Source organism: Strongylocentrotus purpuratus, unplaced genomic scaffold, assembly GCF_000002235.5.
Source record: "Strongylocentrotus purpuratus isolate Spur 01 unplaced genomic scaffold, Spur_5.0 spur5_scaffold_14, whole genome shotgun sequence".
Classification (NCBI taxonomy): Eukaryota; Metazoa; Echinodermata; class Echinoidea; order Camarodonta; family Strongylocentrotidae; genus Strongylocentrotus; species Strongylocentrotus purpuratus.
In genome coordinates, this window is record NW_022145599.1 from 15466184 (window position 1) to 15610362 (window position 144179).

The 144179-nt window shown below is 37.5% G+C and overlaps 1 protein-coding gene and 1 long non-coding RNA gene across 3 annotated transcripts; one reads left to right on the top strand and one right to left on the bottom strand.

The window, feature by feature from the left end:
• The first annotated feature begins 22862 nt into the window (after window positions 1-22862).
• Window positions 22863-98628, top strand: LOC576125 (protein sidekick-2). Its single transcript, XM_030984292.1, has 37 exons — window positions 22863-23187; window positions 23746-23826; window positions 27071-27271; window positions 29988-30099; window positions 32184-32362; window positions 57723-57880; window positions 58522-58642; window positions 59820-59936; window positions 62724-62894; window positions 63326-63601; window positions 64251-64385; window positions 64924-65091; window positions 65561-65631; window positions 66324-66555; window positions 67746-67861; window positions 68359-68554; window positions 69212-69310; window positions 70193-70384; window positions 71183-71488; window positions 72442-72512; window positions 73269-73500; window positions 74212-74327; window positions 74883-75063; window positions 75857-76147; window positions 77056-77248; window positions 78510-78613; window positions 79359-79658; window positions 80021-80136; window positions 80455-80653; window positions 81189-81326; window positions 82090-82251; window positions 82972-83100; window positions 83465-83632; window positions 87659-87796; window positions 89022-89184; window positions 92670-92826; window positions 93368-98628. The coding sequence occupies exons 1-37, from the start codon at window positions 22863-22865 to the stop codon at window positions 93638-93640; spliced, it is 6387 nt and encodes a 2128-aa protein (XP_030840152.1). The 3' UTR covers window positions 93641-98628.
• Window positions 98629-116006: 17378 nt separating this feature from the next.
• Window positions 116007-120057, bottom strand: LOC115923499. Of its 2 annotated transcripts, none has more exons than XR_004063916.1 (3): window positions 119892-120057; window positions 117302-117378; window positions 116007-116856 (listed from the first exon to the last, which is right to left on the bottom strand). It is a non-coding gene; the product is annotated as an uncharacterized LOC115923499 (long non-coding RNA). The 2 variants fall into 2 exon arrangements; XR_004063917.1 differs by lacking the exon at window positions 119892-120057 and having other exon boundaries at window positions 116007-116178; window positions 116713-116856; window positions 117302-117469.
• Between the last annotated feature and the right edge of the window lie 24122 nt (window positions 120058-144179).

The following is a 144179-nucleotide window of genomic DNA, read 5'->3' on the forward strand; positions in this document are numbered from 1 at the left end:
TCATTCATTACACCATGTTCGTTCTGCCCCTCCTGACAGGTATAGCGCTGTTGCGAATCACTTGAGCAAGTGTCAAAGCACTCCAGTATATCTAATAGGAACTAACGCCTGGTAATTAGTTGTCTAATGGTTGTCAATTCAAGCTATTTCCCCATCCCTGGAGGTGATCGGATAAGTGCCTGTGCAAGTTGCCGGGTTGTGCGAGAAAGTGCAAGAATTTGTGCGCGATTCATCAACAGTGATTGATGATTTAATCAGGGAATTCTTACAGAGATTTAATGGAATCTTAATTACATCAGGACCAACTATTATTTTACCGACTTTAGAGTTAAGAGTAATTAATTTGTATGACACTAATGCATTAAAGTACTCAGTGCTTTCATCACTTACTTGTATATAATGAAAGGTGTATGACTGTATGTTCAAGATTAAGTACAAGATGAAGATTGTTAATATCCCTATAGACCGTTCATAAATGTTGTGCAATAGTTGGCATAGAGTGCAATTTTTATTTTATTATGGTACGTTTCATCTTTTATATTGCAATGTATTTGATCAAAGAACATTTATAGCTCTTTCCCCAAGACATAAAAGAAATGCACTGTTTGATTATTGAAAAAATCTGTAGGGGTGAATAGTGTAAAGCAAAATTCAACTTGCAGTATTTGATTCCTCTATTTGAGGATCAGAACAGGCTTTGTTTGCTTGAATCTCCATTCTTCAGTATCTCTTTGAAATCACAGTTAACCAATGTGCACACTCTCGCGAACTAGTATGATTTCACTTCAACAATAGCCGTTGATCTCTGACCGTTACTGTGATTCTTTTTGTTTAGTCCGGTGTATAGACATCACGTTGTGAAGCGTGTTGGAGATTACCATAATTCTCGCTACCCTAAATAGGTACGAAAATCTCGAAATTCGCGAGACGAGGTAATTTTCACTCTCTCGGGTCGTCACTACAACTTCCGGTATAGAGTCCCATCCCGCTGGCGCTAGCGCCTGTGTTCGCTGTGCAGAGTTTTCACGCACGCTAAAATCGATGCCAATCAGTGTAATTTGTACAGATTATAATATGCAATGGAAAGCTTCGGGCAGAATTAGTGACTTTAGCACAAAAGGCCGTTAAACTCTACCGTGAAAGAGAGGGTTGTGATCACGAACGCCTGCACAGGAAGCTGTAATGTCGAAAAGCTATCCCATAATGCAATGCGCGTTTTCAGGATTTTCCCCGGATCTCGGCAGAATCGCTATTTGGGGTAGCGAGAATTCCACCCGCCTCACGACCCTGTTGTCTTTATCTATTGTTCCGCCTTTTGTTGCAATGTCTAATGCGTCACGGGGAAAGTGTGCTGAAAGGAACATGGGAGAGAATGGGAGAGGGAGGGAGTCAGAGAGAAAGGCAGAGAGACACAGTGAGAGAGAGAGAGAGAGAGAGAGAGAGGGAGAGAGAGAGAGAGAGAGAGGGGTGGGGGCACGAGAGACAGAGAGAAAAACAAAGAAAGGCAGCTGCAGAAAAAAATGATGATAATGTGTCATCTCAATAGTCAACTCAATAGCTCAATTCCCTATTAGGACATACTCACATACGGTACATGTACAATAGGTCAATGAACGGAACTTGGAAACCTTTGTACATGTAGTTAATTTCTTTCTTTAATCTTTAGTCCTGTGAAGTCCATTTAATTTAGAGTTAGACAAAGATTTAGTCCAAAATTAAAATCAGAGCTTCACAAATGTACAGTGTAGAGTGTTTTCAAGATTCATGAAAGTTCATGCTGCAAAACATTTGAAGTATGTCATTGATTTCTTTTTTTTCAAATGGCAAAACTTTCTATGAAAATGGTGTGATTTAACATTTCTTACAGCTGTATGTTGTGGAAGTTTCTAGAATATGGGCAACGGTTTACTGAAGTGTAGATAAAAGAATAAGGTTTCCCTTTGTGCCATGGTGTTCATGAAATGTAGAACTGATATTGATATTTACGTATACTGATATCTGCTCTGTCACTCATGTCAAAGTGCAAAGTTAGGTATGCAAAACAATCTTTGAGCAAATAACAAATTAAAGCAAACAGTCACAAATTTGTATGTGCATTGAGCCCTACCTTTTGGAATTTTGATGTGTGGTATGCAATTAATTAAGTTATTGAAGCAAAGCCCACCCCCATTCACAGTAAATAGTATTTAGTATAATAGTAATATTTATGTAACTAGTAATATTTCAAAAGTGAATTTAAGTTCAGGGTCAGGGATATACATGTACACATACATGTACATGTACATATATGTCATTTTGTTTATGTTTATATTAAACATGTACCATTTTTTTTTAAATGCTTGATGATATGGTCTGTTTGGAGCCAGAAGGGCATTAACCCACACACTGTACATGAACATACAATGTATTGAGTTACAAGCAACCTTCTGTCTCTAAACAGAAGACATCAAGCCCATTTTGATGTTTGAATATTATAATATTCCTGCACTTTTTATTGGTGAAAAAGGAAATCTCTATACAATGTACTTGTACAATGTACATACAGGTACAGTATGTACATTTGAATAATTATTGATTAAATTACAGTTGTAATTGAATGATCAAAGGCATGCTGGTAGTGATGACAGTAGTCTGTGTACATTTGACATACAAAATGTAAAAGAAAAACAAAGTTAGGATGCAATTTTTATAACCCACTTTTATTGTACCAATACACTGTAGATGATAATGCAGAGATTTAATTTTGCTATGCAAAATAACTGAAATTCAGACACAGGGGTGAGGGGTAGTGATAGATTTGTAAAATAAGAATGGAAAGAAATTATAGCTTCAATGTACTGAACATACATGTATATTTATAGTCCTGCCAATGTACTATTCTTTAGCCCCCTCCCCCGTCTCTCTCTCTCTCTCTCTGTCTTTCTGTAGATGCGTGTCTCTGTCTTTCGATTTCTTTCTGTTGAGATTATGATATTCATGTTGGTAAATATTGATCGGGAGTGACCTTAATTAGCCATATTATTTACCGCCAGGCCGAGATATTGATTGCCGGGGTTCTCTCCTCTCAACCGGATAATTTGTGTCAATATGGATGCACTTCAGACGTGTGAAAGGTTTAAAAGGCTCTCGCGTCACACTTACCTGGGACAGTTGGGGAGATTTAGAAGAGACTGTGGCGTAAACTTAAAGCGGTGGTCTATAATATTTAGGCATCTGAGAGTGATTGAATCTTTGACAGAAGTTTCTTCTTACACTCCGTTTTTGCAATGTACTGTACATTGTCCTTCTTTTTTTAAAGCTGCGATGGTAATAATGATAATCATAACAACAGCAACAACAATAGCACCAATAACAAAATCAACAACAGTTATTATAGTGATTAATAAAATGAGCAGGAGCACTAGGGTATTGTTGAATCCTGTACTGGTCTGTAGAGTCTCATATGAGAGAGCCTGGTTTTGGCCCTTGCTATTAAGCTGTGCTTTCATCCTTAGACGGGGCGGTTTACCAAAATTGTCCATCTTGGCCCTAGTGTATTACCTTAGATGAGTACCTAGCAATGTTGTGGTATATGTTTATGAAACTGATGATAGTAGAGCCCTCTGGAAAATCATCATAAACCTGTATCCGTATTTGACTTGTAAATTTTCCATAAAAATACGCACTGTTGCCTCCAGGTCTAAAACCGGTGCAGGAAATTGAGTACACATATTCAGTGGGTTCATTCAGGGAACTACCTTTTTAAATAAATCTAGTTTGGTTGGCCTTCCTCTGATCCTTTCTAACCTTCCCGGACAGCAAATCCTCAGATGATATCCATTAGACGTATGTCTTTTGAGAGCCAGGAGGGTGTTAACTTGGATACATATACATTACAAAGAATTAACGCCCTTCTGGCTCTTTAAAGATGATTTATAAATCCTCCCATTGAGATTCCAAGGTAATTTCAAGCGGCAACAAATGCTTTGATGTGAAAGGGAAGATACATTTAACATACATTAGCCTTCTCTCTGCTCTGCTCACCTTAAAGCTCCACCGCACTAGTTTGGCCAGGAGGGATTAGACCTCCCTGCATGGTCACTGGACAGGTGGTTATCTCATCAACTCGTTTCTCAATGAACATAAGAAAAAGAGGATCACGGGGGACCAATGGTCACCGATTATGCATTGTTTGTTATGTAGAGGGCGCAAGTAGCTATAACTAGTGTAGTGGGGCTTTAAATGGAAATCAATGAAATGGAAAGCCAATGCACTTATGTAGGGATTTCATTGAAGTAATGCCTGTTTTGTATTCGTGTAAGCTTTTGACTTTTATAGTTTCATAATCTGTCACGAATGATGGAAGGACTTGTACATGAAGGGGGCAAATCTGTTTGGTTTGGCATGAATTGTTTGGCAACTTCTTTGGCAGTTCCAATGACAATACATGCCAAGTTTTTACTCTGAAATAAAACAAAATGGGAGGGAGAAAATGCTGGTAAGCAAGACTCATCACTTATCTGCAATAACTCTAATGTGATATGATATATTAAACACCCTTCGGGCACTCAACAGATACAGTGTATCATGTCTTGTAAATACATGTACCTGTACCTGTAACTTAGTCCTGCTGATATCTTGCTCCTTGCCTTTGTACGAAATGCAAATTAAAATCTAAATGCACGATGTTGATTAGCCTAGACCCTTATCCAAATCAAGCTACATGTACACCTGTAAGCTTGCACTAAAAAGAAATTAATTACAGAAAGAGTCAGTTTGAACTACCAGGAAAACATCATGTTGGCACATTAATAGGGAAAATTGCCAATACCTGTACATACATATATTGTCCTTCATTTTAATCAAAATTCCAGTAAAGAGATGACGCACAGAATTCAGAAGGAGTTTGGCACTCCTGCAAAGTGTACATGGACAAGGGAAATAAGTACTTGACTTTTTAAAGAATAGTTTCCATGATGTACTTTGCTCTTTAATAAATCATTTTCGATACCTTAACTTCCTGTTTCGGATCAATGCTGGTATTTCAAGATTCATATTACAACATGACTGTCCTATTCTTTTAAATATTTTTACAAAATAAACTAGAAAAGCAGAACAAATGTTTTATTTCCACTGGCTGTTCCGAAGATCCAGTCCCTGCAATTTACCATGAATATGGCTGATTTTTCGGCTAAGCAGTTCATTGTTGATAAATTTTATATGGATACCTTACATTAGGCTCCATGGCATGTACAGTGTACAGTACTCCCAAGGGGGCTTGGAGCTAGCAGCTGTAAAGAAAGTCAGGAGCCCTGCTTTGATAACTGATCTGGCCTTGTTTACTTTGTTATCACCTATCTGTGTGTTTGCATTAGCATTAGATTATTTACTGTAATAGTGATAATCAGTTTAATCTTAGCTTATTAGTGAGAGGGGGAGGGGGGTGGAGAGAGGGAAACACAGAATGAAAAGGAGAGATTGAAAGAGAGGAGGGAGAGAGAAAGAAAGAGAGAGAGAGAGAGAGAGGGGGGGGGGGAGGGGGGGTGCCCAGTTATATAGAAGAGAGGAGGAGAGAAAGAAGGGTACATGTATGGAAGGGAAGAGAGAGAGAGAGAGAGAGAGAGAGAGAGAGAGAGAGAGAGAGAGATTTTAAGTGAATGGATGGATGCAACACAGTCCAGAATTCTATATGATCTGCCCCCCCCCCCAAAAAAAAAAAAACCACCCCACACAAACATACATGTAATACATTTGAAAAAAAGAAGCAATCTGAAAATGTGGAATTTTACAAGCTGATATTAATATAGCAAAACTTAAAATGTTTGTAGGCCTCCATGGAAATATGGAAATGTAAACTAGAAAAAGTTGATATTGATAAATTACTGGGGAGTCAGACTTTATTGATTACTTTTAACAGAAGAGAATCACCTTTGAATGCTGTTGAAAGGTTTAGCAAAATTACATTTGAAAACAAAAGTGAGATCGTAATGAAATATGTGGGAAATCTTGAAATACATGAAAAAGTGTTTGATGAAACGTCATCCATGACGTACACGTAAAGCCAAGCAATTCATAACTTGCGAATGAATACATCTCTATAGAACTTTTGGCCAACCCTCACATTCTCTGCAAATATCTGCAATCTTAACGTAAACATGTTACTTTGTCACTTGGATACAAGCAGGAAATATTAGATTTTAATTTGTGCATGTACAATCTCCTTGTTATTTTTAGCAATAAGTTGCATATTTATACTTTTGCATCAAATAATCTTTGACTCAAATCCATATCGTGCCTCATTGAGAAATATAATTACATATGCTTCCCACAGTCATAACAAGTCATAACTCAACAAGATCTGTATATTAGATGATTAAAAAAGGAAGAAAATTTCTGCAATTTGGCATACATGTACATGGTGTATCTCCTCAATTGAATGTTAGAAATGTCAATTATTCATGCTTGATGTGTAGGGCTGCAGCTGTGCTTTGTCTTTTACGTCATTACATAATCATAATGATACAATGTATGTTCTATTTTATATTGATACAAAGAGTCTGTAATATTTTGGTGCTGACCTTTCAGATATATATAATCATAACTTTGACATATTTCTTGTTCGAAGTAAAAATCATATATTCAATTCATGTTTATTATTGGAAAAAGTCCTCCTTGCTCACTTTGAATACCCTTTTTGTCTTTTAGAGATAATTTAGGGAATGCCCCTGAAAAAATATGCTAATCCTTGGTCTGTCAAAGAAGTGAGATTGTACCTTTAAAAAAGAATTACTCTGCATACATAAACTTGTCAAAGTAATGACAGTATAAGAGTCCCACCCAACTCATATTTTTTTCTATTTTTGAGTAGGGTGGATCTATTCGGTGAGACAAAATTAATTAAAAAGTTGGCCTGTTATACGAGTGAGCCCTACGAGAGATTAATTTTAACGCACCCAGATATGTCAAACAATTAATACTCTTCAAGGAATTGTTTACCTGAAACTGAGTAAGGATTAGGGTGTTGTGTTTTGGGGACAAGATTGAATGCACTTGTAAGTGGCATGGATATTGTTACTTTGGATCGCAAGTTAGGACAAGTTGGGAAGAACTCTTCATTACATTAATATTACTCTTTTCACACTGGTTTTGCTTAACCCCATACTTTGCTTAGCCCCGTACTATCCTTAACCCCGGACTATTTTTTTGGCTTTTCACAAACGCTGTTTTTTGTCCCGTACTAGCGCCTATTCCGGAATAAGAAAACTCCCGCTGTTCTCACTGCATTTTGTTAACCCCGGATATCGTGTATGTTATGATTGGACATACTTCGCATCTGGCCAGCTGCGATACGCTCCATTGCGTAGTACCGGACTATTTGTCGTTTCTGTTCTCATTCATTTGCTTAGCACCGCAATTGCGGGGTTAGCAGGAGTTAGCACCACAATTGCGGAGTTAGCCCTGCTATTTTGCAGGGTTAGTTAACCCCGTACTATAGGTGGGGTTAGCCAACTTTAGCCCACTTTGGTAAAAACCAGTCTGAACAGAAAGTGGAATAGGCTTAACCCCGTACTATAGATGGGGCTAAGACCCCCCCCTTAACCCCACCTATAGTACGGGGTTAAGCAAAATATTGCCAGTGTGAAAACAGTATATGTGTCTTTCTCCTTGTCAGTTGTAACTCTTACTACATTGAAATAGCATTGGGCATATTAGCTGTACTTTCTGTTTATCTGTTATATGTCACTGAAATTTTGATATTTGAATGGAAGTTTAAACTAATTTTGACTCTTAAGATAATATATCGGTCATTTGATACTTCTGCATGGGGAAAATTATGTGACTGAATTGCAGCATGATTTCTAACGGGTAAATTTAGGTACAAGATGCTTTTATTAACATTTTGAAGTGAAAGATTACTGAAGTTCTTCGGAAAATTGAATTCAGAAAATCATCCTTGAGAGATTATCTGGACAAGCACGCTGTCGTCAACGGTTAACTTATTTTACTTACAAGATCGAGCATATGATCTCTATTTACTGGGTGCAAGCCAATTTTTTTTTACAAATTGGTAACAGCTTGTTTTGAAACTTTATTTTTAATTCATTAGAGTACACTCATACCTTTAAAAAAATCATAGAAGCAGAAGAAGCCCCCCCCCCCCCCCTCCTACCCATGGTACAGTACATGGCGGGGAAAAAAAATAATATTCATTTTTCGGGGGCTACTTTTCAAGCTTGCCTGCATAAAAATAACACTCTAAAATTTGTTTTGCACTGGACTCTATGCAAATTTACGGGGGCTCTTTTCTGATTTTCGGGGGCAAATTTGCCCTGAGCCCCGTGTATTTTTTTAAATGGTACATGGACATGTCTGCTTAGGGAGACAACATCAATGAATTCAAATCATAACAATTAATTATTGCCCCAATTACCCTCTCATGATTTTACCCTTTGTTTCACAAGACAGTGAGAGATCTACTGTAGGGCGAATCTAATCTGGGTAATTGCAACCAATCTAGAAACAAGACACCTTATCATTGACCTGAGTACCTCCGAGCTGGGGGGATTTCAACAAACTATTTCATTTCCTAAGGCCATGTTCATGTGGGACCACTTGTGATTAAAAAATTTGAAGTTTGCAAAACCTGGAAGATATACACAACAGGCCAATGATGAGGGTTCACACGACACTGAAATAACGAGTGTTTAATGTTTTAAACTACAATCTGGGCAAGCAGTCATTTTAACTTCAAGCTGGCGTAACCTACATGTACAAGTTAATTGCGTTTGTACATAAATTCAAAAGACGACCCCCTCTGCTTGTACATGGAGTTGTCGCGCTAACCTTAAGATCGCTCTTTGTTTATAACTTTTGAGTCAAGTTTGATTTTTGTAATCACAAGTGCATTCACACTCTCTCCAACCTAAAGATATTTTAAAAGTTTAAACCACGACACGAAGTTAAAATGAACAGACTGTCGCGTGAACATAACATATTTCATTTTTCTGGGCTTGTCTTTAATAGGAGCAGGGGGATTTGGATACCATATTAATTTAATCCCTTGCAAAGCCCCTTGGGAGACGGCTGAATTAGTTCCAAAGCTTCTCTTTCCATGCACTTGCAATCTGTGATATTCCCCTTCTTTGGATTGAAATTAATATGACTTCGGGGGATTTTGGATGTATGATTCATACCCCAAGAATGTGCATCATAGTCTAATTTCTGAAGAATGTTCCGAAAGTGACAATTTGTTTTAACAGAAGAGGAGGGGGGGGGGCGGTTCTCATTCATGTAGATACCGGTATCTTGTTTTTATTTTGTACTTTTTTACTTTTGTGTGTGTACATTTTATTTGGCTGAATTTATAGACCTTTATACCCTACAGTATGTACATTATTATTAAAGTCCCTCAGAGAGGACTTAAGCTGTATAGGTCCTCTGGTTGCTTACTTTATTAGCATACACATGCCTTCTTCAATCTTGGCAGTTAGGTAAAAACAAACCATCAAACATTTAATATTGAGCTATTACAATGAGAATGACAAATTTAAAGAGGATAATATTTCTAATCTACTTGCTGTAGACCTGCATGAAGTTACATTGTATACCAGCACAATATACATGTACATATACACTGTACATATATGAAGCTTATGCTTTTGCCCTGCCACAATAAAAAAAGATTTCTGTTTTTCCATTGATATAGAATTTAAAAAATGTGTAACTGTTAACAACTTCAAAATCAGTCCTCGCACTAAACAAAACTTATGGATGGTGACAAATGTTTACACTGAATGTCAGAAGTTTTAATCTCTTCCTGTAGATGTGTAACTGTAAACCAGTTGGTGGAAGTAATAGTTTCCTGTATTGCTCTAACCATGGACCTACTACGTTCTCCTCTTTTAGTTTGGTTTCATTTTTGCTGATAGATTCCGGCTCAATCAGTGGCCGCCCACATCGAACAGAATTTTTTACAAAAGAAGTATATGCTGCCAATCAGAAATTGTTTAAGGTATCATGTATTTGAGCTGAATAGAAGTTTACATTTTTAACAGTAAGGTCTAGATGGTAATGTTTGTAACATGTATCTTTGGCAAAGTTGTATTACCGGTATCCTTTCATAAAGATTTATGCAAGCATTGTGTAGGGCTATAAGTATAATAGTATAAGGTATATGTCCTATCTTTTTGGTACACAATTTATTATCTTTCACTAATAACTTAAAAATGACCTCAACCCTCTTTTCCAGATAATTTTGCTTGCTTTTTTAGTCTAATAAATGGTTTCCCCCACCATGGTTATGATAATCTGTGTGGGTTGTTCATGTCAATCATGTAAAAAAACCAATTTGGGATCTTGCCCAATCTTAGCTGCAGATGTCTGTTTCTCTTTTGTTCTCAGCAATCAAGATACAATGTAGGTCACATGAGTGCAAACAGTTGTTGCGATGAACTCTCTTATAGTTCGACAACATCAGTTTGTTCCTTTAATTAATTTTGCTCCAACACAATTGTTATGATATCAAACAACGCATAAAGAGCGTCTTGAAGAGCGATCATCGGATGTGCTATTCAAGTTCACTAGCTTTCCTGTCCATCTGCTAGTCAGAAGGACATTAGATTGTATTCTTTTACACAGTTAATGCCCTTCTAGCTCTCACGAGTTTCAGGAAAAGGTTTGATTTATTTTACATGAGAATTGGGAAGTTCTTAAATATACTATAGTTATTATTATCGAGTGAAAGCACACTTCCATGCGTAGACTAGACAATGACCCAGGGGCGACCTCCCTTCTCGTCTCCATTCAATCTTACTTCAGTAAATGTCAAAATATTTGGATGATCAAATTGGAAGAAATATGAGAGTGGGCCCAACGGTGGCTGTCGATCGATGTTCCCATAGCAACAAGACCTCATAAACCTCAACGCAATCCCTTTGTACTATCCACCATCATACTTTTAGGCGGATTTGGCAGGATTTGGTAAAGAATTTCTTTGTTGGGTCTCCATGGGAAGCTGCGTCGTCCCCATGGAGACGATGATGGCACCAGAAAAATATGGCATTGGTTCATCTTTTTTGGTCAGTGCTGGATCGAGTTCCAGAGGAACCAGACCTTTGTCGCAGAGCCTCGGCAGACAAATCCAACACAGATTTGTCAACCTTGTTCCGTAAAGTAGAAAGGACATTGTTGCTTTCAATCATAAATTCCTGAGTGTTGTTCCGTGCAAAAGGAAAAGGTTAAATATCAATGATTTATTTGTCTGGATTCAGTCAACTGGATATAATAAACAGATTTTATTGCTGTACTTATTTCATTTGCATGATAGGGATCTGCGGCGGCGCATTGCTGCATACAATGCAGTCTTACTTACAGAATCAACACAAAGGCAATACTCAACACAGTCACAAAACAGAACATGTTTGCATATTTCCAATGCCATTCATCTTCTATTTAGACAGTTGTCACCCACACAATTTTGACTCAACCCACCCATTCTCTTCTGTTCTCATTTGTTCTCAATTTTCCATATTCTGAGGATTGATTTATAAAGTGTGGTACACACAACAATTGTTATCACACTTACATGTAATTCATAATGTCCAAAATTTGAACAGGGAGATCTTTACATCTGCAAAATTAATGTCCTTTGACCAGAAAGAAAATATAATTTGGCTTTACATAGATTACATGTAGGATCTAAATTCTATGTTTCGTACAAAGAATATCAGGGAGTACATCATCATCATCATCATCATCTATGGTGAACCGTGAAAAATGACATTTGAATACCATATGTGAATTGGTCTCCCAAATTCTATGAAATCAACAACAATAATTGAAAAAATTATCAACAAGGATGCCTAAAAAAAGATTGTGGGCCAAGGCTGTCAGTTATGTCCGGAAGTAGTGGTTTGTTTAATTTTATGATTATGTTTATGTCATGTATGCAAACAAGAAACAGGAAGATAATTTCCTCCTAACTGTTTAATGAATTAGACATTAATCAATATTTGACTCTGACATCACTTGGCATCACTCTGCACTTTTTCTATCAATTTGGGTCCTGAGTACCATTTTTTTTTTTGGGGGGGGGGGTAACACAGGTGATATTAAATATTTAAAAAAAATAGGTGTTCAAAGTAAAGAAATTTAGGAGCTCCAAATCCTTGTGGAGAGATTTTTGAAATATTGAAGGAAAAGAAACGTCCTTTCTACAATTTGAAATTATATGGGCCTATACATGTACAGTATACATGTATACTGAGCTGTTGTCATTTTTCATGAAGAATCAGGGAAATTAAAAATAGAATAAATGGCATCAAAGAGAGTAGCCCTGCTTGAGACCATTGTGTAGTCCTATATGTCATGTATAATTTAGTGTTAAACACATTTTTTATGACTGATCTTATGTGACCGAACCAGCTTCAATCCTGTGGTAGGCCTAACATGTACCTTTATTGGCTAACAGGAACATGCAGGTCTGTTGGCCTGAGACTGAGTCATGTTGGATATCTGTCCAGTGAAGGTCGTAATACTAAAAATATGACACCTTCACTTAACAATTTATACTTCATACAGTAGATTAGCCTTTTTAAATGTAGGGTCGCTTCATAGAGGAGGGGAAGTATTGACAATCTCATAGAGCTCAATGCCAAAGCCAGGCTATATAGAACATGCAGCATGTCCTAAAGTTTCCCAAATGACACACAATTTGCTGCTTGTAAGTATTGGCTTGCATGATGATGTAGATATACATTAGAGCCACTCCCGCCACTCATCCTCTCCAAGCGCTATAGTTCTCCTTAGAACTATAAGCTAAGAAAGAAAGATAACCAACAGTCTTTTTAAAGACTACACCAGCAGTCCTTTTCAGGACTACAAACCCTCAAGAAAGATTACAGAGACTTCTTTTTCAGGACTCCTCGATCCTGCCTCTCTCTCACATGGTTCACCCGCAAGCCTACTGTATAACACACAATTTGGTTATGACTATGAGAGATAATGAGATGGTACAAAGAGAATCCTTTGTATATGAAGCGTTGTATCATATTCTAAATGATCACCAAATGACAAACACGTACACCCAGGTACCGCTGATGAGATCAGTGTCCCAGTGAAGTTCCTTGATACCCCCTCTTATCAATAGAGCATTAGGCCTAATGGTTTCAATTGATACCCCTTGAATGTCAATGGTACTTTTGTTGCATCAGTACAGACCATTGTTTGGATTTATCCTGGGTAGTATACATGTACCTCACACTAATCATCTGCTTTATATTATGAAACATGATATCTGTCTAGTCTGTGCGCTCAATGTACTATTGTGAGACTGTCTATTGAGGTTGAGTCTTGGTAAAAGTTAAATGTTAGTTGTGAGCTCTCAATCTTTAAAGTTAATAATAAAACAAATGATTCAAGAAGTTTTAAGTCTTGGGAATTCATGCTTTGTTAAGACCTAAAACATTTGTAAAATAGTTATTTCATAGTTACTGTTTGGAAGGTGTCTTGGCAACAGGACTTGAGAGCAGTGCTTAAAATAGACTTGCTACATGTATCTGCCAGGTTTCCTCAAGGCAATAGAGCACCTAAGTGGGACAACTTGGCCAGTATGACGTCAAAGTTGTCAAGGTTACTGGTCCCAAACAATTTTGTGTTAAACAATGGAGTGGCGACACCAGCGTTAAACACTGAATTTGCCCTGCTTCGGCCCATTGCTTGAATTATTTTGCGGTGAACCTCGTGCACAGGCTCTGTTGTTTGGAACCAGTAACCCGGACGATAAGCGAATATGACGTTGGCACTTCGGTGATTGTTGATGTCTTGGTTTTGGAGTATCCTGTGTGTCCTCTGATGGCTAAAAGGTACAATTTTGGACATGCAGATTTTTCCACTGGTTGGGCAGGCAAAGTTTTGAGTTTGTTCTGCTGTTGTGCCTCTGGTCTTTCTTACTGCTCAATTGACATCTTGAGCTTGGCGCATCTTGGATTCAAAGCTTGCTGCACCGGCCCTTTCTTAAGGCTTGTCTCCATTTTGATATGTCGGCAGCAGTCACATCCCAAGACTGGGAATTGATGCTATAAAGTCACTCAGACTTCTTTTCAGAGTGTACTCTATAGGTAGCCTGTACGTGTCCAACCATGACATTGTCCAACTACATAATTAACAAGTTTGGCTCCGTACATGGTATCACCTTGGAGATAGATGTATTCATACAATTCATGTCTTCAATAATTTTGTCTATTAAATTCTACCGCCTACAATATTGTTCTGCTTTTCTTTATTAACTTCAATTATGCACTTTGAATATTTTATGTCACCCTCTCTCAATTTCAAACTAAAGTCATGAACAAAAAAACTCTAAAATTATGTATACTCTATAACCCTACCCTTTGTACAAAGTGAAAATTGCCTTTGAAAAATAATTCTGTCCGTTAAATTCTACTGCTTATGATAGTGTTAGCTTCATTTATGCACCATTAATGATATTTTATATCTGTCTTCCTTCTCAAGATCAATTTAATATCTTCAACAACAAATCTATTAAACTCTAGCATATACCCTCTTCTTTCTTTGAACACAGCATAAAAGTGCTTTTTCTCATTTTGCTGTTGTGAAAGGCACAATTTCTAGCAGCCATTTTAATGAACTTTTGTGGTTTATAACAGAGCTTTTTTCTTTGGTTTTCTTGAGCTACATACACGTAGCTTAATTTGGTGCAACTCAATTATCAAACTCATTGTAACATCGTTATCCAAAGGAACCTTAATGTAATTATAGTCGTGAGCCTAAAATCCAGCTTATTAACGAAATACAAAGGCCCATAGAGCACGTACATGTACATACAGTAAAACTGTGAACAGTTTAGTCAGAAACTTATACACCCTGTGGAAGATATTGTTCTGTTGAGGCGCAGAAGGGTGTTAACTTCTATCTAAAAAGATTCGACAATAATGCCCTTCTGGCTCTCAGCACACAATAAAGGCCTGGATATGGGGGCCTAGTGTTGATTAATATTTTGTGTCACGTACAAATATAGCAACATGCACATGTACGTGCGTGTAGCTGTCTTTAACACCTTCCCTACATTTATCTATCAATACGATCTTACGCAATGTGCGTCATAAATCCATAAAGCCTCACACCTTCATTCAAGTTTTATCTGCATGATATGGAACTAAATGCATGTGACCAAACTGATTGATTTTTCATGAGTATGTTAAAAGCATACCCACTTTCACATACTAACCATTGATAATACATGTATATGCAGAGAGGTTATTTGCCTGATGTCTGATTTCATTTGTACATTACATTCATTTGAATTGGAAAGTAAATACACAGTACAGCAAATACTTCAGTACCTCTATGGGCAATTCGTGCTCCTCTAGACATCGGAGCAAAGGGCACCAAAGCCCGAACATGATCCCCAAGACGACGGCTTGAAACGTCTTAGGGGGTCAAATTTCAATTGCGTGTTGTGAAATCGGGTTCGTAAGACCTCCTGATCCACAACATTGGGCCAGGTGCATGAAATATTTGCATAGCCTGTCGTGATTTCTTCTAAATATATCTCATTTGATTCCATTTGAAGGCAATCACGTTTTGGGGCAATTGTAGCAATCATTCAAACTATACAATAACACAATATATAACTAAATGATTTTAAGTGGTCTAGGTTTAAGTTATACCATTATTCTTGATGAACATGTAAGTGCCATTTTTCAAGTAGTTGTCTATCAAGCGTAAGATCACTGTAGGGATGATGGTATAGTTGCTTATTTTTTTATACTTTGTTTGTAAAATGAATTTATTGATAAATATATGCATATTAGATGCTTATTGATATTCCCTTATTAGTTCTCTTCTTAACATCTTCTTTACACAATCCTCATCATCACCACAGTATATTCACATGATATTTCAAATTAGGATTACAAATATCATTTCAAATTCGCATCCTCCCCTACCATCCCATCATCATTAGGAATACGCCCGGTTCCTCTTCATTATCCTCACTTGCCTCCAGCCAGTCTCCTGTGAATACACCTGCAGGTGTCAAGTAAAGAAGATTATCTCAGGGTTCGATGTAGTGTACCTAACCTATACCACTCCCACATGTAGGTGAGAGGATAGATGTGACACCGGTGTGTGATGTTATCCCACTTTTTGCACCAGACGTTGAACTGAACATGTTGGATAAATCGAGACTTATTGGATATCTCGTTCTGGTTTTAGAAACTGAGATTTTGCTTGATATGTAGAGGTTTTAATGAAATCTCTCTCTGTGTGTCTAACTCAATGAGTACCAGTAGTTCTTAACAGCTACGTGTACATGTCACAATAGAAACTTCTTTCTCATGTCAGTCTAGATTTGGTGGGTTTTTTTATGGGGGGGGGGTGGAGGAGGGTTGCTAGAGGGCTTTTGGATTTACTTTATTAGAAAGAGTGAGATTTTGTCTCTTTCATATTTGATTGTACTTGCAGACCAGCTTTTAAAAAAAAATTACTTTGAGTTTTTCAAAGAGCTATCCAGAGCTAAATCTCTAAGCACTTGTTATAATTTTCCACTGATTTTCTTAGACATTTTCATGAGTTTTTCACCCGTCCATCCCCCTTCTTTCCAGAGAATCCAGAATTCCTCATTTTCTTCTCCTTTCTGGTATACCCCTTTATGCTGGTCACCACTATCTCCATCATGTCATTCTTACCATCCTGCCTTTCTGCGTTCTCTCTGAAGACCATGTAGACTCCTAATTGCAAACCTAGAAAAGAACCTGTCACTCTGTGTTTGCAGTGAATAAATGTACTTGTCAGGAAAAGGAAGTTCCAAATTGGCTGTTTTACCCCCTTGTCCAAAGCAGTCCGATGCAGAGGAGATTGAGATGCTCTTTCCCATCACTATCCTTCCTTATTCTCACCTCATCCTTCCTCATCCTTCTTCGTCTGTCCTTATCCTTTCTCATTATCACCATCTCCTTTCCTTTCTTCTCCCCTCTCCTGCTCCCCTGCTCCCCTTCCTCTATCTTCACACTTTCCATTAGTCTCTGATATTCGCACCTGGAGGGGTAAAAGAAAGCAGGTCATTTTGGGGCTGGGTGTAGGTAGTTCGGCTACCAGGGGGTGGGAGGGAGGGCATCACACATGCGGTGTCATCCCCTCGCCCAGGAAGAGGGGTGCGCCAGGGTATCGTTGGCACTATCATCTTGCCGATATTACACCCGGTTGTGGGTTTGTTTAGGGAGAGCTTGATGAAAGTGCAAACTGCAGCCCACTATGGCTTGTAATTACAGAGAGCAGTCGATACCTCTCCTCGGGCATGTTTCCAATATCGGCCGGCTGTCTAATCAAAGCCCCTCGTTCTGTCAATCAATTCGTCCCTCAGCTTGCCAAATGTACATATACAGTGAACATCCAAGTTGCAGAGTTAATTAGTAATCAGGGACATGATTTAATTACATTATGCTTGTTTCTATCTCTTTTGATTGAACGTTATGTTAATCCAATTTACAGCATATCCAAAAAGTTCTTTATTTAAATTGTGATAATCTATTCATGACAACTGTTTCGTCTCACTAATGAAATGAAGTGCAATGGTGATACAGGAAAGATTTTTGTATTGTTTTATTATGAAGATTCCATGTCATTATATATTCATCAAGAAAGATTTCTACTTAAAATTAAGAGAATTTTTATTCAAACTAATACATTATGAAAAAGTGAATCACAAAGGAAACTAAATAAAAATCTTTCTCCGGTAAAAACCCCTCCTTATATAAACTCTTTTAGTCTTCATGAACAAAAGTTTGTTAAAATGATTTTGTAATGCAATCCTTATGTTGTATCATGTAATGTTTCTACATATTTTTGTTGATAGCAAATTCTTTTTATTTTTAAACAAACCTGATTGGTCATGAGATGAATGGTAATTATGGCTTCTTATGAATTACATAAATGTACATTTGTACCTAAACATATGAGGTCCCAATACATAAGCCAATTAGCCAAGTAACATACGTAATCGACATTCCAACTAATTAATCAAAAGTGCACTGACTACATTTGTACGTAGGTACATAACTTTGGAAACATCATTACATCCCCCACAATGATATATCGAAAGTATCTGGGATTATACGACCATGCAGCTAGTGCCGTGCTGGTTTAATTGACGATCAGATCAAACGAGCTGGGAAAGAGAGACGTGGTCTGATCTCTGGCCTGGCGGACCTCTTAAAGCCGCTACGGTGATGGTGATTGAGCGAGGCATGATGGCTCATTATTAAGACTGATGTGGGATCGATGGCTTGAACAGATCTGGCGTGCGAGAAAAAGAAATCTGATTCATGCCACAGTCGGACAACTCGATACAACCCAACAACAAATGCGGAATGTATTTTTACTTTTGCATCCATTGGCGCCCCAAAGTACATTTATTACTTTCTAATCATCAAAATAAAATATAGTAAATTCTAGCAAATCTCATAAGTCATAATGTTCTTTTAGTCCAACTAGGACTTCATGGGTTAAAGATGAATGGTAAATCCTAATCAATCTCATCGCATCCAGGATACCTGTATCTGTCAATTTGACTACTGAAATGGGTCAAATAATTGGTAAACATGTTCAGAGAAAATTTCAACGTGATCCATCATTTAGACTGCAACCCTGGCACCGGAACGGCAATCTTTGGTTTTGATCAATTAATGCTTTCCTTGTAGTCTGTTTGGAGCCAGAAGAGCATCAACTCAGACCATTTTACACATAATTAACACCCCCTTTTGGTTCCAAATAGATAGTATGATGTGATTGATTTCTATCACCAAAAGTACAATGTACCGGTACTGCAAATTTGATTTCCTTACATGTCCACTTCCTGAAACGTGAAGATAATTGACAAAATTTGCATCACATCGGCTGACATTTTCACTCATTTCAAATCAGTGACCTACATGTATATCACAACCTTTTTAAGTTATATAATTTCTATGAAATTGAAAGCAATGAGTGGATATTTTTAAACGACGTATCAGTACGACGACAGAGTGGCTTGCCAGATTATAGGGATAGGATGAACAAGAAGGAAGAGACAAAAAGAGAAAGAGAAAGAGAAAGAGAGAGAGAAAGAAAGAGAAAGAGAGAGAGAGAGAGAGAGAGAGGGGGGGGGGGAACGGGAGGTAGGGGGCGAGAGAGGGCATGCAAGATGTGATATCTCTGGTCCAGTGATGTTGAAAGATGGCAGTGCAGAGGAGCTTGTTTTGATATGTGGAAATATGATTGATGACTTGACCGTGGCTGTGAGAGGTCTGGATTTGTGTGATGCAAGTTCACGGCAGCTTTAATTCAGCTGGTACAAAATTGTACGGAGGAGCATGTGTATGCATACATGTGCATGGCTTGGTAGATTGATGTATACCAGCATCTGTGTGACAGGGGAGATGATAGGGGCAATACTTTGCACCATGCCCTCAAAATAGGATTAAGGGGAAAAGGAGAAAAGTAGGTCAAAGCCCCTCCTCCCAAAACCTTAATATACAAATCAATCAAAATGGGAATACAAAATTATATGAATAAATAATTAAATAAAGAGATAACATAAGGGACCCCCCCCCCCCCCCATCCCTTAATTTTGAATTCACAACAATTATATTAAGCAAGGTGAGTGACGAAAGAGAGACTTTTAAGGAAAGTTTTTATTAACTCCTTTTTTCCTTTAGCTGGTCTTTTTCCTGACCTCTGACAAATCTTTCTTTGCCATTTCCATCTTTATAAGTATTTCAGAATGTATTATCAATCAAATAATTGTATCGAAAATGAACTGACGTTGATCAGAATGAGGAATACTCTGTGAGGATGATAATCAGATGTGTCGGCAGGTGAAATGCGTAACGATTCCCACTTCCCAGGTCTTCGCATTGCACGAGAGGTTATTGATTCTGCTGAGACAATGATCAATAGGGGAAAAGGAATTAAGTACGCCTATTTGGCTATTAGTACCCTAGCCCAAAGACAACCAAAGAAAAGAAAGACAACCCAAAGTAATTTGATCCCAGGTTGCCGATGGTCTTATTGTTTCAGTTGATTAACCAATGGCCAGTTAATACTAACCGTTTCAAAATCATTGTGATGGATCAAATTGTCTGTGAAAGGACGCGAGGTGCGTTTAATTACGCATCTTAGTTTATTGGCCACTAGGGGGAAGCGTCGGGAGCACGTGTCACGGCGGCTTCGTTCCAATTAGCTGGAGGTTGTCGAGGGGAGCAGATTGAGCGTCACGGTTTGTTAAAAAACAGAAGATACCCCAAAGTGTTTCCTGCACACACCTACTAAGTAGCCTGTACCGCATGCTGTAATGAGTGAAGATTGAATTTTATTTGAAGCGCCACGGTCAGATTTCTAGCTGTGTAAAGCAATTACACGGGAGATAAAATGGTGCACAGATTGACTCTGGTTGAATTTGATAAGTGAAGGCTTATTGCTTGCCCATCGGTTGATGCATGCATGCAGTGAACAGTTGAACATCGGTTTGATGGAATGTACTGTATGAAATACAGTAACTACAGGAGCAAGGGGATGCAAGTACAAGATGGGAGGGGGGAGGGGAGGGGCAGAGAGCTAACAATCTTGATTTATCACAATTGTTGTGATTATTGTTATTTGGTTTGAGATGGCACTTTTCCATCTCTCCTACATGTAACTTGTAGATTATTTAAGCCACTCTTCAGAGGATGTTGAGCTGAGTTTTTCACCTGCAAACTTATTTAATTTAAGTCATTTAATACCCTAAAATAAACAATCAAAGACACCAATTGATTCTTGAAGATTATGAAAATGTACAGTCTAAAACTTGGTTTGGTTCAAATATTATTTATGCCGCTCCTCGGAGGCTGTAAAGCTGAAGACAAACAGATGTTTATATTGACATCTTTATTATTTTTCACATGCAAACTTAATTAATTTATATTATTTACTCCCCTGAATTAAATAAACAAACAAACAAAATGATCCAATTGATTCTTGAAGAATTAGATGATATGACAATGTACATACTTAAACTTTGTTTGGTTTAATTAGCATTATAAGTTCGATGTATCATGAAGTACCGTATTTGCCGGCGTATAGGCCGCAGTATTTTTGGAAGAGAAAATATCAAAAAGTCGGGGTGCGGCCTATGCGCCGAAAGAGTAAAAAAAAGTTTGTTTTTTTTTTTTTTTTTTTTTTTTTAGTTTCGATTTATGGCGCTATGCCTGGCAATGTCTCCCAGCTCAGTAATCAGTGTGTTGACTCACCACTCGGAAACTACAACAACACTAAAATTTGACTGTCATCTTGGTTTGAAAGTAATCTTTCTAATAGATCTCAATATGTAGTTTATAATAATAGTTCCTCAAATTTTTTTCTATAACAAATGGTGTACCACAAGGTACACCACTGGTACCATAGGTACTTTATTGTTTTTAATTCACATTAATGATCTTACACATTCTTCTAAAAACGACATTGTTACTATTATTTGTGACAAGTTTACAAGCACAAATCAGCGCCTTTAACTGAACCTCGATGTTAAATGAAGGTCCTTCCACGCGTGGGTTTTCGGCAGCAAAACAACAACAACAAAACCAAAAAAACTTTTTTTGTTTTTGTTTTTGTTTTGTTTTGTTTTTTTTTAAATGTCAAAATCGGGGGTGCGGCCTATGCGGGGGTGCGGCCTTTACGCCGGCAAATACGGTACGTACCAGCTTCTTTAAATGATACACTTAGAGACTTCGGTTGAAAGCACTTTACATGTATAAACACTGTTTTTTTTATTGCTTTTATTATTATTACCCATTGGTAACTAATATTGGTCATGAAAGGGCAGTACCTGAACTTGTGAAATATGATATACTCATCAATCAATTAATCAGTCATAATTAATCATCATGCCTAATTGTACATGTACATGTGATAATGCAGTTGATATGTGTGTGGAGAATCAATTGCTCACACATGTGCATTTGTAACAAAAATAAAGTAAAAATTGAATAAATGAATGATATATACATTGTATCTGTTTAGAGCCAGAAGGGCATTATCAGTGTGAACAAAAGATATCTGTTGACACCCTTCTGCTTCTGACATTGAACAAACAATGTAATGTGCAACTGTATAGCTGCTCTAGATGAATAATCTCTCTTCTATTATACAATAAAGAAATCAATCATATCATCTCATCTGTTTGGAGCTATACATGTTCATGTAGGAGAGTGTTAACCTTATCATATTACACACACTTAACACCATTCTGGCTCCAGACAATATGATAGTGACATGTTTTTTACACAATTCATGGACACGTTTAGTTCATCACTTTGAATGAATGGATTCACTGTTTTTCCGCCAGATGTTCCCATGTTATCTGCATATGTGGGTCGATGATTTTTGTGTGGTTTCAGTTTAAATGCCAAAACACTCAATTTGATGCGAAGCGAGAGTTAAAGGCACGGTAGGATTGTGGATAATCATGAATTAGAATAGGATTATTCACATTATCATTTGGTGAATTAATGCTCTTGAAGTTCAGGTTCATATTCCAAATTCTGAAAATGAGCTAATACGAGTCATGTTGATATATTGTCTGTTTGGAACAACAAGGGTGTTTGTGATCCATAAATACTTTAACACAGAATTAACGGCCTTGTACCTCCAGAGACTCAATATGTTTGAAATGCTGAATATTGTTGTTAGTTCAACAGCTCATGTCTTTGTTGCCTGTCTGCTTTATTTTACTCTAGACTGGTAGAACTGTAGAAATAATCTCTAGTGAATATATGAACATGTGTGTATTTTTGTTCATAATTTTTTTCTATGAAGTACCAATACTTTATGAAGTGATATGTATATCCATGAAGTTTGGTTTGAAATTTAACCATACCCCTCTTATCCTCTCTTCATCTTCAGATGCCTTAGAGCAGCCATTCTTCACCACCAATCCAATCGGCACCACAGTCATCAACTCCAACCGGCACACCATCTCATGCCGGGCCACGGGGACCATGCCCATCGACTACGGCTGGGAGATCAACGACACCGCGATCTACGCACCGGAGTGGTCGTCGAACTCCTACACCTTCACAACGATTGGGAAGAGCAACATCGGGGTGTACAGATGTGTGGCAAGCAATGTTGTGGGTACTGTTATCAGTAGAGGGGCAGAGATTCATGTTGCTTGTAAGTTTGCTTTCTTCAAATGTTTTTGTTTTTCAAAGCAGTATGGACAGAATAAGTAGTATCATTGAAACATTGTATACGACGCAGGGAGGGAACATGAACATGTAAACTAGGTATGGGCAAATTTTGGTTGGGGGACAGATGCCCTGCTTTTATACCCTTGCACTCTCATATTCATGATTTTCTGTTTGCTCATCAGTAAATATGCATTAATATGTGCCTATGGGTATGCTATTAAAACATTCTCACAGCAAAGTAGCCTTACAGGTTTTAGCATTGAATTTGGCTTGTTTGTTAATTAATGCACAGAACAATAAACATATTTATAGGCTGAGCTTTCTTTGAAAACACAACACACAATACTCTTTCACTCATAACCACACAACGATGATATGGATTTGCACATATCTAGCGTGTCGTTTACTTGTAAATATCTATTCAAACAAATTCTTTGTTATCACCAATGCGGAAAGCAATTAACTGTCATGTGTGGTATTTCTGTGTATATGATGGACATTTGTTACCATCAGTATGTTCTCTTTTCATCTCTTCTACCAGATTTTGAAACATACGGCGGTGCTCCACAGACGACAATGGTCAGTGCGGGGGCTGCGAAGATTCTGACCTGCCCTCCCTACGGTAAGATTCCACTTCAAAGAGTGTCTAGCTCATACGTTGAGAGGTTCCCTGAAAAATGAAAACCCCATTTCATTCGCATGATAATACAACAAGGCTTATTCTTTAAAGAAAATTTCTGCCCCCACCCCCCAGCAAACCCATTTCCATCAAACCACTGTTACCACTCCTTCTGTTTATGATTTCAATCTTTTTTTGTGAGCAAGAGATGAAATTATTCTTGAAAGCATGACCCCTCATCATTGTAATTGAAAATTCTAGTCTGTGGATAAATGTTATTTCCTTTTAGAAAAGCATTGCATGTATCCCCTGGCTATTCAATAAAAAGAGAAACGGCCTTCAACAAACGCATGTCCATATCCAATATTGGATAATGAATCTGCTTTGTGCAAACAATAAAACTGATGGTTTTCCACATCCTCTTCTAATTAAACTCTATCTAAATATTGTGAGTAGATCATTCCTCTTCATTTTCCGGTTCCCTGAGTATCTCTTTAAATGTCACCATTGTGTCAATACGTTTTGGGTAAACAGTGAGCGTCTGCATCTATTGAGCGTGAATCATTCCCGAATCGTTGAATGCCTGTGTTTGTTCTTTCGGTCTCGTCCGGACTTTGAACCCTGTTTTTACTTACTTGTTTACAAGATTTTGGTACAAGACTAGCCTAAGCCCAAAACATATTTTGATAATTTGACCATGAATTCAGAGAAGGATTGCAATAAAATGAGATATCATAGAGAAAATTTAAGAAAATATGCAACTTTGCTATTTCACAAAGGGTATTTTGATCTAAAATTGAACACAATGTGAATTTTTATGTATTTTGTATTTTGGAAGCTTTTATCATCACCATTGTTTGAAGTCATAAACATTCGATGTAGACTAGTCTGTCTCTATTCAAATATGTATTCATTTGTTCTCTGCTATGTATCCTTGGGCTGGCATTGCAATAGAATGCAAATGAAGAGAAAGAACTTTTCACAAGTTTGTGTGGGGAATAATCTCTAAATGGAAGACAAATACTCAATTTCTGTCTCGTCTGAGTCAGCGGGGTGGGTCATTGTTTGAGTTTGTTTGGCAGAATAACGGATGATTCCAAGTGGAGTTCATGGAATTATAGTTGAATCGTGATAAAGCACAGCGGATGTAGGATATGTCTTACAGACGTTAAACATTGTAGAAATGATATCAAGTAACTCACAATATTGATGTCCGTCTGAATATAAATCATTTCAAATTAATAATCATTATACACTGTACATTTAGTCTATTGAATAGAATTTGCTTCATATATATTTCTTGATAATTTCAAGTTATAATGAATATAAATGATGATGCTTTCCAGCTTTTGGTGTGTCAGATAAAAGTAGCCCCAATTATTTTACAACTTTTTCCTCTCCTGTTTCATACTCTTGTTCATATTCATGCTTTGTAATGATCTTGACTTCAAATGCTTCATTCTCATTTTTATGCCTCCGCCACCGAAGGTGGTGCCGGAGGCATCATGTTTTCGGGTTGTCCGTCCGTACGTCCGTACGTCCGTACGTCCGTACGTCCGTCCGTACGTTCGTACGTCCGTCCCGTTTGACCGTTATCACAATATCTCAAGAACCATTTAAGATTTAAACTTAAGACTCGGGAATAGTATTTATCACCATAGGAAGACGATCTGATTAGATTTTGGAGTACGTAGGTCAAAGGTCACAGGTCACAGAGGTCAACTTATGAAATTCCTTGTATTGAGTTTGTTAGCGCGATATCTCAAGAACCATTTGAGATTTAAACTTCAAACTTAAGGATAGTATGTATCACCATAGGAAGACGATCTGATTAGATTTTGGAGCACGTATGTCAAAGGTCAAGGGTCACAGAGGTCAACTTATGAAATTCCATACATTGAGATTGTTATCATGATATCTCAAGAACCACTAGAGATTTAAACTTCAAACTTAGTGATAGTGTGTATCACTATAGGAAAACAATCTGATTACATTTTGGAGCAGGTAGGTCAAAGGTCAAGGGTCATAGAGGTCAACTTATGAAATTCCGTACATTGAGATTGTTATCATGATATCTCAAGAACCACTGGAGATGTAAAAACTTCAAACTTAATGATAGTGTGTATCACCATAGGAAGACAATCTGATTAGATTTTGGAGCACGTAGGTCAAAGGTCAAGGGTCACAGAGGTCAACTTATGAAATTCCATACATTGAGATTGTTATCATGATATCTCAAGAACCACTGGAGATTTAAACTCCAAACTTGTTTAAATTGCTCTATGGCGGAGGCATCATTTTCGACTGCGCGCAGTCAAAATTCCATCTAGTTCTTGTAGCTGTCATACTGTATATTCTCCTATCACTCTTTCCTATTCTCCTTCCCATTTTCTCATTACTCACCGGGTTAGTTATGCTTATATGTAAATATATAAATCTATCCCTCTCTGGTATATTATTGCCACTTTTCCCAGTTGAGCACACAACATAGATATTGACACACTCTTATATTTGAAGAAAGAGAGATACTGTTTGATTTCACTTTGTACAAATATGGTTCAGTGAAATTAGGGATCTTTTACTTTTGGGTCTTTTGAGTACATCACCATCCAAAAGAGTCAATTAAAGGTAATACAAAGTTTTGGGAAATTTTGAAAAGAGGCAGGATAGTAATTCTTTACAATTTTGATATACTTGGATGCCCCTGTGGATTTATTATAACCACTAAAAAATTTAGCCCCTGAAACATTTTTACTTTCGAGAAAAATTGAATATAAAAATTTACCGGTGCTCCCGGTAAATGTTGATAAATTTCAAATAGCGCTTACGGCCATACAATGATAGCTGCGACCATGAAAATCTCAGCATATGTAGTTGTGATATGTCATTTCCAAACGGAAATAGCCGATTGGTCAATTTTAATCAAGAAACATTGTTTTATGGCTTAATTAATATCTTGACCTTGAGAGGGAGCTATACAACATAAAGTGTTTATTATTTACAATTTCATAACTTAAGACTCAATTTCAACCGCAACAATGATCACTGAATATTGTAGGATCGCATATATGCTTCCAATATGTTCATTTGAACCAAATTCATGACCCCATACCAAAACTTTGTATTACCTTTAAGGATGAAACACACTTTTTTTGTGGTAATGTGAGCTGGCCCAACAGTCGACTTTCATGCATGTCGAAGAAGAGAACTAATAGCTTTTTGTTGCTTTTAAATTTCAACATTGCAGACAGTTACCCAATCCCGACTGTAACCTGGCAGTTCAACGGGACCGACATCATACTGGGTTCAGACCAGCTGGTGACTGCAGACCAGCGACTGGTCCTACTCCAAGCCACTGACCAGCGCCAGGGCTCGTACACCTGTAACGCCAACAACAACGTCTATGGATACACGCAGACCAGCCCTAGTGTGATGCTAACTGTTCAAGGTGAGTACAGTGTACATATTTATATCAGTTGACAACAGCAGACCTGCCAACCAGTACGATTTAATCGTATTTTGTACGAGTTTTAGAAGTAAATACGACAGTAGGATTCTCCTCAATGGTTTTGGGTGCCATTTTCAAAGGCAAAATGCCGATTCTGTCCTGTAAAGTATCCTACTGGCAACTCACATCAGCAATTTGGGGATGTTCATTGGATCATCGAACACACCAGTCATGACAAAATCATGCATATTCAAGCAATGATCTGTAAAAAAAATTCTTCCCGTATGCAGGAACTGTAAGAGTCATTGACAGGCCTGATAAAAACCTGATTTAAATCGGTTTCCAGATTTTTTTTATAGTTTTCCTGATTTAAAAAAAAAAAGAAATTTACCATTTTTTTTTCTTCCATATTTTATCCTGATTTTCCTGATTTCCCTCTTATTTTCTGTATTCTTCCCTATTTTGCCCTATCTTTTTCCCAATTTTGTCCCAATTTTCTTACTCGAAAGGAGGGAATGTTGTTAGATGCCATTTTTTCCCTGCCAATCCTCTTTTTCTTTTTCTTTTAATCAAGGGGGGCGTGGTTGAGGGGAAAACAAAAAAAACTTTTTTTTTTTTAGTGCTCACTATCACCCCTGCATTGATCTGTGTGTTTTTTTTAAATAAAATTTTTGCCAGTAAAATGCAACTTTTGGGAATACAGTTTTTGAACTCCAGAGTTTGGCAGGTCTGCAACAAGAAGGGTGTTCACTCGTATACTTTTACTTACATGTAGACAAATGCCCTTTTGGCTCTTAACCTTAAGGAAGCCAGAGCATTTGTCATGGAAGTTACATAAGGAAGATTGGACCGTTTAGAAGATGTTGCCATTACAAACAGCAGCTCCAGCAAACCCTGTAACACGTTTATTTCAAAACTTGTGTTACAGCTAGAACTCAATGCTGCCTTTAAACTACACATGCTTAGTAATACAAAGACTAGGGGCATGTTTCACTAAGTTGAACTTATCTCTAAGTTGGACTTAAAAAAATTATGGAGAGCCATTTGTAGATAAATATATTCAAAAGCAAAATTTCAAGTATTTTTAGACTTTAAAACTATTCCACATCAAGAACATGAAATGTCCTTTATAATAGAAAATATGAATGATTTGAATCAACATTTTATGCCTTTTAAAACAACTTTTACAAAATATTTTCATAGATGCTAACGGCTTTCCATGATTGTTAAGTCCAACTCAGAGATGAGTCCAACTAAGGATCTTTGTGAAACCCCCCCCCCCCCCCAGGGTCTCTGAATAGTATCTGAATAGGATAAATGTGCCATCATATAACTGCTTACATTACATTATCATTCTTTGATATTGTCATGCATCTCTCCAAGAGGGAGAGTGACCATTTTGAGAGGATATCGTTGCCAGGAACCATGTTTCTCCCAGGATATCCTTACAAAGAAACCAAATCAGTTCCACATGGCGTAGGAGTATCTATCATGTTCAGAGATTATGTGCAGATCGAGTGCAGCGATTAGTAAGAGTGCAAAGCCCTACGTATGTTCTGAGATGAAGTCCTCATGTTTGGAGCCAGAAGGGCGCTGGATCATGTGTATTTTTTACACAGAGTTAATGCCTAGATCTGTTGCTCAATGGGTGATATTGGGTTCATGTGAAGAGATTATGTGTAGATCGAGTGCAGCGATTAGTAAGAGTGCAAAGCCCTACGTATGCTCCGAGATGATATCCTGGGGTTTGGAGCTAGAAGGGCATTGAATCATATATATTTTTTACACAGAGTTAATGCCTTTCTGTAGAGTGCAGCGATTAGTAAGAGTGCAAAGCCCTACGTATGCTCTGAGATGAAATCCTGGGGTTTGGAGCTACAAGGGCGTTGGATCATGTGTATTTTTTACAAAGAGTTAATGCCTTTCTGTAGAGTGCTTCGATTAGTAAGAATGCAAAGCCCTACGTATGCTCTGAGATGAAATCCCCGGGTTTGGAGCCAGAAGGGCGCTGGATCATTTATATGTTCAACACAGCATTAATGCCTTTTTGTTGCTCAACATATGATATTGGGGTCATGCTGTCTGCCTGTCTATCAAACTTATTGGCACTTGTGAGGCTTCTCTCCTCACACAACGATTAATCCTCCTCTCAGACCGGATTATTGCAATGTATCTGCCCCCATGGTTGAACTATTTCCCAGTCATCGTAAATGAAACATGTACTACACATGCTCGCATACATTTAAAACTTGTATCACATGAAGTCCTAACCATCAAAGTTGTTAATGTTTAAAGAAAGTCAAAGCTGGGACATAAAATGAAAATGTTTCTGCGTAAATTATGCTATATAAAGGTGAAACTTTGTAGCAAAACAGAAACAAGCTACAACATTTCCAGTTTGATAAAGACTATTCAATTTTTCTCTTAGACATTTTCTTTTTATATATATACAAAGAAACATTTGATGCTAACATATAAAGCTAACAAGAATTGGTACTTACGAGCAAAACAAACATAACCTTTCAAATCTGTTAAACACTTGTTCATACTTTTTTAGTCATTCTCTCTTTCATTCTCAGAAAATTGACATTGATTTATGTACCCCAAAACAGGTCTTAAGTTATTATTGGCACAGCAAAGCAGAACAAAATCTTTCAAACTTAATTTCGTAAACACGCTTCTACTATTTTTCCTCCATTTTCTATGTCATTCTCAGGTACCTTCACGCCCCCTGCATTCATCGCACCCACTCTCGTCCTCCCACCCAGTAGTACAGTCGTCAGGCCAGGACAGTCCTTTGTACAGATGGAATGCATCATCAGTGCCCAGTAAGTGTGTGAATGCATGTTACTCTTAAATGGGAGATATTACTCTTAAAGGGGAGATATTACTCTTAAAGGGGAGATGTTACTCTGAAAGTGGGGGTATTGCTCTTAAAGGGGAGATATTACTTTTAAATGGTAGATATTACTCTTAAAGGGGAGATATTACTCTTATTAAAGGGGAGATTTTACTTTTAAAGGGGAGATATTACTCTTAAAGGTAAAGACCAGTATTGGAAACGCCCCAATTTCAAAAAATGAAATGGAAGCTCTTATTACCAATCATGTGAAAAAATATGTTTTGAATATAACATGATGATAAAAATTTTGACGGGAAACCGCCTACTAATTGATATATTTGGTAAATTAGTGTATCTCTCGCCTGTTGAGATATATGAAATGCACGTGTCGTGCATGTGTGTGTAGTCCCATATACATCTTCTGTGTACAGTGCTTCTAACTTTATGAAGACTTGGCCAAATTTCTTATCATTTTGATGATTCCAGAACCTTGCAGTACATATATACTAGATGATCAACCTCTTCAAATCGATTTCACAACGTTTCTTTCACAATGCAATTGCATGACCACAACTGGTCTTTAGCTTTAAAGGGGAGATATATTACTCTTAAAGGGGAGATATTACTCTTAATATATCTTAAATCAATTACAACTTAAAAATGTGTAACTTTTCCTATCATGTATCAGAAATTTATCCAACTATCAGTGATCTATACTTAGCATCATTGGATTCGTTCTAACGTTGGGATGGACTTTCCCTTTAAGCTTTCCACATCAGTACTGTAGAGTGGGAGATGATTGATTCTTGCATAAAGAATTGAAAATTGAAATTGAGGCAATTTTCATTATATACAGTAGTCAATAGTCATGGTGATTTGGAGGAGGAGTGGCATTTAAATTGGGTGTTCCTTGCACTGAGCATCGCACTGCATCCATCATAGATTCATTGTATTCAATTGGAAGCAATTTTCTCAAGGAATGCATTCAGGGATGATGGCCAGGCCGGCATATCAATATGAAATTTGAAATTATTTCCATTAGCATATCGTTTCTTTTAGTTTACTGATGTGTTTACCAATCCCCTAGAAATCTCTTATTAGGCCTGTCATCATCAGGCTGAAGTTACAAAATAAATTGGTCAAGAAAATATCCCAAGAAATCTTTGTGTTTTTTCCAAAATAGCCCGCTATATGGGAAATAGTAGGCTAATTGGCGCCCGTCCCGAGCTATATGTAGTTTATGATGAGCGTATCGGACTGGTGAAAATGCAATTTTGAGCTTCGGGAAAATATCACGAATCTGAAAGTGCCGGGTTCTTTTGCAACTTTGGTCTGATGAAGACAGGCCTATTGAGTTGAGAGCCAGAAGGGCATTGACTCTGTATTAAATGAAATGAGTTAGTGCCCATCTGTCTCTGAACAGATCAAATCTTCTTTGACTTTCCCTTCATTATACGTGTACTTGTTTTCTGTCAGGTCCTGTTACAAATGACATCATTAAAATAGTTGATTTTTTTCACATTATTGGCTGTACCAGGCCTAATAATTACCCAATTTAAAATCGGTATTGCGTCTGTATTAAATGAAATGATTTAGCGCCCACCTGGCTCTGAGAAGATAACATCTTTTTTGACTTTCCCTGTCAGTATACATGTGCTTGTTTTCTGTCAGGGCTGGTTACTCTGTCTGCTATTTCTGGCTGTATACTCTGTACAATTCCAATATTTCATTTTTTTTTTTAATGTAAATTTTTAAATTTCCAACAAAATACAATGCATTTTAACGAATACAATGTAAAATGCATACAAAACATAGTTACATTTGTAATTTGTAAACAAATCTTAACAGTAATTTATACATTTGAGGAAGACAAAACTTAAATTATAAATTCAACTGCATTCATATTTTGAGGAAATGGAGAGGTCCACTGAAAAGCAGAGCTTGTAAATTGTGGACCCCTCGGATAATAATGAGTGTGAAAAGACTATAGAGTACATAAACAACCAGTCTTTTGATGTAATTTGTGATCCTAAAAAACACTTTCCCCATTTGTCCCATCTTTCTTCACAGTCCTTTGAGCTCTCTCCAGATCTCCTGGCAGAAGGACGGAGAGGGGTTGGACGCCACGGGGGCCATCTTGAAGATCTTTAACCCCACCGAGGCCAACGCGGGTACCTACAGGTGCATCGGTGACCTGGCGGGCTCGGGGATGCCAGCCGTAGAGGCGTCGGCAAACCTCACCATGTACAGTAAGTCACAAAATGCATTTTTATTATCAAAAGGAATCACATATTTCAGAGATTGCCTGCAGAAGTTTTTAGTTCATATCACGTTTTCTTCTTTTTGTTTGTGTTCGTCCGTCGTCTCGGTTTCTGTTTAGTACATTTCCCCTGTTTCTGCTGGGAGTGAAAGAGCTTTTTAGTATTAGAAAGAATCACATATTTCAGAGATTGCCTGCAGAACTTTTTAGAATTTATTATATGTTTTCTCCTTTTTGTTTTGTGTTTGTCCGTTTTCTCAGTTATTGTATCGTACATTTCACCCTCTTCTGCTAGGAGTGAAAGAGTTTTGTGTGTGTATTTTTGTTTGTTTGTCTGTATGTATCTAATTGGCATGTATGAGTGCTAGTAATTACAGTTGTAATGGATATAGGAGAAAAGTAAATTAGTTCAGACGTGTCATCTTTTAAGCCGATTGAGATCATACTACATTATTTGGGATCACTTATTTTCTTGCAATGCTAGAAATAGAAGTCAAATTTATATCTTTAACTTAAGATATTTCCGGAGAGACTTACAATATATCCAGGGATAGACTAGATTGATGAAGATAACGACCTATAGCGTAGTGACACTGTTGGTTTTTCTTCATGCTAGACAAACAAATCATATACCTCTCCAGGAGAAACATCCCTCTCAAGGTGTAAACAGATCCATTTGGGTAGCAGTCCTGTCCCCATAGCTCAAAATGTTAAGTCTGGCGATGTACGCCCCCACCCTAGGCACTCGAAAGGTTCTATTGCTTGAAAGAAGAGAATACGATAGGTTAGGTCAGCATAATAATGATGAGGGAACATTTTCAGAAACTACTCAGAAAGATATTTCCCCTTTTTTCAGTTCATCTACATGTCTCAAGGTGAAATGTACATTGTAGGTTCCATAGTTTTGTAGAGAAACAATTTCTATGCAAAATTGTCAGTATAATTATACCAATTGCGATGGTAGGAATACAATGTATGAAGTCATAAATCTTCCTTGTAACATTTGTCTATACATGTAGTTTGATACCTCCAACAAATGGAATTCATCGTTTTAAGTTAAACGCAAATGCAGAAATTATCTAAATTAGTTTTCAATAATGTTGTCCCTGATCCTAATGAACGTTGAATAGTCTTAAATGGCAGTGGGAACGAGCATAAACATTGAGACAGGAATCTGGCAGACCTTGTCGAGCAAGACATGTGTGCAAAGACTGTTGACATGTTTTAGCCTGCACAGATTACACCGCGCTAATGATGGCTGTCACAGTGCCTGAGCTGGATACTTGGTCACCAGTCCACCACTAAGCGTGAGTGGAGGAGGCATTGGTAGGAAGAATGTTGGATGAGGATGAGAGGAAGGGAAGGGTGATGGAAATTGAAGGGTTGACTAGAGTAGAGGAAAGTGGGATGGGTGGATGGATGGAGGGAGGGAGGGAGGGAGGGAGGGAGGGAGGGAGGGAGGGAGGGAGGGAGGGAGGGAAGATTTAGAGAGCTGGATAGAATGCAATATATAAAGGTTTAGACTAGACATGGGTATACCAACAGATACAGAGAAAGCAAGACACAAAAGGAGAGAAAGAGAGAGAAAGAGAAGGGCAAATCGGGGGGGGGGGAGGATTCAAAGGAGGGATATAATTGGGAAGGTGCCAAAGCAGGGGATATAGGGGTGGTTGTCAGAAACAGAATCAAGAAAATATGAAAATAATTCCAAAACTGGTCAATAAAACAAACAATATTTTCATATTTAGAGGCATGACCATTTTGAATTAGTTCTAATTCAAGTACATTTCTCCATTTCCTTTGCAGGATACAATGTCATTTAGGTACTCAAGAATTTACTAGCAATTAGTGAAACGTAAAACTTATAGGTTAACCATAAACACCAAGGTGCATCCTTGTCAGGGCAGTCCCCTTTGATATCAAATTTAATATAAAAGGATTTCACTCAATTAAATGGGATTTTCGATATGGCTCTCCCAAAACAGCTGTCGGGGCAGTGATTTACACCTTACTTAGTCCAAACGGTGACTCACGCTCCAGAAAGTAGCATTCGGGGTAAACCCTGGCAGTTTGTATATTTTCACGATTAGTCAGATTTGTACCACACCACCACCGCTAAAAGCAGGACAGTCTGTTTATGTAACATGATCCCGATGTATATGCAGGTCCATTTGTTAGATTGAATCGGAATCTCTTTAAAAGGCCATGCGTGAAATTGAGTAGGTGGGGCAGTAGAAAATTGTCTTGAGCTTGAACTTCAATCAAGTGGGTGTTTTCAATTACTTAAAATTAGACCTGAAAAGTTATTTTTATCAAAGTTTTGTAAATAGAAGCGGCTCTTGTTTCTAGAGATATGATCTTTTAAAAACTTGTGATAAATAGTACAATGCCTGCGATTATACCATACTTGTGTAGACAAATTTATTGAAAATTGAACAAATAATATTTAATTGTAGAGAATGAAAAACAAACCTCATTATAAGATGGGAGAGGGAGAGGTTTATGAGTTTCTATTTCCTAGTCTTGTGCCTTTTACAATAAAGCTGATGAAATATTTTACAATTATTCTAAAGAGTATTAAAGTATTATTGAGTCATACATGCAGATAAAAAAATCATAGAATATATGATGCCAAACAAGCAAATAAATTTCACTTTTTGTATCCAAATTCATACTTACTAAGTTACTAGGGTCATAAAGAATTTTTTTTCTGAAGAAATATAATTTGATGCTGTATATAGGCATGATTAAACGAATAATAAATGTAGGTAAAGGAATTTACAACATGGAATTGTAAATTGTTGAATTAGTGTCTCTTTGAATGATACTCTGAAGGAAACAATAAGGTAACAAAGACAAATACCCAAGAACGTTTTAAATTACAGAGTTAAACTAAATAGTTCATTTTTATTGGAAATGTACTCTGCTGTTTAAGAAACAAGAAAGTTTGCCCTGGATTATAGCTGTTTGTTTCGTAAGGTAAAAAAAAAGGTTTTAAACCATCCGATAAGCTGTTTAAATCTAATTTGAGTTTACAGAATATTGATAGTATGAGAGTGTATAGGTCAAAGGTCAGCAATAAGATTGCATGACATCCTGTTCATGTGCACAGCATCGATAAACTCTAGCCCCCAGAGCGACACGCGGAAGATTTTCATCGGCAAAAACATCCCTCTTTATGTTATATCCCTATGGAGACAGGTGTAGTCCCACAAACATACTTTGGGGTTAGGAAAACACAGTTCCGCGAGTGTGATGGCGTGCCGACCAACGCTCTTGTCCACACCCTGGCGATAACAGGTCTGTTTGGGAGGGGCGATTCGAAATGGGAGCCTAATAAGAGGTGGTTGCCAGAGTATTAGGTTCTGTTTTCATTCGGGGGAGAAGGGTAGGTTTTAATCATGTCCCCTCGAAAAGAAAGAAAGAAGTGGAGAAGAGAAAGAAACTCATGAAAAAGAGGAAGCAATTTGTAAGGAAGGGGGCGGGAGAGGGAAGGAGTGGGCAGATAGAGAAGGAAAGTTTTAATTATCGTGGAAGAGTACAAGAAGATATTTGATACCTTCAGAGTTGTGACGATATCGATTTTGTTTGGACAGTGCACTGCCATCGGGAAGCAAACGTTGTGAAAGATATTGCCTTTGGATTTAGGAAAGAGCTAGTAATTCTCTATCATTACAGAGACGAAGACTTGCCAATGAATTGTCTAATACAATTTGATAGGTCATGTGAAGTTGCATAGGGAACTTGAGTTCTAGACACTAGTGCTTGTCAAGCTTTGTTCCTAGGAGCTTTAAGGATAAGTTGAAACTTTGAAATGCACTTTTTGAATAAATCATACAGAGTATTTGAATAAGGGTAAGAAAATAAAAAAAGACTTATTAACTTATGATAATTATGGTGAATGAAGCTCCTTCATCATGAGGGAATGAATGAAGAACATTATTCATGGATGCACAGGAATAATAATTAATTAAGATTATGATAATTGGGTCTATCATGACACCTCCCTATATAAACAGATTTGTTTCCAAAGCACAAGGATCATTTTCCTACCTGAATGTCTGTCGTTTTTAATTAAAAACTTATCATCTTGCTATTTCCAATAAAAAAAAATGTAATTATGTTCATTTTTTGTTCAAATTTACATCTGTACAAAGTGCCAAGGTTAATATTTCATCTGCCCATGCAGGACGTGACAGGATTAAAGTTTTAGGTGTGCATTTTATGATACCACTTTATCAAACCCAAACAACGAAACACACTCTTGTGTCTATGGGCGATTGTTTATATCTTCCTAGTACCCCAAAGGCATTTCACTTTCGCTTCTGTTCATCTTCAACGGCTCGCTGATTCCAGAGTACATCACTCTGGAGAGCAAGAACCTGCTGTTTACGGCATTAAAATATCAACGCACAGGCCCACATTCACGGCTCAGGGCATATATGCATCCATATCTGCAAGCACATACCCGACCTGGCAAATGATTACTAAACCGTATGTGTACCCAAATGGAATGTCCCGCTGGTGAAATTGACTTTTGCCACTTAATCGCTCTTTCAGGCTTTTCGCGGGGGTAATTTTAGTTGTGGGGGTCTCCTTTTGCGCAAGTGCTTTTACAAGATTTTGCACAACAAATTTGTAAGGGTATGCATGATACGGACCAATAATGTATCGCTCTTCGTCATGTTAATTGTGTATGCTTGTGAATGGTGCGTCTGTATGACCAGCATGTGTTTAAGTCATTTTCTTGTATTTTCTTGTTATTGTCATTTGTCACTGATATATATGTTTTTAATGATATTGTTGCTTTGCATGTTAGTCTCTCCTATAGTCCTCATTTTCTTTGTCAGTTTGTGTATTCAAACTTCACACGAGCTGTGATATCTTTTTCTTCCTCCATTTGCCAGTATTGTTCAACATCTCTTCAGAAGAAAACAAAAATTAAACATATATTCCCAATTGCACAGCACTATGGCATTTTCACTTTATAATACCCATTAATTTTCTTATGCCAAACCTTATATGTATTTCTTGCCAATGTATGAAATAATGTTTTGTCCCCTTTTTATTTAGATCTTATAGTGCTATGTGTATCAAATCCATTTTTACAGTTGCTTATTATTAATTATCATGCTTATCATTAGGATAGATATATTATGCATTACTAGATGAGTACAACCTTCCCATTTTAACCAGGCAAAATCTCCCAATTCCTTTACCCCATCCTACCCAATTTATGCATCTTGCCCTTTCTTCTGCTACAAACAAGTACACCTTATCATCCAATAGCAAATGATTCCTTACCTAGCTTTGGAATATATAGGCTTCCTAGAGTAGAATGCATACAATTTTGTAATAGAATGTCTCACGGATGTTTAAGTTATTACTTGAATTATTCACAATTTTTTGCATGTTTATTATATATTCACCCATGTATTCCCTTTTCTTTTTGCATATATTCCCTTGCTTGCTTGTACCATTTAGACCCAGGTTGGTGACAACTGTTTGGAATTCTAGCTTGATGTGATGCCTGTTTTTATTTGTGTTTTCAATGTTTTATTTTTATTGTTTATTTTTGTTATTTTTGTTTTTGAGTCTATTTGAGAAGATGCTGGGATATCTGTCATCATTACTTTCTTCTGAGGAAAATAGAGCTGTAGCAGTTGTAGAGTGCCGTGTTTGCTGTGATTTTGTTTATATAGATAATTGATAGAAATATGTATTTTTTTTTTGGGGGGGGGGAATAAGTTTGGGAATATAGTGAGGGAAACAAATGCATTGATCCAACTTTGCAGCAAATTGAATGTAAATGATCAAGCAACTACATTCGGTTGATCTTAACATTGTGATTGAAAGAATGCTGTAGATGGTAACAGTAATTTATTTCTAGAATATAAACTCGTAAATGTATGGCCATTTCATGCTCTAGCAACATCTCATAATAGAAATCATTATGAAAATCATACCTTCTTAATGATGTAATTTCCTGATCATTTCCCACAAGATAAGTGGCTCCTCCCTTAGTTCTCTCGGAAGCTGCTATATGATTGCTTCTGTAAAGGAATGAAGTGATATTATAATGGGCAGTTGTGGTTTCCCTTCACAATCTCTTCTTGATAGGTACATGTAACTGCATTATTTTAAATTTTAATAACTTCAGAGAGGACCAAGAGAGAAACCATTATAACTTCATTTCCTTTTGTCTTGGAGTGGAGTTTCCTTCTATCGGTTTACCATAATATTCCAAAGATTTCTAAGTGTAATTGAAGTGGGTTTTTAATTGGAGTTTGGATGAGGTGTATTTGCAGTGATAGTCGTAAGGGATTGGAATTTGTTTTCTTTTTGTTTTTTCACAGATTGATGTTGTGGATTGAAAACACTTTTTGTTGTTGTTGTTGTTAGAATTATAGATAAAAATCTTCACTGGTCGGGAGAGAACTTATAATTTGTTTGACGATATGATCATCAATTAGTTGAACACTTTAAAAGCTTTTGTTAATGAAGAGAGAAAAAAAAGGAATATATTGTTTTTACCTTCAGAAGATTTGATTAATGATTTTTATTTCACTCGATTGGTAGGCAGCTGTTATTTCAAAATTTTCAAAATTCATCCTATTTGCCTACATGAATAATAGCTTGCATGATTTTTCATTGACTATCCTGCTGTAGATTCTGCTCTCTGTTTCAGTATTGTAGGAGTACATTTGCTCTTTAGAAGAAAGATAATTTAATCTCTAAAGATGCTCAATTAAATCTATAAGCAGTTGGTGATTACTTTTTATCTGCTTTTAAGTGTAACAGATTTTCTCAATTTACGTTTTATTTTCCTTCATTTCCAGTGCAGTGTGTAGGCGTAATTGAATCAGTTTATCGCTTGTAATAGCGATACTTTTTCCCCACCCAACTTTCAATTTCTAATCTTATTTTTACTGCTTCAAGTGGTTTGAGGAAGTTGATGACTCATAAACTGCTTGATGGTGTTTTTGATATGTTTATATGAAATGAATCTTCTTTCCTTTTCACTTTTTAATATTTTATATAGATTATATGTGATATATATTTCATTTATTTCCATATTTCTCATGTTACATTAATATACATTTCAAATAAAGTACAAGTTTTTTTTTCAATGATACGTACTAAATAACATGAAGATGAGTGGTCAAATATAGAGTACTGATTTAACTGAGAGAAATATGATGGGACCTATAACAGTACATAAAAGCAAGCTGTTAAAGCTGTAGGCCCCAGTGAAATAGTTTGTGGAAATGAATGGAGGACGGATAAAAATAGTGACCAGTCTAAATGAATCAAAAAATAAAAAGGCTTACATGGATTAAGTTTAGCATACCAGTAATTTTGTTGTTTCAAAACAGTTAACATAGCTACTCCCAATTTGATTGAACTAAAAACGTCACTTATAAAAGACAGGTCTCAAGTGTGCTTGGTTTTCTATTTCTGAAGATCGGGAAGTGATGATGACGTAGTTTTCATTCACGTGTCATTACCTTGTTGAATGTGATCTCATGACGCCCATGGTTTTTACTACATCACTACTGACGCAAATTCACGGATGATCCCAACTGTGGGATCAGATTGTGGTCTGAGCCTACATGTACCGTGCAAGTTGCATGAAACTTTGATGACAGTCTCCTTGTAACATCCATGTCTGTTGGTGCCTGTATCATTGTAACTGTTGAAAAGCAGTTTCATCAATGACGGTGGGGGGGGGGGGGGGGGGTCTCTATTTGCGTTACAGGAATAAATTGTTTTGGTATTTGGCTGAAATGAATAGATTTCTGTAATATGAATATGTGATGATGCATAAAGATACAGTGAAATCAGGAATTTATCAGAATGCTTTCTTGATGGCATTTCAAAACTCTGTTGTCTGTGATGATGTGAGGATCTTGTTTTCATTGATTTCAGCCATGCTGAAGTTAAATCATGAATACAGAAACAAAATTACACAATTTTCTGGTTAAAAACGTGAATTATCTGTTTTCTTTTCTTTATCACAAGCGTCACCAAATCATTCACCTGAACATCACAACCCAATTCCAGATGCTATTTGCCAATACCATGGTGATAGTCATGTCTTGGAAGAAAGGAAGTTAGAATTATGTACAATATGTACGCATCGTTTGCCTAGAGAGGCATTCTGCCAAACCAGGAGGCAGGCAGACAGTAAGACCATGTGTTGAACACATAATAGGATGACATTTTGGCAGACATACAGGCAAAGTCAGACAGAAAGATTGTCATGGACCTGCAGATAAAGAGCAAGAGAGAGAGGGAGAGAAGGAAAGAGAAAGATTCTGCATTTTGAGACACAATGTTTTTCACAAGCAATCAAAACGAAATGATAGTACTTAACAATTACTTTTGTTGTTCTTTAATGTCCTTTTTCTTTGTTGGTCATGTTCGTTTAGTGCAGAAATTGTATAAGGAACATTCCTGAAATTTTCAACAACAAAAAGACAAGCATGTGAAGGCCTTGCTTGTGTTTTATTGTGATCGGTTTACTTTACATTCTTAACCCTTTGAGAGGATTATCTTAGCCCAAATGGGTTACGTCTAAAAAGATTACAAGTAATTTTATGACTCCATATCATACCATAATCTCTATTCAGTAAAATGAAGGGGTGTATTATTTGTCTCACGGCTCAAATGACGGAATTCAAAACTGTTTACGCCCTAGTTAGCGACAGTTTGGTTATATCCTGGTACATGTACATGAAATCGGCTTCATGTGAAAGTTCAGAGGCTATCGAAGGTTGGGCATTTTATGGCAAATGTTAGAAAAATCAAGTGTTTGTTATCGGATGACTCCTAATAAATCATTCCTAAGCATATGTGACAGAGAAACACGAGATAAAACAAGGTGTTTCATGACTTGCCCCAATATATTGAAATTCAAACTTTCCCTAGAGACTACTCCCTGTGTAATTTTTTTTAAATTGAAAGTTCATGTATGTATATATCATTGATGGTGATGAATTTTGAAATGTTTCTGCATCACATTGCAAACTCTTTAGTAGGTCACTACTGTTTGATGAAAATAGCACATTAGATATATCAGTGCAATACTGGCATAGTGGGAGGTTATGGGGTAGGTGCCCCCATGCCTTAAAATAAAAGGGGGGGGTGTCAGAAAAGCACACTCAGAACTGCCCTTCCCAATTGAAAATAAAAGATGTTTAATTCATTGGAGCAATCGGGATATTTTCCTTTTTACAAACGTGAGATTTCCTTGTACGGGGTATTATTTTCTTTCTACTCAAACTCTGTTGGACCTTCCCTGACCTAAATCACACTTTATTCCCTTGTATCTTTTCCTCACCTGCTCCTCGGCCTTTCGCCCATTTTCAAAAGCTTGTCTACTTGGCTGCATATACACCAATTTTCTGTCAATTTGTTTTCTTCCAGACAGACTGACCCTAAGGCAGGATGAAAATATGCTTTCCTAAAGATATGTTATTCTTTACCTGTCTGTGGAGTTAGGAAGGTCAGAAAGTCAAGTGCTGCAATAGCTGTTGCAGCCAGCTAGGTGGGATCGAGAACGATATTGTTCATCCCATGGAAGATTAAAGTTGACAACATCTGGTAGGACCAAAGAAGGTGAAAGGCAGGTTAATCTTAAAGGGAAAGTCCGCTCTGATATTAATTTGGTTTTGATAGAAGCAAAAAATGAGAGGAACCTGTCTGGGAATGTTTGCATGAAATCTGATTTTAAAAAAGAAGCTTTTTGCAGCCAGCTAGGTGGGATTGAGAACGATATTGTTTATCCCATGGAAGATTAAAGTTGACAACATCTGGTTGTAGGACCTAAGAAGGTGAAAAGCAGGTTAATCTTAAAGGGGAAGTCAGCCCTGGTATTATAAAGTTGGTTTTAATAGAAGCACAAAATGAGAGGAACCAATCAGTGAAGTTTTTAGTAAATTCTGTTAAACATAAAAAAAAGTTAGGAATGTTTAAAGTTGCGATCAATCATACTCAAATTGGCAACACTGACATATCTTATATAAGGCAGGTTAATTTTTTCCAAGTAGCTCCTGTCATGTAAAGTAATATAGAGGTCTATTCCATTATATATATAGAGACATAATTATATTCAGATGTACAGTGCATGAAATTTCCCATTGTTGACAAAAACATAGCTTTCACATAAGACCTTCTTGCAGGCAGCTAACAAAATCATATTACCTTACATACATAAATCAGCAGAATCATTTCATCTCTGGTTTTACAAATGGAAGTTTTGAATATGTGTTTTTGGCATTATATATACTTCTCTACTTGCAGAAACCAGCAATTTTGATTCCTTTTTAAGTCAGAATGGTACTTCCTGAATTATTCATATTTTCTCCAGGCCTAGGATTTTACGCTAATCAATTATGCTGCAAAGATAAAGTGAATATAATAGCAGACTGCAGTCATTACAATGTCTGAGTACTTCCAAGGCACCATGCTTACAAGACTTTGTTTTAATTACTAGTCTCAAAAATCAAATCATAGTGCGATGTCTTCAGGCTGCACTTCAGTCCATTTAGAAACATCTGTTCATGCCGGAAGGCCACAAAATATCTTCTCTCTTCCCTGCAAGTTCTTAAACAGCAAATTTTCCTTAATAACGGGATTAAACAATCCTTTAGGCTAGTCTGATTAACTAATCCATAATGCAAAATAAATCTTTTTACTACTGCAGGGTAAACAACTATGCACAAATGAAAGAAATGACTATCACTGACCGGTGTTATATAAAAGAAATATGCATCTTTTGATCTAGAAATCGGCCTTATAATTTGATAATTAGTATCTATTCTTAGATTGTCTTTCCTGTCCTGCAGACCATGCAGAGTCAAATTACCAGATTTGGTTTTATTGAAGACCTGTATTCTTGGGACCAGAGACTAATATGTTCATTTCTTTTCGCAAATGAAGTCATCAGGCAGATATCCTTTACTATGTAGCTTTTTAAAATTTGATTGTTAACCAAATGACAATGAAAAGGCCAAAGACCTAATACAAAAATGAGTAGCTTCACTTTAAAGAGAAAGTTGAGTTCTGGGAAGAGGTATATTGCAAGTATGGAAGAACATCAGATAACAAAAGTTCCCTGAAAAGCATGGCTCTTCAAATGCTTTCATATTCTAAATATGGCATATAACAACATACTAATCGGGACAGATTTTTATCCCACATGTTCGTGTAGCCCCATATACATCTTTCTGTGTACAGCTTGCTTGTAACTATACTAAGACTGGGCCAAATTTCTTATCAGTTTGATGATTTCAGAACCTTGCAGTACACACCAATACTTATATGCTAGATGATCAACCTTTTTCTCATTGATTCCACACCGTTTCTTTCACGATGCAATTGCATGACCAGAACTCAACTTCATCTTTAAACTGGAAAGGAATATAGAGAAAAACTTGTGGAATCTGCATTTAGTTTGAATTATTTCCATAAGCTTATTGAGGAATTCTGATTAGGTGTACCACCTTGAACTTGATGATCTGATCACACTTTCACCTTTGACCTTAAATCATGTCATGTTCAGGTGTGGGGGTTATAGAGTCTTTCTTGTGTTCAGTGCTAGCGGAGGATTCGGTTGCTGCTGTTGCTATAGGGATAGTATATTTTAGTATAATGTCTGTCACAAATACTGTTGCTATCCTACTGCTGCTACGATTTGTAGTACGATGAGACTGCAGCTTCTGCTGCTCGAAGGGTTGTTTCACAAAGATCTTAAATCAAACTTAACACTAAGTCGGACTTAAAAATTATGGAGAGCCATTTGTAGCCTTAAAATATAAAAAAGTGAAAAGTTAAGTATTTCAGACTTTTATAAATTCCACATCAAGACGGAAAATAAAATCTCCTTGATAATAGAAAATAAAATGATTTGAATCAACATTTAATGCCGTTTCATGACTTTTACAAAATATTTACAAAGATTTCAATGGCTTTCCATAATTTTAAAGTCCAACTTAGAGATAAGTTCAACTTAGGATCTTTTTGAAACACCCCCAGCTACACTAATTATTTTGCTACTACGTACTACTGCTTTTGTTGCTATTATTAATACATGTACTAATGCCATCTATGTTTACTGTTGCTACTGTGTTGCTATAGTTGCTTCCACTTTATTGCTCTACTCCTGACACTTGATTATTTCCTTCCTTTTCTGTATATTCCGGTTTCATAGCTGCTAGTAAGATATACATTGTGCATTAAGTTGTAGAAGTAGCGATAGTAGTAGTGGTAGTAAAAAATGAAGTATTAGTAGTAGTAGCATCAGCAGCAGCAGTTTGTTTTAGAATTGTAAGTTTGAACAATTTTTGCCTCAAAGAATAATGGTATCTCCAGAAATCAAACCACTTTTACAGCTTTTTGTTGACCTAAGGTCCCCAAATACCTATCAACAGACTTGTAGTATGAGGCATATTGCATATCTGGAGGCCTCAGAAGTGTCATAAAATGTCTTCATGCAGTCCCGTCATATCGGACCTACCTACGTACATGCCTGCTGGGAGGAATGCAGGATGGTGCTCATAATATACATATACCCTGAGCATTAATCATCCTGTGCACTGCCAAAGAAATAGAACCAAAAGGAAGTTTTTATCTCTGAGTTAAAGTATAAGAATTAATTGCCGTTTGGCTCTTCACAGACTTCAGGCAATTATTTCAAACACTAGTCTTTGGCATTTTCTTGCTGATTGATGATCAGAAACATTTGCAATGTTTGCTTTGGGATTATGAAAGTTTCATGTCACTGTTGGTAATTCAGAGAACTGAATTTTGCTTCAAGGACGATCATATTTGTAATTTACGGAGGATTTAAATCACAAAAGTTCCTGGTTTTACAATGACTAATATTGCCGTAATTTTGTTGACTTTACCAAATTGATTGTCAACAACATTGATTGAGTTTTGGAAACAATTAATGTACACATAACGAAAGCAGCCACCATGGCTAAATCAATTTCCTGATTTGCATTTATATGGTTTAATGACTATAAAGTTAGGAATCACTCAAATCTGTAATTGTCATTGGAAATGTTCATTCTAAAAAATCTGTACTCTACCTACATCTAGTTAACCCCCCACCCCCCTCCCCACACCAATAAAAATAATATCCAAAAATAGGGGCATTCCTCATGTAAAGTGTGTTAAATTCAATAATTGCCTGTTCCCTCTTTATGGTCAAAGGAAGCAACTTTACTTGCAACAATGTATACAGGTCAAATTGTAGGCGTTGTAAACTATTTTGGAAGATTCTTTAATGAGTACAAAACTTAATAGAGATAATGCACACTAACTTATATTATATTACTCCAAGGTAAAACAAATAGTGGTAATTCATTTATCCCTGTATCCTTCAGTTGCTTTTGACATGAGTCAAAATGATGTACAATTCATAGATTTAGCATCAAAATCAAGGGCACTCATTTAGCGATGGAATTTCAATTACACCATCATTATCTTTTATTACCTTTGTGTCCCTTTAAAAAAGGCCTATATACCTGATGTGGTGAGGCCTGGTCATTATATACCAAGAATATTTCCCCTGAGTTATTGACAAGAATGTTTTCTGCAAATACTCCTCACTGCCCATGAATCAACAGTGACAATCGCGACCCAGGTTTGACCCTTTATAATTCTCACCCTCGAGGGCAGTAAACTAGGGTCAGTCCAGATATAGTACCCGTTTCACACCCATTGCCGCAGACAGCTGGTGTTGTACTTCGGATCCGCTGCAATCGGAGAAATAACTTTGAAAGTATACAGATTGTTACCTTTGTTAATTGCGACTTCTGCAAGTGGTAGTATATGTACTTCATTACCAGCAAACTTTATTGTTGAGGCATATATATGCTCGCAGTGTGCGCATCATCTCCACACACAAGTAGATCGGTGCTTTGATGCTGCCATCCAGTGCCCAGGACAACTTATCCTGAAAAGCGCTATATAAGAATGAGCTATTATTATTATTATTATTATCTCAAACCTGTGGAAAACGCTCAGAAGTTTGAAAAAATACTCATATGGTCTGACTTATGTTCAATTTGCCCCCTAGTTTCTGTTCACACCGACAGAAAACCTGGCATTTTCTGATTCATGTTTATCTACCCCAGTCAGAAATCCACCAGCACATTTGCCCGATTAGTGGGATCACAATTTCATAGTGTCATCCAAGTCCAGTAAAAGTGTACAGTGTGAAAAGGGTATATGCCTGGAAGAGAGGGATTCGCAAATCATAATGCAAGAAATATTGCCACTTCTCCCTCACTTTTATGGACTATCAGCCAAGTTTATGGCGTTATTTTGTCACGAATGCTTGAGAAATATGAGACTTTTGTTTCATATCAGGTTCATTTGGAATTCACAAAGATCTTTTTTGCCTTTGGATACGTACCGCAAACAAAGAAGAGTGGGTGCTTGCTAGTCGTTGGTTGGAAGCAGAAATAGACAGTCATGAAGAAAAGACAAGCAGACCCTTATTTTTAATGGCCTAAAATTTAAGAGAAAATGGCTATCCAAGAATGTTTCTATGCCTTTTGGTTGCAGGAAAAGACAAAAGGCAGGAAAAGACAAGTATAGGCCCCTGATCATATATATAATATGGCATCAATGAATAGGCTATTAGAGCTCCAAACAAACTGTGTAGTGCAGCTATAATACGTACATGAAACTGTTTCACTTAAAGGTAAAGACCAGTATTGGAAACGCCCCAATAAAAAAAATGAAATAGAAGCTCTCATTACCAATCATGTGAAAGAATATGTTTTGACTAATACATGATGATAACAAATTTGCTGGGAAACCGCCTACTAATTCATATATTTGGTAAATTTGTTTCTCTCATGGTCTGTGAGAGATATAGGGTAGTCCCATATACATCTTACATTATCTTTCTGTGTATAGTGCTTGTAACTTTACGAAGAATGGGCCGAATTTCTTATCATTTTGATGATTCCAGAACCTTGCAGATGCTAGATGCTAGATGATCAACCTTTCCTGATCGATTCCACAACGTTTCTTTCACAATGCAATCGCATGACCATAACTGGTCTTTACCTTTAACAGAAAGAAATAGACGATATATTATCTAGAAACTGATAGCATCATGAAAGAAAATACATGTACAAGTACTATCTTTTGATTAGCATCAAATGAAAGAAAAGGATATTATTTTAATGGAAATTGTCGCATTTAACTTCAGCAACATATACCTAAACTGAAACAAAAATATGTTACAAGTGTGTGATGTAGAGTAGACAAGAGTAAAAAAAGAAAGAAATGCATTGTGGCCTCTTCATATTCTTACAGTGGCTCAAGATGTGTTACTTTAGATTTAATGAAGATTTTAATCATGGAAGAAAATGCATGTACAAGTACTATCTTTTGATAGCATCCAAAGGAAAGAAAGGGATATTATTTTAATGGAAATCTTTTCATTTAACTTCAGCAACATTTCCCTAAACTGAAACTAAAATAGTTACACGTGTGTGATGTGCAGACAAGAAGGAAAAAAGAAATACATTGTGGCCTCTGTTCATATTCTTACAGTGGCTGAAAGGTGTGTTATTTTAGATTTAATGAAGATTTTAATCATCAAAGAAAATGCATGTACAAGTACTTTCTTTTAATAGCATCGAAAGGAAAGAAAAGTGTATTATTTTAATGGAAATTGTTTCATTTAACTTCAACAACATTTCCCTAAACTGAAACTAAAATAGTTACAAGTGTGTGATGTAGACAAGAATGAAAAAGGAAATGCATTGTGGCCTCTGTTTATATTCTTTCAGTAGCTCAAGATGTGTTATATTTGATTTAATGATCATTTTAATGAGATAAGTTGGATCATTTCATATATATGAATGACATTCCAAGTCAAATTAGCCTAGTTAGCCTGCAGAAATATATGGAGCAAGAGCTTTGGCCTATATGCCAAGATACCTTAATGTTGCATCCCTCTATCTCATCTAGTAAATTGTAACAACTGTCTTCATGAATGAACTGAAGATGATGCTTGACGATCCTTCACGTATCTCTTGCCTACCACTGATGTTCCCAAATGGTTGCCACGTGTGTCCACCCGCTGGGCTAGTTATGCTACCCCTGCAGTGAGCTGGGGCAGGTCCAGGGTCCAAGACTACCCCAGACTGCTTGCTGGCAAGTGTCGGCTCTATCTTCTAGAGAGAGAGAGTGAGAGAGGGGGAGGCTTAGGAGATGCACCACCACCCCCCCCCCACACTTCTATATTTTTATTAATATCAATCAAGCAGCAAACATTGTTTTTGAAAGCAAGAATGGTATCCAACAATGGGCTAAAACCATATGAGTTAATGGAGACGTGCCATCCCCCCCCCTCCTCACTCGTCCATGACACTTCTTCAAAGCTAGAAGGACAATAAAGATGTGCTAAAAATATGTGTTAATAATACCCCTCTGGTTCTCACCACCCACTTTGGTATCGACCCCCCCCCCCCCCTGTCCCTTTTTCTACCAACTTTCAAAAGCATACACATACACAAATGTTAGTAGATGGGGGCATTTGATCACCCTTTATCGGAGAGCCCAGGGTTTGCCATTGTGGCTGGCCCCTTGCTGATAATAAGGTCAGCTGTGCAGCTCCTCTCTTTTTCGTAAACCTAAATTTTATAGGCATAAATTGATATCGGCTGGAGAACTCAAGTTTTTGAGGAAGATTACTACCTCCAGTCTCAGTCAAATTTGAAGTCGTGGTGAAGTATAAAATATGAAGATATAGGGGTCACAGCATCCTTCCTCTGGAGCCAAGTGATATGAGATAGGAAAATTGTCACCCTGCTGGGCCAGTTGTCTTAGCCAAGGGTTGTAGGTGAGGTAAGGTATAAACTAGCTAGTAGTCCTGTGGAGTGAAGTATACTACTACGAATTCAAAAGAGTACAATGAACCTAAGGAACTATTAAACGGGGCATGTGTTGCTCTGCGGGTCGGGATGACATAATTCCTTCCTACTTGACGTGAATTTACATTAGACTTTGTAATCTCAAGTGATAAATGGCATGATCTTATTTCCAAACATTTTATTAGAAAGAGGGTCTATACCCACTCACACAAATTGATATTGAAATAAAAGATGAAAGCCCCCCAACTTTTAGATATTGTACTGAATGTACACCTGTACTTTGTACATATAAATACATTTTGGGGGAAAGTTAGGGGTTTTTTTTTTTTTGGGGGGGGGGACTTACGGGTATTTTGTCTACTCTATCAACAATGAGTTTATTTTTATTTTTGTATTTGCTCCCACATATGCTTGGCTGTTGACAAATAAAGTGCCTTATGTAGGTCACTGTGTGACCTTAGTTGAGTGAAGGTCACTGCAGGGCTAGAGGCTTGGACAATCAGGGACATGTTGGATAACCTTTGACCCAGACGAAGCCTACAGTAAGACAACTTACAAGAGTGATATTCTTTATCACCTTTCTGAACTTTTTAAGGTGACAGATAGTAAGCCTATACAGCAAACAAACTTCCCCCCTAAAGTTGAAGGTAATACAAAGTTTTGGGAAATTTTGAAAATTGGGTGGATAGTGATTCTTTACAATTTTGATATATTTGGATGCCCCTGTGGATGTATTAAAAGCACTAGAAAATTTAGCCCCTAAAACACTTTTGATGAATTTCAAATAGCGCCTACGGCCGTACAAAGGTAGCTGCGACCATGAAAATCTCAGAATCGAGGGAGCTTATCAACATAAAGAGTTTATCATTTACAATTTTATAACTTTAGACTCGATTTCAACCGCGATAACGATCACTGAATATTGTAGGATCGCATAGCTTCCAATATGTTCATTTGAACCAAATTCATGACCCCATACCAAAACTTTGTATTACCTTTAAGCATTTTGAGTAGTTTTTATTCTACTGTACGCAAAGTAGACAGAGTAGAAGGAAGACCATGATGACTTTGATGTGAATTATAAATGAGATACTGACTTATTCAAACTGTTCATTCCTCATTGACATTGACCACAAATCTCAGTTCATTTTCATCACATTTGCCTACTGCGCTTTCAAAAAGTATAGGAATGCTTTACCAGCTTCTTATATATGTTTGTGGAAGTGCAGTTGTCGAACTTGAAGTGTGAAAAACCCTCCCATTGTTAAATATCGTATTGGCACAACCTTTATTTGGGGCCTGCCAAGCAGGCTCGTTTTCATGTGCCAACCATAAGCAAACTTTGAGGATAAAAGCCTGAAACCTCACCCCACCAATTCCTTTATTGCGTATTTATTTTCAAACAAAGCTACTTATACGAAGGATAACACTTAGAAAAACCAAGTCAACCCTGCAACCCAAACAGTTGAATGTTTATCCCCCGATGTGGCTACAAAGAAAAGGAATATCACATCTTCAATGAACATGTCTCCCAACACCTAGTCAGGCCTGAAAGCATATGTTGTGGGGAATAATTCAATTTTAGACCCGACTGACCCCGCAGCACGGGGACTTGGTTTTGATAATGACTGCCATGCGTGCGATATTGGCTTCACGCTCAGGTGAAGCCCATCCTATAACCTACCTCCACTTTAGATGTATCATCAAGATTTACATGCGTAGACCAGACCTGTATGAGTTGGAAAATATGAATCGTGGTTTTAATCTCTGGCAGGGCGACCTTCCACTTAGCCCTGAAATTAGTTTCTTATTTGAGAGACACCAAGGTGGGTTGTTGTTGAAGCAAAAGGGACCAAATTGGCAATCATGTCTTCGTCCTTTGGAAGAATACCGATGCTTACAGTAGGATGGTGATGATTTCTGTCATTTTTTAGATTTAAATTGGATATTGATTGCCATAGAGCAAGGGGCATGTCGATAATTACTACCAGTGCTGGGCACTTTAGGGCAGCACAGCTATTTGATTGCTTGACAGCTAGTTGACATGTGTATAAGATAAAAGTTCTGATTCTTATCTTTTAAAAGCGAAGTCCAAGATCAGATTGTTTTATTTGGTTTAAATGAGTTTGACATGGACAGAACAATCTTTGTTTTTATATGAAATATGTCAAGAGGCTGATTGGGGGGGGGGGGGCTTGGGCTGGTGTTATGTAGGGTTGCTCCATTCCATACTTTTAGGCTTCATTGTCAAAGTGGGTAGACGATGCACTTCCATTCAAATCGCATATTTATAATACTTTTCCAAATATATGAATGCTAATTAATGCTGCTTTTATGATACCTACCTTTTAACCCCAGGAAAGATTAATTTTGTTTCGTTGAAATACAAAATAAGTCAATGAATTGTGAATTGGCAAATCAATAAAGATCATAATTCATATACTGTCTGTATCAAGATATTATCAATTAGAAACATGAACCAAATCATATAACACAATTGTATCCCAAAGTTTCATATGCCATGGAGACTCCAGATGGCAACATCCATAATACTAAAAGTAGTCCCAATTATGATTCTGTCTGTCCGTCCGTGTGTACTTCTGCCTATTACCATCCTACCGGGCCTACACGTTTCAATGTTTGCCTGTATACCCATGGGTGGGCCAGCCTTTATGGTACTTTGTATAGACCTGAACTTGAGAGGGGATCTGCTTTCAGCTTGGTATGTTGCATGACTGAAAACAAATCATCTTCCCTCTGTCTTCGCCATCAACCCATCGCAGGCCAGGCAAGGGAGCCTGCCTGCGAGACTGACCTGGACGGAATTTTGATGCAAAAATAATTCTCTGTTTATGCAGCGATATTGCTGCTGTATGCATCTTCGCCAAAAGAAGAAATGTTTGTCCTGTTGATATTATCTCATGTATTACCCCATTGTCATATACATCTTTGTGACTTGATTTGATTTTGTTCCCTCCTTTTTTCCTGATATTTTTTGCCTCATGTCTCCTCTCAAATGAATTACCTTTTTGGTTTGCTTTTTCAATTATCCATTGATTTAAGTTTTTGCATTTCTCTCTCAGATTTCGAGTTCATTTTTCATCTCTCCATTCTTACAAATCTAAATTCTTTATTATTTTCAGTTTCTTTTTGTTTCTTTCTTTGTGTTAAAAACTTTAATTAATTTCTTTTCACTCAGTTGTTCTTTCTTCTTACCGGTAGTTATGTTAATCCATTATATCTGTCCATATTCCACCCTTGGCTGCTATTGGTTCTGTGTACAGAACTCTAACAATGAAGATATCACTCATGTTCCTTGTCATTTGAGTGTATATTGAATTAGAAAGTATACTTGATGGGTATTATTTTCCATATTTCAATCTAGTGAAATGAGATCATGTTGAAAAGAATGGTTCACTATATCATTCCCTTCTCATGCTCACTTTCGAATACAGCACTCGAATGGAGATGGGATAGTATACCAGTCTCTGTTTCGTTCTGTCATCTGTTCCAAATCTCCACTTTGATACCCTATCTGCCGAGATACCTTATATTGTGTTATCTCGCTAATGCATATCACATGATATGATTAAAACCACCCTTTTTCATTCAGAAATGGGTTCTCTCCCCATATATGGGTTTACCCGACTCTACCATCCTTTCCAAGGCATCCTCCATCCTTGCCTCTGCGTCCTCCGTGATTATAGAGGGAGGCATTGATAGACCTGTCCTCATCAGCTCGAGATTGCAAAAATATCTTGCTATTTGAACTATCCCGATCGCAACTTATCCAGTTAATTTGCATCTTCATCAGCCTGAAGTTGCAATTAGCGGGATATGTGGTCGAGATAATCATCCCAAGATATCTTGGGCTAGTTTGCAAAGTATCCCGCTATTTGTCCAGTACCTCTTCACCAGCCCGAAGGCTGGCCCTATGCGCAAATGCTGAGCAAAATTTCTCAAGCTTATTTCTCAATTACCGGTAAGCTTGAGTTTCAAGTTTTGAGGTCAAGTCTCGAGCTGATGAAGATGCTATTTGTAACTTCAGGATTATTTCTCAAATCAGAAATAGAAGGCTATTTGGGAATCTCAAGCTGATGGAGACGGGCCTCATGTGTCTCCCTCGTCTCCCTCCTTGTACCATGTTGCTCGACAACCGTCCCCTAACGGGACACCGGGGATGATGATCTGTGTCATCGTCTTAGCCCCCGTGCCATTCTATAATGCCATTCTAGTATTACGGGAGCAATTTCACTCGTACATTTGTCTGAGTATGAAGCTTCGTTCCCATTGTCAAAGCTCCTAACTAAGTGGGATGTTAAAGATAAAGTTGAGTTCTGGTCTTGAAAGAAACTCTCCTAAAGCAACTAAGAAAGGTTTATTATTTACCACATATGAATTGGTGTTAATTCAGTTTGAGGTTTTAGAATCATCAATGTGATAGAAAATTGATTCAATCATGCTGAAAGTCACAATTAAGTACTGCATAGAGAAATTTCTTAAAATGCTACTACACATTGTATGCAGTTTGAAAGTTTGGTCCAAACATTACTATTTCTATTCATATGAAAAAATACAAGGATATTATTAGCAGAGCAATCATTTTCAGGGAATATGTCTTCTTTGATATTCTACAAAACAACCCGACATGAAGGAGAATGAGAAAGCTGACAACTTATATTTTCTCCTTTACCAGAACTCTCAAAGTTCACTTCAAGAGTATTCATGTAGCTCCTATTCTGAAATATATTGAGGGATATGGTTTCCCGCTGACATTAATATTTGAGTTGGATACGTTTCAACTAATTCATGTATAAAGTCCACAATTCTTCAATTCATGTTCCTTTGTAAAAGTATTAATGCAGCTTCAGTACACAAATTCAAAAGCCTTGGAAAAAAAATTATTCAACTATAAACCTTCACAAAAGAATGATATATCTTTTGAAAAATGCTGTGGTGAAAAGGAGTAAGAAGAACTAATGATGATCTCGGGGAGTATGAAATGAACAATGTAAAGAACCTATATTCTATATATTTGGAAATGTGATAGGTCAGATCTAATGAATCATTAAAAGTGAGAATATTACTTTATTATATTATGAAAGAAACACACAGGGATCGAGTATCAGGTCATTACAAGTGACGGATAATTATAGTAGGACTAGTAACTATGAGTGTGACCTACATGTAGGTAAAGAATATTTTTTAAAGAAGTCAAAGCAGAAATGGGAGAATATACTAGAAAAGAAAGAAGGAGAATTGAATGATGAAGAGGAGGAAGCTAGAGGGTGACAGAAAAGATTATATCAAGATTATATTATATAATTATAGTAGGACTATGAGTGTGACCTAGGTAAAGAATTTTTTTTTAAAGAAGTCAAAGCAGAAATGGAAGAATATGCTGGAAAAGAAAGAAGGAGAATAAAAAGAAGGAGGAGGAGCAGGGTGACGGAATTAGAAAAGAGGTTGGCTATGGGAAAGAGCCTCTCGTAAAGTATTCCATGGCTTAATGACATTTGAAAGATAGTATGTATGCACGCTTATTGTGGAGCCATCATTGGTAATGGCCTCTTGTAATGCAATCGTGATATGAAATGGGGCAGGACCGCAGGAGAATACCAAACAGGAAAAATATTTCAGAATTCAAATGATAGATACAATCCTTTTTAATACCACTCATCCAAGTGGAAAAATTGAATTTTGATTAAAGTTTAGGTGTACTCTGTAATTATGTATGTTGCAAAATTGAATTTTACTTCTCTCTGTAATAAAACAAAAGGAACAAATTCAGCATGTGAAAGATTATAATTCTCTGCAAAACTCTTCCTCGATTTTGTAGTACAGGTATTGTTCATATATCTAGTTATTTTACTCTCTTGAAACATGCAAAAAGATGGTAAATCGGCTCTGAATACAATGTTACTCGCCTTACTCGGTAGCAATGAATTTTGTAGCTCAAAGGCTTATCTGCTTGACTTACGTTACATGAGCTTATCTGATTGTGGATAGCAAAGAGAATCACAGCCTCTTTGTATTTAGCAATTTGATGCTTGTTGGTGCATATGATACTATGAAGACATTATCTGAGGTAAAAGCATTTGTTGAGCAAAAGAGAATCGATCAGACTCTTATTTTGCACTTAGGAAAAAGTCTATCATGCCTTTAGCTTAGTGAGTTTTGTTATCTGTTTTACTATGTCAACTTGTAAAAGACATCTAACTTATAATGACATTATAGTCAAAGATAATATCAGTTTATTTTCTGAAGCAAAACTCATTTGATATCGTTTGATGCAGACTGTAAGCAGACTGATGTTATCAAACAATGCTTAAAGAGAAGGTTGAGTTCTGGGAAGAGGTGAAAATAATTTGAGAGCGTTACTCATTCTTATAATGCAAGTGTGGAAGAACATCAGAAAAGACATGTTCCCTGAAAAGCATGGCTCTTCAAATGCCTTCATATTCTAAATATGCATGTAACATCGTAAAAATCGGGGGGCCGGCTTTTTACGCCATGTGTTCGTGTAGTCCCATATACATCTTTCTGTGTACAGTGTTTTTAACTTTACCAAGACTTGGCCAAATTTCTTATCATTTTGATGATTCCAGAACCTTGCAATACACACAAATTCTTATATGCTAGATGATCAACCTTTTCTGGTCGGTTCCACACCGTTTCTTTCACAATGAAATCGCATGACCAGAACTCAACTTCTTCTTTAATTGTACGTGATCCCGTTAATTGATACATGAATTGAGCTTATATCCCCAATGAACGTGATTGCAGGATTGAAAATTCACCCTAGGTTCTGTATTTTCATCATCGTGGTACAAGAAAGACATATTTTAGAAGTAATGTTGAAGTATTGGAATTCATAAAGCACTACAGATCACTTGAGAATACCAAACCTTCTTTATGTAGCAAATTGTCCCATGTATGAACGGAATACATATACCTCTGCCCAAAGTCAAACTCACCTGATATATTATAGGAAATGATGAATTACATTATTAATTACTTTATCTTGAATAGCAAGAAAAATAAAGCCTGTTCTTCCTGCAGTTTTAATAACATTTCATGATGCAGTATCAACATTGTATTGATGAGGCAGTTTGTCTCCCTGCATGTGTTTCTCCTTTGATGTCTCTTTGGATTTTACTCTCTCCATCCCTGTCTCTTTTTTTCTCACTCTGTCTCTCTTTGTGTTGTCACTCCGTTTCTCTTTTATCTCTGTGATATTCTTTTGATATTTGTCCCCTTTTCTTTGTCTTTGTTTTGATCTCTCTACCCCACCCCCCTCTATATATTTTCCTCTCTCTCTCTCTCTCTCTCTCTCTCTCTCTCCCTCTAAATATATATCCCCTATTCCCCCCCTCTCTCTCTCTCTCTCTCTCTCTCTCTCTCTCTCTATATATATATATATAACCCTATCTCTCCCCCCCCCCTCTCTCTTTCCCTCTCTTTCAGTTTTGCATATCTCCCTGCATTTGCTTTTATTTTCTCTCCTTTTCTCCTTCTCCCCTTACCCCTTTCTCCCTCCTTGGTCTCCCTCCCTTCTTCTTTCCTCCCTTTTTTGTATCTATTCTTCTCTCCCTTTCCCTTCCCCTTCTTCTTCGTCTACCTTTCCATTCTCTCTCTCTCTCTCTCTCTCTCTCTCTCTCTCTCTCTCTCCCCTCCCCCTTTCTTCCTCTCCACCTCTCTGAGATGAACTTCAAAAGTATTTGAGGACACATGAGCACCAAGTGATTAATCATGTTAAATTGGGCATTGACAGATTTACAGATCGGCTTTCTTCTAGGCATCTTACTATTTCCCCCTCTCTCTCGCCTTGTCTAGGGCCGGGGTGCAGTTTGGTGTACGTCACGATTGCTCTATCCCTTCCCTTCATACATCCCCTTCCCCTCATATGATCAACAATGTTGTTTTGGATGCCGCAATGACGACAAATATCCATATCTCCAGCGACCAATAATAGTTTTAGCTCTGGGGCGTGCTTGTCATGCAACATCAGGCCTTGTTTCCAAGCTGATGGAGGATTTTTTCCCCCTCTCATGTCAGAGACTCTAGTCTACACTTTGATTAGAAGCTTGCATTTTTAATTCTTTATCTTACAAAAAGAAATTAAAAAATATGTACCAACAATTTGTTGTACTCATGGAACTCATGAAAACTATAGAATTTGTGATTATGATTCAGAAACTAATAAGAGCTGTAGAAAGTATATGTATTTATTAATAGTAGTAGTGATATTTAAAAAAAAGAACATAGTAATAGATTGATTTGTAGAACTCATCTTAAAGTCATTATAGATTTGAGCAGTGTTGATGAGTATGTTCTCATTAAGATCTCTGTCTTTGAACAAAAACGATCTTTACTATTCGTTCCTAACATACTGCTTTTTTTCTCTCTCCCCCCCCCCCCTTCCCTATCTTTAATCTTCAGTTGCCCCAACAATTACTAGTCCATTGGAGAGGATAATCCAGGAGGCTGCAGGCAGCTCCATCACTCTCCCTTGCATGGCCACAGGAGTACCCGCCCCTCAGATCAAGTGGTATCGTAATGCTGCTGACATCACAACCATGGGTAACAGCCGCTTCAGAGTAAGTCTGTTTATGCAAATCATTTATATTATGGTTTCGTTTAATCGAACAAGACATATGGAAACATTGTAGATAGTATATTGGTTCCTTGGACACTCAACTGTCAATTGAAAAGTTGACAGCTTGAATTCTTTGATAGTGCAATTGTCCCTAAGACAAGGTATGTTTTACAGTTGTCTCTCTCAGCCCAAATATGGGAAATTGATGCTTGATAGGATCCCTGCTTTGAAATATGACACACAAAATAATAAAGGTTTTACCAGACAAAAAAGATTGGATGGAACATGATATGTTTACTTCTATATGTGTGTTTAGCAAGACATAATTTTTGGCCAGTATAAAGATAGAACATTAGCTTAAAACCATGAGAGTGGTATTTTTTCTTTGTGATGTATGCTTTAAATATCACATTTTCCTGCTCGAATTTATATATTAAACAAAATAAATAGATGTGGTAGCTTTCCTTCCATTAGACTTGAATTGGGGATGTCAAGTTGTCCACTTTAAAAGGATTTCATGTTGTTGCATCGGGCTCATGAGGAATTAATTGGCACGTTTCCCTTATTTTGTGATGAAAACTACTCTTCTGTTTGTGTCTGGCCCTGAATCATGTGTCATGCAAAATTTAATGTTGTTTTCAGATGGAGGATGACGGTAGCTTGAAACTGAGCAACATTGAGAAGGCCGACAGCGGTATGTTCCAGTGCCAGGCCATCAATGATGTGGGAGAACAGATAGTGGACACTTGGCTACAAGTGCAAGGTAAGAACTTTGATTTTCCATCCTTGCCCGGGAGAGTGCTGACATGTGTCAAATATGGCTTATTAATTTTCCATAGTAGAGATAGTAATGATGATGGTGATAATGATGATAGAGAAATGTGGAGGAAGAGCAGGAAGTGAGGATCATTATGATGATGGTCAGGCACCCGTTTCACAAAGCCTTTTTTCACTGACAAATGACAAAAATCAGTGACAAATCTTTTGATAACCAATCAGAAGCAAGGATTTCAGTAACTTATACCAAAAACTGTCATTTGTCACTGATGACAAGTTTTGTGAAACACCACCCCCCCCCCCCCCCCCCAGAAGAAGGAGGAGGATGGTGAGAAAAGAAGGAGGAACAGAAGGGGGAGGAGTGAGAGGGAAGGAAGAGGAGGAGGGAGAGGGAAGGAAGGAGGAGTATGGTTTTGATGATGAAAATGATGATGATATTGTTAAGCATAGTGACAATGGTTGAAATGTGGTTTATATTATGATATTAGTGCTGTAACATCACGGATATCTCCAATTCCGTTTAACCGCCTGTCAAAACCGGACGGTTTTCGGTTAAACGATTTATTTAAAAAAAAAAAAAAAAAAAAAAAAAAACTTTTTTTTTTTTTTTTTTTTTGTTGTTGTCCGTGTGAAAAAGCTGGAAGGTAATTTAACTGAAGGCGCCGATTTGTGCTTGTGAACTAGTCACAAATAATAGTAACAATGTCGTTTTAGAATAATGTGTAAGATCATTAAAGTAAATTTAAAAATAGTAGAGGACCTAGGATAGAACCTTGTGGTACACCATGTGTTAAACTTGGATGAATATATATTGAGATCTATTACAAACATTACTTTCAAACCAAGATGACAGACAAATTGGAGTGTTGTTCTAGTTTCCAAGTGGTAAGTCATCACACCGATTACTGACCTGGGAGACATTGCCAGGCATAGTGCCAGGTGGAGGGGCATAAATTGAAACTTAAAAAAAAAAAAAATAATAAAAAAAAAAAAAAAAAAAAAAAAAAAAAATTATAAAAAAAATAAATAAATAAATAAATAAAAAACGGGTAAACGAAACCGTCCAATTGCAAACGGAATCCGCCATGGGCGGTCGGATACCGGACGGTTAAACGTTTGACTACAGCACTATATGATATCATCTCTAATTTTTGCCTTTTCAGAAATTGCTCCTGAGATCACCCTGGCTCCCAATGACACCACCATCTTGGAAGGAGAGACGACCTACCTAGAGTGTGCAGCAGAGGGCGCTCCACATCCCACAATACATTGGGAGAAAGGTATGCATATAGATAGGAGAAGATCACAACATGCATGCATTCGTAGGGCTACTGTATTAAGGGGGGATCATATTAGATATAAGAGATATTACAATTAGTTATCGGTCATTTCTAGACATTCTAATATAAGAGAAAATAATGTCAAATGGGGCATACCATATGGGGACACATTGTCATATGTACCAGAGAAAAAGAACTTTACAGAAACCATCATACAAAAAGTATACATTTGTACACAGTTCAATGCACGTGTATTGATGGAAGGGATGTTTATGGAGACGTTATGCTCCCAATTATGACAGATCTTGATAAAAGGGAAGCGATGGATAGTAACTGTGCTATAAAAACCAATTGAATAACTTTCAGATAAAATATCTGGTTCTTTCCATTCCAAATAGTTGTCTGTTTTGAGTTGAGGAGTGATTGTTACTCTGTCCTGATTTTTGTCTTACTTTTTCTCATTCCTACTAATATAAACTATTATAAATCCAATGTCATACCTTCGATTTAAATATTATTACATACACGTATATAAATTGTTCTGCAGTTCACCCTTGCAGTATAGTATTCTTTGTCAACCAAAGCTTCCCAGTACTTTGATCATAATATGGTACCTGCACTGAGAGATAGTATTACATGTGTGAGTACTTTTATAGACAACGAGTTCTTTTTTAGATAACGGTTGACAAGTATGCCCAAAATGATAGCTTAAAGGGTAAATATTGTCCAAAACAGGATATATTTTGATGCTATATTCTATACTTTAGATTGATAGTCAGTGAATGATGGGATTTTAAATGGATTTTATTCTTCCCGAGAAATATTGCAAAAGAATGGCTACAATTACAGTACTATTATATCAAGTATCATGTACAAATGTAGGTGAAATATGTGCAAAATATGGTGGAAAATATTAAAAAGGGCTTTGTTTTTAGAAACTTTAACACAAATGAAAACAAGAGCATAAACAGAAGCAAAAACAAAAACAAAACAATGATGTGTATGTTCATGTACATGTTCTAGAAATTCAATGTGAGGAAATCTCTCTCTTTTTTGTACATGAGCAAATCCAAACAGATATTCAATGGACCAAAACGTGTTTCTTTACTATGAGCTATCATGAATGATTTGCATCTTAAACTTTTACAACAATGCCAACACTTCATGGCCAACATTGTACATCATACAGTACAGTCTGCATATCTAATTTAACGGACTATCTTGAGTGTGTATTAAGCTAATGTACCTTTAAAGCATTACAGTTATGTATCACCATGCCACGTGTTGTGATGCATGGTTTGGACGAAAGATGATACGCTCTTTGCCTATAAACATTGACCTATTAGCACTTTAACTACTCTTGTTACTAAAACAAGGTAATGAGGCTGAATCAGCTGACAGCTACATGTTTGTCATTGAAAGTGGGAACAATATAGATATTTTTTTTCATGGATTTATTCTTAATCAGCAATCAACATTTATCCAATCATACGTGTACAAGGAGGAAACTTTTGTTTAAATGATCGCTGCAAGAAAAAAATGCTTGATGCCCTACTTTTACACACAAACAAGATGTACAATTTTATGGGAATTTAGGAAATTTGTATTACTTTTCACAACAATTCCTAATAAAGCACCTATGTACATTTATATGTACCTTCAATATTTTGAGGATAGTACAGCCATTATACTATATTTATTCATGAAGGAGTTGATCTTCAAAATAATGTAACTTTTAAGATGTAAATCAGTAATAATCAGTCAAATATAATAGGAACAAAGGATATAGAAAACCACAAATATTGTAATGTCCTTGATTCTGCGTTACTTTTTTTTTTTTTTTTTGAAGAAACAAAAACCTTCATGTACATTGACATATACAATGCACAATAACAAACAAACATGTAGTGGTTTTATATACAGTTGTAGGTATATTTAGGAGTTGCATGTGCATAGAATAAGATACGATATTGTCCTTGAAAACCATGTTTTACAACGCTTTTTAGAAGATGTACATGTACCAGCATGAAGAAGGAAAACAAATTGTTCAGTGACTCCAGTTCCCTCTGACCAAACATTCTTCTTCCTTCCTGCTTTAGATATTCATGTAGAGAGATTGATTCAAATTAGTATTTAGAAAAAAAAGTTCAGTCAATACCAAAAGGGAGATGTGGCATATGGAATTCATTTACAATTGCTGTTCCTATACCTGTAACACAACTTTTATAAAGCAGCAAATCCTACACAATGTCACATTCATACAATTATAAATCATATCAAAGATTGAAGTTTACTTGATAATAATTTTTCTGTGATAGCCCTACTAGCACTTGGACATGCCCAAATATCAAGGAAAAATCTTGCCAACAACATCAACAGGAGATAAGGAGGCCAAAAATGTTAATATATTCATGAAGAAATTTAACATATTTTAAACAGAGGAGCCTGTTTAGCAAACAAAAACTATTCAACAAAAATAAAAAGATAAGAGTATACACTACAGAGATGCAATGAAGTTATGAAGCAAATGGAGGAAATACAAAAATCTGGTCTGCCACAAGGCTCTTTTCAGTTAAAATTACATACAAAAGAAAATGAAGTGAGATTTATTTGAAAGCTTAATAATAATACATACTTATAAAGTGCACTTATCTAATAAATTACTCAAGGCACTATACAAAACAAAATACACAAATCTCTCTCCAGAATTTTAACAGATAATGTATTCATTATTATATGACTAGCCTTCAAAATGTTATTTTGTTTGTTCTTGTTTGAATTCTGTAGATGGTCAACTAGTCCTGAGCGCAAGCTTCCGTCTCAATGACCGCTATGTCCTCCAGACCTTCGGAAACCTCCTCCTGCAGCAGGCGGTCATGGAGGATTCCGGCGAGTACACCTGCATCGCCACCAACACCTTGAATACAGCCAACGCTTCCGCCTCCCTCATTGTCTACCGTAAGTGCCCCTCCCCCCTTGTTTATTTAGCGTTGAAACATTTCAGAATTCTGCAAACAATTTATACTAGTTACATGTATCACTACCCTCCACAAATGATAATAATAATAATAGTAGGTTCTTGTGTAGCGCTCATGTCTGTCAGACTTGACACTCCTAGCGCTCTTGATTATTACCCTAGCTTTAGCACGGCTGCCATTACGGCGCTCGAGCATTTCAAGGAATTAATTCCTGCCAGGTACCCATTTACCTCACCTGGGTTGAGTGTGGCAAATGTAGATCAGCTAGGCTAAAGCTGGGACAATAATTAATGCGCCTCGGAATAGAATTTCTAGATAGATGGTGCTATAGAAATGCCTATGATTATTATTAATTAACCTGAAAACTTTTTAGTTCATTTATTTATGCGCTCCTTTTTTTCTTATCAACAGAAAGAACCTTAATCTCCCAGAAGCCGACCAACGTCCAGACCATCCTGGGCGAGACCACCACCCTGAACTGCGTGGTCCAGCACGACTCTAGGGTCACTCCGACGGTCACCTGGATGCAGGACGGTGGCGTGATTATACCCGACGGAAGGTTCATCATTCAGGAGTCCGGCTCCCTGGTCATTCTCTCGACCGATGCAAATGACATGGGGCTGTACGTCTGCAAGGTTACGTCCATCGCTGGGGATGACCTCGGTAGCGCCAACCTGACAGTCCTACGTGAGTATGATGATGTGAAGATTCAATTTTTAATGCCAGTTTAAAACTTTGTATCCTTGAATGTCTATAATGTTTATGTTGCTTGTATATTTATGTCACTCGCCAGTGGAGGACAAATTTTTGTATTTTTTAAATCAGATGATAAATTATCTTGAATCTTGAATTTCGATCTTGATGATGGGTAGAGAAGAAGTTGAAGGACTTGACGAGGAAATGGGAGATGAAAAGAGACGCAGCAAAGTGAAGATGGATTGAAAGATTAAAGGATAATTGCTTGTAGATGGAGATGTACTAGAACAGTATGATGGAAAATGTAAGAAAAGACAAATAAAAAAGAAAAGAAATGAAAGAATGAATGTAAATTAGAATATTAGACCAGTTTGCAGAAAATTGAAAGAAATAAGATAGGAAATGAAATAAAGAGATAAGATCCAAAGACATTTGATAGTAATGGAAAGAAAATTGAAGACAAATCCTTCTTTTTTTAAAAGAGGACATATACAAGATAGGAAGATTAATATTCCTCCAACTTTGAGGTCAATAATTATGTGAAGAAGAAGGAAATTTCATGATAATGGAAGGAAGGAATGGAGAAGTCTGTACACATTAAATCTTACACTTGCTTTGGATCTGTAATTTTGTTTGACAGAGGTACCATATCAGCCCCAGGGAGTGACCGCAACCAAGAGCCAAGACCAGGACAGGACCATCATCGTTTCTTGGTTACCCGTCTTTGATGGTAACTCAGCCCTCATCAGGTACATCTTGGAACAGAAGGAGGATGGTAAGTACCTCTTTGTGATGATGGTGTTGGTGGTGGGGGTGGTGGGGGTGGTGGTGGTGGTGGTGATGGTGATGGTGATGGTGATGGTGATGATGATGATGATGGTGATGATGATGATGATGATGATGAAGATGGTGATGATGATGATGATGATGATGATGATGATGATGATGATGATAATGATGATAGTGGTGATGATGATGCTGATGTTTATGTTGGTAATTATATTGGTCACCATCTTTAAATATCTTTAAATCAGAACTGAAAGCACATCTTTTCAATTAACTGTAACTCTAAGCATATCAGGAGCTCTTGTAGCACAGTAGAATATATACTTAATGTTTGATACTTTCTGCGCTCTATAAATGTATTATTATTATTATAAATATCAATATATTTCTTCTGTCTGTTTGTCAATCTGTCATTCTCTCTGTCTTTGTCTCCCCCTCCCCCTCCTCCTCCTCCCTCCTCTCCTCCTCTCCACCCTCATCCCTCTATCTGAATCTAATCATTCTCACCCATTGATTCATCTCTCTAGATTCCGCTTTTACCGAGGTGGAGGCAACCATCAACCCTTTGCTGACACAGTTCCTTGTGACCGGTGTCAGACCATCAAGAAGATACCAGTACAGACTCAGGGCACAGAATGCCATCGGGATGAGTGAAAAGAGCGAAGCTAGCAATGTAGTTCATCTTCCAGAGGAACGTAAGTCTCCCAAAACACTGATAAAATGCTTATCAATTACTCTATCATAACATCTCTTTCTCTTTTTTCAAGTATCTAATCTATGATGTTATTATCATTTTTTCTCCTAAAATCTCTTCAAAAGAACACTATTTTGGGGGTATTACAGTGCAGAATACTCATGAAAAGTTTAGGAAATCATCTTTTCTGAACAAAAAAATGTTGGGAACATCTGTTGTATTATCCTTGATATCCTGAAAGGTTCACAATGAATGACGTAAGACTTTAAATTTGATATTTTCAAAGACACATGAATTAAGAGATACAACGTTATTCAAAACCAAGTATGAACTGATGAAGATGCCTTTTATGTATCATTGAACACTTTTACTGAGTTTAGAGTAAGGTACATGTACACCTGTTTGATGCTTACAGGACATAATTCCATTGTACTCTCCTGCTTATCTTCTCCTCTCCTTCCATCTGACAGCACCTGATCTACCTCCCCAGTCTCTGAGGGCCAGTGCTACATCCACTTCCAGTATCATGGTGGAGTTTGGGGTAAGATAGAAAGTTATCTATGAAATGAATACCAATCATGAAAGTTATTGTTGATTTATTGCTTCTGTAATAATGCATTCGAGGAGATGTGATGGTTCAGTGGTAAAGCAATGGTCTTGTAACCGACAGATCTCGGGTTAGAAACCAGGTCGATGCGATATTGCCCTTTGGTAAGGCCTTGATCCTCATTACCAAGTCTCTTTGAGGGGACTTTTAGCTGTCGGTTTCCGAGCAGTTAGGTAAAATAGCAGTCAGGTAAAACAAATCATTAAAATATTAGAATGCCACAACAGTTGAATATGAAGATTATGAAATAAGAAGAAGAAAAATATCTTGGGTCTTTAGAAAAGAGTATGAATTTGTTAAGTGTTGTGAAAAAGCTCAACTAGAAAGTTTTTCTTCCTTTCATGATATAGGTATACATTTTGCCACAATGGCAAAACAAAATCAAGGCATGATGTGGTCAAGTTATACCCAAAGGAAGCTTAAGAGTAAAAAATTAGAAATTTTTTGATGTGATCTAATTACTTCTTGAAACAGTAAATTTTGATAGCTCTCCAACATACTGATAATTGGATTAACCTCCTTCCTTGTACAGTATATCATATTCTTGAGATTTACATGAACTCTACTTTGAAAATACCTACAATAAGTTGCCCTCTTCTATCCCCCCCCCCCCCCTCCCTCCCCAGGAGCCTCCCTATGACAGTTGGAACGGTCCCCTCCTAGGCTACATCGTTCAGTGGCGTATGGACGGCTACAACACCGCTTTCCAGTTTACCAACATCACCAACTACCGTCAGACGTCATACGAGATCACCGGCCTCATCACGTGGAAGATCTACGAGATCCAGGTCGCTGCCTACAACGGCGCTGGAGTGGGAGCGTTCACGAATACCATCGATGTCAGGACTAATGAAGGAGGTTGGTGAAACACTCTTTGTTCTGTGCATTTAGAAGTTTTCCTTTCAATGAGGCAGTTCGTAAAATACTATCTGCGCATGAGCAGACAGAGGCCGTTTGTTCCCAAATTGTTAAACCCATCGAGACAAATACCAGTATTCATTTATGCACTGACAGTACATTTATCTGATACACATGTGGAAGTATGTTGTTTTGTAATATTGTCTTGTGTGTTCTAAGTCTTCGTAGGCAAAATTTGAAATATTTATATATTTTTTTCTTTCTGGGGGATCCACAAACTACAAGCACTGCTTTTAGTGGATCCCCCCCCCCCCCCCCATTTCCTCAGAAATTAAGAATTTATTTTAAATTAAGAATTTATTGTAATAATTTTATTATGTGCAAAGTTTACTTGTATAGTTTCCTGAAAAAATGAATTATGTATGAATAAAAATGTAATATCTTTGTTTACCTTTCTGTTGGAAATGAAATAAATATGAATATGAACATGAATAAAAAGTATTCCTTTCAAGAGGCAAACTAGAGGTATTCATGAAGCACCTCTATCACTTCGGCAGTGATTATTCTAAAATGCACAAGTGGGACGTATCCATCGTGTAAAGATCTGTGGATTTTGAGGGGTCATGCGTACCGAAGCTATTTACAAACTGGCTTATTGTTGTTTACTTGAAATACTTCAAAAACAATATGTCCGTTGTTAACCACCGATTTGTTGAAATTTCTGTTGGTATTTTTTTGTGTTTGTGTGTGTTTGGCAATCCAAGCTTTTTTAGTCCAACATTTCACTGACCACATCTAAGACTTAGGTTTTTCATATCATCACATGAATTCAAAAGCCCTAACTTCAAAACAACAAAAAACAACAACAGAAGGCAAAATATGAGGGAAATAACTGATTTTATGTGAACCTACATGTATGTTCAGAAATTACAATGGTTGGTAATGTATGCGACACCCAATGACCAAAATACCTTGAACTTGTCAATGTACATTCTGAATCTAGAGATTCATACATTAGCTCTCCATTGATATTTATTACTTGAACATGCCACTAACTATGATAACAATAAGGAACTCTCTGCATCAACACCTTTACCATTAATAACTTGTGTATTTCTAACAAGAATGCATAGATTACATTTAAAAACGCTCTTCATATTTATTACTACTATTTATATCTTTGTATCCAGTTCCAACTGCACCCCCACAGGAGGTCGATATAGTAGTGACCAGCTCGACATCCTTCATGTATATATTCAGCTCACCGCCCGTCCAGTTTATCAACGGCATCAACCAGGGTTACAAGGTCAGAAGAATACGTAAAATACATGTACTGTGTGTAAAATATGTAGTAATGGTACATATTCAGTAGACTGTGTAGTTCCATGTGTTAATATTGATTTTATACTGTGTGTGTGAGTTTTCAATCTTGTTTTAGCAAACCATAAGCAGATCAAATGATAAAAAATTCAGAACTTTCAGGTGGAAGATTAAAAACTGACACATTCTGTATGATTTTCAACTGCCCCCTGGCCTATCACTCCAAGGGTACCTACCACCCACTTTTTATTTTTTGGATACATGGCCCCCACAGAAAAATTCCTGTGACATCTACCCCCACCCCACCAAGCCCCTAGTAGGAGGAGAGTACTATCAAGGGGATACTTATCTTTGGGGGAGGGTTGTAGAACCATATTGCCCCTGGGGTAGATGTCTGGACACACCTTTAATGCTGTATATTTTGAATTTTTGCACATTAAATTTTCCACTCATTGACTGTTCCCATTTTAAATCCTCTCTCAGCTGCTCGCCTGGGAGCCTGGGATGGAGAGCAACCCCATCACCGTGCTGGTCCCTCCGAACGTTGCCCAGAGTCGCTTCATCGGTAACATCACGACCCTGAAGAAGTTCACCGAGTACCAGGCTTCTGTCCTGTGCTACACCAACCCCGGAGATGGTGTCCCGAGCACACCTGAGACCTTGATGACACATGAAGATGGTGAGGCTTCATTCTTAACTTCTAAATATTTCATTCTCTGTTAAGATTTAATCTGTTTGTGTATACTAGTATAACTACAGTCGAACCTGCTTTAGTAACCACCTGTAGAGAAAAACCACCTGTCTACAAAGACCACGTTTTTTGTTTCCCTTGAAAATGGTTTCTCATTGAAACATGTACTAAAGGAACCTGTACATAAAGATCACTTTTCTTGTCTCCCTTGGATGGGAGGTTTCACTGTACTTTGGATATCCATTTAATGAAAATCACTGAAATTGATATGTGAACTACCCAAGTTACATTTTGTCATGCAAGAGAGAGAGAGAGGGGGGGGGGGCATCATAATCCCATACATTGCAGTCTCTTTTGGATGAGTTGTTGTTTTTGTTGGTGTTGCTGTTGTTGTTCTATCAATAATGATACCGATGATAATTAGTGTATTTTTGATGAATTATAGGGAGGGATATACATGTGTGTGGATGAGATCAAAATTGCTCTAACCATATGACATTGACAATTTTATGCATTTACTCTGGGCTTATAAAGTTTCATAGGCATATCTTTGAACAGCTGTGGACCATATTCAAAATTTGTGAAATCCTAGTTTCACAAACTCTGAAAAAATAAAACATGGCTCTTTGTATGTTTTCTCTGTAGTTCCTGGCCCTGTGAGCAATCTTGGTCTAAACAATGTATATGATACATCCGTGCAAGTATCGTGGGAGCAACCACAGGAGGTCAATGGAGCACTCAGCGGTAAGAATGGTGGATCATTTATTTCAAAGATTGCTCAGATATCTTATCAACATTTTTATTGTACTAAATCCAGTGGAAACACAAAAATGACTCCAGGAGGGATGGATTGTTGATTAAACATGAGAGTGTTCTTGAATATTTGTTAACCTTTTGTAAATTTTAACAATCGTCTTGATTACTCAATGTGGTTACAGATTTTGTATTAATATTTGTAACTGATTACAAATGGTTCTTGTATTGCAAATATTTTCTTTTCTTCATGTATATAAAACACACCGACAGCCTAACACACAAGCGAGAACCTGAAGAAGGCCTCACAAGCCGACAGCTCGTAATAAAATTGTAAAGTACAGCTACGTCTCACGCTCCTAGACCATTTTCCTCACGCCTATGTATATATATATATATATATATATATATATATATTTGTTTTCATTAATTTTTTGGTCTAGTTTTGTTCTGTTGTTATTTTTCATAGTATTTACTTTTAGAGATTTAACATGTCTTGCTCTGATTTATCAATGGAAGTATCATGGTGTGTGCAGGGTTCTGTTTCATAAAATTTGTTATCAATAACAACTTTCACAGATCTATGACAAATCTGCTTACAAACAAACAAAAACAAGGATTTCAGTAGTTTGACACAGCTGAGATTAATAGTGTGTCTACCACAATTTTGCTTGCTCGTTGTTATTTGACTGTAAGACACAAAACAATGTTGATTATCAACAACTTATACCCGTGGAAAATGTAGAAGAATTTCCCCAGAAAGAGAAACGGTCAAGTAATGTAGTTACATGCACCAAGAATGCTTAGTATGATTGGATAATTATGACAAAGTTGCAAACTAGCACTTCATCTATTTATACTTATTGAATCCAGGTTACAGTATAAGCTGGCAGGAGCACAACCGGACCTCCAATATCTACAACGCCAACCGAAAACCCAATGAAACAAGTTACACCATTACAGCGCTTACGCCACTGACCAGCTATCTGATCCAGGTCTGGGCTAAGACCAGTGTAGGTCCAGGACCCACCACAGACATCCTCGTTAGTTCTGGAGTTCCACCAGGTGAGCTCTTCATATCTTATCTTATACCTTATTTAAAGATAAAGTTGAGTTCTGGTCATGCGATTGCATTGTGAAAGAAATGGTGTGGAATCGACCAGAAAAGGTTGATCATCTAGCATGTAAGAATTTGTGTGTATTGCAAGGTTCTGGAATCATCAAAATAATAAGAAATTTGGCCAAGTCTTGGTAAAGTTGCAAACACTGTACACAGAAAGATGTATATGGGACTACACGAACACATGGGGTTAAAATCCTACCCGGATTTTTAAGATGTTACATGACATATTTAGAATATGAAGGCATTTGAAGAGCCATGCTTTTCAGGGAACATGTCTTATATGATGTTCTTCCACACTTGCATAATAAGAATGATAACGCTCCCAAATTATTTTTCACCTCTTCCCAGAACTCAACCTTCTCTTTAACAATTAAGAAGGTCTTACATAAATTGTGAGAAATGTGTTTGCCTTTAATACCTGGGGGATGGTTTACATGTAGCTCAATGTCTTGTCTATCTGACAAATTTGAATGAAACTCTCTTGAAATTGATTGCACAAATATGAAATTGATCAATACATTCTGCAGTGGACCGTCGGGTGAGACAAATATAAATGGACAGGTATTATAATTGATCGACCATAACTTGAATGACAAATGGCTAAATTAACTTTGACATCTGCACGTTGATGGATTATTAAGACAAAATTGAAGTTGACATTGATGAAATTTAATGAAAAAGGTGTTAAAATGGATAGGAAGTCCTACATTACATTTACATTCTTTATTTGCCTTCATCAGATCGCCCCCAACCACCTACCAACCTGAACGTCCCCGGCTCCACCATCCAGTCACGCTCCGTCCAGCTCCATTTCACCCCCGGGCTCGACGGCAACGCTGGCATCACCCTCTGGACCGTCCAGGGCCTTATTGGTCAGTCTGACCGGTGGGAGACGGTCTTCGAGCTCTCTGACTCCAGCGCCAGGTCTGTCAAGATCACAGGACTGGAGCCGTTCACATACTATCAGTTCAGGATGATCGCTACCAACGTGGCTGGTTCTAGCAATGTCAGTGAACCCTCGGAGCAGATCCAGACTGATCAAGATGGTAAGTTTAAAATTACCCTAGGCGTGAGACAAGTCTTTTATTTTTATGAAGGATTCCAAACAATTATTATTACCATTTACGACAATCATAAGAAAAATGTATGAGACTGTATCCCTGAATTGTGATTTGCATTTTCAATATGAAGTATGTCTACATCTACTATAGATTGCATGACAGAACATGATACAGTCAAACCTGTCTATAGCAACCGCCCAAGGGAAACACAAAAAGTGGTCTTTGAAGACATGTTCCTTTAGTACATGTTTCAATGAGAAACCTTTTTCAAGGGAAACAAAAATGTGGTTGTTGTAGACAGGTGGTCACTAAAGCAGGTTTGACTGTATAATCAAAAAGAAAACTGACATAGTAAACAGCCAATATGTTTCTTTTGTATATTTTTGATACTTAATTTATCTAGTTTGCTATGATGTACATATAAATGAAATTGTATCATTTTTCACAAATAAGTATTGACATGTTGGGAGATACCTGTTACAATGAATATGTGAATATATTTCAACAGTTCGTTAGTACCACTTCTATTGTTGCTGCTTGTTTGAAACGCTGAACTGTTATGATCAAGAATTAAAAAAAGGAGAAGTGAAGTTTATTCATCAGGTTTTATAGCTTTGGGAGAGGTTTGCATAGAGCAACTTACTTCTCATTTCTTCTAATCTCAAAAGAAAATCCATATTTTGCCAAAATGTTCAGAAAAAATGTGGGCTTTCCAGGAAACACAAAAACTTAACTCCACCCAACACCCCATTGAAGTCAAGGGCTAGTGAACCATAGACTTAACTCCTAAAGGCCCAAGTGCTCAGTGACACATAAACCATTTTTTCTCAAAATGGCAAAAAATGGTCACTTTTTGTCACTGACCCCTCAATAAAATCTCTGCTCATTTCATTTACAAATCTAACTTTAACCACCTGTCGTACAATTTGAATCCACAGTGCCAGCCATCGCACCCAGAGATGTCAGAGTACGAGCGTTCAATGCCACTGCTTTGAGAGTCACATGGATGGTAAGTTGCTATATTCGATTGTATAATGTGCTAAGGCAAACAACAATTCTACAGTGAATTCTCTTTCTAATTCCTAACTGAAACCCTGTACCCAAAATCTACACCTAACCCTTAATCTACCTTGCAGTTAATTGTAACTAAGCCGTAATCATGTTTTCTTCACCAAATATAGATTGGCCAAACAGTTGGCAGGGCTAATGTGAGATTACCACTGAACCAGCTAATTACATGCACTATGATACAGTTTGTTGGTACTTTGATTGTGTTCATACCTTCATTGGTTCAAGTTCGGGCAAAACGTACATGTAAGTTTATGTCAAGGTAATGAAACCTTTTGAGGATACTGCCAAAGTCTATTTGAAAGATGTGTTGTATCATCATAATGCGACAGCCACCTTTTGACACACTCTCTTTCCATCGTCATCTTGAGTAATGTCTTTTATCTCAAGATAAAAGAGTACTTGCAACTGTATCCATGAAGTTCTGGGGGCGATGGTCTCTATTCAGAGCAGCCTCCAACAGAATTGTGTATCAATCAGATACGATTTTTTATGTCTGTGGACCGACCTTTAACATCACCATGCGAAAGACGTGACTCAGTTTCAAACCTGCGTCCTCGGCTGAATCAGTTTGTAACTTCCATTGTTAGCTTGATTACAGGCGCACGCCACAACACCTTGTTTAATGAAAGATGACGTCTTTCACAGCTAATATACAGCTAGGCATTTAATCTCTGATTCCATCCCCTTTTCATAGCCCCTTGATGACACGGAATGGAACGGCGTACCAGGGGGGTACCGCATCTACTGGAAGCCGTATGGTACCAACATGCAGGAGATGATCTTTGACCTCGCTAGTCCGTACATCAACAACCACGTCATCGGTGGTTTGGAGGAGTGGATGCCGTACGATGTGAGGATAGAGGCCTACAACGAGCAGCATGTCGGACCTACCAGTGGAATGGTTGCTGGCTGGACAAATGAAGCAGGTAGGTTAATGATGATGGTGGTAGTGATGATGATGATAATGAGGAGGAGGATGGTGGTTGGGGTGGATGGTGGTTGTGGATGCCGTACGATGTGAGGATAGAGGCTTACAATGAGCAGCATATTGGACCTACCAGTGGGATGGTTGCTGGCTGGACAAATGAAGCAGGTGGGTTAATGATGATGGTGGTAGTGATGATGATTATGAGGAGGAGGAGGAGGGTGGTGGTGGTGTAGATGATGATGATTATGGTGAAGATAATGATGATGATGATATTGATGAGGATGAGGATGGTGATGATGACGACGATGACGACGACGATGATGATTGATGGTGGTGTTGGTGGCAATGGAGATGATGATGATGATGATGATGGTATTGACTATAACGGTAGTGAGGGTGGTAAGCCGCGGGTATGATGTTAATGAAGCTGATGATGCTGATGGGGATGATGTTGTTTGTTTTGATAATTGTGTTAGAGGTTGTGGTGGCGATGATGGCAATATCATTTGAACATAAGCATGATTTGTGTACAACAATCACTCCGTGAAGCAACTTACATATTTTGTATATTGCTCATTTGATTTCAAGCCTACAAATGCTTCCTTAAGAATTAAAAAGAATAGAATTCATAATCAATTTTTGGAAAGATATGCCATCATATTTGTGGTATGCTAAATATAGTATCAATGTTTACTTCTCTATTTGTTAGTCCCCTCTGCTGGCCCATCCAACATCCAGGCCTTGCCCATCTACTACTCGGAGATCATGGCAACATGGGGTGACGTGCCTGCAATCCATCAGAATGGAGAGATATTGGGCTTCAAGGTAAGTGGAGAGGCTGCACGACGGTTCTAAATCTTCAATCAGGTTCTTAAATAAATAGTTAGTATTTGTTCAGGTTGAATTGTCAGTACAAAAGTTAAGTGTGTATTATTTTCAAAGTAATAGAAACTAGAATTTGACAGCAGCAGAATGATCCGGGGGGGGGGGGGGGGGGGGGGGGGGTGAGAGAGAGAGAGCGAGAAAGATAGAGAGAAAAAGAAAAAAGAGTAGAATGAGAAAGAAGAGGGAAATACATGTATATATATTTGTATGACACGTCCATGTTTATAAAACATTATACCATTCCCAGTACATGAAGACAGTACATATTTTCACAATATGCTATTTTGTCACCTTTTAAAAGATATTTCTAAATAGACAAACATTTTTAGTTGGATACTATGTATTTTTCCTAGGTTCTCATTTTTTTTAAGGGGGGGGGGGGATATATATTTTATTTTAAATACAAATCTCCCTGGTAGGGTCACCATTGAGCCTCATCGCAAAGATAAGGAAAGAAAAGATGCCAGTTTCTTCTTGACACTAAATTCATTCCAGGTAATATTCCGAGAGAATGGGGGCATTCTGATGTACCTGGATGTACCAGGCAACACCACTCGAGAGGCAACTATAACTCACCTCAAGGGGTACACTGTCTACACCATCACGGTGCTGGCATATACCGTCGTCGGTGATGGTGTTATCGGTAACGAGGTGCCCGTCAGGACGCATGAGTGGTGTAAGTAATTTCAGCAAACTTTCCTGTGCTTTATAAAAATTACTCTCTGACATGTTTAAGTTATAATCAATCTGTCTAATCAAAATGGTTATAGTGATGTGTTACAGGATCAATTTTTTATCTCGTTTTGCATTCCCCTCCCCCTCCCTCCATGTCTGATTGGCAAATGCATGTCAAGACACTTTGCTGGGATTACATTCTCTCACAAGTGATTTTCAATAAATTTTCAATCGTTTCACTTTCTCTGAGATTGATTTTTGTTCCATGAACAAGACAACAACCAACAAAAAAATGTAAGAGGTAAATAAGTGCACTTTCTTTATTTTGACAATGTTTGTCCAACTCTTTTAAAAAATAAAAATAGTTATTGATATAGTTTCCATCTTGTCTTCTGGTTTGTACATTACATCATCATTATTTTGAACATAAATTGACAAATGAAATTGCTTAGCAAGTGACGAGAACCTCTTTAATAGGCACTGGTTCCCTTCTTGCTGGGGCACTAGTTGGTGGTATTTCCTACTTCCTTTGTTTCAATATTTGTCTCTTTGCCTTGAAAAATTAATGAATAGACAAAAAATAAAACATAACACTTGAATATTGTTTCTTGACAGTTCCTGGTCCTCCTGTTGGCATCACGTTCCCTAATAATAATAATAATGATATTTAGCTTTAATATTGCGCTTAATACAAATGTCATATAGAAATGTTTTTATATGTTTTGTCTCATTGTCTTGAAATCGAATGAATAGACAAAAATAAAACGTAACACTTGATTATTATTTCACGACAGTTCCCGGTCCTCCTGGTGGCATCACGTTCCCCACCGTCCAGGAGTCATCTGTGACCATCGCATGGAATGAACCCCTCCTTCCCAACGGTGTCGACCTGACCTACAAGGTCGGCTACCGTCTCCAGGCCGCACCAGCCAATACTCTCGTTGAAGAGAATGTAGGGGGCAGCAGAGAGCATACCGTGGCGGGACTAATGCCTGAAGAGACGTACTATTTTGAAGTGACGGCGAGTACGTTGACGGGATTTGGCCAGCCGGCTTCAGCCCTGGTTATAACTACTACAGATAGAAGTAAGTTCTGAACAGGTTGTAAATTTTTTTCTTCTTCAAAGGTCTTATCTTATGTACAAAATGCAGTTTACAGAATTTGCCCCAAGATAGCTAATATCTCTTTCTCTTTTTCTGTTCTTCTAGGTTGTAGTGCTGTCCGTAACAGTTTGCAATGATTTACTTTTCATACCCTAAGAATGTTAACATCTTAATGTGCATCAAAATATAATTATATATATATAATACTCTTTTGTGTTTTCCTTTTGAAATTTACATTGTATACTCAACTTATATAATTCACTGTTAAATGTAACTTTGTTGGTAAATGTACTTTGTTACACTTAATGTACCAATAGAAGAAGAATATTTCTGTTATAGTGACAGATAAGTCATTGAATTGATTCAATTCATTTCAATTCAAAGATATGTACGCAAATTCTTTCCTCCCATTTAAAGTTCATGTAACTGAGTTCGTTCATGATATGAGGAAACAAACATATCACAAAATTACATCATTTTAACTTCAATATGCTGGTATGAATATTTCTAAACTGCAGCTGCGTTTGTTCATGATATGAAGGAAAAACGTATGAAAAATATATATTTTACCTACGACGTGCTTGTATGAATATTTCTAAATTGCACCTGAGTTTGTTCATAATATGATGAACAAACTTGAAAAATATATATAAACAGTCAAACCTGTCTATAGCGACCACCCAAGGGAAACACAAAAAGGGGTCTTTGTAGACAGGTGGCCTTTGTAGACAGGTTCCTTTAGTACATGTTTCAATGAGAAACCATTTTAAAGGGAAACACCAAATGTGGTCCTTGCAGACAGGTGGTCTTTGTAGACAGGTGGTCACTAAAGCAGGTTTGACTGTATATCCACCTTTAATATGCTTGTATCAATGTTCTCCTCCCTGCAGCCGCACCCGAAGCCCCCTCCAAGCCCACCGTGGACCACATCAAGAGCAGGCAGGTGCGGCTATCATGGACGCCTGGTAACAACGGGAATTCCCCTCTTCGTTATTACATCATTGATGTACGTGTGGATTCGGGACCATGGGCTCAGCACAGCATGACAGTGGACGCCTCCCAGGTCTCCTATATAGTCACAGGGTAAGATCGCGACCATCTGTGATCTCCCTCTCTCTCTCTAAGTGCCATATTGATTGACTTTGGCGATCATGCTGTTCCACAGTTCTTTCACTCCTCTCTCTTCTTTCAACAATTTCTGCTGACTGTCCATCCAAATTATCCTCCTTTCTCCCTTACTCCTTCTTCCCACAATTTTCCCTGTCAAAGCAAGATTCTCGAGGCCTTCTTTACGTGCAATGTGACCCATAAACTTCAACTGCCTAATCAACATCTCACGTATCATTTTCCTTTGCACTCCAGCTCGTCTAAGAACTTCCACATTACTAACTTTGTCAGTCCAAGGCATTTTCATCATTCTTCTTAAAAACTTCATTTCGCAACTTTCCAAACGCTTTTTAGTATCAGAGGCTAAAGTCCATGTTTCACTACCATACATAAGTATTGGGTAGATGTAACAATTCAGTACTCTTATTCTAGTCTTCATACCTATTGTGCGATTTGTTAGAATTTTGAAAATGCAGATGTAGCGAGAGCTATCCTTCTCTTGATTTCTGTCTCACATCGTGACAAAAGGATAGAATGTATGTCTGCTGCTGTCTTCTTCTGTTGCTCTCTTCAAATTTTGGTTGAAGACGCTCTTGTTTTCAGGAGCTTTTGGAGAGTTTTATTTTATTTGTGTGTCTGTATAAAAGTAGCACTGTAAGGACTTTTCATCACAGCGCAGTAGAGTATATTTATATAGTAGCTGTGCTATATAAATTGATCTAATTATTATTATTACTTGTATCTAGAAGAGCGAATGCGTGTACTATGTGAATACATACAGAGATTTTGTGTTTCTTTCGCAATTACTGCTGTTGTATTTTAGTAGTCTACTGTGTTGTGGAACCTGTTTATGTCAAAGAGGGAAAATAAAGACCACTTTACCACTGGTAATAGCGCACGATCACATTCATATACATGTTTGCGTAATTCACTGTGTGTGCTTGTATATATGTGTGAGTTCAAAAATTATCCATTAACAAAGAAGGTATTGACCTGTGGTGGCATTCTGAAAATTATGATATCTTTATGTTAGTCAAACAAAGTTAATTGTCAGAACAAATCAAAATTGGGACTAGACATTATGTATTCGCATAGGGATGAGTATGAGTAGAAAAGCATGAGAGTCAACATTTGCAAACAATCCCAAAACTTTTAAACACATAAGTTTTATAGATTATCAGATGCTTGAATTTTTTATTTGTTCATTCCTGTTACTATTGTCTCTTATTTTTTTCAGGTTAAATCCACACACTTTGTACTATTTCCGTCTGAAAGTGTATAATGACATTGGAGCCAGTCCAGAAAGTCCTACATCAGATCAGACCACAACTGAGCAAGACAGTAAGTTTGATCTTGTCATATCCAGCAGAATCCAGTCCAATCCAGTTCTGGACCCTGTTCCATAAAACTTGTTAGCCCCTCAAGAACAAGATACGATAATTGTTTTAAGCTACTGAAAGCCTTACATTTGATTGGCTACGAGCAGATTTGTCATGGATTCCAATATATCTAGCAGAATCCAGTTTTGTTCCACTTTGTTTTGTACATTGCAATGTTATCTTCAAGATATTGAAATATCGGTTGTCACAAAGAGGAAAGATTGTAGTGACACTTGTGTGTTTCATCTTATCTTTGTTTCCTTTCTCATGACTGTTATCAATCATGGAGATTTTACTGTTTTATTACACATCTATTGATTTATGCAGGTTCCAATTTTTGTCAAATGCAAAAGATATGAATCGTCATTCTATCAGTGACTCAAAATTAGTTTACTAAGCAATCAAGAGTTCTAATCATCACTCCAGTGTTATACAATCTTATTAAATCTCTTCTTTCTTTATTCATTCTCTACAATGAATGTTTGTATGCTTTGTATTATGGTTATTGTATAATATTATTAGACATGATTTGCTATGTATGTCATACTTATGTAAATATGTATAACCTTGTATTTGTTATGTGAACGCAGAAATAAAATCAATCAAACAAACAAAAAAATGTGTCAGCCTTAGTTTAAAGCATCGTTCATTGTGTTGGGTTTCCATTTCATATACTTACACATCAATTATTTTATATTCCTCCATAGTTCCTGAAGGTGTACCCACCATCACAGGGGCGACGCCCATCACGGTCACGTCCCTCCTGGTGACGTGGCAGCCACCCCTTCAGGCCCAGACCAACGGCCCACTCACCGGCTACAGCTTCCAGTTCAGGCAGTTACCCGGCGGCAGCTTCATGGAAGAGACCATTAGCGATGCGGGGGTGACCGAGCATGAGCTCCTCAATCTGGTGAGGTATCAGAACTACGAGGTGAAGCTGGCTGCCACCAACAGCATAGGGCTGGGACCATACAGCGCTCCTGTCTATGTGTACATCGGTGAAGCAGGTAAAGATGGATAACTTTTTGATCCTAACCAGTTGATCTTTAGATCTTTAGATAATCTATCAAAAACTATTAAAAAATGCAAATTCTGTAGATTTGTGACCACGATTTATTTTTGCTATGAAAAATGTTTACTCCTACTTTGTACTCAACAAGTCAATTTGTATATAAGTACAATAGATATATGATTTCATTCATGTCAATGAAATTTATATCATTCAAGAATGGAAGATGAACAGATTTGTATTTATATGTTGGTTTAAAAAATAAAATCTATTTTCAGCAGATATGTAGATCATACTTGTTTATTATGTTAATCTTGCAAGACACTGAACTATTTCCCTTTTTTTTCCTTCTCATCTTAGTTCCCTCTGAGCCTCCTTCAGCCGTCACCGTAGCAACCACTGGTTCGTCGGCATTCCAGATCTCATGGGTACCGCCCTCTACCGAGTCACAGAATGGTGGTCTCCAAGGTTACAAGGTAAACAGTTTATCCAAGCCTCTATTTGGCACCGGACCTGTCAATTTTGAAAACAATCATTAAACTTGCTCTCAAATACATTGCTAGATTGAAACCAAAATGTAATTATAATAATAAAGTTAGGAGAATTAGGGAATTGATTAGATCAGTTTTTACCAATTGTTATCAATTTAAATAATTTTTTTTTCACTCAAACTTTCAGATTATCTATAATTGTACATCTAGCATTGAATTCACCATCTTAGCACCAATTTTTTCTCATCTGAACAATGTTACCAAGTCCCTTTAAATACTCTTGCCCAACATGTATATCCCTAGGTGCTGTATTGGGAGAATCACTCCCGCCAGGCACGGGCTACCATAGTGCAGCAGACCAAGACCTTCCCTGCCTCTGCCACAGTGGCGACCCTGGATGACCTGGAGTGCTTCACAGAGTATGGGATCTCAGTCAAGGGCTTCAACGCAGCGGGGGATGGCCCTGGGTCTCCTACATCATACAGCACTACGGGTGAAGATGGTCAGTACTGTACTTGGCTTCATTATCAAATTTATATTGTTTTTCAACCCCCTCGACCCCCCCCCCCCCCCCCCACTACCTTAAAAATAGGGAGCATTTAAAGTAAGGTCTAAAAAAAAAGAAAAAGATGTTGTATTGCCCTTTGCGACCCACCCTAAAATCTTGAAATCTACGGTCGGCTTTTAGTTATCTTGTTTTTTGTTTTTTTAGAGAAAAAAAATATTAAAGCTTCAAAACTGAGAAATGTCAGCCAAAAGGGGAAGAAGAGATTTATAAGTTCATCACCTCCATCCACCCATTTTATGCTCAGTATTTTCTTTTGGTGCAATTGAGCAAAGCAGACACTTCCCTTCATGATCAGGGGCTTGTTTCATAAATCTTGTAATCAATAACGAGTTACAATAACTGTTATAAGCTACTGAAATTTGATTAACTGAGAGCAGATTTGCCATAGAAATTTAGCATTTCTCATTAATAACATTCTTTATGAAACAGGTTCTTGATAAATTTTCATGAATGTATTTTCTTCCACCAGTTCCAAGCGAGGTGAGCAGTCTGCAGTTCAGCCAAGTAAGGATGAGCTCTCTCAAGGTATCATGGGGACCTCCGACCTCGCCCTGTGGGACCATCATCCAGTACAAACTCTTCTACCAACCTCATGAGCCAATCAATGGTAATTAATGGGACTGTGGACTTTTAAAGCCCAACTGCACTACTTATAGCTACTTGTGCCCTCTATATAGCAAACAATGCCTAATCGGTGACCATTGGTCCCCCATGGTCCCCTTTTTTCATGTTAATTGAGAGCTGATTTGATGAGATAACCACCTGTCAGTGACCTTGCAGGGTGGTCTAATCCCTCCTGTAAACTAGTACAGATGGGCTTTTAAAAAAACTCCTGTAAATTAATTTTTTCAAAGATCTTGGTATAATTTGGTTAAATGGAAAAGGGTATGTTTAGAATGTGTTTTTGAAAGGAATAACACAGACTTTTTTGTTACACGTCTTTCATAGATGACTAGACTTCACTTTTTAGTTATTATCATTCATAGACTTCTTAAACCCTGCTCAAACTATCACTTATAGTTTTACAAATAGAGTTCACATTTTTATACATCTGTGCTTGTTTATTTTTTTCCCACATTTCAGAGCTTTTAAACGCTACTTAACTTATGATGTATGTTCAGTCATTGAATATTGAAATATAGTCCCTGATTTAAAAAAAAAAAACATTTTGAATAGAAGTAGATGTGTTTTTGTTTTGTAAAATTGAAGAACATGGGGGCTATACAAGAAGCTACCACTATCATTATCATTGTTATTATTATCATTTTATTGCTCATGTAAAATTGTATTTTGCCCTTATTTAAATATCGTAGTTTCCCATAAAATGACCCAAACATGAAACAATATATCACCTGTCTATTTCTTTATAGGTGAAAGGACATCTGTGGTAGTCACACTACCCAGTGATCAATACTCCTACGTTGCTAAGAGGCTTGGGGAGAGGGAACGATACCTTTTTGAAGTCCATGCGGAGACCGCTAGCTTCGAGGGACCACGGAGGGGCCAAAACATCACAACTGGACCACAAGAAGGTAGAAAATCTTGCTCAAATTACATTACTTGTAGGAAATGGACAGAGCAGTCTTTGCCTCTAGAACATGTATCACCACACTTTGTTCCATTGTTACCTGTAAGCACTTCACCTGAATTGTCCAATTGATCATCAGTTTCATTGTTCAGGCCTGTGTGTATAACTGTATTTCATATAAAGATTTTAAGATTTTAAGGATTTTAAGGATTCTAGGACACCTACCCCCTGGACATCCACCCCCAGATAACCACCCCCCCCCCCCCCCCCCTGTCAACTACTCTCTAGGGCAACCACTCTCTAGGACGACTACCCCCAGGGACAACTACCCCTGGACAACTACCCCCTAAAACAACTATCCCCCGGACAACTGCCCCCCGGACAACTACCCCCTAGGACAACTACCACCCCCCCCCCCCCCCCGGGCAAACTACCACCCGGACAACTACCCCCCAGACAACTATCTTAGGGGGTAGTTGTGTGGGGGTAATCGTCTGGGGGGGGGGGAGGGAGTGATCCAGGGGGTAGTTGTCCTAGGGGGTAGTTGTCCTTGGGGGTACTTGACTGTGGGTGGTTATCCAGGGCCGGGTGGATATTCAGGGGGTAGGTGTCCGGATACAGATTTTAAGACATGTGGGGCATATTTTTATTTTTGTTTCATTTCTGACTGTTCTATCTATCTCTCTCTCTTTTCTTCCCTCCTCCCCCTCCCTCATACATACAGGTGCTCCTGACTCACCGACGAATATTGAATTGTCTCCCGGGTCATCCTTCTTGACCGTTTCATGGGAAGAGCCTGTGTTCCACGGCGACAAACCTCTCATTGGATACATCATACAATCACAAGAAAAAGGTCAGTAGAATGGGTGCCGAGTTCCTGAAGTGAAGACATTTACTGTATAAACTTTGTAAATGAAAAAATTTACCTTATGAATAAGTTATACATGTATTTATGCAAAAGTTGTATTTATATCATAGATTTATATCAATGTTACATTATGTTATTACATTTTATTTGAATTTAGTGACAAATTAAATTATTCAAAAACATATTCATATGGACACGTGGTATTCCATACTTAGTCGGTGCATTAAACCATGGACTAAAGTTAGTCGTTTTTCGAGAATACTACCCAAAATGTTTGGTCCAGGGTTATTGTTTTATGTGTTATTAAATTAAACAAACATGTGACATAATTTTTCTTCTAACCCCTCAGGTCAAGACACGTGGGAGAACGTCAACGACACCATCGGCGCCAACCAATCACAGTTCTCCATTCCGTACAGCAGCCTTGACCCCGTCACGGTGTATACCTTCCGGGTCATGGCCGAGAGCGAGATCAGCGTCAGCGAACCAGCCCCGAGCGAAGAGCTCATGGTTCCAGGTACGTACAGTCATACCTGCTTTAGCAACCACCTCTATTGGAAAGCCCACTTTCTTTTTGTTTCTCTAGAACAGGGTTCTCACTGATACCTGCCCAGTCAACCTGCCTTGGGGACCACTTGTATAGAAAGACCACCTCTCTACAAAGACCACAATTTTTGTTTCCCCTGAACAGGGGTTTCATTGATACCTGCCCAGTCAACCTGCCTTGGTGACCTCTCTACAAAGACCATATTTTTTGTTGCCCTTGAACAGGGCTGTCATTCTTGTCATTCTTCTTCTTCTTCTTCTTATCGAGTCACTACACAAGTCCCGTCCAGTGGTCCACACAGGCTTCGACACGGCAATTCATGGCTTCCAGGGCATCTTGGGTGCATGGCTCTGGCAGGAGTGGGCAGACTAGCAGGTGTTCCATTGTCTGTTCCTGGCCGCATTCGTATGCTGTTTGTTCGTCTCCTAGACCCCACCTCTGCATTAGGACTCTGCATCATCCGTGACCTCTCTACAAAGACCATATTTTTTGTTTCCCTTGAACAGGGTTGTCATTGAAAACGGCACAGTCAACCTGCCTCAGTGACCACCTGTCTGTAAAATCAGTATTAGGGACTTCTCGATTTGCACGTTCACTAGTGGACTGCAACATATGCGGTCATTTTTTAAGCAGTGCATCGACGAGCTCATCGTTCATAGCAGAATTCTTGAACACGTTCACCCTTGTTTTGCCGTCGTTCGCAATCTGTGACGGTACTGTACATAAGCAATATTCTGCAGATACAGAACAGCACATTGAAGTCACAGAATGGACCCAATTGACCTCATTATGCAAGCAGAGAGTTGTGGAAGCATGAGCTCTTTAAAATTAACACATTTTCTTGTCTGTAATTTCCCTTAAATCAAAATTGTAACAAATTAATCCATAAAATGAACACATTTTATTTATGCATCGCCAAATAGTTTCAGCATAATTATCAGGTACAGTCCCATGCACCGAATTTGGTGTTGGATCTTAGCGAGTGCGAACATACATGTAATGCATGACGTCACTGAGCAAGCGTTGTCGTCGTGTGAAATCGATAAGGTAACAAACAACAGTCAGCGTGCCTCGTCAACCCTGCTTCAAAAATGACTGCATATGTAAGTCCCTATTATATTATGACAGTGGAAGAGAATAACAAGGCTGTTATTTAGCTCTGGGCTATAATGTGGCTGTGTAGAGATCATTGCATGAAGTCATAAAATGTGCTAGGATGAGAAATATTTCTGCTATGTTACTTTAAAAAATTACAACCTAGTTTGTCAATACCTGCCACTGCAAGAGATTCTTTTACATTCTTTTTCCTTAAGATTCTTGTTCTTTTTTTGTGCTATCCTGTCTGCTTCTTGTGCATTTTGTTTTTCATTTTCCTTATTACACTCGCTTTCTTGATTTTTCCTCCTTTCTTGTCTTCTGTTCCCTTTTTTCTTTAATTTCCTGAAAACATTAGACAATGATTTCATCTGCCTGAAAAAAAAATTCTGAAGCTTGATCAGACCTTGAATATGAAATTATAAATTGAACATTTGTCATACCTGCCAACCCTTCTGAATAATCCGGAATATTCTGATTTTTGGGATTTTCAGGACCTGAAAATTGGGAATATTCCGATTTTTTCCAAACTTTTGTCACATTCCTGTGTATTTCATATTTCATGCTAATCTACCATTAGAATGATCATGCTTAATCTAACCTATTCCTGTAATTTTCAGCCCTAGCTACTGCTATGGCAGCTACTTCACCTCATTTAACTTCTTTTGAAGCCACAACTGAAGGTATTTTCATCATGTATCTGTAGATTTCTCTCTCTCTTTTTTTTTTGGTCACTTATTCCTATTTACTCTTTATAACTAGCAACACTGTAATATAGCCAAATGTGAATTGAACTGTGCATGATACAGTATGTGTACTATATATTCTGCCAGTGAGATTTTAATAATAGTTGATTTACAGAAACAAAATATTGCTCGATGGCCCAAATTATTTCTGAACCCCACGATGGTTTGAGCCGGGCTCCACTCTAAATTTTTAGGAAAGGGGTCCAGATTTAACTTTTTCAAATCCATATGCACGAGCTCTGTGCAAAAATGTTGATATTTCAGGGGTCCAGGCTTCCATTTAGGGCACCCATTTGTCCCGGTTTCCTGTTAGTGATGAGCGCTGTTTTAATTTCAGTCATGATTGTCAACAGTCATACACTTCAGTTTTTATTCTTTCAGTGTTTTTGGTGTGAAATTGAGTGTGTAATAACATATACACTCAAAAGCTTAGAGAAGAGTCACTACCTTCGCACGTTAAGAACCCACTGCACTATTCATATAAGAGTAGGGGGAAACCCCGGTGTAGTGGTCCACCTGCACACACCCCAGTATAGTACCATAATACTCTGTTAAGAGGTCTGTACTCCAAAGGAAGAAGAAAGCTTCACATTATATTATATTATTTGTACATGTGCCTTCTTTAGAAACAAAAACAAATAATCAAAGCCCTTGGTCAAAAGATATACTTTGACACTCTAATTTTACTTATTTATACATTTAAGTGATCTGCTAGAGGAGTTAAGCATGTTGGTGGTTGTCTCGAGTTAACCCTTACCTGTTTCCAAATGACCATGTACATTGGTTTGTTTCTGTGAAACATCTTGAAGTGTTGTGCTTGTGAGTTTGGGCAATTTTTTAGAAATGTACTTGTTTGTGTATCTGCACTTATACTTTTTTTATTCTACAAATGTGTTTTACAATATATTAGTGTAACATATCTGAATGTTGATTTTTATAATTGAACTTGTTATATGTGGTACTATAATCCTGGTTTGTGATATACATGTACATGTAATGATTTGCATTCTGAGTTGTTGATGCCATCAAAGGCCTGACAAAAAAAAATCTTCTTTTTCCTTTTTCCTTCCCCAACAGATTTAGTCATCAGGTTATCCCTTTTTGATGAATATTTTTCATAACTCACATCATTCCTCTTTCAGGCCTTCAGGCTATTGTTTTGAACCCTAAATTCCTTCTTTTTTTACCTGAAATATTCTGTGTGCAAAATTATACAAAATACACTGTTTTCCTAATTTTGTCTTGAGAGATTCCTAATTTTTGCTGTGAAAGAACTCTGGGAGGTATGCTTTTAGGCAATTTAATTGTTGGATCAATTAGATTTAATGCGTAGATGTACTTTAAAATGCATTTTCTAGACAAATAGTACAATTAAAAATGGATTTATTCCCCCAAACTCTTTTCTTAATGCATCTCTTTACAAATTAATTTGTAATAGATGTCACACATTTGATAGTAAATCACTCCTGTAAATGCCTCGGGATATCTTATTTGTGTTTTTTCATAGTCTCGCTAGCACATTTTTATCCAACACTCACAAACCAGTGCATGGATAGTATTATCTAAAAAATTACTGCACTGCATTGTGTTTGCATCTATACACAATTTTTTTTTAACTCTCATGGCAGACACATGAAAATGTATGTGCAAAATATTTATGATTAAGGCTAGATGTAAACCAAACTAGAGATGACGTCAGAGTAATAAACATACCATTGCTAGCTGCTCTAATGCTTTCCTGTCCTAACGTAGAGCATTTATGAACGCAATTTGAATATCTCACTAAAAGTACTAAATTTTAAAGGGTCCCTTGATGAAATTGCACCTTTTTTTTCTTTCTATTGTATAGTATGCATTGTGTAATTGCAAAAATGTAAGGCCAATCAAATTGGTTGGCTCCATCTTAGATTATGTTATGTTTCATAAATCTATTCAAAAATAAAAGTAACAAAACTTTTCAAAAAATTGTCAATCTGTTGATCGTAATGTAAAAACCCCGCTTTACAGTTCATCTGCATGTAAGTCTTAGAATAAGCATGAATCAGAAGATGAAGCAAAACCAGATTATGTCTTCGTATGATACGAGTTTAACTTTTGTTCATATCGTCTAAAGAAACTGTTGCAATTTTTCTGATTTTCCCCGATATTTTTCCAGCTGGAGGAACGAACGCAGCTCAGAAGAACTTTTACGAGGAGTGGTGGTTCTTGGTGATTGTCGCCCTCGTCGGCACCATCGTCATCATTCTGGTCGGAGCCACGCTATGCATGCTGGGAAGAAGCCGTTTATATGTCGGTATGTATCGTTTGGCGTGTTGAGTTGCTTCCCCAGGTGGTCATCTCTTTGAAAGGATTCATTTGAATAAATACAGTCAAACCTGCTTTAGTGACTACCTGTCTACAAAGACCACCTGTCTACAAGGACCACATTCTTCGTTTCCCCTGAAAATGGTTTCTCATTGACACATGTACAGTACTAAAGGAACCTGTCTACAAAGACCACTTTTTTGTGTTTCCCTTGGGCAGTCACTATAGACAGGTTTGACTGTATATATTATTATGTAAATGCACTGCTCTCAGTGCGAATAAACTTTCAATATGGCTACTTCAGATTTCATCGAAATGAAGTCTTGGGGCCTGTTGCATGAAACTAATACCCCTTATTGTAAAACTTACACAATCAATATTAATTACCATGGCAACGTCACTCAATAACCCATCAAATCAAGGTTTCCATGGAAGTTACCCTTGGTGGCAAAGTTAGCATCAATGCCAAGTCTTATGCAACAGGGCCTTGGTGGTTTTATACAGCCTCATGAGTCCAGATGTCTTCAAAACTTTATGTGATTAAATCTAAATGGGTGAAAGAAGTCTCCTAATTGTCTTTAAATATTACTAAATGGTCATACAGTATATTTTGCTTTAAAGCCACACTGCACTACTTATAGCTACTTGCTCCATCTACATGTATATAACAAACAATGCATAATTGGTGACCATTGGTCCCCCATGATCCTCTTTTTCTTATGTTAATTCAGAGCTGATTCGATAAAAATAACCACCTGTCCAGTGACCTTGCAGGGTAGTCTAATCCCTCCTGTTTACTGGGTATTGATGGGCTTTAAATCCTCTTAACGATTCTGACTTTGAATTGATAAAAATACAGCTGTAACCACTAAAGAAAGAACACAAGACAGATAGAGATTAATTATAGTGTAGGAATAAGACTAGGTAGAAACTAAAGCGTTATCCAAGAGTCCATCTATCAAGACAAACCTGCTTTATTTTCTGGAAATATGAAAAAGATGATCACAAGCAAAAAAAGATGAAAAAGAAAGGAATCCCTATCCATGGAACATGAAGGTAGAGATTTTCTTTTACAAAAACATAATTTACAGTAGGCTTACAGTTACACCATGTGAGAGGGGAAGATTGGGGGAGTCCTGAAAATACATAATAATCGCAATGGTATGCATCTTTATAATCTAAGTTTTTTCATAATTCCTTGTATGCATATACAGATAGGAAAGTTCATAAAAGGATGACACCCGATGAGAGAGTGAACGGGACGGAAGACGGTGGATTCACGTCGTTTGAGATGGATCCAGCGGACAGACGACCACCGAGGAATGGAAGATCAAATGGTCGAAGCGCAGCATATGCTAGGACAAATTCATATACAAGGTATGCTCAGTGAAAAGGATTTTCTAGAAATATACTAGTGTGATTATTAAAGATGATTAGGAGGTAGATATTTATGTGCTGATAACCTTGAATTCATTTAAAGAGAGAGAAAGAGAGATAGAAAAGGAAAAAGTGGGAGAGAAAAGGAGAAAGAGAGAGAGAGAGATGGGAAGAGAGAAAGAGAGACAGACTGAGAAAGAAAGAAAGTCCAGGAGAGAATGCTGAATGGTTAAACTGTAAACAAATCTTTCTAAATGCTTGCGGTGTTGCATTCACGGTTTTCCTACTGTAATATACAACATCACTTTGCACAAAGTGTAATAGTAGCGGAATGGTAACAATTTCTTGGAAAACAATTTCATTATTTCGAGAAAAGAGATAAGAAGACTAGATAATATGACTTGTCAGCAAGTACATGCATATTTTCAGAACCAAGTTAAGTTTGCAATACTTCTCGCGCAGTTGTCTCTGAACAAATTTACAATGTTATGATTTCATTTAACAAATACAGACTCGAAAACAACCACTAGGTTTTGCTTTGTGAGTATTAGTGGATAGAATTTAGATGTGTATCAGAAGCATATATTTTTTATTTTTATTAATATTTACCAAGAAATGGTACACTTTTTTAAATATTTGCCCGACTTTCCTTTATTATACATTTATTTTATGATTAACATTTGTTCCGCAGCAGTAACGAGGAGCTTCCACAATTGCTGACATTCCTTGGACCTTCAGCAGCGTATGTCCTCCAATCAGAGCACCCCAAAATTTAAACTGACCAATCAGTGGTTGTTCCCCATTTTGGAGTGCTGTGGCTTTCATTCCCATGTAGTATCCCTTGTATTTCCCCATTATATGCCCTGCATGAGGAGTTTGAATGAGACTAAAGTTAAATGTGAACAAGGCATGCCCAATGACTGACAGTGTTCACTGTTTATGCTAGCCCTGTTCAAACTTCTACATTAGCAGAATGCTTTGGAAAGTTCCTGATACATATAACATAGGATAATGAAAACGACTAAACCCAGAGTTACATTCACATATAAACAGACCCTTTGAGACGTGTTGGTGTTTGAAAAATATGTTCATATTTTTAACGTGTGTTGATGTTTTTGGAGATGGAAAATAGTCTATGTGAATCACTTTGCAATGTTTTAGCACACTGACGTATAGTGTAATATGTTTTCACAAGTTGATATGTTTAGAGTCATCGTTTTGCTGAAGCTTTACTAAAAAATGTGTTACACAAATATGACTGATAATTCATTTTTCTTGTCACGCGTATAAATTTTTAGTGTGCTGTTTGTCCAATAAGCTGGTAAATGGGAAAGTAGTATTTGAATGCATACATGTACATCATATGTTGTGTGTACAGTTTTGCATTGCCTATTTGAACAGTGTATAGAATAATGTTTCTGTACTACATGTAATTCTATCTGAATCATTTTCAGGCATTTTCAGTTTCCAGTTTGATGAAGAACATACACATGTGTGTATGTATTTGATTGTGAAGTGAAGTGAACAAAGAATAAAGGTTTTGGAAGTTAACACAAATTTTGTGATAATTGTCTGCTAAGAGCCATAAGAATGCTAACGCTTAGGCCTTTAAACAAGAAGAAGTTGTATTTCCCTTTAGGTGCCAAAATATGGGTCGGTCGGTCGGTTGGAAATCTCCTTTTTTTTTAATTGTTTTTTTTTTTCTTTGTTTTTCTCCCTCTTTGGGCTGATATTTCGCAGTTTTTAATGCTTTGATAGGTTTTTTTCTCTAAAAACGGTAAATAACAACAAAAAAAGTTTTGGGGGTCGACGCAAAGGGCAATACAACACTTTTTTTTTTATAGGCCTTATATGTAGATTTAGAGTTTATAATGCCCTTCTGTTCTGAACAGCAAGTTAGACAAAAGAAAGAAAGAAAAAAAAAGGGCTATGACAATCATTTGGTGTAGAAAATTCTTGAGATTCAAGAACCAGTAACATTTGGCTTTAAAAATACATATCTCAACATGTATATGTTCAAACTCCCAAGATAAATTTTCCTAGTATTTTCTTGAGTTGTTGGGAATCAGCGTTGTTTGGGGTACATACATGTTTATTAAGTGTGTCTAGCTTTTCTCCATGGCATGTACCCTGGTTAGTACATGCTACATGCTACGATCTGCAAGACTTGATGCATGCGAACTCGAGTAGTTGGTTTTAGTTAGCATGCAATTCAAGTACTAGCAGTTTGTATGATAAACAAATGTCTGTTAGTGTACATTTACAGTCCTGATTTATCACTACGGTACACATTAAGGTGATTTACTTTTAGAGATACCTTCTGCCTTATTATGTAAAGCTAATAACCCATAAGACTGGTGTGAATTTGACTAGAATTTGAATTTTTACTTGCTCAATCAAGTTTTGACATCAAGTAAAGGGTCGCGTTTGCCAAACAATTAGAAAGAGGGAGAAACCCATTAATTGTAAAACCAGAAACTCTTGTAACACAATACTTTTGCAAATTGTTGTTGATAGCAATTTTTGTGGCATGCAATTTCAACACATGTTGCAAACAAAATCCTTTGTTGCAAGATATTGAAATTCAGTCATTTTTTAATATGAAACACTTGCAAGACTGGACCAATCACAAAATTTGCCAAAGTATAATGCATGGGAAGGTATCTTGTTTTCCAATACCGTAGTTCTCGAAATGTGTCAAATATATCTTTACTATGTTAGAAATAGTTTTAGTAAAAGCAGTGGTAATAAAAGACATGAGAGACCATTTTTTATCATGGAAATACTATTGTTCCTATGGAAAGACATGAGAGGCCATGTTTTTATCATGGAAATACTATTGTTCCTATGGAAAGACATAAGAGGCCATGTTTTTATCATGGAAATATTATTGTTCCTATGGAAAGACATAAGAGGCCATGTTTTTATCATGGAAATATTATTGTTCCTATGGAAAGACATAAGAGGCCATTTTTTTATCATGGAAATATTATTGTTCCTATGGAAAGACATGAGAGGCCATGTTTTTATCATGGAAATACTATTGTTCCTATGGAAAGACATAAGAGGCCATGTTTTTATCATGGAAATATTATTGTTCCTATGGAAAGACATAAGAGGCCATGTTTTTATCATGGAAATATTATTGTTCCTATGGAAAGACATAAGAGGCCATTTTTTTATCATGGAAATATTATTGTTCCTATGGAAAGACATGAGAGGCCATGTTTTTATCATGGAAATACTATTGTTCCTATGGAAAGACATAAGAGGCCATGTTTTTATCATGGAAATATTATTGTTCCTATGGAAAGACATAAGAGGCCATGTTTTTATCATGGAAATACTATTGTTCCTATGGAAAGACATGAGAGGCCATTTTTTATCATGGAAATATTATTGTTCCTATGGAGAAAAAACACCAAGGAGCTGCCACAAACAAAAATCTAATTCCTGCTCTACTTTCTCCCCTCTTGACCTACCAGACCCCCTCCAAGGCCCAGCCCAGGAAGCATACAATACTCGGAGGAGGAGGAGAGTAAACATTATGAAGACGTCAGGAGGAGGATGGCTGGCGAGGAGCCGGGAGAGAGCAGCAGTCTCACGGAGAAAAACGATTTACAGTCACTCTCAGAGTCATTAGTAAGTTAAGTTTTTTTCCCTTCTATATCATGCTTATGATATAGCTGCCAACCATGTTTATCTTGGCCCTAAAGCTATTGTTTTTAACCCTATATTCCTCTCTTTTTCTGTGTGAAAAATATTTTTTAAACAATCGACTTTATTCTTAATTTTACCTTGAGGGGTTCCTACTTTTTTGCTGTGAAAAGTTGGCAGGTATGTTATGATTGGATCACGGATGATAACTATGAGAAGCAATCTGAATAATTATAGACTCCTTTGATTTGTTAATTTTCATTACTTTTCAAAATTTGAAGATAGTTTTATTGCATTAGAAATCAGATGATTTGCAATGAATAATATTGACCAATATAGGACAGATGTGATGAAAGTGAGATGGGGCAAAATACAAGGATGTTTGAGCTGGTGATAAGAGAGAATAACAAATCAGACTCTCTTGTTTGATAATCAGTCGAGGATAAAAATTGATCGAGCACTGTTTCTTTCAAATTTTGCACGCTTGTTATTTACTCTTCTCATATCCTTCTTCCTTACTTTCCAGGCTAGTGAGAGTGACGTTGAAGTAGATGGCGGGGGAGCCTATGGGGGCGATCCTCCCTCCTTCGTCAACCACTACGCCAGTCTTCCAGGCTCGCAATCATGGCGACGCCAGAATCCACCGAGCGGTCCAAACAGTAACGCATACAGCTACACGGACAGTGAACCGGATCCCGTGCCCACCGTGGACGGAAGAACTGTATACCTACAGAACAATCTAGCCAAAATGCAGCCCGGCTCACGGGCACCCGTGCACGGCTTCTCGTCGTTCGTATAACGCAAGCTGAGCCGTCACCGATCGCCGTTTGCCTAGTTAGCGAGAACTAAGAGATGATTATATGAATATTTTCTTGACATTGGTTTGTCATCATACGTCTTCTTGAAATCTTAGGGTGTGATGGAGCAACATCTACACAATGAAACTTCTAATATAGTTATCATCGAGGATAAGCCGTGTGGAAAATATTGTCTTCTAAATTTTAATTGTGTCGTACTGACTAAACTTTTGTGTTTGAAACTGGAGTGCTTTAATGATAGAACAGATGTGAAATATTCTTTCCATCAAGGACTTTCTGTTTACATTCAACTGTCATGTGGAATTGAACTACTTGCGTAGCATATATGAATGAAAGAGAAATATATTACCAATACTTGATCCTTATTGGAATTGGAAATGCCATTCTTTGGTAGCAGGACCTCGGTGGATAGCAATACTACAAGAAAGGTGCTTCACCCTCGTTAAACAAATCACATCTAACAGAGTAACCGTAAAATGGTTTGCATCCCTTGTGATTGTAGGGAGCTCAGGATAGCATCGACAGAAGGACTACCCCAGTGGCGAAGGCAATACCGGTACCGAAGACCCAGAGGTGAAAATGCGGAATTAATGTGATTTCTAACATGGAATGGTTATTACATCGTCTTCTTCTTCTTCTTCTTCATCTTGAAAGGCCTATGAAGCCTGTCACGGAGATGAACTAAAGATTGCAAGCGGTGGGAGGAAGATAAATGAGATTTGAAAGGAAGAGAGCACTAGATGTCTCGGGAGTGGTCTCTGGAATTTCTCTGGATCGTCAGCGTGCACTGCATTTGCCAGTAGGCTATGGAAACCAAGACAAGATAGATCTGCATTGAAACCAAAACACGTCAGCATGGAAACCAAAGATTGCAAGAGCTTAACATGGCCAAGTGACTTAAGAGGAAGACAACTGTGGATTAACCTTCAGGATGGGATCAAACAGATGGAGAAGAGACATGAACATATATGATTAATAATATTTCCGGGGCACCGTGAGCAGTGTTACATTCTTTCGATGAGTAGGCTTAATGAAGAAGGTTCTATTTGCAAGAAACGTATTACATGTGAGCCAAAGATAGATTTACTCTTTGGGGGATTCTGTGCAATGTGTCCAGAAAGACGTATGACCTTTATTCCTTTATCTGTTTATCTGAATCTAAGAATGAATAAATTCTTAACGTGACCATTAGAAACGGTTCTTTTGATATCACTACAATTAGCAATGGCCAGATCAGGAGATTTTTCACTTTTTGATGAAAGAACTGCACAAGTGGCATACATGTACATGTGTATCTTATGTGACACATTGCGCAGAATCACCATTTTATACAGTTGTGTTGATGGGGTGTGGAACTTAGTGGAGAAATAAGAAGAAGACTCGATATATACGATATGCAAATAATTGATGTTCGTTCAAGTAAAACAAAAATACAAGTCTTTTGATCCAAAGAGTTGTGAACAGATATGTATTCAAGAAAATATGTGGTTGTGAAACGTGTGGTTTCGTATACCAGCTTGATATGTGGGGCGATGAAAGTCATATGGATCGTGAATTGTAAGAGCGGTGAGGATGTTTTGTTATTCATATCAACTCTTGATTCGTCTTTTTATAGATTATTATCAAATCTTTCTTGATCTTTACACTGCCTTTAATTCTGTTCTCTAAACAGATACAATAACTTTGAATAGGTCTGGCTTTTATTATCCATTTGTAATTAATATGTTATTGGTACTTTTGAACATGTTGGGGACTCTAATGATAATATTAATAAAGATCTTTTCAAAGATTCCAAATCCCCCCCCCCCCCTAAAAAAATTAAAAAAATTATGGGTCAATTTGAATTTTTTGTGCAAGGACTTTGTTTAAACAATTTACTCGGAAAGACAGAAATACAGAACAGGAATTTTCTCTTTTGCTCACTAAATTATTATCTTTTCTTCAGGAATTTTCAAAATGTCATTGTTCAAGCAGATTCATATAAACTTAAGCGCCATGAACTCCTTTCATTTGCCCCAAACGTCAAACATTACCTTCCGTTTACACCTGATAACTCTTAAATACTTTGACACTTGTTATGACCGTCTCTCTTCTATTCTTGGTGATGTTACAAACTTCACAAATGAATTTTAATCTGCGGTCTCTTTAGAGAGAGCAATTCTATTTATGAAATTGATGATTTGTTGATTAGAGACTCGGACTAACAGTATCCCATCTATTCCGTATGTTAATGTGCCTTTTTGAAGACAATAAGATTAGGTGCTGAATTTTGTATGAGTCATAGACTATTGTCGTTAGATGTAGATATCTTTAAAGCTATTGTAATTTATTGAAATTTGCCGATGAATTTTAAATTTCAACTCAATTGAACTTTTAACTCCTCCTGTGTCTGCAATATTTGAAATTGGCTTTCTAATAAAATGTTGATTACCGTACACAATATTGATTACGAAAGACCTATTTTTGCATAAGTCATTGCTATTAAAGTTAATGTATTTCTTTTGTTTGCTATTGTTTGCTATTTTTATTTGCGTATTCATGTTATATAAACCTGTTTTTTTTAATCTCAAGTATTGCACTAGATACTGCATTTATGTATTAAACTTTCATGTAGGGGCCTGCATGTGCATCAATAAGTGGGTTTTCAAAGTGCTTAAGCAACTTTAGACAGATATATGTCAAATGTTTCTTGATAACTCTTCACTATTGTTTTAGGATATTTTGTGTTCTTTTAAAGATGTCGTTAGGTCCGTTGGTTAAGTCACTTGTGAATGCATTTTCAAGGGACATTTAGCTAAGACTCTTCTCTCACAGCTTAACAGATGTTTAAGTAATCTACATTGATGTTCCTTGTTGTTCTTCTTTATTATAGAAATATTTTCTTATGTGCAATTCGAGTAGGAGATTATGTTATGTTGTCATTCTTAGAGCAAGTTCTGTTCATAATCTCGTCTATAAGATCGGGGTTATCTATACAAATGCTTTTTTATTTACAGTGGTGCTGATTTCAAATATTTTGTTCGATTTTATAGAGGATTTTTATATCGCATATGGGATGGACAGAAAATTCATTATATACTTTCTTCTCATTGCAATAACCAGTAAGTTGATATCGGTAAATGGTGCAGAAGCATATGGGAAATGTATCTTTCTCACCCACAGATAGAAGGGTTGTGGTCCAGTGGATAAGTCTCCCGACTGTGAACCACATGGTACAGGGTTCAAATCCCTGCCACAGCACTAACGTCCTTTGGCAAGACGTTAATCTACATTTGCCACACTCCATCCAGGTGAGGTAAATGGGTACCTGGTAGGATTGTACCTAGAAAATTCACTGTGTACTGATAAGGGCTGCTAGAGCTAAAGCTAGGGTAATAAGTTCCAAAGCTCTTTCGAGGAGCAGAGGGGACGTTGTAATGTGATATGCACCATATAAGAACAACCACGCTAAATACCAAGTGGTGGATGTTGATGAAGTTCTTTCGTGGTGTCAATGGGATGTGAAAAGAAGTTAGATGAGTTAAGGTGTATTTTGACGCTCGTTTCATCTTTGATTTTTAAGAGTTGTAAAGTTCCATTATGCATAGACATTACATGCAGTCAACATCCCCTACATGTATGATAGATTTGTAATTTCTCTCTTTCCGTTGTTTTATTTGCTTTTTAAAAAAAAGAAGATATTTTCACGTTAGTTTTGTTATCCTTGTTTTAAAGTGATGCTTCAAATACCGAAGTAAGCTACATGTACATAAGCCGTTTTATAATATTATGTTATTAGCCTGACTCCGTAACAGAAGAATTTTGATACTTTTTTTTTTAATTCTCTCATTCTTTTATTACATTGCAATTTTTTAAATCTTTCTTATATTTCTATATTAATCAAGAACACCACGTGTCAATTTAAATGTGTATTGAGATTTGTTTGTGGTTTCCTCATACTTTTTTTTCTGTTCAGTGTAATTAACCTTCTTTAAAATCTTTGCATAATTATTTTCCATGCCTTTGTCATATTTGTATATTTTGGAAGAATGCTTGTTCTAAAATGTTCATTGCTGGAATGAGGGATGTGAAATTCTTCCTTAAAGAAGTAGGTTTTCAGAACAATTTATTTTTCACTCTTAAGCTGAACCATTGAAAAATTATTTAGCGATATAAAGGAATAATGAAAACATCTTTAATTTCATCATTGTGACATTGAACTATCATATTATAGCCTGAAATGGTAGGTATATATTTCATATCTCTTTTCAAATAGTAGTCCAAGCATTTACATTTCTGTTTCTTTTAAGCGTGTAACTTGCCTGCTTGCTGCAGTTTGCTCAAATAAATAAAACTGTTAACGTTATCGTCCATGGTCCTAATTCATACAACTTGTTAGAAACAAATACAGCTAAAATTAAAACCGCACTCGATTTGATGATTTTAGTAGCTTGTGATATAATTATCAGTTATTGTAACTTGTAGTTGATAACAAGATTTACGAAATAGAGCCCGATGTCAAAAGTTATTACTTGTATTGTACTTTTATTTTGTATGTAATGTTGCAAAGCTAGTTTTCTTAGCACATTAAAATTTGAGGAGAGCCTGATTGGCATTAAATCCTTGTTATGGTAAATAGTAAGAGTAAATCTTTTGAGCTAGAAGGGTGTTAACTCATATACATACTTAAACATGCAGTAAATGCCTTTCTGGTTCCAAGAAACATAATGTCCTTATAACGTATTCGGATCTGGACTGCTTCTGGTTTGAAAGCCATTTTTTATTTTAAAAAACAACTTGTTTTCATTGCTAATAATGTGGAGTTTTTTAAATCATTGGCTATAGCTGGATATGTTGGTAATACTCGGTTGAAATTGGCGCATTTCAAATGTGTTTTTAAATTTTGGATTGTATATGAAATATGAGAGACATTGTAAGTATGTTTTATAACATTGAAATAAATGCTTTTAAAGTATAAAATATCTTTAAAGAAAGTTGATTTAGTGTGATTCATTGAAGTACTCATCCATTTTGAAGCAATGCACGGCAATGGAAGGTCAATGCAATATGGGACTGTCCGAGAAAGAAGGGGCAGGAGGGGGAGGGGTTGGAGAGAGGAGCAGGATAGGTAATGGGAGAAATGGAACAGTTTGTACCTCAATCAGATGAGCGAAAGAGAGAGACAGAGAGGGAGAGAGAGAGGGGAGAGAGAGAGAGAGAGGAGGAGATAGAGAAACGGAGAGAGAGAGAGAGATAGGATGTTCTGTGTTTCAGTCTAGTTCCAAAATAACCACGCTTCTCAATGTTTTTCAGAAATTCAGAGAAAGTTGAGAAGCGTTTATTTCTGCAAATCATTCAATAGTGGCCGAGTTGCGTTATTGAAATTTTGTTGAAAAATGAAAACGGGGAAAGGCGTGATGGTTGCTATGTCAAAGTATGGAAATATGACTCTTCTCAGCATGGACAAGGATGAGTAGACCTGTTTATTGCAGAGAAATAAGTGTGATTGATTTTCAACAAGTTTGTTTTGATTTCGTTAAGAATATAAATCAAGGAAAAATCCAGTTTATGATTGTCAAACGGGAAAGGGTCTGGAATTTTCCCCCCGGTTTGATGATCTCTGGGAATCTCGCTGGCCTGTTCCTGAGTTGACTCTTTCAGTGCGACATGAAACTAAGGGGGGACTTCATATTACAGCGAACTGTCCCAACGTTAGACAGCGTACGAGAAAAGTTAGCTCAAGTTCGTTTGGACATCGTTTTGAATTCGTTGTTATTCAAGTTCCGGTACGTCGCTCACTTCGTGCGATGCACAACATTCGGTGTGCGTCAACGAACGTACGTAGTTATTGTAATCTAAAAAGTGTTTAGTTCGACCGCAGTAAGGTATCGGTTGATTAATTTTAGTTAAATAATTTTATTTAAACTGACTCAATCGATTGATAACTGATTGAGCAATTCAAGTTGTCTAAATACATATCTCATTATATAAACACACGCGCACACACACGCGTTCCCACACAGACACGCACGCATACACACCCACACACACCACAGGCATGCGTTCCCCTACACGCACACTCTCAACTACCCTGGATGGGGACATTCTGCTTCATTCGAATTTCACGAATGTTTCCACAAACATTGTGGGGCACTTATCGTTGAGTTGTAGTTCCTAAGGTAAGTATAAATTTCGTTAGATTTACATGACAATGAATTAACACGTGTATACAAATAAAAATAAAACGAAAATCGAAAGTACAAATTAAAAACAATGAAATATTGATTGGGAAACAAAAGCATGACCTACCCTTAAAGGTATAAACCAGTTTTGGAAACGCCCCCTTTTAAAAAATGAAATAGAAGTTCTTATATATATGTTTCAACTAATAGGTGATAAATTTTGCCGGGAAACCGCCTTCTAGTAATTGATATATTTTGTAAATTATCATAACGATCCGGCCTGGATAGATGTCGCGAATGCACTTCAACATAGAACATTTAGGCATATATTTCTGCTTTTTTTTTGGGGGGGGGGGGTTAGGTTGAAGCATTGCCATCTAAACCTCTGAAGGCAATATTTCAACAATATTGAATGGATATTTTGCACCCAAAACCTTTGAACCGCAATTTTACCAATACAGGTTTTCCCTTTAACAAAATAGAAAATAACATGGTTACATTTGCATACCGAAGATTTGGAATTATCAGATTTGCTAATAAACCAGATTTCAATTACTGAATTATGGAAAAAGTATTCAGAGGCGATGGCAGTTGACACATATTGGAGCCCCTCCCCCCCCCCCCCCCCCCCTCCCCAAAGAAACAAACAAATCTGTCTCGGGAGAGACTAAGATTTTCCACTTGCTAGGCGGAATCACAGAACTGTAAAAAATACGTATTTTACAGACAACAGTACTTTATGACGTGTTTGATTTGCATCACAATGCCCACCAGGAACCGACTCACTAAGCGAGAGATATGAATAACTTGGCTCATGTTATGTGTATAATATAGTTTCGTTTTGGACCACACGCCCCATCTGACGTGCACCAGGTAACTGCTCCATGTCACCAGACTGTGAAATACAGACTCATGCAGCCTATGCTTTTCATTTGATACGGGTTAACCGTCATAATCTGACGGAACGAAGGACCTGATTTTGTACAGTCAAATGGTATTTGCAAAAGACTGATTTCTAGATTTCACACACTGCAATTTTCGGCATCGTTTCAATATCGGATTCACGACACAGGGACAAACTCTTCTCTTATCTTGCGAAAGATACATTATAAACGCCATTTTGTTTCTTTATGAAACGTTCCAGATGATAGATCTCTCATGCTACTCGTTACCTGCTACTTTTATTTCACCTGTGCAAGATGTTATTAGAATCCTTTTAGCTCGACTACAACTGGATAAATATTTCTGAGGAGAGGACTCGTGGCCTCATTTCACGATTTATTTCGCATATTGCAGGATCTAAGTAAACAGTGAGTATAACATAATTGACTCGTTACTTCTTAACTTTGTTGATCCAAGCAATAGCCATCTAATATAAGCCAATCGTAATAGAGAACTCCCGACATCGACAGGTCGAGAGTAAGAAAAGAGAATGTTTCTCGATCTAATTTCCTTCCATAATGTAAACTTTTCTACTGCTGCAGCAGCATAGTAAAATGACCAAATGTAAATCCGGAAGTATTATTTGATCATTGATAAACATTTTGAATTTGCTACTGTCTGTTATATGAAAAAAAAAGTCCATCCACTTAAAGCCCCACTGCCCTACTTATAGCTACTTGCGCCCTCTATATAGCGAACAATGCCTAATCGGTGACCATTGTTACCCATTATCCTCTTTTTCTTATGTTTATTGAGAGCTGATTTGATGAGATAACCACCTGTCAGTGACCATGCAGGGAGGTATAATCCCTCCTGGCCAAACTAGTGCAGTAGGGTTTTAAAATACCTCCGAGATTTGGTTACAATAAATGTTGGGCATTATCAAAACTGAGAATCATCATCATCATCATCATCATTGTAATTGTAGTTTATGGCCCGGATTCAGTACAATCACATAATTACTCTTTGCTCGTTCAAGGTAGCCACTTGTAAAAAGATAACAATGGATGAACTCTGTTTTAATTTTTAAAAAACATTTTTTTTCCCTCCTCCCCTTATTTCACTATAACTTTTATTTCCCTTCATCTTCTATTGCCAACTGCAATATCTCTGTTATTTGCACGCAAGTTCACCATAATTTTCAGTACAATCACATAATTACTCTTTGCTCGTTCAAGGTAGCCACTTGTAAAAAGATAACAATGGATGAACTCTGTTTTAATTTTTAAAAAACATTTTTTTTCCCTCCTCCCCTTATTTCACTATAACTTTTATTTCCCTTCATCTTCTATTGCCAACTGCAATATCTCTGTTATTTGCACGCAAGTTCACCATAATTTTTTAGATTACCTTTTTAACCGTTTCCCAGCTTCCCTATCTCTATTGTGTCTTGGTTATCACGTTTATCATCAAATCATTATAATCAGCTCCAATGGAACTAAGTTATTGATTTTAAAAGAAAAGTTAAGAAGCCTCATAGAGTGAAATATACGAATGAAGTCACACTAAACCTAAACAAATACAAGTGCTAATAATGAGCAAGAAATGTAATCTTCTTATGCATGATTGCGCAAATGATCATTTATCTCCCCCATTATAAAGCTTGCCGACTGTCGTAAGAACATCGGCAATTGATCTTTGATCATTTTTTAACATTTCATTGCCAACCATTCCCCATATCTCTATGAGTGGTCTAAAACATTTGACGATCTGACATTTTTTGTATGACATTCGGCAACTGACCACCCGCTGCAAGTTCTTACAAATTGGTTGTCATTGGTTGTCGTTTTTTTTGTTTGTCAGAAGTCGGGAACCAGTCGTATGCCTAGTGTGACTTAGGTTTAGGATAGTCGAAATGAAATGTCATGAACCTATAACCTGCTCTTGAAGGTTTGTTTTTGATGATGATGACGATTTGTGATCTCTTGTCGTTAAAGAACAATTTGAGCTTTTGGGCAACGTTGAGAAATTGGCATGATTTGCATTAACGTTTAAGCCCATCGTTCCATGATGATGCATGATACCTGAATTCCCAGCTTCCGGGGGAGTCGAGTTGACTTGTAATTTTCATTTTTCAGTTGAAGTTCTTGTTTAGGTACGAAAGGTTCAGTAAAAGTCAAACAAGTTAGAGTGGAGTATTGACATTGAATACTGTTGCTAGAAATGTAGAAATATATCTATTTATTCGTTCATTCGTTAATTTATTCTGTGTTCCATATACAAAAGAGTCTCTTAAGTACATACAACTACTTGTATACAAGAGAGCCGTGTAATACATAATACAATTACAACAGTAGCCAAATATTATTAAACATAACGAAACAAAATACTTATTAAAATTGGAGGTGACGAAATAAGGCCTAACCTCTGCTACCTCTTATGAACATTTGTGATTAATCGCAACTTAATTGCAAGTGATATAAATTGCAACTATCTACATAAAAGATAGGGCAAACTTGCGATTGATAAGAGGACTTGCGATTGATCCGAAACAATCGCAAATCTTTATAAGACGGGGCCCTGATATACAGCATAAGTTAAAACGGCTCTATTATGCCGAAAGGGTGGGTAGCGTCGCGTCGCGTTGACTAGTACGCGACCATTCGTTCATCTCCTTCTTTTTTTTTTAAATATAAAGTGACGTTAAAAGGAGACTAGTTATTAGAATCACTTTTCAGTTCTGTTAGCAATGTCGGATTCTTTTTGTATACTCTTCTTTTACCAAGCCATGTTTGCATCAAAGCAGAACGAAGAAACATGCCTAAATTTGGTAATGCATGGGTTTCACAATACCCCAGTTTCCATTGAAATTTTAGTCTGTAGAATCTGTTCCACTGACAGGCGATAACACCCACGCTCTCTAGGTTTCTTTTGGGGTGTAAAACTGGTGTGCGTGACCAGCATAACAAATGATTTCATTCAAAGTGTCGTTTCTATTACTATCGAAATTTTGTCGATCCTTTCATGATGAATATTTCAATCCCTTTGCTACCAGAAGCTGAGCAATATTATAGAATTTTTTTCACCTACTGTATTAGGCATTTTAGCAGCAGATTTTTTTTGTATCGGTGCGTGTGGGCTTCTCATCCTTGGGTTTTTATTAAAACTGGCACAGACATAGTTTCAAACCTGGATCCGCTCAAGGTCAGTTTGTAGGCTAAGACCAAAAGCAGACCCTGACACGGACATGAATGCTTGACCAACTACCATCTAAAAAGTCGTAGGATTATTTTGGCTAGTCTTCTAGGGAAATTTCTCTCATTGAAATGTGTTCGAATCAATTTAAAATTGATGGAATATTCAAATATGAAAGCAGCAATCCCCTCAGATCAAGTCGGTGTATTTGGTTGAAAAGGGGAATATGTTGTCATTGGAGGAAAGGAATCTGTGCAATAAAAAGTTGGAGAACATTTTTATGCCTCCGCCACCGAAGGTGGTGCCGGAGGCATCATGTTTTCGGGTTGTCCGTCCGTACGTCCGTCCGTCCGTACGTCCGTCCGTCCGTCCGTCCGTCCCGTTTGACCGTTATCACAATATCTCAAGAACCATTTAAGATTTAAACTTAAGACTCGGGAATAGTATTCATCACCATAGGAAGACGATCTGATTAGATTTTGGAGTACGTAGGTCAAAGGTCACAGGTCACAGAGGTCAACTTATGAAATTCCTTGTATTGAGTTTGTTAGCGCGATATCTCAAGAACCATTTGAGATTTAAACTTCAAACTTAAGGATAGTATGTATCACCATAGGAAGACGATCTGATTAGATTTTGGAGCACGTATGTCAAAGGTCAAGGGTCACAGAGGTCAACTTATGAAATTCCATACATTGAGATTGTTATCATGATATCTCAAGAACCACAGGAGATTTAAACTTCAAACTTAGTGATAGTGTGTATCACTATAGGAAAACAATCTGATTAGATTTTGGAGCACGTATGTCAAAGGTCAAGGGTCACAGAGGTCAACTTATGAAATTCCATACATTGAGATTGTTATCATGATATCTCAAGAACCACTGGAGATTTAAACTTCAAACTTAGTGATAGTGTGTATCACTATAGGAAAACAGTCTGATTAGATTTTGGAGCACGTAGGTCAAAGGTCAAGGGTCACAGAGGTCAACTTATGAAATTCCATACATTGAGATTGTTATGATATCTCAAGAACCATTTGAGATTTAAACTTCAAACTTAAGGATAGTATGTATCACCATAGGAAGACGATCTGATTAGATTTTGGAGCACGTAGGTCAAAGGTCAAGGGTCACAGAGGTCAACTTATGAAATTCTATACATTGAGATCGTTATTGCGATATCTCAAGAACCACTGGAGAATTTTCACTTCAAACTTAATGATAGTATGTATCACCATATCATAATATCTCAAGAACCACTGGAGATTTAAACTTCAAACTTAATGATAGTGTGTATCACCATAGGAAGACAATCTGATTAGATTTTGGAGCACGTAGGTCAAAGGTCAAGGGTCACAGAGGTCAACTTACGAAATTCCATACATTGAGATTGTTATCATGATATCTCAAGAACCACTGGAGATTTAAACTCCAAACTTGTTTAAATTGCTCTATGGCGGAGGCATCATTTTCGACTGCGCGCAGTCAAAATTCCATCTAGTTTGACATAGGCCTAGTTAAGAAAAGAAAAAATTATGAGATCTATATGATGTCAATATTCCCAATGTTGTGTATGTTACATGATGTATAACGAGTAATATGGAATTTAATTTATGACAAAAACAGTCCTTAGCGTATCAAATATATTCGGCGACATTCGCCTCTTAGCGTTATTTGCGTTAAATCCATCTGTACGCAAATATGCTAAGTAATGGTGACTTAGAAACAGAGTTTATGATCAAAAAAGACAACTTGATAGAGTAGTACTAGGGTCGAGATGCATCATAACATCCATATAAGTCATCATTTCAATCAGTATTCCCTGAATGCCGTGGGCACGTAGGCTTGAACCCAACCATTATTTTTTTTGTGGGGGGAGGGGTGCTCATTTTTTGCACTCATCGAAAGTATTTGTAATATAAAGCAATACCTAGTCAATTTGTTATAATTTGATGGTTTCAGAATAAATTAATTTGTATGTTTCCTAAATCAAAAGATGCCACATTGGCAACATCATCGGCTTAGGAGTAAAAAATAGGCCTAAGTAATATATACCCATATCCAGGGGAGGCGATCTCGGGGGACGGGGGAGACACGCCCCCCCCCCCCCCCACCCCCGGAAATTTTAAAAAGTGCAAACAAAAATTGACCAAAGACTGCAACACACTTATAGGCTCTGGACGGCCCAGGATTGCAGCGTTTAGACTAATACAAATGCAAAATTCTTCCCGCTCGGTCGCCACGCTCCCTTGCGTAATATCCTTCAAAAAATTTACAAGTAAATATTGTAGAGAATATTTATTCCGTTGGTATCACCGTGATACCAACGAAATACAGATTTCCCCTCGCAATTCGGCCCCCCCCCCCCCGGTCATGAAAATAAATCGCCGCCCCTTCCTATATCTGTAATATATATTTCCAGGGACGGAGGAATTTAATGTGATCAATTGAAGTATTATAATACGGATCCGTGTGTTTTCAATTTATACCTGATATATAGACCTATTTTGTCCAGTTCTAATTTTCATGAACTAATGCTGAACGCATATGTCTATCTGCTGCTACTATTGTTATGACTATACAAATTAAGTGAACCCGCTGAAGGGTAAATAACTCTTTCAAACCGAATAGTTTCTTTAAAGTTAAGTTTTCCTCAGTGTATTCAACATCAGCTTAACGATTTAAAGACATTTTGGCCCGAATTCACAAAGCAAGGTTTGAGCTCAGACCAAGGTTTGAGCTCAAACCTCCTTTTGTTTCGCCAAACCTCCCTTTGTTATTTACAAACCTGGTTTGTAAATAACAAAGGGAGGTTTGGCGAAACAAAAGGAGGTTTGAGCTCAAACCTTGGTCTGAGCTCAAACCTTGCTTTGTGAATTCGGGCCTTTGGGTTCAAGTATACAATAACCACAGCTAACTGATATGAAATGTAGTTCGGTATTTACGTTTTAGGGCTTTCACATGGTTAATGAATTACCTTATAATAGACATACATATCGGTAATGTAAGTCTTCTAAAGGATGATTGACCTGAAAGTGTAATAAACGGAGGGCAAAATAATGTTTTCATTTTTCAATAGTAACTGTCTAAGGCTCCTCGTATATTATTTTAGCCAGGAGTGTTTTTATCAAAGCGTAACGAAGAAATACCCAAATTTGGACATGTTTACACTTTAAGTTCCCAAACAGTTTTCCATTGTAATTTTACTCTTTAGAATCTTTTCGACAAACTTATTTTTGAGCTTCCAAGCACCCATGCTCGATAGTTTACAATCAGTGATCTTCATTTCTTCATGTTAAACCCACCAGCGTGAATATCTTTACAAATGAATTCAATCAAGCTACGTTTCCTTTCAGAATTTTTCTTTCAAATGTGTTTTTTTTTCTTCTTTTACCCAAGCCGTTGGGCACAGATTTCTGTGGTTTGCAGGCAAAGTCACTCTTCCGTCTGTCTGTCTGTGTATGTCTGTCTCTCTGTCTATCCCCCTCTTTCTCTTTCTCTCTCTTTCTCTCTCTCTCTCTCTCTCATTCTGTCTCTCTCCTTCTCTCTTGTGTTGAAAAGGTCAGGATCCATGAGTAAACCCATATCATGTATATATGAACTTTAAACAAAGAAGAAGAAAGAAGAGACACTACACACATTAAACAAGTTTCCTAACACATTTTTTTTTTCAGTCTTTAGCACAGTCTTAAGTTGATTCACCCTCCCGTCAAGAAAGTTATTGCCCACAATGTCATTGGCAGATTAAAAAATAATATAGGATTTTCCGGCCAAATTCGCGAGTTTGTCATTTAAATTAATTTGTGTTGCGTTCAAATTCGACGGTTTGGTGCTGTCAGATATATCTTGGGTTTATATTTCTTTTTCTAGTTAGCAAATCTATGAAGTTTTTTTGTTAGAATCTATGTATGTTTCATTCAAATTAATGAATAATGTGCTTATTTCGCTATTTGGTCATTCGATTTGGCGCAACACGATTTCTGACATCGCGAAGATGTACTTTTAGCATTCGAATTCATTTGTAGCATTCAAATTAGCACTTTGTGCACTTGAATTGATGGTCAATATACATTTCTCGTTTATTACACACTTTTTATAGCTCATTCTTTTCCTTTCAAGATTGTTTTTGTCCATGTGTATTTCATCATATTTTATTTGTTTAGCATTCATACACTTTAAATATACTTTTAGATTTATCTGATATTCATCATCCTTTAAGTTTGATTGTTGTTTATTGTTGTTGTTGTCTATATTTTATTGTTTTGAGGGACCTGACCTCTACAAGCTAAGCTCTAATTAGGTCTCCTCGTCTTTTCTCCTTTTTTCTCACTTAAATGCATTTTATGAACTAGATACTCATAACTGTTCCTTTTATATACGCTACATTGTTATACATTTGTTAAATCGCATTAAAATTCATGTTGGAAGAAAGACAAATAATCTTGAACTTGAACTTGAAATGTATTATTATTTTTTTTTTGGGGGGGGGGGGAATCTTTGCAGACGTGTGTCTTAACTGACCCCCTCTTTTCACATTATGATACAATATTTAAGTGAAATTTTGCCATAATTCTCTTAGCAAATTTAGGCCTCCTCACACTTGAAAGGGGTTTTAATGCATGCACAATTTTTAAATTACGATGGGGTTTTTGTTTTCAATATGAAACAAATGATGTTAACCTTCCCTGTGTGTTGGCTCAGTCAGTGTCGCGTCCGTCTCACAACCGGGAGGTCGTAGGTTCGAACCCCGGCCGCGTCATACCAAAAGACGTTAAAAGACGGGAGTTGCTGCTACCTTGTTTGGCGTTCAACAATAAGGGATAGAGAAACGTCGATTTGGCGCTGCTCAGTGGCTGCCGGGCTCACGATAAATTGGCCAAAAAAAGAATTTCCATTTTCCGTTTAACTTAATAAAATTTGGAGTGGACTTTAAAAGATTATTGTTATTATTATTATTTATACAAAATATAATAAAGCGAAAATCAAATGTAAAAGACAAAACATAATCAAATAGTGACTCGGAAACCAAAGCTTAACATACCCTTAACAAACAAAAAATAACATTATTACGTTTGAAACCGAGGAATTGAATCATCTAGATTCACTAGTGTTTAAATAATTGAATTGTGGGGCCGAACTCAGATGCAATGGTAGTTAAATTATATTGAAGTCCAGGGGCGTCGCCAAAGGGGGGGGGGTGTGGGGGGGGTGCGACACCCCCCCACCTGTCAGGATATTGTCGGTAAAATTGCGCTGCCGTCGGGAAAAAGAGAAAAGGGGGAGGGGAAAAAGAGAGGGAAAAAAAAGAGAGGGAAAGGGAAAGAAAAGAAAAAAAGAAAAGGAAAAGAAAAGAAAAGAAAGAAAGGAAAAGAAAGGAAAGAAAGGAAAAGAAAGGAAAGAAAGGAAAAGAAAGGAAGAAAAGAGAAGAAAGAAAGAGAAAAAAGAAAAAGAGAGAGGAGAGGAAAGAAAGGAAAAGAAAGAAAAGGAAAAAAGAGTGAAAGGGAAACAAAAGAAACGGGGGATGAAAGAGAGGAGAGAGAGGGAAGATAAGAGACTGAGAGAGGAGGAGTGGGAGTAAAAGAAACGAGGGGGTTGTTGGGTGGAGTCGTCTCGTCGAGGGAGCAAGAAAGACACGGGTAAATATGTTGCTGTGTCGGGTCAGCTGTGTCGGTATTCTTGCTCGATCCTCGTGTACTATATCAATGCAGAAGTATATTGTCGGTCGGTCGACAAGTTTTTTTCCCTACGAACTGTGACTTCTTATCCGCTTTGACGACTTCGAGAGTGACTACAACAGTTACTTGTATTTTCTCGAAGTTTCACTTGCCTATAATATCAGCTAAAGAAATCAGAAGTTTAAAATTTTCGGGGAAACTAAATTCAAACAAGGTTTAAGAGTCAACAACGGTACGACGAATCGTCTTTCTTTCGTTATATTGTGATGAAACGCCCAAAATTCCGCGCTTCGCGCGGAAGGGGAAACTTCATTTAGACGAGTCGAGAACGGTACAACGAATCGTCTTCGTTCTCTAATAATTTCAGGAAATGTCAAAGCTTCCGCGCTTCGCGCGAGAGGGGGAAACTGAATTCAGACAAAATTAATAGGGCTTATTTAGAGTCGAAAACGGTACAACGAATCGTGTTCTTTCTCTAATAATTTGAGGAAACGTCAAAGCTTTCGCCCTTCGCGCGAGAGGGGGAAACTGAATTCAGATTAATAGGGCTTAATAAGAGTCGAAAACGGTACGATGAATCGTCTTCTTTTCTCTATATTGTGATGGAACGCCACAAAATTCCGCGCTTCGCGCGGAAGGGGAAAACTTCATATAGACGAGTCGAGAACGGTACAACGAACCGTCTTCTTTCTCTAATAATTTAAGGAAACGTCAAAGCTTTCGCGCGAGAGGGGGAATCTGAATTCAAACAAAATTAATAGGGCTTATTTAGAGTCGAAAACGGTACAACGAATCGTGTTCTTTCTCTAATAATTTGAGGAAACGTCAAAGCTTTCGCCCTTCGCGGGAGAGGGGGAAACTTCATATAGACGAGTCGAGAACGGTACAACGAATCTTCTTTCTCTAATAATTTAAGAAAACGTCAAAGCTTTCGCGCTTCGCGCGAGAGGGGGAATCTGAATTCAGACAAAATTAATAGGGCTCATTTAGAGTCGAAAACGGTACAACGAATCATGTTCTTTCTCTAATAATTTTAAGGAAAGGTCAAAGCTTCCGCGCTTCGCGCGAGAGGGGGAAACTGAATTCAGACAAAATTAATAGGGCTTATTTAGAGTCGAAAACGGTACAACGAATCGTGTTTTTTCTCTAATAATTTAAGGAAACGTCTGAGCTTCCGCGCTTCGCGCGAGAGGGGGGAAACTGAATTCAGACGCAATTTAACGGGCTTATTTAGAGTCAAAACGGTACAACGAATCATGTTCTTTCTCTAATAATATGAGGAAACGTCAAAGCTTTCGCGCTTCGCGCGAGAGGGGAAAACTGAATTCGGATGAATAGGGCTTAATAGGAGTCGAAAACGGTACGACTAATCGTCTTCTTTCTCTAATAATTTAATGAAACGTCAAAACTTCCGGGGGAAGCTTCATTCAGATAAGCATTAAGAGTCGAGAACAGTACACCGAATCGTCTGCTTTTTCTCATAATTTAATGAAACGTCAAAGCTTCCGCGCTTCGCGCGGGAGAGGGAAAAACTGAATTCAGACAAGGATTAAGAGTCGAGAACAGTACACCGAATCGTCTGCTTTTTCTCATGATTTAATGAAACCACAAAGCTTCCGCGCTTTGCGCGGGAGGGGGGGGGGAAACTGAATTCCGAAAAGGATAAACAGTCGAGAACGGTACAGCAAATCTTCTTCTTTTTTATAATAGTTTAATGAAACGTCAAAGCTTTAGCGTTCCGCGCGGGAGGGGTGGGGGGGACTTTATACAGCCACGGATTACCAGTCGAAAACGGTACAATTAATCGTCTTCTTTTCCTAATAATTTAAGGAAACGTCTAAGCTTCCGCGCTTCGCGAATCGTGTTCTTTCTCTAATAATTTTAAGGAAACGTCAAAGCTTCCGCGCTTCGCGCGAGAGGGGGAACTGAATTCAGACAAAATTAATAGGGCTTATTTAGAGTCGAAAACGGTACAACGAATCGTATTCTTTCTCTAATAATTTAAGGAAACGTCTGAGCTTCCGCGCTTCGCGCGAGAGGGGGGAAACTGAATTCAGACACAATTTAACGGGCTTATTTAGAGTCAAAACGGTACAACGAATCATGTTCTTTCTCTAATAATATGATGAAACGTCAAAGCTTTCGCGCTTTGCGCGAGAGGGGAAAACTGAATTCGGATGAATAGGGCTTAATAGGAGTCGAAAACGGTACGACTAATCGTCTTCTTTCTCTAATAATTTAATAAAACGTCAAAACTTGCGGGAGGGGGAAGCTTCATTCAGATAAGCATTAAGAGTCGAGAACAGTACACCGAATCGTCTGCATTTTCTCATAATTTAATGAAACGTCAAAGCTTCCGTGCTTCGCGCGGGAGAGGGAAAAACTGAATTCAGACAAGGATTAAGAGTCGAGAACAGTACACCAAATCGTCTGCTTTTTCTCATGATTTAATGAAACCACAAAGCTTCCGCGCTTTGCGCGGGATGGGGGGGGGAACTGAATTCCGAAAAGGATAAACAGTCGAGAACGGTACAGCAAATCGTCTTCTTTTTTATAATAATTTAATGAAACGTCAAAGCTTTAGCGTTCCGCGCGGGAGGGGGGGGGAACTTTATACAGCCACGGATTACCAGTCGAAAACGGTACAATTAATCGTCTTCTTTTCCTGATAATTTAAGGAAACGTCTAAGCTTCCGCGCTTCGCGCGGGAGGCCCATCACCCACACCCCACTAATAAGCGCTTTAAAGTGAATCTCTTGTTCACTACCGCCCATCCCTAAAATAAGATCCTAGCTCCGCGCCTGCATTAAAATATATAGCTATGATGCTGACTAAATTGAAGAAATAATTCGTATATTTATGTCGTCGAGGAAAATGACAATTTTGCGCATATGCAAGTACTATAGATAGTCCATAGGAAAAACAATTTAGCCTTCGGCCCCACGTTTATAGGGTTGAATTTGTAGATATTGGACATTTAATTTTGTCGGTAATTGGTGGCTAGTTTTGTCGGTAATTGTTGGCCTCTACACCCCCACTGAAAAAGGTCTAGCGACGCCCCTGTTGAAGTCCCCTCCACCCCAATCCCTGCTCCATCGTCATTTGATGTAATGCATTTTCTGTCTGGGAACAGACTAAGGTTTCCACTTGTTGAGCGTATTGCCCAGGCCACTATATCATGTGATAGTATTCGCATCACAATGTACAACATGACACACTCACTGAGCAAGAGATATGTATTCTTTTGTGTGGTTGGTTAGCTCTATTTATATGTATTTTCCTCTGGTTTCGTTTTTTGGACCACATAGCTCGACTGACTTGCATCAAGTACCTGCCCAATATCACTAGACTGTGAAATACAGACTCGTGTACCCTATGTCTTTCATTTCATACGGGTTATTCGTCACTTTTATAAACATGAAAATCGGATGGAACGAAGCACATTAGCGAAAGGGAATCTTTATAAGACCGATTTCTAGATCATTTCATTCCACACATCTCATATTTCGGCTTCGTGTCAAAACCGGTTTCATGTCCAACAAACAAACTTTGTAAGTTTTAAACGCCTTTTGCTTCTTTAAGACACGTTTAAAAATAAACCTCTCATTACTTGTTGACAGCTACTTTAGTTTATGCTAATTGTGTACGCATGCACAAATTTTGTTTAACCGGAGATCATTAATCAACACAAGCCACGGTACTGTAGTGGTACTCATTTGGGCAACTCATTTGATCTAAAGGGGGCGCTAGAGCCATAGAAGATCCGGGCTGCGTCTTATTTTTTCGTACCACGGCGAGCCCGGATTCCTGTTTTATCATGAATATTCATTAGGCAGGGCCGGGGAAAGTCTCGATTCTCTTGAATATTCATGTATGATCGAGGCATGCGCAGCATCGAATACGTTGGATTAATGGCAGGCCTATAATATGACATAGAAAAGCAATGTCATGGTCATTTAGATAATACAGTCATAAATGCTGTGTTTAATTACTAGTAAATGCCAAAATGTCAGTACCGGTAGACAAGATATATAGCATATATTTCAAGTAAGAGTCTTGATAGGCAATTTGTGAGTAGCCTAGGCCTACTTTTCTGAGATTAATGGGAGTCTAGTTCTTTTCATGAATTGGTAAATAATCAGTTCTAGGTTTGCTTTTTAGATATTACAAGCAGAGGTTGCATTATGGTATTGAATATGTGATACAGTATTATAAACTGTATAAAATAGATAACAAGAATAGGCCTACATACAGACATTTATTAAAAATAAAATGCTTGTGTATTGCACTTAAATTATTTCTATGATCTATGCTCACTTAACTGCATAAGGAAGAAAAGGAAGAAAGAAAAATGGGATTAGAAAGAAGAATAACAAAGTTAAAAAGTAAAATATATATAAATAATAAATGAATGGAAGAAATAAAGAATACGGAATAGATACCAAGGAAGAAAGATATAAATTGCAAGAAAATTGAAATGAAAAGAAGACAAAAGAAAAGGGAAAGGAGCAAGATAATATTGATACCATATCTTCAATCTTGTTTTCTTTTATCTTGCCTCTTGTTTTTGTTTAGGCCTAGCTACCATTTTTTCCTTTCCTTTCTCTTTTTCTCTTAAAAGTTCTCTTTGGTTTCTTTCTAAAATAATGAGGGAAGGGGTGGGGGGGTGGGGGACTCGATGATAATTCATCATTTGAAGGTTTACAATGTGAAGTCCACGAGTTATATGCACCCACTGAAGAAAATCCATGTACAGGGTTGCTGCAGGAACCCCAGCACCCACAGATCCCACGCATGATGAGACAAACTCGAGAGAAAACTACACATTCTTTCACATACATTGAAGAAAAAAAGAAGAAAAAAAATCCAAGATCGGTTGAACTCTTTTTGACCCCTCCCCAGGACGTCGATCAATTACATGTATGTGCCCCCCCCCCCCCCAAACTCTGGCTACGGCCCTGGCGATAATTACCCACTATTCAAATCTGACAGGTGCCCCTTTTTCTACAACAAATGCCCCTTTAACTTCATAATAAGTGCCACTGTTCCATTTTCATAAGTGCCCCTTGTAATATCTGATAAAAGCCCTTTCATTTTTTTTACTTTGACACGCGTCCCCTTAAACTTTCTAACAAGTGCCCTTTTACCTTTTGATACGTGCCCCTTTCCCTGTTTAATAGGAGCCCCAACCCCAACCCTTTCTCATAAATGCCCCTTTGACACATGCCCCCTTTTCCTTTTTTTTTTATAATTCCCCTTTTCTCTCCTTCTCTGTCTTTCGAAAACTATCTTCTGCAAGCTTTGTTCTCTTGACTGAGCAACCTGTTGCAATTCCTTTCTGTCTCACTTCCAGTCGTACTTGTTGCCACTCATTTGCATTCACTCGTTATCAACTACCATCAACCATTCCATATTCACTCCATTACTGTCCACATTTCAATTTCATTCTCTTCACTCTCCCTTTTTGCAGCCTTTCCAGGAGCTTTGCTAGAAGTAGAACATTTTTAATGTAGAGGCCAGAGAAACCGGAAAGTATGTTAATCATTTTATTCAAATATCTAACTTGAAAAAAAGGAAAGTGAAACATTGTTTAATTACAATATATTGACATAATTTTGTTAAAGAAAAAATTTGAATTTAACACTGGAAATTTGTAATTGGTTTGCCAGCCCCCCCCCCCCCAAAAAAAAAAAACACACTCAAAACACAACAGTGGTACCAGGGTTTTTGTTAGGAGGCCCATGTACTGTATAATTTTTATTCTTAAGAATAGTTTTCTCTTTTTTATTAATTTGACATTTCACCAGGAACCCCCCCCCCCCCCTCCCCCACATTAACAATCGACACTGCCATTACTTCTACCAACAGTAATGCTATAATTCAAAATTTCACTTTCTAAATCCTTCTAATATAAACATATAATCATATTTGTACAGAGGATAAGATAAGAGGATAGCAAGCCCCCCCCCCCCCACTCCCTGTTTTCTTTAGTTGGGAAGCATCGAAACATGATTCTATGAAAGCTACCAGTTTGGATACGAAAGGCAATGAGGATTAGCAGTTTCCATATTTAATGCATTTAGAGTGTTGTCTTTCAAACCTTCTTACATACAATACTTGAAGTAGCAATAATTTCATAATCTACAAAACTTCCCATACAGAAGTCCATAGAGGTAAATGAATTTTAACATGTATAATTATAATCAAAATATCATTGATTAATTCAATCTTTGATATAGACTGATAGACCTTTATCAATCAAATTTGAAGGAGAATCTTTCTGCCCAGTCCTCAGTTTCATCCTATAAGATGGTAGTTGACATTGTTAGAATTTTAATGTTTATTCGTTGAGGATTAGTTATCTTTAATTATTTGAAAGTCGACAAGATGATAAACTTCATTAGCTTTATTGAATGTAGTATTCTACAAACATATAATACAAATAACAAATAAATATCATGTAAATATTCCAGTTTAAACCCATCTCTATTGTCCTCTTTCATTATATGAGGGTGGCATCTTTAAGACGTAGTCTCGTGTAGATATCTTCTGCATCCATCACTAAAGTTGTAGCCTAGTTTTCAGAAAAAAATATAACCCAAGTCTGTTGAATGGAAAAATGAAATAAGATATAAAAAAATCAACAATGACTAATAACATACACCCTGATACCTGCTCAGAAAAAGGAAGGACTGAAATTCACTTGGGGTTCTAGTGGGCAAACCTAAACTATTTTTTGTACAAGACTAGTTTAAATACTGACCGCATCTTAAATTATTACTGATGATCCCATTAAGACGATAGGCCTGCTGGAGCTCGGATCAGACAAGGTATGAAATAAGTAATACAATGTAATACAACTCGTGCTCATACCGGTAATTGAATAATACTCGGTTAAGTATGGGACATAAAATGACCAAACAACTTTGACCAGCGAATGTACTGGAAATAATGCTACTGAAACATACGTAATGTAGACTTATATTTCATCTATATTGACATTTAATTTTTAATCTAAATTACAATTGTGATATTAAGTCAATTATTCTTTTACAAGTCAACTGACAATGAAAAATATCTGTTTCAGATCTATAATTTTCTCCATGACATTTGTTCCACAAAAATTTATTGGGGGTACCTTCATGTATATTAGCACACTTGCTCGTATGAAGTGTAGTAGGCCCGCATCTCTAGATATGATCCCGTCAACATCTGTTCTTTGTTCCTCTCCTGAGTTTGCAAACCAGAATGCCTTCATCATCCACTGTAGAGAGGCATCATCCTACATGAGAGAAAACAAAGTAGGTACATGTACTTCAATTAAAAACTGATACTGATGGATACATATCAACCATAATACATCCTATAAACAGACTTTTATCAATCTTATTTTGTGTTCTTCTTCATCTTCATTGCTCAAGAAGTGAAAGTACCCCTTACAAAAAAAAAATGAGGGGTCCTGTGTATACCCTACATGTACATGTAGTGCTTACAATGTGCATTTGATATGGCTCTTCTAAACACAGGACCTCCTGTAAATAAGGACAAATTTTCCTTTGTAAACATAGAAAGAAAAGACATCAATATTTGTATACTAGGTGCAGAACTAGAATAAAATATACCCTCCACTATATATGCTTGCAATGTCAACTTAGTTCCATTTCCTTTTGAGTGAATTAATAGGTGGTCGTTTAATATGTGTGTGCTAAATAACCTGATAACTGTACCTGCATGGGACTTTCTGCTTCATCTTGCAAATATAAGAGATGTTGTAATGTCCTCCTTCCAGCTCTTCAGTTTCAATCTTTTGGAACAAAAAGAAGAAGAAAATCAATACGACAATCAAGGCATCCCTTTCTCCTTAACAAAATAAAATAGATCTAGCATAATTCAAATTAATAGATATTTTTATGTCATGGTTGGCCTTAATTTTAATATGGTGTGGAAATCAACATTCCTATTTAATGAACCACAGTACAAATTAAAACTAAATGGAAGATTTAACTTGTGCATCAAACAGTGGTTTCTATGGCCTATGAACACGAAGCAGTACTAAGTAGAATTAGTTTATTATAACAAGAAGAGGTGGACTACATACCATATAAGCAGAGGCGGCGCTCCAAGAGGGGGGGGGCAGAGTGCCCTCCCATTTGGTCAAGTACCCTAAAAGTGCCCCTTTTTGCATAGGAAAAGTGCCCCTTTTTACATAGGAAAGTGCCCCTTTTACTCTGACAAGTGCCCCTATTAAGTTTTTAAAGTGCCCCTTCCCCTTTTAATAACTACCCCTTTTAACTTGGACAAGCGCACCTTATATCTTCACATGTGCTCCCTTTCATTTTTAATAAGTGCCCCTTTTTCTTATAAGTGCCCCCATTTAAAAATAGGCCCTTTCCCTTCTCATAAATGCCCCTTTTCATCTATGAAAATAGTTCCTTTTCATTCTCTTAAGTGCCCCTTTTCATCTCTTGTAAATGACCCTATTCACTTCTGAGAGATACTTGTTTTACTTTGACAAGCACCCCTTCCCCTCCTAGTCAGTACTCTTTTTATCTCTTATAAATGCCCCTTTTATTTTGACAAGTTCTCCTTTTCCTTCCTATATAATGCCTTTTTTCCTTATAAGCACCCTTACCCCTTATCATAATTACCGGTACCACTTTTCGTCTTTGATAAGTGCCCCGTTTATTTAAACATGTGCCACTTTTTCTTTTTAATAAGAGCCACTTCCCCTTCTCATTACCCTTTTAACAATGATATGTACCCTATTTCCTTTCTTATAAAGAACCTATCCCTTTTTCATAAATGCCCCTTTTCACTGCTTATAAATGCCCCCTATCAAAATCTGATGGGTGCCTCTTTTCCGTCGACAAATGCCCATGTTCTTATCATCCCTGGTGCATGCCTCTTTGTTTAGGTGTAAGAAGTGCCCCATTTTCACCTCTGATAATTAGCCTTTGTACTTTGACACATGCTTCTTTTCTTTTCTGATAAGTGTCTTAACCCTTTCGATAAGTGTCCCCTTTTCCTCTCATCATTAAACGTGTCCCTAATTTCAAGCGACTAAAAGCAATTTCCCACAAAGCTCGCTCGCTACACTTGCCCATAGTTATAGACGTTATAATTATGTAACTTATCACAGATCTATTCAGTCTTCCGTTATGAGATTGTGCTTATATAACCCCATCAGGATTGGGTTTTCCTCTTTATAAGATGTAATTTTTCGCACTGCAAGCCAAAAACTGCAAAGTATAATACTTAAGCAATATCTTAAATGCTGTATTAAGAGAAACAAATATTGAAATCATCCCTGATAATGTAATCACTAAATAGGGGTATATACCAATGTCAAAAGAATGGTATATTTTCCCTCTGAAGGTGCCCTTTTCTCAAGAAAGTGCCCTTTTTGTTGGTGCCCCCCCCCCCCCCCCACTTTGGAAGTTGCTCCGCCCAAAGGCTCCGCCGCCTCTGCGTATAAGTAAACATAATTGTCGACTACCCTAGGGGTCTTCTCTTATACAACGTCCAACAATAAATAGATTTATCAAATGAACTGCACACTTTGGAGAAGAAAAAATCTTTAACATAGGTCTAGCTCTAGAAAAGTTATGACAACTTGACAAGCACACTGGACACACACAACATCTGAACATTAAATAAATGAATCCTAGGTCTAATTTGTTTGTTTTTGAATATTTTTATTAATAAGTTCCAGGTTTACGTCTAAATGAAATATGGTTTGGAGCTGTTTGATTATCCATGGTCACAAACAATTTTGGTCTAAAAGTTAACACGCACCAATGATGCAACTGAGCGAACGGATAGCACTTAGAAGTTAGTCTTAGTAATACTAGTATAGCCAACAGAGTCGACATCTACTAAAGATATAAACAAGAATTAACCCTCTTGGATTATTAAAGAAATCATACTTCATAGATTATTTTAAGGTGTAACGTTAAATCTTGATTTAAATTCAATGGATGATTGGTGAATTAGATTCACGATGACGATCAAATTTGGAATAAAACCTGATCAGAAAGTTTTATCTTGATGCAGATGAGCACCGAAATTCCCCAACGTGGGCCTGCCGGAACCCCGGGGCTCTAAAGGGTGACATGAAGGCAAACCGCAGTCAAACTACTTCACGACGATGAAAATCAAAGTGCAATTTCAAGAGAAATATTTTCCTAGCCTTTTCCCCACAAATCTGTTGAGAACAGTCTCAAAATGTAAAGAAATTACAGTAGATCACGAATTACAGCTTTTTCAAATTAATGACTAAATTCTCTTAATCTACTGATATTTCAATCAATTACTCACCCATATGCATTCTCCGTGAACTAAATCTTCTCACTTTGTGCGAGTATAGCGCGCGTCGTGCATTCCCACCTCGATATGAATATTTAAGAGAATCGAGACTTTCCCCGACCCTGCCTAATGAATATTCATGATAAAACAGGAATCCGGCCTCGCCGTGGTACGAAAAAATAAGACGCATCCGGGCTGGGTTGATTAAAGTTAAATAGCATTAATTATGTTTCCAATAGTATGCCGGGAACGGGTAAACAACCCCTGGTTTTGAATTCTTGTATTAGATTAAAGTGTTCATTTTGATAAGAACGTTGGAAATGAATTCCTGCATGGTGTTCCTTTCCAACAACACGTTAGACAATAGACTGTTTTTCCGGGGACGCGACATTCTCGCCAAGAGATAGACTCCTCCCATTTTTGTCGGTGACTAGTTCAGATCACTCTTATCTATTATGCTTTGTCATTAGTTATAATTAATTAAAGGTATAACTCCTCTCTTAATTGGTCGGATGACCTAAGGGTAATTATATATATCCTGTCTTGTAATTGGTTGTCTCCGTAAGGGTCCTCCTGGTTGGCTAGTGATGTCTAAGCCTCGTGGGGTGCCGCAGTATTTAAATGCCATATGCGGGGTTCTGTAGTCATATTATTTGAGAGTTTATTTCATTTCTTTAACATGTTTAGTAGGATGTGCTGCTAGTTACTGTCGATAGGGCCGCCCAGCCTCTGAGAGAAGCACCTTGTATTTAAAATGTTTATACAATAATTACTCTTCATTTGTAACGATTGGAGCTTCGGCTGACTTATATAATTAATAAAGTTGACTTCAACTGTAATTCCGAGTTTCTTTTGTTTTCAATTATATTTGAACTTGTCGTCTCCAACCCATTTACTGGCCCACCACAGTACATACTTCAAGCAGGTATATAATTATGTTTTTATATAATTATGTATATATATAACATACATATTTATATACATAAAAACATAATAATATATATAGGCAATGCATCATTCGTTTACCATTGTACATGATCTACATAACTTGCAACTTTCTAAACAAATATATAGAATACTATACTCATGCTTTAAACAATGATGTAAATGGACCACCATATACATTTTTCTTATTGAAACAATGTGTGTTTAAAAGCACCTTGACTGTTTGTCACATATACGTAACCGGCGCATTGAGACTTCTTTTAAAAAAGGGTTTTACTTGACAACCTAGAAGCTTGTCCGAGGCTTGCTCGACATAGCAACACGTAATTTAAGCATACATGATCATAAGTATGTAGTTCATTCATTAATAAGAGGTTAATGGAATAACTCGTCACTCGTTCCCATGCAGGAAAGAAACGTCTATAACATTTAAATATGTTAGTGAAACGGTCAATGTTTAGGACTTATGACCGAGGCACACCTTGACCGCCATTCGGTGGACCCGTGTTTGTGATTATTAATTATATACATGTATCTCTATTTATAATTTGACATTTCTCCTCAGTCTGGATACCACTCACGATGGCAGGAAGGCTGAAAACCAAAGAGATGACTGAACCCCCGAGTGATGACACACCAAGTACAAGGTACAGTTATGTTAAGCATAAGTCCACTGTGATACAAGAAACAAGAAAAGATACAAGATATTTTATTTATTTTTGCAAACAAGTTACATAGAAATTTGGTTTCCACTGGCGTTATAGTAGCATTCAAGAAAATGCATAATTACAAGAAATAAATACATCACGTTTATAGAAATAGATGAAATAAGGAACAAATACATGGAAAAGATACAATCATGAGTTTCAGAATTAAGCCTTGGTCATTGGTATTTCAAATCATAATAATTTCAGTATTGATTAATTTCCGACGCAGAAGTTCAACGTTTAACCTGTGAGTTGAATTTATGAACATAGTCGGGAACAAATGAATATCTGAAACGTGAAAGGCGGGTTGGGGTGGGGCGAAGTCGGATACCAGAACGATTTAATGAATATAATAATATATTGAATAAAATCAAACACCTGTATAAGTGTTAAATTTGCACTGGTCTCAGAACGCTAACGGCTGAGTAAGACCATTCATCACTTTGAGAGTAGTTCAGGTTGGTATTCTTTAAAATACCTTGCGAATGAACTTTTGGTAGTATATGTAATTCTAAATGATGGTCGACACCTGATGTGAAACAAGGAGGTGCATTTAATAGTTGAAATGAAAATATGACGTTATTCGTTATTCATCTATTAAAAAGAGAGAAAGAAATTATAAACATCAAACCCCCAAGATACAACCAGGGAGGTGAGACTGACATAACGAATCTTTTTATCAGTACACTATATAGATAAGATTAGGTTCTACAGGTGAACATTTTAAATGGTAAAACGACGGTCTCTTTTAAATTCAATCTTTACGTAAACATGCAAGTACATATGTCACCCCGCACCACATAACAAACAAAAAGTTATATATATATAGTGTAGTTTTCTGTTAGAGCTCAAAAAGGGTGTACTTGTTCAGGATGGCCGAATCTAGCTTTTAGAATCTCCTAAAAGAGTATACTTTTTTAAATAATTTCAAAATTTCGAAGCGGTATTTAGGCAGAATTTTTTAGACCTATGTTTTTTCTGATTTTGAGTTTGTTGTAGTAGTTTATATTTATTTACGACCCTAGCTACCGGTCTCATTTTGATCTCCAATCAATATAAACCTGAGGGAGCTAATGTATTGATTCGATGATAAGATAAAGAGCAGGAGAGGCGTAATTAGTCTGCTAAGTTTGAGCACAATCGGATTATCCCTTCACAGATATTTCTATAGAATTTCAATTCTCCTTTTTTTCGCCTTGTACAAGACCTTGGGGAGTCTCATAACTTAAATAGACTGCGGACTTTAAACACGCTCTTTTCTAAAGCAACATTCTATGTGACTGGACTTTCTTCTCTTTTTAATCCAATTGTGATGAGTGATACATATGGAAAAGTGGTGTCTTTTGGCGAGTCTCAAACGCATGCTCGCGCGCAAGTATTATAACCAATGGGCACAGGATTCAAAAACCGTTCTTTTGTCAAAGATGTTGGTGTAACTTTGCAATGCTGCAGATTACAAGGCTGGCGCGAACGGTATTCTATTGTCTTTATTTTTTATTGTATTTTCCTGAATATGAGAAAATAATTTCAAGTATTCGCGTCGGAAGAAAGATTATCAAGTGAATTTTGACACCAACCCTTCCATAGCAATGCATGTACTTGCACAATTCGAAGCAGGAAACATAATCGATGACCCCGTGTTTGAGACTCTGTATCCCAGCAACGGATTACCCTACGCATACAGCGTTTTCACTGTCCAGTGCGTAATTTATCCCTCTCTGTCATATATCAAAATCAAGCTGATTGGTGTAGCAAATTCGTCGGAAACCTTGAAAAAGTAAGAAGTAACGTTGAGCTTAATCTACCTATATTCGCTAATAGACTGGTCTGCACACTCGCCTTTGCATGCTGTGTGTGTAGGGTCACGAATTATTCACGAGACGTACCTGTGCGCGCTGAGCAAACAAAAACACGCACAGATCCACTTTAGTGGAATTTCGGCCTGAAACTTTTCCATATAATCATTTCAAAGTTGACAATATCCTCTTGTGTTGTGAAGGGTCATGTGTTATTTGTTTTAATGTCACTTTATTAAAGGTACTCAGTCCCATTTGCAGGCCCCAAAAAATGAAAAGGTTAAATTCCAACGGCATTTGAAAGACAAAACTAATTTAGAATTTTCCTCACAACGAAAGGACTTGCAAATGGCTTTTATTAGGAAAATATCGGAAATTAGTTGTCGAATTGACTTAATTGATTGCAATTACCTAAGTAATAGTCTAATTTTCAGACCCTTTTACCAAATGGTCGTACGTTTTGTGCTGCACAAAGATTCAATCAGTTTAATTTTGGTCGTTACAAGTAGTGGGTTATTGATGTAGAAAAATGCTCATGTACCTGTTACAGCTCATTTCATGTATGTTATTAGCAAAGTCACTCAATACGTGTCTGACACCGAAGTCTAGAAGGTAAACGGGTTTCCTTGCCCTTTTTGAATACCAAGACACTACTAATGTTTAAATATTCACAGTAAGACATACATGTACATGACATATTCACAATTTCTGCGAAGTTCTACAGAATTTGATTTTCAATAATTGGCTGCAAGAGGTTATCTTTAAGTCTTATTGGTATATGATGGAATTTAGTGGGATCCCTATATACAAATTTCAGTACACTTACATGCGAGCTCGTCAGCGTGCTTGCCGGCGAGTTCGTAGACGAGCACGCAGACGAACTCGCCAGCGAGCTCGTTCGTTCCATTATGCAAATTAGCTGCGAGCATGCCCGCGAGCTCGCCAATTTGGGGAAAAACGAGCTTGAGGCTAGCTTTTTTGACAAGCTCGTCACTGGCTGATAAGCTCGTTGGCAAGCTCGTTAGCGAACTCGTTGGCGAGCTTGTTGGCGGGCTCGTTGGCGAGCTCGTTGGCGTGCTCCAAATATGCAAGCTCGTCGGCGAGTTCGTCGGCAAGTTCGTCGGCGAGTTCGTCGGAAAGCTCGTCTACAAACTCTTCGAAAATCTCGCAAAATGGATGGAAGCTTAATGGCTTGCTTAACAGCAGGTTGGCATTGAGAACAAATTTGTGTCTTCATATAGAGGTGAACTTGATGATCCTGTTGAGCTATTGGCAAGCATATATATATATATATATTTATCTAACTTAGCAACCTTCCAATATCCTGTTAACATCTTCAAGCTGGCTATATATGCAGGGACAGTTCAGTTGGTAAGCTGGCAAGCTGGTGAAGAATACAGTGATCCTCTTTAGAATTAGGGCAAATTAAAAGCTCATTACTTCTGTAAAAAATTCCTCTGTGTGGCCATGCCTTGAACAATAATGCATGGCCCTATAGAGGAATTTTTCCTGTTGGGGGCCGGGGGAAAATGCAATGAATTTTTGACAATTTATTGCATTTTCTTCGTTTTGGGGGATTTGTGGGGGCGGCCGCGTACCCTAGCAACCACTGCGTACAGTCATGATTCAGGGGCTTAGCAATGGCCCGTTAATGTGAGGCCCCAGGATAAAAATCGTGTCGATCAGCTATGTTAGTGCCCTTTTGTGAAGCATTAATCCTCATTACTGTCAATTATGACTTAAGGACGTAGGTTCCCAAGCTGATTAGCAAAGTAGCACACATGTGATTTAGCAGTCACGCAAAACAAACACTCGCAAATTAATGTTCAATAAAATATGAGAATGTTTGTCATTATCTAGATCTATTAGAAATAAATCATTTTTTAAAATCCTTCCCTAAACTGGGGTAAAAATAATAATTCCACCATTATGATCAACAGTGTATGTTCTTACAAAGAGGCTAAAAAATGTATAAAAATATTAAGGTATGCTTTTGTTTACCTTAATTACTTCAGGTAAGAGATACATCTATCTTCAGATCAATATTTAATCTTAAAACAAAAATTACATAAAAAGGACGCTGGTGTAGACAAGAAACTAAGAAGTAGGAACACATTTTCCTTGGCCCAATACACTTTAAAAATACATGTACATATATAATAGAATGAATGAAAGAAATTGGCATCCTGATAGAGGTTTAAAGTGCATATATATATACCCAACTGCTAGCTCCCCTGTTTTCCTGGGAGCTCGATCACCTATTTACCAGCGAGATCGTAGCGAGTTCCCCCTTTTTCCCGTGAGCTCCCCCGTTTTCCCAGAGGTGGTGGCGAAATCCAACGTTTTCTAGCGAGCTCGCCACCAGCTCTCCAGTTTCCCCAGAGCTCGCCACGAACTCCCAAGTTTACCCGCGAGCTCGCCACGAGCTCCCCAGTTTACTCCCGAGCTCACCACGAGCTCAGTTTACCCCCGAGCTCGCCACGAACTCCCCAGTTTACCCCCGAGCTCACCACGAGCTCCTTAGTTTACCCCCGAGCTCGCCACGAGCTCCCCCTTTTACCCACGAGCCACCAGTTTATCCCCCGAGCTCGCCACAAGCTCGTGGCAAAATCGCGCACATGCTCGCCAAGATTTTGTAAGATGGTCACTAGCGTTCTGGAAGCGTGTTACGAGCTTAAAAAGAAGGTTGAGTTCTGGGAAGAGGTAAAAAGTCAATACAATATTTCTTTTTAATTGGACTCAACACTAACATGACTAATTATTTCGAAGTCTTAAAATTCACGTAGTCATAAAATCTAAGAATACCACTAGCTTACATACTGATTTTTTAAGGAAATGAACAAAATATGGACTCTGTTAAATAATAGTTAATTCCCATATCGGTGAAATGAAATATCAAGCAGGAAGAAATTAAAAATCAATCAGGACGTTTCGTTACATTATTCACTTAGCGGTTTGTAATTCATACTTTAATTCTGTGACTTTTATATTCTAGCGGTCAAACATCGAGTCAAACACATGGATTATATGACGTCATCACCAAAGTAGCAGACGATCTATCAGATAGTGATTTAAGGAGACTTGGTCTTAAGCTTAAAGTTCAAATGTCTGATATCAACCGGGCATTGGAGACGAATTGGGCTGGAAATAGAAAGACCAGTAATGGTAATGTGATGCTGCTTCAGGACTGGGCAGAGACGGTCAAACCATCTCAGCGAATTCCAACTCTCAGAGCAGCTCTCAAGAAGGTGGGCTTACTAGAGTTGGAAGAGACATGTTTCACAAGCAGCTGCAGCGGTAAGCTTCCCTGTATGAATGATATTGTATATGAAAGTACGTATACATCAGCTTGATTACTTATCATATTTGAAACAATGTCAGTAGTTTGAGTAAAATTTTCCTTTACAAACTACATTGTCGATATCGAAAACACATTACACGTGATAACTACATACAAAATTCAGGCTTATGCCGAAAGGGTGGGTAGTGTCGCGTAGACTTAAACGCGACCTTTCGCTAAAAGCCCCCCCCCCCCCCCCGGTTCGGCCGAAATGGTGCGTTGACGAGTCTTCCACATCAGTCGTTTATAATAGAATTCAAGGACTAGAAATTTTAGTCGTTTAAATTCAAATATTTAAAATAGAAACAGATTACAAATTAAATTTTAAAAATAGTTTTTTACCTAGTCTTGCGGATCAGGCGTTAATAATATAAGAATTAAATAAATAAATAACAGGAAACACAATCAAATAATTTACTTTGATATTTTAGAATGTCAACTGTGTGTGTGTGTATGTATTTGGGTTTTTACAGACGTGTATCAATCAGATATGATTATTTACGTCTGGGGACCGACTTTTAACGTCACCATCCGAAAGACGTGACTCAGTTTCGAACCTGCGTTCTCGGCTGAATCAGTTTGTAACTTCCACTGTTAGCTGGATTACAGGCGCACGCCACAACGCCTAGTTGTTCACCTAGTCTTGCATAACAGTCGTTTATTTATAAAAATAACAACAAATAATATCCATTTCTTTCTATGTATAGAATTCAGAACCCCGCCATCTAAGTGGTAGGCCTACACCGTTATTTATTTATTTATTTGTTATTTCATTTGTAGAGACTGTTATGCATGACTAGTTTATCAAAAAAATGAATGCTATACATAGAATTTATTGAATTTATTCATTGATTTAATTCTTATAAACACCTGATCTGCAAGACTACGTCAAAACAAGTTCTATTTCATTCTTATAAACGCCTGATCTGCAAGACTACGTCAAAACTAGTTTTATTTAATTTGTAATCTCACTGTTTCTATTTTAAATATTTGTATTAAAACAACAAAAATTTCTAGTCCCTTAAGGTACTATGTCCCTTTTGCAGCCAACCTCAAATTATGTAGAACTTCATTTGCAGAAATTATGAATACGTCATGTATGTCCTACCTGTGAAATTTAAACGTTACCAGTGTCCAAATATTCAAATTATGCAAGGAAATCCGTTTACTTGCTAGAATTCACTGTCAGACACTATTGAGTGACTGACTGGCTTTTTTCTTCTTTGGTAATAACATACATAAAATGAGCTGTAAAGGGTACATGAGCATTTGTCTACATCAATAACCCACTTCTTGTGATGGCAAAATTAAACTGATTGAAGCTTTGCGCAGCATAAAACGTATGGCCATTTAGTAAAATAGTCTGAAAATCAAGACTATTACTTATTGGCTCTATAGCTCCTAAGTCGATCTGACAACTAATAGTCGTTATTTTCCCACTTGAAGACATTTTCAAGCCCCACCTTTTTTAGGGAAGTTCTAAACTATTATTATCTTTCAAATGCCGTTGGAATTTAACCTTTTCATTTTTGGGCCTGCAAATGGGACATAGTACCTTAAATTCTATTATAAACGACTGATTTGGAAGACTAGTCAACGCACCCTTTTGGCCAAACCGGGGGGGGGGGGCTTTGGACGAATGGTCGCGTTCAAGTCAACGCGACGGGACGCTACCCACCCTTTCTGCATTAGCCGAAATTTCAGGCCTAAAAGATCTTAGTTTCAATAGCTTTATGTGATCTACAAAGATTCAATAATATTGAACCGTCGGGGAAATTGCGCTTTTAAAAGCCAGTCTCATAATCGTTAAATTTAACTTATCTGATAGCGTTTCATTGGTGTATACGCATATATAAATCTAAGCCAGTGGCATATTCAGCTATAATTGATAACCCAAGGGAGGAATCCCACCCGCATGCAAAACAGCAAGAGCTACGGCTGCCGAGGAAAGACCGGCATACCCACTGCAAATATCATGTCATTAAATTTAGTGGGAGTGGGTTCAACTGCACCGGTCTGCGTACGTATGCCGGGTTTGTCCTTTATCTAACACTTATTATCAGCAGAACCTGTTTAAAAAAAATAACAATACGTTTTCAACTTCCTCGGCAGTAATTTTGAACCAAGTTTGTATCTAATTTTCTTACTTCCATTATCGTTTTGCAATAATGCTTTTCTCTTTTCCCTCAGATGACGATGAGGCAATGCCAAGTTATATTAGTAAGTTAAGAGAAAAACTTAAAAGGAGATATCGCAAGAAATTTGGTCAGATCAAAACATCGCCTGTGAACCCCGAGTCATTGTCCTGGCTTCAGCACATCTATGTCAGTCTTGTCCTAATGTTGGGATTGCGAGGGGAAAAGGAGGAGCTAATAGATTATGACGGGTTGTTTAAATTCATCAAAACTGACACACGGAAAGGTTTTGTAACACGATTAGCTTTCATTGGAGAAGCTGGTGTAGGGAAATCGACGTTGTTAGCTAAGATAGCTCTTGATTGGGCTGAGGATAAAATTCTTCAAGAATTTAATCTGCTTTTTCTTGAATCATTTCGAGAGATTCAAGAAAGCGGATTCTTCGGGGATACTGTCATGGGTCATTTCCCAGATAATTCAGAAATAAAGGGGGAATGGGTTGATGAATATATCAGAAAAAATCAGAGAAAAGTCCTTATTTTATTGGACGGACTAGACGAGGCACAAATCGACATCAAAAGGGCAAATCGCAGTGACGCTATCGTATCGATCGTAAGAGGAGAACGATTCATTGATGTCCCAGTCATCATCACAACCCGTCCTTTTGGAGCTGACCAGATCAAGAGCATCATGGCGATTACTAAACATTACACGTTTGGTAAGATTAAGGGCTTCACAAAGGAAAACATGAAAACATATATCAAAAACTATTTCAAAGATGATTCCGATTCTGCTTCAACCCTCATTAACTTCATTGACACAAACCAGGTGGTTTCTGAGTACATGGCACCCTTCCCAATATTCTGCAGTATGCTTTGTAGCCTGTGGAAAACGCCTTGTGAACGTGAAATTATTCAGACGATGGAAACATTCTCGCAACTTTTGAAGCGTCTTGTCTTTTCACTTCAAGAGCAATACTTTTCCAAACCAAATGAATTAGAAGAGGGCTATGGAAGCCGTATGAGGAAAGCTATTGAAAGTATGAAAGATCTTGGTTGTATCGCATTTCAAGGTCTGTTGGTTAAACAGCTTATCTTCGATGAAAATGCGCTCGACTCATGCACAGAGGCTGCAATGACTGCATGCGAGGTCGGGATTCTTAGCAAGGAAATAAGGCCAGCACCCTTGCGAATCAGAGAAAGTCAGCAAAAGCAATTCATCCAAGAATTTTCTTTCCCTCATAAGTTACTGCAGGAGTACATATCGAGTTTCTACCTTGCATCGCTTTTCCACAAAGATCGTCAAGAATTCAACAGAGTCCTGGCAGACACTCTTTTAGAAGATTACAAGGAATTCAGATATGTCTTGTACTTCACTGCAGCTCATGGAGGTGAAGTAGGAAAGTCGGTCCTGGAAGCCCTATGCAAGAATGTTCATGACATGGAGTTCATCATTCAGTGTGCATTTGAATGTCATGATTCGGAAGCCATTGATCCCGTCAAGAACCTGTTTAATTCGGAGACACAGCTTGATTTACCTTCTATCTTTGCATCCGCCGCATTCCTGTTCACGATAGAAACAATAGGGAAGGAAGTAGTAAGTTTCATGAATAGAATTATATACCTATCTTATTTTCATTCATCTAGTCGTAAAGTGATATTATGTTAAGGGAATACTGTCATCTGTTGAGCTTTCAGTAATTACATATGCAAATTTGGCTACAAACAATAAGACAACTACACATTATACCGTCTGTTATTTTTACAGCCTTTTAACCCATAATCATTTAGAACTGCCATGTTGTCATGATATAAATACTATAGTGGGCTGTATTCCAATGTGTAATCAGTCTCGGGTGAGAGCGAAAATCATGTCACCGTTTGCCTCTTCCTCATATAACTACCTCGATAGCTATCCACTATACATGTATACTTATTACAGATAATTAAAACAAAAGATACGTCTAAATATTACTAGTTCTGTTCATATCACCTTCCATAATTTGTGATGATAAGAAAGTGTTTTTTATCCATGCTATTTATATAAAAACATGCTTTCAGAATTTAGCCTATTCGTGATGACATCAAGAAACGACATTTACAAGCAAATGCATGCTATACGAATTGTTAGCACAAATTAAACCATTAGAATGGTATTTTTGATTGTAAGTATTATTCATATAGCGAATGCTATAATTCATTTCTTGTATAGGTAGGAAGAAGTTCCTCGATTCGTGAAACATTGGGTGAAAGCGCATCATCGTCTGATGTAGCAGTAGCAGTAGGTCTCTTCACATTGCAGAACTTACGAAAGTTGACCATGCGCATCGAGAGGCAGCATGACAAATTCTACAAAGGAATGTCTTCTGCAGCTCCACAGTCTAAGGTTTCTGATTATTATATTAAAGATAAAGTTGAGTTCTGGTCATGCGATTGCATTGTGAAAGAAAAGGTGTGAAATGGCACGCGTGTGTGTGTGTGCGCGCGTGCGTGTGTGTGTGTTAGTCTGTCTTGCTGTCCTTGTTCAAAACACTATTTTATTCCTCATGCACCCAGCAACTTGGCGCGAGTGAGATCTGGCAGTCTTGTAAAGATTGTCTGATGTTCAGTCATGCATGCAGAAATTCAAATGAAAATGGTACCTAAATGTACTGGGAGGATAACTCTACAAAGTCATATCATGAAACCCATGATTAAAAATTCATACTTCAAACAATACAGCTTTTAAAAAGTGGGACATTTTTTCTAACTCACTCTGTACATCGGATTTGTTTATTGACGGCTTTTCCATGGGGATAGAAGATTATTTTGTGCAATTCACACACTATAGGGCGCAGGACATTATCCACTAGGGATAGGAAGAAATGTTCCCTTGACGCTTTTCCTTGCCGCTGTGACCACGCCGTTTGTCCTACCAGTTTCGTTTGTCCATCAGACATAATATGCGGGTTTTCTACTCGCACGGATCGTCCGTGACTCGCACGGATTGTCCGAGGGACGATCCGTGCGGTTTGCTATCCGCACAGTCTGTCCTCACATTGTTTTACGTGTATATTTGATATAAGGAAGCAACTCGGCAAATCATTGTATTTAGAATCATTGTAAATTATGTGGTTCATATATTTTTTACTAGAAATGATATAATGACCCTCTACAATTTTTTAAAGCAAATGGGCCAGTCCTTTTGAAATGAGAAGTAAATGTTTTCTTTAAAACTCTTACATTCTATGAAGGCATACTCGTAATATTGGCCCCACAACTGTTGTAATCGATTATACTTTTGTACGTGGCTTCTTACTTCAACCAACTCACTACAAATAGATACTCGTGTTCCAGGCCACGCGCAACGGCGTAGCATGTTCTACATTGTGGTGGGGCTTCTTCCACCGAAGTATTTGGGGGGCGTTTCAAGGTTTAAAGAAGGAGTTAACTCTAATAAGGCCGGGCTATTTCAGGTCTTAATACGGCCGGGGGGGGGGGGCATTATGGCCCCCTAAAGATCTCGGCCGTGAAACGGCCGATCGCTGCAAAAATTTGCACGCATGTCAAGTGAAGTGTATAGAATACTATGGTAAATTTAATTTTTTGAAAAATTCACTCATTTTTATATTTATGGTATATTATGCAAATAAGGTCATAAAATTCACATTTTTACCCATAAATCATATATTATTCATATTTAAACATTAGTTTTCACTACATATATTCTTTATACCATTTGAAATAATATTACCAAAAAAATTGGAAGAGCGGCGTTATTCCTTTTGTTATCTATTGATTTGATAATTTCTTATGTATTTCTGTGTTTTTTTATTTATGTATTTTATTGTTTTTGTTGTTTTATTTTGATTGTCACTATAAGTCAACTATTTTGAACACCAAAATAAACACCCAAACTATAAACAAGACCAAATAACCAATGTTTTATCTTTTTTTTTGGAAAAATGAGATTTCCATATGTTTTGTACACAAATCACGAAAATGAGCAAAGACAAAAGGTCACGTGATTTTTTAACGGTAGGTCCGATTTTCGAAAAATTTATTTCAAAAGATGCGCAAGACTCGAAAGAAAAAAGTTATCGAGTGGCAGGGCGCCATCCGTATTCGTTCCCGAACAATCAGACAAATTTCGGAGGGAAGGCCATAATGGCCCCCGGCCTTATTAGGGTTAAATGGGGAATAAAAGTTATTACAAATGGGGTTAAAAGTGAGTGGGGGAGGCTAGAGTATTTAAGATAAGGTAGAGCGTAGCACAAATTTGACGGGGGGATCAAGGGGCGAAGCCCCGGATGCTAAGGGGGTAGGGACATTTAATTACGGTCAGAAGAGCATATTTTAATACCTTATTCATGACACTGGCAGGTCACTAATTGGCGTATGGTCCAGAGGGTGGAGCCCCCGGAAGCGCAGAGGTAAGGGCATTTAATTACGGTGACATTTTTCCTTTCTTTCTCTATTTCTTTCTATTTAATTCTCTTTAATATAATTTTCCAAAAGTGTGTGTGGGGTGAGGGGGGAGGTTGGGGGTCGAGCCCCCGGCCAAGCCCCCCGTTCCGCGGGACCTGACATGTAGGCCTCTAAATAGTAAATAAGCACATTTATTGCCTGACTGTAAATTTTGTTATTTGTCATTCTCCAACAAACGCAGAAAAAGTATAATTTACTAAAAAGTGAGGACAAATCCCGGAAAATTATGTCAATTTAGCAACATTCTGTAAATCACTGGTACCGAATAAGAAATAAATCAATTTTAAAGTTTATTTTGGTGGAGGGAGCAACTGGCTGTAAACTAACACCTATATGGTGTCGAGGGGCTCCTTCTTCATATTTTTGTTCGGTAATGAATAAGTTTAGTTTATGTGGGTGTCACTCAGACGCGGATATACGGGGGGCGACGGACCCACCCCCCTCCCGCTTTAAAAAAAAGAAAGGAAAGGAAAGGAAAGAAGAAATAAAGAAATAATGGCTAAAACACGAGTTAGAAGTGGACCGGGCCATCAGGGCACTCACTTATCCGTGTATAGGGCAAGGCCCTGCTTAGGGCAGCTAGCCATACTCCGATATTTGGGTCGTTTTCCGGTCAGAACTAGCCCTAATTATCATTGCAGCATGAGATAATTCCAAAATTTTGTTTCAGAACCTGAGACAAAGTTACCAAATCCCTTTAAGTTTCAACAAGTTTACTTCATTGACCTGTAATGTGATAACTATATGATTTCAAGCTGTGTTTTATACCCTTCATAACCAGATTGAAAAGACTGGTTGTTTACTATATCACTTTTACAAATTTATACGTAGCAGGTTCTTCGGAACAAAAACATGCCAAGAAAGACAACTTGAAGTTTTTGTACGATTACAGTTGAATAGGCGGATACTCCACCCACTCATACAAAATAGCGTGCAAAGAGCAACAACATGAAAATGAGGCAAAGGCCTTTTGCCCCCTCCCCCCCCCCCCCCCCACCCAATCCACAACTTGTTTGCAGAAAAATTGCAACTGATATCCCCTTCTTTTCTTTTCTTCTTTTGTTTTTGTCCCTTTATCTTCTCTTTTTCTTTTTTCTTTCCCTCTCCTTCCTTCTCTCTTGTTTTGCGGGGGGGGGGGGGGGTGGGGGGGCAACAGCATGGGCGGTAAAACCCTTTCACCCCCCTGATCTCCTTCTTTTCTACTTTTTCATCTTCCTTTCCTCTTCTCTCTTCTTTCCCTTTCGCTTATTTTCCTTCCTTCTCTCTCTCTCTTTTTGTTTGCTGAGGGGCTGCTGAGGGGCCGGGGGAGGGCAGGCGAAGGCCTTTATTTCACCCCCGATCCACACCGCGTAGGTGGAAAAAAATCACAACTGATCTCCCCTAATTTTCTTTTCTTTCTCTTTCCCTTCTCTTCCTTCTCTCTCTTTTAAGTTTGCTGGGGAAGAGGGAGGCAAGAGTCATCCCCCGATCCCCAACTTCTTTTCTTCTTCCTTTCCCTCTGTCTCTTCTTTCCCTTTCCCTTTTTTTCCTTCCTTCTTTCTCTCTCTTTCTCTCTCTCTCTCTCTCTTTTGCTGAGGGGGGGGGCGAAAGGCCTTCGCCCCCCGATCTACTTATTTTCCCCTTTCTTTTCTTCTTCCTCTTCTTCCTTTCCCTTTCTCTCCTCTTTACCTTTCCCTTCTTTTCCTTCTCTCCCTCTCTCTCTCCTCTTTTTGGGCGGGTGGGGGCAAGGCCCCCTCGCCCCACTGGATCCGCTCCGGGAAGACCTGTAGTGTCATTCCTAGCTAGCTGGCAAAGCTGAATATGCGTATCCAGCCGTTTCATTCATTGTGTATAATTATACTTCTATTGACTATGTACGTACGTGTGGACTAGAGTACGCACATTTGGTGCGGCAGGCGGACTATTGGTGCGAGACCTCTTCCGTACAGATTGTCCGTCAGACAATTGAGGCGCGCACGGAATGTCCGACACGGACATTCTGTGCGGATAAAATCCGCACCGATCGTCCACTCTCGATCGATCTCTAATTTCCAGACGAACGGTGCGGGTTACATTTTACGCTGTCACACCGCCAGTGTGTCCGCTACATGTTTACAATTCTCCTACCGCAAGTTGATACACATGCACACACACGCTCAGTGGCGTAATGAGCCAAACATTTTGAGGAAGCTGAGCCAGAAAGGGCTTAGGTGTCAATCCGTTGGATAGTGGGGGGGGGGGGGGGGGGGGGGGGGGGGGGGTGTGTTACCTCCGCCTTTTTCTGAAATAAAAAGTCTATGCAGTCTATGGACTTTAATAATATGCACCTTTTCCCTCTCTATTCATATTGGATAGGCAGCGTTAAATATCTATCCTTCTACTTTCATTCCTCTCTAGCTATGTTATAACAATGGCTTACATATCTTTTAAAAATTTTACTTTGCTATGCGAGAAGGCATATCAATAGCGAAACTTTGTTCCGTAGTCTACCTGGAATTCCCGCATCTTTTTGCTGTAATATTCCACCAATCTTCCCACACTTTGGAAAGAAAACTCATGATATTGTATAAGCCGATTATAGTAATAATAGTATTTTAAAAAAAGTTTTGAAAACAAAGACTTGCAGTCAGAAGACATATGGGTGGAGATTTACTATTAAAGAAAATACAGCCATTTACATGTTTCAGGAAACACTTTATAGGTCCACTGTATATAACACATTAGGACTTTCAAAGTAGCTGGATAATGGCTCGACGGTAAATATAATTTTGCAGAGGTTGCAGAGTTGCAAAGTTGCAGAGGTTTAAAAAAGCCCAGCCCCAAGTCTGGGACAGATATTCAATAACGGGACGAGACCAACACTCCGCGAGATCTTGAGCTTAATACCGAATTGCCGCAGGGAGAAAGAGAAGGGGGGATAATACCATTCGGCCCTCGCAATATGAGTAGACTTTGCGTTTTTACTGTGTACCAAATTTGCACCATAGCGACCTCCCCCCCCCCCCCCCCCTTTTTTTGTTTTTTTTAATGAAATATATACCATATTTAAGCTTTCTAATTTGGAACTGTGCATTTAGGACACTTTAACGCAAACAGGTAATTAATCAAAGTCTGACCTCAACATTCACACCTTCTCTCCTCTCTCATGGCGATAGCTTTAAAGGGACTTGGTAACATTGTTCAGATGAGAGAAAGTGGTGCTGAGGAAGTGAGTTCAATGGTAGATGTACGATTAAAGAAAATTTGAGTGAAAACGGACCATTATTAATGATACAAATGGGAAAATTGATCTGATCGATTCCTTAATTCTCCCAACTATATTATTACAATTTAATTCAATTCAAAGTTGTTGTTTTTTCAATTCAATTCAAAGTTTATTCAACACTCTTCATCGTTCGTTCGTTCGTGTCTCCTTAGATCAAGATTAATGTATCTTGCTGTGCACAACAGTGTAATGAGGTACCCGAGTGCACTCCCAGGCTCACAGGCGAATACTCGATTATTCGGACGCCATGTTTTTTTATAATTTTTTTGAATTTTTTTGAATTTTTTTGAATTTTGTTTAATTTTTTAATTTTTGGATTTTTTTTTCTTTTTTTTCTTTTTTTGCCACTACCATACCACTCGGCAGTTTCTCAGGTCCCTCGCTGAAAACGCATGCAACTTTACTTTGAGTTGCAGTTGAAGGCGCCGATTTAATAACAATAATAACAGTAAACAATGCTGTTTTAAAAACCAAAGATGGCAGAATAATCCATTTTCCTCCAAGTCCAAACAGAAATCTGCACATTTGGTCCCAGTTTCTGAAAGGTGAGTTTGACAGTGCTTGAGTTGGGAAACATTTTTACCGACGGTACCATGCCAGCGGACGCCGCTCTCCCTGGCACGGGTAAGCGTGGGCCTGGACATTTTTTTTTTTTGCGGCCGAATATTCGGGTACAAGAAATCGTACCCGAGTAGTTGTCAACCGTGCGGGTACTCGAGCATTCGACTACCCGTCGCAGCCTTAGACTATCTTGATCTTCGGAGTAGTTGCTACAACCGGCCGTGTCAGATACGTTGCCCCGGGGTGCGAGATAGGACTCTTGTAGCGTGTCCCCATTTAAAACAATTACACAATAACAGTTAATATTACATTTAATTAATAGTATGAAACTATTGAAATTATTCTCATGTTACGGGAATCAATTGATTTGGTCGATCCAGTTCGATGGCACAAATACGGCACTACTGGACAGAGATCCTAATAATAACAGAGCTTTGTCTTGTTGCTCTGTTCCCCAGCAGTTTGAGGATATGGAATCCCGCGGCACATTACTCACAAGAGTTCTAACAAGCCAAGCTTATACAGAGCCTATAATAAGTAATGTTGTGCATGTACCACCCACCCGATCGATCATAAACTCTGAACTCATAACTGAATTGAAAAAAATATGAAAAATGAAGAAGAAAAAACACGAAATGGTAACCATCTAAAATTTAATAGTTGTGATAAATATCTATAAAGATTTTTCAAGCAACAAAAATGAATAATATTATGTTCAAGAAAAGGATAATATACACTTTGTATTCTTCTTTCGTGTCCTCAAATGCTCTGCCAGGCTTTGACACACCGAAGAGCCTTCTCATTTGCTGCCACTAGGTCTTCCAGGCCGCATTGGTCAATTAGGAGTGGACATCTTAATAAGTGTGGCATAGATTGCACGGATGTTCCACACTCGCAGTTGGTGTCCGTGTCGTCAGTATATCCCCATTTATGCATGTTGAATTTACATCGCCCCACCCCTGTGCGAAGCCTATTGAGGGACTTCCACGTCTTCCAATCACATGTTTGGCCAGGGGGCAGCTGTTCCTTCGTCGGGATTGGTAGCTTTTCATGGTGGTGGTTTTCACAACGTTTCTCTTCCCACACGATCACTCTGGTTGAATGAGGAGGTTGTGACAGTGGCTGGACTGTATGAAGGAAGCTCTTCCTTGACTTCAGGCGAGTAGGGGCCGGTTGATGGGAGTAAAGGGGATGGCGGGTGTCCTCAACTTGTCTGCTGCGTTCATAAAAAACATTTAAAACATACAAATATAGAATGGAGTAATATAAAAACAAGAAAGTGATAGAAAATACAATGGCAATTTATAAGGGCATTTGGGATAGGCAGAAAGGAGGGATTCCTTATACAAAAGCCCACCCCTAAAAACACACAAACAGGAAAACAAAAAAACAAAGAACATACTAAAACTTACTTTCATGCACGATCAGAGTAAAACAAAAAATAATAATACAATTTAATTACAATTTAGGTGAATGTAAATCGTCACAAAGCAATAAATTAGCTCTATATACCATTCCAGACATTTAAGTGTTAACATATTTTTAATAGCCTGTTTTTGTCTTTTTTTCATGGAAAACGGTCGGGAAAATTCAAAAATGGTAGGGAAAATGTACTGTTGATCACTGTTACAGGGTGTTGCACAGTGAAGCCTTTAAAGAAAACCATATCTATCTTTGTGGTTTGAGAATTTTTCCAGGTTTTTTTGCATTTCAGAGGGTTAGTACGTTAGAAGGAATATAATAAGTTACCTTTTTATACATTTTGTCATCAACCTTCAACAATATTACCGAGTCACTTTAATTTACAAAGTAGTTAATTATTCCGAATTCGGGGGAATGCACCTCACCGCCTAAACATGCTATGCATGTATACATGTACAAGGGGCAGCAGCGCCCAGCACCCCCCCCCCCCCCTCACTAGTACGCCAGCTTCTACAAAAGACCCATCATTCGAGTAGAATTGCATACTAAAGATAAAGTTGAGTTCTGGTCATGCAATTGCATTGTGAAAGAAACGTTGTGGAATCGATCAGACGAGGTTGATCATCTAGCATATAAATATTGGTGTGTACTGAAAGGTTCTGGAATCATCAAAATGATAAGAAATTTGGCCCAGTCTCGGTAAAGTTACAAGCACTGTACACAGACAGATGTATATGGGCTTCACAAACATGTGGCATAACAATTCGTCCCGATTTGTATGATGTTACATGCCATATTTAGAATATTAAGGCATTTGAAGAGCCATGCTTTTCAGAGAACATTTTTTATCTGATGTTTTTCCACACTTGCATGATGCAACGATAACGCTCACAAATTATTTGTCAACTCTTCCCAGAATTCAACCTTCTCTTTAAAGGGCCCATGACATCGAAATACAAGTGTATTCATGTTGGTGTGCAGTCCTGCATACATCTCATATTTTGATATGTAAACTTCTGAATTTGTTGCATAGATTTTTAAATATTTGTTGAAATGAAATATTTGTTCTTCAAACTTGCTAAGCTCAACCCCAAAAACCTCCAGATCTCATTCCCTTGTGACATCATCTGTCAGTCATCAATGAGCTAACTTGCAGAAAGTGGTATGTATCTCTGCCGAAGTCGACCACCTGTTACAATACGTAATACAATAGCAACATACAAGTTGCTATGTCAGACATGCTGTAGCATCACCAGGAAGACAAAGGCAATGATGATGTATTGTACATATGTACGGAAGCATGCAATTCTATTATGAACGTGTGCTAAGCTGGGGGAAATTACATACCATTGTCTATTCTAGAATATTAGTTTAGTCTGACAAGTCAATTGCTCAAAGTCAACTAGATTATTGTGATGTTGGAATAATACGAAGAAAAAACATTTTCAAAAACTACAAATTTTACAAAATAGATTACTTAAAACAGTAATAAGAGTGGAAAATTGATACTCAACTAGACTTTTGTTTCGAAAATTTGTGTATGGATACCTTAGTTCAGAGACGTAACAAACATGTATAATGTATAAAATTGTAGACCAATCAACCCCGGAATATTTTTTAAGTAAATTCAATTATAAATACACTTCGTGCTTCAAAAAGAAAAGTTTAAGTTATTGTGGTGCAAAACTATATGGAATGAATTGCAGGTAGAAACTAAATATAAACCAACTTACTATACTTTCAAAAGGAGTTTATAATATTTGTAATATCTTGTTCGACTTTTAATGCAAAACAAAAACAACTGATTTATTTTTCTTCCTTTTTTTCTGTTCATTTTCTTTTTCTAAATTAGGGCTTGTTTGGATTTCTCGCCTTCTAACCTAGATTGTATATTAAAACGTATATGTGTATGTTTTATTTAACTTTGTATGTAAACCATGTAAATCTATAATGTATGGTTCTTTGTAAAATTGTGATTGATTTTTATATAAACGGCCATGCTGAAGAACAGCCATTGGCTGAAGTATGCCACAGTGCTAAAATAAAATAAACAAAAAAACAAAAGCAATCTCCAAACTCAACTTCTGGGGTAACTGGTTTTTTCCACACTTTTTAAAAGAAATCATTTATTTTCATTAGTTACGGGCACTCTGAAATCAATGTAATAAATGGTTTGGCTATGCTGACAAGGAAATAAATCACGTGAATACAAAGAACTTTGTTATCCTAAAGATGTAGATTCGTAAAAAGGCCTGTTTTAAAAGCACGTATCCTATAGTATTTCGCATTCTATATTTAGAGATTATTATTTACATCAAGCCAGTAACCGCAGTAATTTAATTTTACATGTAGTTACGAGCACTCTCAGATCGATATTAGAAATAGTTTGGCTATGCTGACAAGAAAATACATGATGTGAATGGAATGAAATAGATTCACATAAAAGCGTTAAATTAAAAGCACGTATCCTACAAACATTATTTCGCATTATATTTTTTGAAATTATTAAAATGTTTTTAAAGTCGCATGAAATTAATTTTACAAGTGCATTGTAAATAGACAGATAAAACATTTTTATTCTGCTTAAAGAGTCAAGTTTCTCTTTTTTTCCAACCAACTAAAATTGATGACATTCTGTCTTTCTACATCTCGGCTTTCTTTTTTCTTTAACCACACCCAAGGCTAAGTTGTGGTTAACAATATCGCATTAATGACAGTAAGAATATCTAAATCGGACATGTCGTCAATACTTGATAATACTATTCATTCTATGCAACACATCCTGTCACATTACCAGATTGAGGAGCTAGAGCCCCAGACGGCCGATCTGGGTCCTTATGCATCCTCTCATTACGCTAGAGGTCTCTGCTCCATGCCAAAACTTCGATCACTGTATCTGAACGATGTGAAGCTGAGTGATGAGTTCTACTCAACGATGGCCAGTGAGGCATCAAATTCAAAGGTATACTTAAACACGATTCCAATTGAAAAATATTTGTTTCCAAATAGTATTGCAATCTTCAAACTCAACTTCTGGGGTAACTATTATTGTTCACACTTGTTTAAAAGATTCAAATTATTTTCATTCGTTACGAACACTCTGAAATCAATGTTATAAATGGTTTGGCTTTGCTTACAAGGAAAGAAATCACGTGAATACAAAGAACTTTGTTATCCTAAAGATATAGATTTATAAAAAAAAGTCTGTTTTAAAAGCACGTATCCTATAGTATTTCGCATTCTATATTTAGAGAGTATTATTTACATCAAGCCAGTAACGGCGGGAAATTAATTTTACATGTGCATTGTAAATAATAAGATATAACACTTTTATTCTGCTTAAACAGTCACGGTCTCTCTTTTCCAACCATCTATATTTAATGACATTTGTTGGTCTTACTTCATTTCGTCTATCTTTTTTCTTATGACACCCATTTCCCTTTGGACCCTTTTCTCTCGCTATCTCCCTCTGTATCTCATTATGTCTCTGCCCCCCCCCTCTCCCCCCCCCCCCTCTCCCCCCCCCCCCCCTCTCTCTCTCTCTGTCTCCCTTCCCTTCCCCTCGCTTTAAAAGTTTAAGTAGGTTGGTAATGTTACATTAATGAAAATGTGAATATTCAAATTAGATATTTTGTCTATATACTTGATAATACTATTTAATCTATCTCGCATGTCCTATCACTTCACCAGATTGAGGAGCTAAAGCACACCCGCGAGGATCTGGGTTCTGTTGCATCCTCTCATTACGCGAGAGGTCTCTGCTTCATGCCAAAACTTCGATCACTGTCTCTGAAATATATGAAGCCGAGTGACGAGTTCTACTCAACGATGGCCAGTGAGGCATCAAGTTCAAAGGTATACCTAAACACGATTCCAATTGAAAAATATTTGTTTCCAAATAGTATTGCAATCTTCAAACTCAACTTCTGGGGTAACTATTATTGTTCACCCTTGTTTAAAAGATTAAAATTATTTTCATTCGTTACGAACACTCTGAAATCAATGTTATAAATGGTTTGGCTTTGCTAAGAAGGAAAGAAATCACGTGAATACAAAGAACTTTGTTATCCTAAAGATATAGATTCATAAAATGGCCTGTTTTAAAAGCACGTATCCTATAGTATTTCGCATTCTATATTTAGAGATTATTATTTACATCAAGCCAGTAACCGCAGGAAATTAATTTTACATGTGCATTGTAAATAATAAGATATAACACTTTTATTCTGCTTAAACAGTCACGGTCTCTCTTTTCCAACCATCTATATTTAATGACATTTGTTGGTCTTACTTCATTTCGTCTATCTTTTTTCTTATGACACCCATTTCCCTTTGGACCCTTTTCTCTCGCTATCTCCCTCTGTATCTCATTATGTCTCTGTCTCCCCCCCCCCCCCCTCTCCCCCTCTCTCTCTCTCTCTCTCTCTCTCTCTCTGTCTCCCTTATCTCCCTTCCCTTCCCCTAGCTTTAAAAGTTTAAGTACGTTGATAAAATTACATTAATGAAAATATGAATATTCAAATTAGATATTTTGTCTATATACTATATAATACTAATCAATCTATCTCGCATGTCCTATCACATCACCAGATTGAGGAGCTAAAGCACACCCGCGAGGATCTGGGTTCTGCTGCATCCTCTCATTACGCGAGAAGTCTCTGCTTCATGCCAAAACTTCGATCACTGTCTCTGAAATATATGACGCTGAGTGACGAGTTCTACTCAACGATGGCCAGTGAGGCATCAAATTCAAAGGTATACCTAAACACGATTCCAATTGAAAAAGATTCGTTTCCAAATAGTATTGCAATCTTCAAACTCAACTTCTGGGGTAACTATTATTGTTCACCCTTGTTTAAAAGATTCAAATTATTTTCATTCGTTACGAACACTCTGAAATCAATGTTATAAATTGTTTGGCTTTGCTAAGAAGGAAAGAAATTACTTGAATACCATGCCATTACCATTACGTGAATACCATGCCAGATTTTCGATCACTGCGTCTGTACACCGTGAAGCTTAGTGATAATTTCTACTCAACGATGGCCTCTGAGGCATCAAGACCAATGGTATATGCAAACTCGATTTAAATTGAAAACGATATGTTTCCAAATAGTACTCCAATCTCCAAACTCAACATATTGGGTAACTGTTTTTTTTTTTACACTTTCAAAAGAAACAACCATTCATAAACATAACGCCACTCTCATAACAATATATTAAAAAGTTTAGCCATGCTGGCAAGGAAAAAAAACATGTGAATAGAATGAACTTTGGTGTCATAAAGATATAGATTCATAAAAAAAACGTGTATAACAGTATTTATCCTACATGTATAAATAATATGTTGCATTTTTTAAAGAAAGTACTTAAAGTTTGCCAATGGTCGCAGGAAGTTAATTTTGACAGTTGCTTTGTAAATAGACGAGTATAATACTTATATTCTGCTTAAACGTACACGGTCTTTCTTTTTCAATTTTTAGATGTTTGAACCCCTTTTGTAAAAACAGCTTATAGCTGACATTGGCAAACCATCCCATGAGTAGAGAATAAATGTATAATATAATACAAAATAATTTACATTTGTTCGTCTTTCTTTGTTTCATCTTTCTTCGCTCTTACCAGACCCATCCCCCTCGGGGGGGGGGGGGTCTCTCTTTCTCTCTCTATCAGTCAGTATGCCT

Bases quoted from the DNA above. Each gene is read 5' to 3' on its own strand.
- LOC576125 (XM_030984292.1), top strand. From the start codon at position 22,863: ATGAAGTTTGGTTTGAAATTTAACCATACCCCTCTTATCCTCTCTTCA. The intron at 65,092-65,560 runs GTAAGTCTCCCA...TCCATCTGACAG, and splicing joins AGTTCATCTTCCAGAGGAAC to CACCTGATCTACCTCCCCAG. The intron at 71,489-72,441 runs GTAAGTTTAAAA...TTGAATCCACAG, and splicing joins GATCCAGACTGATCAAGATG to TGCCAGCCATCGCACCCAGA.